Here is a 144,179-nt window from a genome sequence, read left to right on the forward strand (position 1 = left end):
TGATTAGGAAAAGAACCTGGCACAACAAACAATTTTATTATTTTTAGATGCAATGAGTTGTTTTGACATGGAATACACTGCCTGAAAGGGTGGTGGAAGCAGATTCAATAGTAACTTTCAAAAGGGAATTGGAATTGGAAAAATACTGGGACAATATATAAAAAAAACAGGGCTATTGGGAGCAAGGAGTTGGATAACTCTATCAAAGAGTCAGCAGAGCCACAATGTGCTGGATAGTGTCCTTCTGTACTGTATCATTCAATCTGAGTCACAATAGAAAACAGCATTATAATCAGGACAAAGCTGATCTATGTGGCTCATTTCCATACCAAACTAGTGCATTAACCAAATATCAAAGACAAATAAGATCACACTTACGTGGCACAGTGTGTGCACACAGATTTGGGTTAGGTAAGCATTTATTTGAACTACTGGGTACATAATTCTTGAAGTTCTTCTGTCTTCACCACTGGAAGCAGTTATCCAATATTTAGCTCTGCTATTTGGGACGTCAACTGTTAAAAATATTTTAGTAGGAGAAAATTGCGATCCTAAATACTGTTAAACAAAAAATATTACATTCTGCATGGAAAAAAATCTGAATTGTCTTTGTTTGGAGGCCATCCAAGTATTCCTTTCCAGAGGCGAGGACAGTAAGAGCAAGACAGAAAATTCAAAAAAAGCATTCCAGAAATTGCAAGTATTTCAACTCTAATTAAATACAAAAGCAACAGTCCAACAGGAGGTTACTTGCCAAACATTTGCGAAAAGCAAAATTCCTGGAGTTTTAAATGGTGAGGTGGGTGATGATGCGCAAGAAACAGATTTAGATATTCAGCATCAGTCCAAACAAAGTAGATTCGGACAGATCAGTTTTCACAATAAATGCAAACATAAAGGATAGCTGAAGTTAGTGCATGGACAAACACTTAGTGAACAACAGCTGATTTACCAGTATATTTTCTGAATAACCTCCAACATATTTTAGATCTGTTGCAGAGAATAAATACAACTTTATTGAAGGATTGCAATCCTTACATCTTTCTGTAATTAGAAACAGCACAATACAGAAACCAGACAGGGTTGAGTAAAGGAAGTACTATACTAACAACTAGAACAAAGGATGAGGAGTTCAAGTTGAAGTAATGTACAGTACTGTCCTTACGTGACTGACCTCTGCCCCCTTTCTTCATTTTTTAACATTGCAATTTACAAGTAACATGTTACTATACAAAATTAGGCATTGCGCCATTTTGTTCAGCATTTTAAAGACTGTTGTAAGAATATTTCAGTTCTGCATACTTTTTAAATTTGGCCACCAAGAATTCATCTTTGAGGCAATATTTTCAGGATGCAAGTTTCTGAAAGTTTATGTCACCTAAATTCCTGCTACGCCTCTGGCCAGCAATACATATTTAGACACCTTTGTTTCAAGCACCGTATTTACTATCAGTATGAGACATTTCCCAAATGAACACCTGGAAAATACAGATGACACATCAACATTGTTCAAATAATGCTAATTTGCAGCCAAAGATGCAAGTCCCAATAATTAAGCTCATCTCATTATTTTTCCTCTCAGAAAACACATTACCAGAATCATATTTGCAGCATTGTATTTTCCTCTCGATATAGTTTCCTTACATACATTGAACAACTCATTGAAGACTCAAAACGTAGTAGTCCAGTATACTTCAAAAACAACCTTTGATCCTCAGTACACATTCTGAAGGAAAAGGGAGAGGCAAAGCAAACAACAGAGTATTGTATTAAGATTCACTTTGGTAGCTTTTCTTCAGGATGCTTTGTCTTCTGCTATGGATGTATGGGTTGGAGAGACAGCTTCTGGTTTACGTGCAATTCTGTCCAGTTCTGCTTGTACATCTGTTAAGACTGGTTTATGACCTACAAATGGGAAAGGAGGAAGATGGATACTTAATGATTTGAAGTAGCAGGAAAAACAAATTAGATATCAATCATCTGCAATTTTAACAGCATATTAGTCATTTCAAGAAATTATCGATGACAACTGGACATCAATTTTGAAGGATCTGCTCAGATATTTAGTCTTCTGTAACTGTTGTCTATTAAAAACCCTGTCAGAGTTAGGATTACATTGGTCAATGACAGAGCTACTCATTGTATTCAGGTTCACAATTTCGTATTGAAAAAAGATGGTCATGAGATTTCTTCTCAATTTCAACATTCTCAGAATACAGCCTTGGTTTAAAGAGCTTTCTGGTAAAAACATGTAATTTTACTTCTCTGTCAATTGTTGCCCTCCCTTAACTGCAAACTGACACATTTCTCCTTTCCACCAACCTTGATGTGTAACAACTGAAAGTGTGAACTTTAAAATATATAAATACTTGTACATTGAAAAAATGTGTGCACACTATGATTGAAGAATAGAGCAAACAACACTGGTACATAAACCAGGCTCTAGTTTTGAGTAAGGTAGCACATGGCCGTGTCCAAAAAACTTGTGCTTAGGTCCTTGAAAGCATGCATCCACTTCAGAGGATATAATGTATCACTGGCCACAGGGTTTACAGAAGCAATCTGTTTGCAATATTATCCAAGGAGGTGGGTGAATCAACATAGAGAACGTAATTTTGCATCTGGAAACTTTACAATTGCTGTCATCGCCCTAAGAACCATAGCAAATGTTCTTTCAAAAATAACCTGAGAAACCAAGGCTCACAATTCAGGATATACTTCCATCAATTAATAGAGTTTGAGATCTTGATGAATCTGGTTGCTTAATGCACCACAAACAATGTACAGTGATAATATCATTTTGAGGTTTCCCTTCAGAGAAGCAACTCATGAGACTCAGTACAGAAACCAAGCACAACTGATAAGTTTATGGCTATTTGTAATTTATCCATTCTGAAGTTTATGAAAAAAGCAAAAAACTGCGGATGCTGGAAATCCAAAACAAAAACAAAAATACCTGGAAAAACTCAGCAGGTCTGGCAGCATCTGCGGAGAGGAACACAGTTAACGTTTCGAGTCCGAATGACCTTTCAACAGAACTCATGCTTTTGTTTAATTGATAAAAGGTGCAATGCTTGGACATGTTCCTTTTGCCTGCAGAGGACAGCAGTGTATCATGCATACTTGAGGCTGCCACCTCAAATTACCCTGGAAGGGTAGAGATCTCAAAAATTTGACAACAGGTGAAGCTAGCCATTTCACACTGCTACAATGCAGTAGCAACAGGAGTGGTATTTTCCACTGACAGGATGCAGTTGTCAAGTCAAAAAAAAGTTCTGCCAACGACACAAATGAGTAATTTGGTGTATGAATTTCAGTGGCGTTGCCAGTACAAAGGCCAGTTGTCCCAACGACTGGCGGATCAAATCAAACAGCACATCCCTTCAGCTGTTCGCAATAGGCAGAGTACTGACCGTACTCAACCAACCCATGCATGCAAAACTCAGAACATAACGTCTTATGTTGAATGTAATTCTGCGATAGGACAGCATTTGTTGAATAATCCCAAGTGCTAAGAGTTACGCTAACAACCAATTTAAGATTATCAGTCGGGATCGCAATGTGGCTCACTTATGCTTGCTATAATCATATGCACAGACCTGTCCTTTGCAAGCAAAAGGAACATGACCAGGCATTGTACCTTTCTGAATTAAATAAAAGCATGGGAGAACAATAGTTCCCTGGTTCATTTTCCATTGCAATGCCTCGACCAGAGTCAACTTGCCAACCACTCAGCAACCTTTTATTGTGCAGTATAAATTGTCCCTTTCTTTGAAATTTGGCATTTTTGATTCTGTTGAGTGCAGGATGTAAATCTTCAACAGCATGTCTCTTTTCAGCAATACTCAACTTCAGATCTGATGTTTTATCAGAGGCAAGTATGGGGAGGTGGTAGCACAGTGGTATTGTCACTGGCTAGTATTTCAGAGGCCCAAGGCAATGTTCTGGGGACCTGGGTCTGAATTCCACCATAGCAGATGGTGAAATTTGAATTCAATAATAAAGAATTTGGGTTCAAAGTCTGATGATGGCCATGAAACCATTGCCAATTGTTGTAAAAACCCATCTGGTTCACTAATGTCCTTTAAGGAAGGAAATCTGCTGTTCTTACCTGGTCTGGCCTACGTGTGATTCTAGAACCACAGCAAAGTGGTTGACTCTTAACTGCCCTCTGAACAAGGGCAATTAGGGATGGGCAATGAATTCTGGCCTAGCCAGTGATGCCCACATTCCACTGAATATAAAAAAAAGTAATGTTTACATTTTCCAGTTGGATCATATTGAAATCCTAGTGCCAAGCAAATTTGAAAGTCTGACCGAGTCTGGATTAATTAAATTTTGTTTAGGAAAATGGCTTACTGAGTAGTGATGAGTATCTAAATAAAAGAACTAGGAATTGATAATATCGTTGGCCAAGGAACCTAGTTTATTACAATGTGCACATGAAAAAAGGAGTTACAGATTTTTATCAATATTCTGCAAGGTAGGCTGAATTATGCTTCAGCATTGTAAAATTTAAATGGTGGAAGGGCATCACCACATTTTTAACTATGAGAAATCAATTTTATTTCCAGAGAAAGTAAGAAGTAAAAGGTGAAGTATCTGCATATTTTAATGACAAATTCAGAATAATTTTCTGAAATACATGAGACAATTTGAATAAAAATGCTAGCTGATGACCTATTGCGTTCGAATCTTCTGTACGAAACAATTCAGGATTATACTCAAATTTGAGCAAATTAATAATGGAACAACAGACATTAAGGAATTTACTTTCAAACTACCTTTTGTCTATGATTTACACAGTGAAAAAGTACAATTTTTTGAGTGAATTACAAATTATAATAGAGTAGTGTGTTGGAAGCAAGAAGACGGCATCTATTAGTCATCTAATCTTCGTGCATCTATTTCAGTAGTTTGAGTTCATGATGTAGTGACCGCTTTAATTGAAATGTTCTTAACTCTTAAGAGCATGCTGAAATTAAAATCTCTGGTCTTATGAATGGAAACTAAGTACAAGTATGATAAATACCATGATTTAAGGTAGATTCTTATTATTCCTCAATAAGGAATTGAAAGTGTTATTAAATACAAGGTGCATAAATGTCTCCAACCTGAAGCCAAGGTACTTGCAAGGAAAGCAATATGTCCTGCCTCTAAGGAAGTAGTATGTGGGGAGACAGCATGAGAGAGAGTTTTTCTTTTAAAAAAAAAGTTCATTTGAGCATGCACAAAGTTAGTATTAATCCACAAATGAGTTAGTTTGTTAGATCAGGCCATAACCCTTCAAATGTACAAAATGCATGGAGGGACACAAATATGCCAGTTGTACTACACACTATGCACTAAGACAAAATAAAATGTCTGCAATTTTGTTTTGAAGCAAAATATATAGCATAAACCAGAAATGAATGTGTTTTAACTAAAATCATCACACAAATATTTATATATGGTGTACAACTGCAAAATGGTACAAAGCATTGTTTAACACTGCATCTACATATGCTTGTGGCATTAGTGTAATGGTAACTTAGTGTGCATCTGCAGTTGGAGTGACTCGAGTCCGGAGCAAACTACATTGTAATTCTTTTCTTCAGAGAGTCGCATTCTGTTTTGCTCTGGGTCAGAGTAGAACCAGATTCTGAATATACATTATAACTTAGGCAGCATCACTACAGTTTGAGAACTGCTAATATGATACATAATTCTTTTAAAATGAACTAATTGCCACACTAATGCTTTATTAACAAAGTTTAGGCAGCACTGGAATACTCAGTGATCAAAAACAGAAGTACAACTTGGCTGAGTCAAAACACATATCAGGATCACTTCAAACCAATGAAAATTCTCAATTGCGTCAGCAAAGATTTGATAGATTTGGTATTGTTACTTGTTTCAAAGCCATTCATTTAAGAGTTCCTTGACTAAGGCACGTATTTTTAAATAGTGTTTTGACTTTTATGAATCGATGCACTAATCAGGATAAACAATCATGGAAGATGATGTTGAAGCAAGTTTGTGTTTAACACTTCCTATCCTGTTTGATTCCCAGAGGAATAGCTTTGCTCTCAATAAGAGCATGTTAAAAGTATCAGCTCGACAGCTTCAGAAAAAATTGAGGTTTGCTTGGACTTGCAATAGAATTTTATTCTGATTAAATGGCATGTTAACCCCTTTCATCTCAGAGGGATTTAACGAAATATAGACGTCGAGGAAGTCGAGACACAAATATTACATCTGGTAAGGAAATTACAGCCATGGAAAAGGTACAGGAGAGATTAATCAGGAAGGAGAAGCTATGCCTATGAATAGTTTCAGTTCTGACAATAGGCTAATGACCTGAAGGATTAACCCTAACAATCTCTTCTCCATAGATCCTTGCAGACAATTGCATTTTGTTCTAAAATTATTTGTGAAGCTCAACAAATCTGCTAAATATAACAAACACATTAAGTAAGATGAGTTTAAAAAGAATCAGAACTAAGTTGCATAAGGGAGGATATGACCTACCCAACCAATATATCATTGCTTTTGAAAATCAGAGAGTTCTTTGCAATTTAATACAAACTGAAAAGTAATTTAATGGAACTACAGAGACAGGATGGATTAACTTCAAAGAAAGTAACATGTTGGGAAAAGTTCCAATAGAATACTATAAAAGGTATTAGTTGTTTCTGGAAATCCCGTTTCAATGCAACTCATTTAATATTCCTCCACCTATTTCCTCTCTCTTCTCTTAAAGCGTCATTACAAAGTAGTCTCCTAGGGACTGGTGGGCATCAGGTTCCTCTTAACTATTCTTCATTTGTCAGCCTGAACAGCACTGGTAGACTGGTGGCTTTATGTTTTTTTTAATTTGATATGGGATGTTGACATCACTAGTAAGGCCAGTTTTTACTGCTCATCCCTAATTATCCTCAAGAAAGTAATGGTGAGCCATTTTCTTGAATTGCTAGTGTCTGTGTGGTGTAGGTACACCAACAGTACTGTTAGTTAGGGAGTTCCAGGGTTTTGACCAATGAAGGAATAGTGATATATTTCCAAGTCAGGATGCTGAGAGGTTTGGAGGTGATGGTGTTCCCACACATCTGCTGCCCTTATCCTTCTAGATGGTAGAGCTCATGGGTTTGGAAGGTGGTGTTGAAGGAGCCTTGGTGAGTTGCTCCAGTGCATCTTGTAGACAGTATACACTGCCGCCATGAGGCCCCTGTGCTGGTGGGAAGGAATGTTTAAGGTGGTGGATGCAAATCAAGCGAACTGCTTTGTCCTGGATAGTGTCAACCTTCTTGAGTGTCATTCGATCTGCAGTACCCAGGCAAGTTGAGAGTATTCCATCACACTTTTGACTTGTGCGTTCTAGATCGTTGAAAGGCTTTGGCAGAGTCAGGTGGTGAGTTATGAGTTGCAGAATACTCAGTCTCTGACCTGCTCTTGTAGCCACAGTATTTAATATGGCGGATTCAGCAATGGAAATGCTGTTGAATATCAATGAGAAGTGGTTAGATTCTCCCTTGTTGGAGATGGTAAATTGCCTAGCACTTGTGTAGCATGAATATTACTTGCCATTTATCTACCCAAGCCTGAATGTTGTCCTCGTCTTGCTGCACGTGAGCACGGACTTCATCATTTGAGGAATTGCAAGTGGAATTGAACACTCTGCTACCATCAGTAAACATCCACACATTTTTTGAGGACCTAATAGAATGGATAATAGGGAAACTAGTGGACGTAGTACACATGTAGTCTTGAATTTTATCAGGCCCTAAGTGATTGGGGATGGGGGAGGGTGGCAGTAATATTGCAAGGAGCAGCTTCGGATTGTTCTTTGACGTGATCCTGCTGTTGGGGCAATTTACCGATGGCAGGACAGGAAGGGGGCAGGCTGCCCTCTCCAAGGATAAAAGGCCCAATTAGCCACCATTAAATGGTGCATTCAATCCACCGCCGTGCAAGCAGGGCACAGCTAAATAGATGCTGCCTCTCAGTGGTAGTCCCGTGGGGGAGATTTCATGAAACAAAGAGGGGACTCACAGGCCTGGAAGGCAGATGCCATGACACCAATGGTTTCCCCAGACGGGTTTCCACTTTAGCACTCGGCCCTGTAATTTTTTCAAAGATTCTTTTCACCTACCTGCTTCAGGTCCCAGGTGTCCTGTCTGCTTTAGGTCCCAGGTGTCCTGCCTGCTTTAGCAGTTGCCACCATTGAATACTCCATCCTCCTCCAACACCTCTCTTCCATTGTCCAGAACTTGGTTCCATTCTTATATAATTGTGGTCAGAGAATCACCTGTAATGGTTTCTCTTCTGACTCCCAAACTGTAATCTCTAGAGTTCCCTTAGGATCTATCCTTGGCTCTCTTCACTCCTTTGTCATACAATCTGATAGTACAAGTTCAGGCTCTTCATGTTCGCTGAAGATACTTGGCTCTGTCCCACCACCACCTCACTGAACCCCTGAACTCTCTCAGATCTGTTGTGCTATTTGTCCAACATCAAATACTGGATGAGCAGAAATTTCTTCCAACTAAATATGGAGAAGACAGAAGCTATTGTCTATGGTCCCAGCCACAAACACCTTTTCCTGGCCATCATTTCCATACCTGGCAATTATCTGAGGCTGAGCTGGATGGCTCAAAACCGCAGTGTTGTTCGACCCAGAGGTGAGCTTCTGACCATACCTCTGCACCAACACCAAGATTGCTGACTTTCACTTTTATAACATCGCCCAACTCAGACTCTCCCTCAGCTCAACTACTGCTGAAATGTCCACCTATGCCTTTGTTACCTCTAGACTAATCTATTCCAATGCTCTGTCTAGCCTCCTATCTTCTACATAAATCTTTGCTCATTCCTGTCTCATTCAACCATCACCCGTGCCTGCTGACCTACACTGGCTCCCCAGCCAACAAACCTCAATTTTAAAATATTCATCTTTGTCTTCAAGGCTCTCTATGGCTTCACCCATTTCCAACTCTAAGCTCCATCAGCCCAACAAGCCTTCAAAATCTCTGGGCTCCTCCAATTCTGGTTTCTTGTTTATCCGTGATTTTAATCACTCCACCACTGCCGGCCTTGCCTTGATTTGAAAATTTGGATTTCCCTCCTTAAACCTCTCTCTGCTTTAAGATGCTCCTTAAAACCTACCTCTTTGACTAAGCATTTGGCCATCTGTCTTGATATCTCCTTCTGTGGCTCTGTCAGAAATGGTTTGATCGGTATTGCTCGTTAATCACCTTGGGATGTTTTGTTTTGTTAAAGGCACTATATAAATGCCAATGGTAGTTGTTGAATCAATAATCCAAGCTCAAAAATAGGGTTCATTTACTGTGAAAAATGGATATGAAATATGTTATTGATCAAAAAATTGAATGATATCTGGGAAATATTAAAATGGTATCTCACATAGAAAACTTTAAATAATAGCATACATTGAACTCTGCAGAATGTAATCTCACTGGACAGTACCAATGAGGCGCTGCATCCATCGTGAATTAGTGAATTACAGTGGGTATCAGCAGAGGCAACATATTTCTGCCTCATGGACGCACTTAGCTGCTTCTAAGAGCGTTTTCTTTTTCCACAAAAGAAGTCCCATTTTCCTCTAGTTCCCAATTTATTATCCAGGCATAAGGATAGGTCAACTTAGGATCCAGGCTTGGAATTACTTTCCAAGTGACGAGCATCGAAACTGATACTAGCTAACACATACCAAAGCTATTCTGACACAATCAAACAACTGACTATGTGTTCCCTTGCTGAAAGGCAGAAAAAGCTTTGGATGGACTTCACTAGAAAACTCTCGAGTCCCACCTTCCATTGCCACAATCTCTTGCCATAACCACACAAAAGGAAATGTGCGATGCAGTTGAGAAGAAAAAATACCATTCCGCAAATAAGATATAGACCGAACAGACTACAAGATAGTGTAATCTTCTACTTTATAAAACTCAAATAGTAATGAACTCAACCTGACAACATATGATCGATGGAGTTTAATACAAAATGTGGAGTGCAGTAGACCTTTCATTTTTATTCTGTAAATTGAGATCTGTATTTTGCAACAATGTAATTATTTGTATACTTCAATGTTTATAATTGCGCAATTCTTTTATTTTATACTTTATTTTAATAATTGCCATAACTATGTTATGAATTATTATTTCTTGTTTTATTTGTATCATCATCACAATTTGGCAGCTTCTGCCATGATGATCTTTCAATAAACCAAACCAACAATATCTGAGCTGGACACAGTAATCTTATGGTGTGCTTCTCCAATCTTCTGATAGATAGACTAAACATTTACCCAAAACAAGTCAAATACAAACAAAGAAGTAGATTTATTTATCAGAAAAAGGCATAGAATAAATGTTATAATACAGCCCATCTTGTTTCAACTTAATTCCATAACATATGCCACGCTGTCCATGTTAGCTAACCAACATACTCTTCTGACCACTGAATTCTCAAAGTAATTAGCCCTGATTGAAATAAGGCAACTTTCTTAGATTGTCTGACTGAATTACTTTGTCTCTTTGCTGCCTAGATGGATGGAAAGTTAGCATCTCAACTTATTCCCATGCCCTCCAACCAGGAATTGTCCAGCATGGCTACCAATCAGTCTGTCTACGGCTACCCACCACGCCCACCCCAAAAATCTACGTTCCCATATCAACACTATAGCTGCAAGAATAGGGCTGAGGCTGGGAATTCTGCTAAAAAAAGTGGCTACTCCACAAGGCTCAAATCAGGTGTGTGAGGTCATACCATTTACCGGGGAGAGGTGCAGTTGCAACGCTCATTACTATCTGGAACATTGGCATGAATTCATTTTGCGAACTGTGGCTGAAGTAAAAAAAATCTAAGTGTGTACTGCAGCAGGTTAATGCTCTGGGAACATGGGTTCAAATACCACCATGATTGCTGGTGGAATTTAAAATCAATTAATAAATCTGGAATATAAATCTAGCCTCAGTAACAGTGATTGTGACAGCAATCATTAATTGTTCTAAAAATCCATCAGGTTCATTAATGCCCTTTAGGGAAGGAAATCTGCTATCCTTACCTGGTCTGGCTGACATGTGACTCCAGATCCACAACAATGTGGTTGACTCAGTGCCCACTGAAATGGCCAAGCAAGTCACTCAGTTCAAGGACAATTAGGGATGGGCAACAAAGGCTGGCCTTGACAGAGGTGTTCACATCGCATGAAAGAATAAATAAATAAAAAAGCAACTCAACCTCTAATATTGAGTAGGACAATGGCAGGAATGTCATAGGAATACAATGACCTTCAACTTTTCCAAGACACACAACATTCCAACTTAGACATTTATATTTCTGTTCTTCAGTCTTTGGCACAATATTCTGAAATTCTTGATTTAACACAGTTGTGGGAACATCAAAACGACAAAAGCAGTTCAAATAGAAGGCCCACCACAATTGGGGTTAGTTGGAATGGACAATATGTATGGACCTGACAGTTTTCTTCAGATCTCAGAACATCCATTGTCTCAATCTTAAGTGGGATGCAGCAAGCCCCATTTCAGCTGTCACCTTTCCTAGATGTTTGTAGCACTTTTCTCAGCACCCTATGGAGTCTAGTTCCTTGTGAGTTTTATTTAACTTAATTGTAACATTTTAAGTATCCAAGAGTCCTCCTAAGATAGCAAAAAACCCAAACTATGAGACTAGTTAACATAAGAATTGAATAAAGACCTTACATGAAAAATAACCCATATCCTTGAACAAAAAGTATACATCAATGAGAAGAAATATTTGACACATGGTTTTTTTCTAGTCTTTGCCATAACACCACAGATGGTGGACATTTAACCCTTTGCAGTTCTGCAAGTTTATTTCTTTCAAATGCTTACCCAATTTCTCTTCAAAGTCATTCATCGTCTCTGCTTCCATTATCCTAACAGGCAGAGTGTTCCAGGACATTACCACTCACTGCATAGAAAAGTTCTTCTACATATCTCTTCCCACAACACCCCCCCAACGCATCTCTTGCCTTAAACGTGTGTCCCACAATCCTGATCTACGAACAACTAATGGGAGCAGCTTTTCTATGTCTATCTCATAAACATATCATAACCTTGTATACCTCAATCAAATCTCCCCTCAATCTCTAAGATAAAAGCAAAATACCGCGGATGCTGGAAATCCGAAACAAAAACAGAAAATGCTGGAAAAGCTCAGCAAATCTGACAGCATCTGTGGAGAGAAAACAGAGTTGATGTTTCGAGTCTGTACGACTTCTTCAGAGCTGAAGAGTCATACAGACTCGAAACGTCAACTTGGTTTCTCTCTCCAAAGGTGCTGTCAGACCTGCTGAGTTTTTCCAGCATTTTCTGTTTTTGCTCTCCTCAATCTCCTTTGCTCCAAGGAGAGCAGACCCCGCTTCTCCAACCTAACCTTGTATCTAAAACTCATCATTCCTGGAACCATCCTGGTAAATATCCTCTGCACCTTCTCATGGACCCTTACATGCTTCCTAGTATGGTGACCAGGACTGGATGCAATACTTTAGTTGTGGCCAAACCAGAGTTTTCTAAGGTTTAGGCACAGCTTCCCTGCTTTTGTACTCAATGCCCCTATTTATGAAGCCCAAGATCACAAATGCTTTGTTCACTGCTGCCTCAATATCTCCTGCCACCTTCAAAAAAATCTACAAACTCCAGGTCCCTCTGTCCTGCACATTCAGGAACAGGCTATTCACCCCACCAGTCCATGCTGGCGTTTATGTTCCAATTTTCCCTTAAATGCATTTGTACTATTCAATTCAACCACTCCCTGTGGTAGCGAGTTCCACATTCTTACCACTCTTTGCATAAAGAAGTTTTTTCTGAATTTCCGAATCTTCTCTGCACCCTCTCCAGTGCCCCTATATTCTTCTTATATGGTGACCAGAACTGCACACAGTAGTCTAAGTGTGGTCTAACCAAGGTTTAACTTAACATAACTTCTCTACTTTTCCAAAGTCCAAATCGTTAATATAAATTATGAACAGCATGTACTGATCCTTGCTGAACACCACTTCCCACCTTCTGCTCCGAATAACGACTCTTCATTCCCACTCTCTGCTTTCTGTCTTGAAGTCAGCTATTCTGCCACTTGTCCCCTGACTCCACATTCTCTGAGTTCATTCATTAGTCTATTATGGGGCACCTTTCAAAGGCCCTACGGAATATCTAACTCATTAAGTTCACTCTTACCAGAGACTATGACAGATTTTAATATAATAAGCCAGGAAAAAATCTTTCCATTAGTCAACGAGTGTGCAACTAGGATACATAAATTTAAGATCACCAAACAAAAACAATGGCAGAAGGTAGGAAAAATGTTATTTTTGTACATAGGGTTCTTAGGGCATGAATTACAGAATCTCAGTGCAGAAGAGGCCTTTCGGCCCATTGAGTCTGCACCGGCATGTGAGAAACACCTGATTTACCTACCTAATCCCATTTAACAGCACTTGGCCCATAGCCTTGAATGTTATGATGTGCTAAGTACTCATCCAGGTACTTCTTAAAGGATGTGAGGCAACCCGTCTCCACCACCCTCCCAGGCAGCACATTCCAGACCGTCACCACCCTCTGGGTAAAAAAGTTTTTCCTCACATCCCCCCTAAACCTCCTGCCCCTCACCTTGAACTTATGTCCCCTCGTGACTGACCCTTCAACTAAGGGGAACAGCTGATCCCTATCCACGCTGTCCATGCCCCTCATAATCTTGTACAGCTCGATCAGGTCGCCCCTCAGTCTTCTCTGCTCCAATGAAAACAACCTAAGTCTATCCAACCTCACTTCATAACTTAAATGTTTCAACCCAGGCAACATCCTGGTGAATCTCCTCTGCACCGCCTCCAGTGCAATCACAACCTTCCTATAATGTGGCGACCAGAACTGCACACAGTACTCCAGCTGTGGCCTCACCAAGGTTCTATACAACTCCAACATGACCTCCCTACTTTTCTAATCTATGATTATCGATTGATAAAGGCAAGTGCCTTTTTCACCACCCCACTAACATGCCCCTCTGCCTTCAGAGATCTATGGACACACACGCCAAGGTCCCTTTGTTCCTCAGAACTTCCTAGTGCCGTGCCGTTCATTGAATACTTCCGTGTCAAATTACTCCTTCCAAAGTGTATCACCTCACACTTTTCAGGGTTAAATTCCATCTGCCACTTATCTGCCCATTTGACCATCCCGTCTATATCTTCCTGGAGCCCAAGACACTCAACCTCACTGTTAACCACCCGGCCAATCTTTGTGTCATCTGCAAACTTACTAATTCTACCCCCCGCATAGTCATCTATGTTGTTTATATAAATGACAAATAGGGGACCCAGGATAGATCTCTGTGGTACGCCATTGGACACAGGCTTCCAGTCACTAAAGCATCCTTCTGTCATCACCCTCTGTCTCCTACAACTAAGCCAATTTTGAATCCATCTTATCAAATTACCCTGTATCCCATGTGCATTTGCATTCTTTATAAGTCTCCCATGTGGGACCTTGTCAAAGGCTTTGCTGAAATCCATATAAACTACATCAACTGCACTACCTTCATCTACAAACCTGGTCACCACCTCAAAAAATTCAATCAAATTTGTTAGGCATGACCCTCCCTCTGACAAAGCCATGCTGACTATCCCTGATCAAATCTTGCCTGTCCAAGTGGAGATAGATTCTCTCCTTCAGAATTTTCTCCAATAGTTTCCCTACTACTGATGTGAGACTCACTGGCCTGTAGTTCCCTGGCTTCTCTCTGCAACCCTTCTTAAATAGCGGAACAATATTAGCTGTTCTCTAGTCCTCTGGCACCTCCCCCGTGGCCAGAGAGGAATTTAAAAAATGGGTCCAAGCCCCTGCGATCTCCTCCCTTGCCTCCCTCAGCAGTCTGGGACACAAATCATTCGGACCTGGAGATTTGTCCACCTTTAAGTCTGCCAGCACCTCCAATACCTTGTCACTCCCTATATCAATTTGCTCAAAAACCTCACAGTCTCTCTCCCCGATTTCGATACCTTCATCTTCATTCTCTTGGGTGAAGACGGATGGGAAGTATTCGTTCAATAGTCTACCGATGTCCTATGGCTCCCACCCATAGATTGCCCCCTTGGTCCCTACTCTTTCCCTGGTTATCCTCTTCCCATTGATATACTTATAGAATATCTTGGGATTTTCCCTACTTTTACCAGCCAGAGCTTTCTCATATCCCCTCTTTGCTCTCCTAATTGCTTTCTTAAGCTCCACCCTGCACCTTCTGTACTCCACTAATGCATCCGCTGATTTGCTTCCCTTGCACCTGCTAAAAGCCTCTCTTTTCCTTCTCATCGTATTCTGAATATCTCTGGTCATCCATGGTTCTTTGGGCTTGTTACTCCTTCCTATCATCCTGGAAGGAACATGTTGAGCCTGTACCCTCCCCATTTCCTTTTTGAACAACCCCCACTGCTCCTCTGTAAATTTCCCCACAAGTAGTTGTTCCTAGTCTACCTTGGCCAGATCCTGCCTTATTTTACTAAAATCCACTCTCCCCCAATCCAAAACATTTTTTTGCAATTTGTCTATTTCTTTGTCCATAACAAACTTAAATTGTAACATGTTGTGATCGCTATCACTAAAATGCTCCCCCGCCACCACCTCAGCCACCTGTCCGACTTCATTCCCCAGAAATTAGGTCCAGCACTACGCCGTCCCTTGTTGGACCCTCTACATATTGACCTAAAAAGTTCTCCTGTACACATTTGAAGAAATCCACTTCATCCACCAGAAGAAACAGCTTTTAAAAATGAAGGAGACAAATATTTGAATAGGGAAACGTTAAAAAAGATATAGGTAATGGGTCACAGAACAAGACTAAATAGGTAGGTCTTTCAGAGATGGAACACGGTTGATGGACTGAAAGACCCCTTTCTGTATTGATTTAATGACTCTGTCACTATAGCAGCTGTAGGTCCACGGCTGTACCAATACTGCACTTTGGTGAAGAAATTAATGGTGAAATATTCATCCTCCATTTAATACTTAAAAATCCAGAACTCCAACAGGTGGTTTGATAACACCCTTCTGTATACAAGGGAAAGGCAAAAACATTTCAGCCACCTGCATCTTTCCTGGAGTATGATGTCAGCATAAGTTGCTTTTCAGCATTGTATTTTTTTGGGGGGGGGGGGGTGTGAAGGAAAGTAGGAAGAAGAAAAAAATCTATGATTGTGCAATGACTATCTAGTAAGTAGTTGGCACACGTGGAACCATGAAATTATCTTAATCTATTCCAAGATCATCATGGAATAGAGGTTCAAGGAAGTCAACAGCAGCAAAGCAGAATCTGGAAATAATGCAAGTTCCTTTGAGACTAAGCACAAAAACAGAACCAAAATCTTTTGAAACTCTTCATTATCCTAGAGTTTGGATTCTCAATGTTCAGATAGCTCAATACCATAACCATTACACTACTGTACTGTATCCCATTTCTGGCATTGTCAAAGGGTTTCCCTAGGGAGGATGTCAGTTTTCGGTCAGTAACATTTTCTTGCTGCAGTGTTCAGTCAGCCAATTTGATCAAGGGAAGCACAAAATATAGAAAAACTAGAGAAATTTTTAGCGGCTGCTTTCCCAGTGGTTATCAATTTTGATTAAAAGTAAAATATTGCGAATGCTGGAAATCTGAAATAAAAACAAGAAAATGCTGGAAAAACTCAGCAGGTCTGACAGCATCAGTGGAGAGCGAAACAAATTTAACGTTTTGAGTCTGTATGACCCTTCTTCAGAGCAATCAATTATGATTGACTGCTGTGCAGAAGCATCTGAACTTATGAATCTCTCACTTCACCAGGACCTGATCCTGATAAGTTTGCACAGTGTCATCCAGGTATATACAGTGCTGCAAAGGGTGAGGTCAGGGGCTAGATCATAAGGTGCAACTGTCCTCACTTTTGGTGGAATTTTGTAACATAAAAGAGGGCAGAGATCTGAAGAATCTGGGTCCTATACCAACTTCTGGCCAGTCCATGTTTGCATTACCTTGGTGTCCAGGAATTTCAGATCCTTGGTAATGTTTTCCAATTAGTTAATGTTTATGCTTTAGAACTGCTAGATAGAGGTAACTAGGTAATAATGTTCATAATCATGGTGACTAGCTGAGTTACATGAATTTCACTTTTATTGTATGGGACTTTTACTTGAATTAAATATGATTACATAAGAACTAGGAGCAGCAGTAGGCAATTCAGCCCCTCGAGCCTGCCCCGCCATTCATTACGATCATGGCTGATCTCATTTTGGCCTCAACTCCAATTTCCCACCCTCTCCTCATAACCTTTCAACCCGTTACTAATTAAAAATCTGTCTATCTCTTCCTTAAATTTATTCAGCCTCCCGGCATCCACTGCACTCTGAGGTAGTGAATTCCACAGATTCACTACCCTTTGAGAAAAGTAATTCCTCCTCATCTCTGATTTAAATCTACCACCCCTTAGCCTAAAACTATGGCCTCTCGTTCTAGAATGCCCCACAAGGGGAAACATCTGCTCCACGCCTACTTTGTCTATCCCCTTTAGCATCTTATATACCTCAATTAGGTCTCCTCTCATCCTTCTAAACTCTAGCAAGTATAGACCTAAACTGCTCAATCTCTCCTCATAAGACAAGCCCCGCATCTCTGGAATCAATCTAGTGAACCTCCTCTGAACCACCTCCAGTGCAACTACATCCTTCCTCAACGGGACCAAAACTGTGCACAGTACTCCAGGTGCGGTCTCACCAATGCCTTGTACAGTTGCAACAACACTTCCCTATTTTTATACTCTATTCCTTTAGCAATAAATGCCAAAATTCCATTTGCCTTACTTATTACCTGCTGTACCTGCATACTAGCTTTCAGTGATTCATGCACGAGGACACCCAGATCGGGTCGTTATCTGTTCTGTTTGTGGGAGCTTGTGGTGTGCAAATTGGCTGCTGCATTTTCTATACTATAACACTGACTATACTTCAAAAGTACTTCAATGATTGTAAAGTGCTTTGGGACATGCTGAGATCACACAAGGCACAATTGTAAATGCAAGTCTTTCCTTTCTTTCAATGTTCAAAGTAGACCTGACATATGCCACTTCAGAAATCATCCCTAGAAAATATCCCAAGAATAATTCCTAAGTATGTAAAAGAAATTACTGTGCAGTCGTACTGCAATACTTAAATATAGCTTAGACGAAGCTTACATCACAACTAATGCTAATGGTGAGAGAACAACAGAGTGATGGAGGGATATAAGGGAAGGTCTCGCTGTTCTCAGAAAAGTTAAAACCACCAGACTTTCCTGCATTTTTTTCTAGTTGCATATCTTACACAGGACATAAAAAGGTTCAGTAAATAGGATTCATTACATGCATCATTAAACAGCCCGTTTTTCTTTTGTTTTTAAAGAAGACCAATTACTAAAATTCTCTAAACTCAACTGTCGATCTCGTTTTGAAATCAAAATACTGCATATAGCATTTTGAAATAATTTGATAAGCTGTGATCCGAAGTGCATAATTGTTGACTTTTCTGTTAGTATTTTTTCTACTTATCGCAAAATCAAAACAGAATTACTACAGTCAAGTTGCTCAACTTGTATTTCTGTAGCTTTTCTGAAAGAAATAGTACTGTAGAATTGGATTCATAATATTTGGCATTGTCATTACTCTTGCAGAAAGACGTAATAAGAGCAGGTATACTCATTGACAAAACTGTTATTTTAGAAAACTGTGTGACATCTGCATTGCCAAGAATAAAAAAAAATTTAATTTTCCACACTAGCCATCCAAAAGAAAAACTTTGGATTATCAACTTGTGTATCAAAGGTGAGCATTTTGTTGTGAGCTTGAGTGCCCAATGCATTAAAACGAGCGTGAAAGACATTTATGTGAGAAATGATTGGCTTACTTATATCAGGAGAGGGGGCTCACAGAGTGAATTTTATCCCAAGTCTAAATGGAATTCAAACCTAGGTGCTAAAGTTGAAAATATGACTCATTGTGCCTGGCAATAGTTGGTTTGGATGTCTGATATACTTTGGTTTGCGACCCTTAAACGGAGGGAAAATGGGAAGCATATCAGGGGAACAGAGCGAAGAATTTCTCAGAGACAGAAGTGGAGGTTCACCAAATCAACAATTGCAGATATAATATGGCAAAAGAAGGACCAAAGGCTGAGTAGTTGAGAATGTGAAAGGTAAGTTCTAAATGTCATTTTTTCTTAAGGGATGGAACAGAAGGAAATGGGGTTGTGTGCAAAGCGGGTTGCAAGGAACTGGTAAGAGATGACCGTACCAATGATTGCAACCTGGGAGAAGAGACTCAGAAATAGCAAGGTTGAGGACATGGTCATTAACATGGGCTGGAGGGTTTATACAGAGGGAAACACATTTAGGCAGCACAGGAAGTCAGTGAATAACCTAACAAGCTTTCTTCATGTCTGAATTCATTTTAATCTTTAATCAATTTGGTATAGGTGAATGATCCAAAGGAAAATCAGTAAATACCTATTGCTGATCATATACAACAGGAAATAATGTGGGTTAACCATGTTGCAGGGGATGGGTGGGTGGAGAGATAGGAGGCTGCATCCTGGGGGCATGGGAGGGATTGTAAGGCTCAGGGATGGGGGTGGAATAGGTCAGAAAAGACAGGCCAGTGGGTCATCATGGTTTGGGGATGTGAGGGACAAACAAAACAGAATCAGCACTGCTGGAAAGGCACTTACCTGCTAGATCCAGCAGACTTCACCCACCTTTAACTGCTGTTTTGAAATTTGACCAGCCAAAATAAAGTTTAAAATGGAGATAAAATCTGATGCACACAGCTTCATCAAAATATTTTAAAAAGCAACCCACCTCTTGGGAGGAGATTGACTGCCTAGTTCTCCCCTGTTGCCTTTAAAACTGGTAGTTGGTGAGTTCAAGCTGGGTTATGCTTGGGTTTGAGATTTTTTAAATTTTAAACAGCTCACCCAACCGCACCTGTTTTTTTGGGTTAAAACTCTCCACTCCAATCAGTTATGTCTCAGCTGTGACTGAGCAGTGAGGGAAACTCGAATGGAGTATATATTTCAAAATTACTTAAACTTGCTAATTCTTTTAGTGTGAAGATTCCATGATATCAACATTTGACATGCTTTTATTGCATTTCACTAACTTACAATTCTCTTTGGATTGTAATCTCTTCATATTGCATTTGTTAAAAATACTTAAAATAATGCAAAAGGTTCAAGTCTATTTTACTCATGAGTTGAAAAATATTTTGGAATTGCAATTACACAATTGTTAATCTATCTTTTAAAGAGAAAATCAATTGCTTACCACCTTTCTTTGCAGAGCTTTGTAAATTACTACCACCTCCTCCAGGAGAACCAGTTTTCTTGCTGAGAAGACTGTTGAAGAAATTTGCCAAAACACCTTCACTTGCAGCACCTGGAAGTGCAAAATACAAAAAGGCATCACAGCATTTTTTAAAATAAAATAAAATTGCAAAGAATAAGTTCATTTCAAACATTTTGTTATCCTAACAATCATAGCTTTATATTGATTCCGAATTGCACAAATTAGCCCACTGACGTGTCAAGTTGACCGTTCATTTGAACAAGGATTTTAGAGATAATGATAAACTGAAGTTATAATTCTGTATAAAGCTGAGATTCCCTTAAATAATTTTGATAAAAATATATCAATCCACCGTTGACCTCCCTTTGTAGAACCATGAATAGGGCAGTGCAGGAGGCCATGCAGCTTACTGAGTCTCTACTGGTTCTTGCAATGAGAATTCCAGTTAGTCCCGCTCTTTTTCCCATTTGTCTGCAACTGTTTCACCTTCAAGTGTTTATCCAATTCTTTTTTGAAGACTACTATTTAATCTGTATTCACACCCCATCATGCAGTACATTCCAATCCAAATCCTAACCACTCAAGTTTAAAAGAAGTTTGCCCACAAATAAAAATACATCTTTTGCTATAGGTCTGTCCTAATCTAATGTTGTGCTCAATTCTTTCAGTTTGTCTTCCACTTGTACTGCATATATTTCCTTTCACTTTCATTTTCTTTTAATTGTCTGACCCACTGACTTTATACAAGGCTTGCCTTTCTGCATATGTTGTACTTTTCCTGTATGCCTTTAAGAATTACTCAATTTGAATCTCTTCTTTCTACAGCTTGCAGATTGGAGGTGGGCAGAGTTTGGGGCTGGGAGGGACAAGCTATCCGAGGGGCTGGGACATGTGCAAATAAGAGAAAATATTACCAGGGCACAGGAAGCCCTGGTGCATTTTTTTTCTATTTGTTCCTGGGATATGGTTATTTCCTGCTGGAATAGGAGTTACATTGCTGACAAGGCAAGGATTTATTGCCCACCCCTAGTTGCCCCCAAGTGAGCCATCTTCTTAAACCATTGCAGCCCATGATATGTAGGTAGATCCACAGTGCTGTTAATGAGAAGTTCTAGGATTTTGACCCAGTGACAATGAAGGAACAGTGATACAGTTCCAAGTCAGAATGGTGTGTGACTTGGAGGGGAAACTTGCAGGTAGTATGTGCTGCCCTTAATCTTCTAAGTGGTACAGGTTGTGGGTTTAGAAGGACCCTTGGCGAGTTGCAAAATATTAGGCTGATACTGGGAGTGAAACCAAGTGGGAAAGCATTGGGAACTGAGGGGGGACCTGTCAATGTTAAGTTTCCAGGAAATCTGGTAGGAGAATTTGCAGTCAGAATGGTAGAGTGTGAAGCAGTGCAAGGCCAGAGAATGCAGCACAGAAGTGGGGAATGAAATAAGTTCCAGGTGGCCCACTGCCATTTTCATAAGGCAACAGGGCAGAGATAAACATGGTTTTCCAGTGTCACCCATTTTCAAAGAACTGTACTTCAAAAGTACTTGATTTGGCTGCCAAGAGCTAATGGATGTCCCGAGGACGTGAAAAATGTTATAAATATGCAAATGTCATTTGTTTTTCTTTTGTTGATTGCTGGTGTGCATTGGTTAGAGATATTGAGAGTTAAATATACTAGGATCCTATATCTCAATTTTATCCTGAGCTATTTTAGCACAGAACATGTGTTATTCGTTATTCTTTACATGCGCCAAAACTACATATCATCTGCCAGTGTTCTGTCCACTTACACAATTTGTCTAACTCATTCGAACCTCAGAAAAGTGACACTTGTTACGTAGATGGATTTGTAGGCATTGTATTTAAAAACAAGTAGTTATACATCCTGGGTGGTGCAAAGGATGGGAAGTATTAAAAGGGGTGAAAATCACTCTTAAGTACCTTTCATATTGGGATCAATCTTTTTGTTTCCTGCTGGAATAGGAGTTACATTGACAACATTGGCACTTCCAGATCGGCTTGGTGTTCTTGGAGAACCTCCAGCAACTCTTGTTGAGGAATCCTGAACAAACATAAAAGTGAGTAATCAGGATCTATAACAAATTACAGAAATGAAAGAACCATGGCTTATATATTCCTTTGCAATTTTACACTATTTCTAGACATGCAGTCTTTTAGAAGTTTCGCCCCTCTTCTGAAGACGCCAATTGTTATTGCATAACAACTTTATGCAATATATAAGTTACAAGTGAGATGCCGATTGTTTGACAATGTCAAGTTGTAGAAGCACTAATTACCTTCTGGTGCCTCCACCTAGTTGTCATTTGCTTTGGCACGTTGATGTGGTATGTTTCTTAACCAAAGAGGGACATTAGAGTTACATAGAAACATAGAAACTAGGAGGAGTAGGCTATTCGGCCCTTCGAGCCTGCCCCGCCATTCATTATGATCATGGCTGATCATCCAATTCAATAGCCTGCTCCCACTTTCTCCCCATACCCTTTGATCCCTTTCGCCCCAAGAGCTATATCCAACTCCTTCTTGAAAGCATACAATGTTTTGGTCTCAACTACTTTCTGTGGTAACGAATTCCACAGGCTCACCACTCTCTGGGTGAAGAAATTTCTCCTCACCTCAGTCCTAAATGGTCTACCCCATATCCTCAGAATGTGACCCCTAGTTCTGGACTCCCCCACCATCAGGAACATTCTCCCTGCATCTACCCTGTCTAGTCCTGTTAGAATTTTATAGGTTTCTATGAGATCCCCCCATATTCTTCTGAACTCCAGCAAATATAATCCTAATCGACTCAATCTCTCCTCATATGTCAGTCCCGCCATCCCAGGAATCAGTCGGGTAAACCTTCGCTGCACTCCCTCTATAGCAAGTACATCCTTCTTCAGATAAGGAGACCAAAACGGCACACAATATTTCAGGTGTGGTCTCACCAAGGCCCTGTACAATTGCAGCAAGACAGCCCTGTTCCTGTACTCGAATCCTTTCGCTATGAAAGCCAACATACCATTTGCCTTCTTTACCGCCTGCTGCACCTGCATGCTTACCTTCAGCGACTGGTGTACAAGGACACCCAGGTCTCGTTGCACATTCCCCTCTCTTAATTTATAGCCATTCAGATAATAATTTGTCTTCCTGTTTTTGCTACCAAAATGGATAACCTCACACTTATCCACATTATACTGCATCTGCCATGCATTTGCCCACTCACTCAGCTTGTCCAAATCACACTGAAGCATCTCTGCATCCTCCTCACAGCTCACCCTCCCACCCAGCTTTGTCTCATCTGGGAATTTGGAGATATTACATTTAATTCCCTCATCTAAATCATTAATATATATTGTGAATAACCGGGGTCCCAGCACCGATCCCTGCGGTACCACACTAGTCACTGTCTGCCATTCGGAAAAAGAACCGTTTATTCCTACTCTTTGTTTCCTGTCTGCCAGCCAGTTTTCTATCCATCTCAATACACTACCCCATATCCCATGCGCTTTAATTTTACACGCCAATCTCTTATGTGGGACTTTGTCGAAAGCCTTCTGAAGGTCCAAATAAACCACATCCAGTGGCTCCCTCTCATCAACTCTACTAGTTACATCCTTGAAAAATTCCAGTAGATTTGTCAAGCATGATTTCCCTTTCATAAATCCATGCTGACTCTGTCCGATTCTGCCACTGTTTTCCACGTGCTCAGCTATTAAATCTTTTATAATGGACTTTAGAATTTTCCCCACTACCGACGTCAGGTAGCTTAGAAGTCTATAGAATCTCGGAAGATGACCACCAATGCATCCACTATTTCTAGGGCCACTTTCTTAAGTACTCTGGGATGTAGATTACCAGGCCCCGGGGATTTATTGGCTTTCAATTCCATCAATTTCCCCAACACCATTTCCCTACTAATGCTGATTTCTTTCAGTTCCTCCCTCTCACTAAACCCTGTGTTCCCCAACATTTCTGGTATGTTATTAGTGTCCTCCTTTATGAAGACAGAACCAAAGTATGTATTTAGTTGGTCAGCCATATCTTTGTTCCCCATTATAAATTCCCCTGTTTCTGACTGTAAGGGACCTACATTTGTCTTCACCAATCTTTTTCTCTTCATATACCTATAGAAGCTTTTGAGCCCAACTCAGTCTCCACTTAACATTTATATCCACACATATTCAGCACTAAGGACTGGTAATAGTGTGCAATTTTCCAAGAGCACTTTGACTAGTTACAACACTTGGCTGATATCAGTTACCTCCATACAGAATATGAATCAAACCAGGGACACTCTTGGTTTATGCAGTTCAATCACTAACTGGATTAATTTAGTAAATCATAAGCAGATCACTAATCATGTTGACTTTTAACTGGACAAACCTCTTGAATTCAAACCTGACATGTTAACTACATGGGAGCAAGAATGACTCATTTGTAACATATATTTGTGAAGTTAGTGCAGCTGCCCAAATACAAGAGGTTGTTTGTGTAGTTGCCAAGGTCTTATTTTACTTCCTATTTTCAGCAGTACTAAACATTACATAAAGTTGTTATGCAATAACAAAAAATGCATTTTCCTCATCTTTAATAATTAAGTTCAGTAATCAAAATTAGAATAGACCTGATTTGCCTTAGAATTTTGAACTGCATTTGGAACTAGAAAGCAAAAATAAAAGAGAAAGATCCAACTAACGTACAACGTTTGATCTTCACGTCTCAAAGGGACTCGTCTTCAGAAAAAGAGTATTTAGCCAACTTCTGTTTGGGGAGGGAGCAGAGTCCTTAATTATTTTCATATGTTGCATGCAAGTAAACTGTAATCTAATGATAATTGGAGGATGTAGGGTGGAGAGAGGAAATATATTGATTACGTTAGTGTTGGATGATAAACAATAATGTTTCTAATAACAGGATATATACTTACCAGCGGTCTTCCTGTTGAGAGAGGTGGCTGTTTTGCTAGAAAAGACTGCAAAGTAAAACAATGTACACAACATTAATACAGTAGGAATTTACAAATTTCGTTTCTCCAATTGCCAAAACAAGGTCAGAAATATTTTTTGCAGGACGAAATCTGCAGGACACTTTCCATCATTGAAACTTTCTCATAAGAAATGGAAGCAGAACACCAAATGTTACATACCAAAGAAGCAACAACTTAATGAATCATAAAATTTACATCATTGCTGTAATTAAACATCTTGAAAATTAATTCTACTTATAGTATTACACACACAAACAGGCCATTTGGTCCAACCAGTCAGTGGTAGCGTTTATGCTCCACCCAAGTTTCTTCCATTTTACCTCATCTCACCCTTTTAATATATCATTTTGTTCTTTTTTTTGCCCCCCTTTTTTTGAAAATTCATTCATGGCATATGGACATCACTGGCAAGGCCAACATTTATTGCCCAATTCTATTTGAGAAGGTGGTGGTAAGCTGCCTTCTTGAACCATTGCAGTCCATGTGGTGAAGGTGCTCCCAGGGTGCTGGTAGGTTGGGAATTCCAGGATTTTGACTCATCGACAGTGAAGGAATAAAAGCCCCTCAATTTGGTGTTGTTTCCAAATGTTGATATTGTACTTCTGATTCTCAATGCAAAGTAGTCATACAACTTTAAATCTTGGTGCATCTCAATGGCCTTGATATTTCAAAAACTAAGTGATCTGTAACAAATATTTGAACATAAGAACATAAGAAATAGGAACAGGTGTAGACATTGGGCCCCTCGTGTTTCAATTTCCACATTCCCATCTAACCCCGATAACCTTCAATTCCCTTGCCTAACAAGAATCTACCTCCCTCTGCCTTAAAAATATTCAATGACCCCACCTCCACCTCCTTCTGACGCAGAGAATTCTAAAGTCCCACAACCCTCAGAAACAATTTCTCATTCGTCCTAAAAGGGCAACCCCTAATTTTAAAACAGTGCCCCCTAATTCTGGACTCACCCACAAAAGGAAACATCCTTTCAGCATCCACCTTGTCAAGGCTGTTCAGGATCTTGTATACTTCAATCAAATCACCCCATAATCTTCTAAACAGTAGAAACAAGCCCAGTCTGTTCAACCTTTCCTAAGACAACCCACTCATTCCAGGTATGAATCTAGTAAACCTCCTTTGAACCACCTCCAACGCACTTACATCCTTCCTCAAATAAGGAGATCAAAACTGTACACAGGATTCGAGGTGCGGTCTTACCAATGCACGGTATAACTGAACCATAACGTCCTTACTTTTATGTTCAATCCCTCTCATAATAAAAGATAGCATTCCATTCGCCTTCTTGATTACTTGCTGTATCTGCATACTAACTTTTTGTGACTCATGTACTAGAATACCAAGATCCCTCTGCACCTCAGAATTATGCAGTCGTTCTCCATTTAAGTAACACTCTGCTTTTGTGTTCTTCCTACCAAAGCGAACTTCACATTTTCCCACATTAAACTCTATTTGCCAGAACTTTGCCACTCACTCAACCTATCTATATCCATCTGTAACCTCATGTCCTCTTCACTTTCCTACCTATCTTTGTCATCTGCAAATGTAGCTACCATGTCTTCACTCCCCTCAACTAAGTCATTGATGTAAATCGTAAAAAAGTTGAGGCCCCAAGTTCAGACCCCTGTGGGATGCCATTTGTCACATCCTGCCAATCAGAAAAAGACCCATTTATGCATACTCTCTGCTTTCTGCCAGCCAGCCAATCTTCTATCCATGCTAATATGTTACCCACTACACCATGCGCTTTTATTTTCCGTAATAATCTTTGATGTGGCACCTTATCAAATGCCTTCTGGAAATCCAAGAACATTACGTCTATAGGCTCCCCTTTATCCACTGCGCATGTTACTCCTTCAAAAAACTCCAATAAATTGGTTAAAAATGATTTTCCTTTCACAAAACCATCCTGGCTCCTCCTAATTGCCTTGAGTTCTTCTAAGTGCCCAGCTTTAACCACCTTAATGATCCATTCTAATAACTTACCCATGACAGGCGTCAAGCTGACTGGCCTATAGTTTCCTGCCTCCCTCCCTTCTTGAATAGAGGGGTTGTATTTACTATTTTCCAATCTGATGGAACCGTTCCAGAATCTAGCAAAGTTTTGAAAATTAACACCAACACATCGACTACCTCATTAGCCACCTCTTTTGAGACCCTAGGATGTACTCCATTGGGACCCGAAGACTTGCCAGCCTCCAGCTCCATCAATTTGTTCAGTATCACTTCCTTAGTGATTTCAATTTCACCAAGTTCCTTTCTCCCATTCACCTCCTGAATGTTTTTTGTATCCTCTATAGTGAACACAGAAGCAACATATTTGTTCATTTCTTCCGCCACCTCATTATCTATTACCTCCCCACTGTTGCTGTCTAGAGGACCAACACTCACTTTACTTACTCTTTTTCGTTTTAACTTTTACTTTTTCCGTTTAGAAACTCTTGCTATTCGTTTTTACATTTCTAGCTAGCTTCCTCTCATACTCTAATTTACTTCTCCTGATTAACCTTTTAGTCATTCTCTGCCGTTCTTTATATTCTGTCCAATCATCTGTCCTACTGCTCATCTTTGCGGAGCTGTATACTTTTTCCTTAAGTTTGATGCTTTCCTTAACATCTTTAGTTAACCACGGATGGTGGGTCCTCCTCTTAGAATTTTTCTTTATAGTAGGAATGTACTTATTCCGAATACTCTGAAATATCCCCTTAAATGTCTGCCACTGCTTCTCTATTGATCTATCCTCTAGCCTAGTTTCCCAGTTCATTTCAGCTAGCTCAGCTTTCGTCCCCACATAGTTGCTCTTATTTAAGTTTAAGATACTAGTCTTAGACCCACTGTTCTCCCTTTCAAACTGCATGTAAAATTCAATCAATCATTGTGGTTGCTGCTACCTAGGAGTGCCTTTACTCTGAGGTCACTGATTAATCCTGTCACGTTACACAATACCAAATCTAATATAACCTGCTCTCTGATAGTTTATTAGAGCAGCATGTCCTGGAACCAATCTCGAAAGCATTCTAAGAACTCAATCAGGCTATTATTGCCAATCTGATTTTTCCAGTTTGTGTGTAATTACAATCACCCATGATTATTGCCGTCCCTTTATCACAAGCACACAATATTTTCTCTTGAATATTTTGTCCCACACTGTGGCTACTGTTAGGGGGCCTGCAGACCAGCCCCACTAATGACTTTCCCCCCTACTATTCCTCATCTTCACCCAAATCTGGTGCAGTGCCATTGCCCGTTCTGCTGTTATCCACAAACTGTAGATTGTGTATATCCATGAAGGTCAGTTTGTGTGCATCACGGAGACGACCAAGGTTAAAGAGTTCTCCATCTAGACATTATTTAATACGGAAACCAGAGGCAGTTGATCTTTGATAAGGTGAATAGCCACTGTCAGGCAGATTGTAAATAGTACAGGCCTGTCACATAGGCTTGCTTGATCCCAGTCCGGATTTTGAAGGCGACTGTTTCAGCTCTCTAATCTCAAGACAGTTGTAGTCATATCATCAGGAAACAATTGCAGGATTGTGGTGAAGTTTCTTGGACATCGAAATCTTTGTTGCACAATCCAGAGAGCATCGTGATTTATTGAGACAAATGCTTTGGTCAGGTCAATAAATGCATTGAAGAGATCCTGCTGTTGTTCTTGAAATTTTTATTGGATTTGTCTGGCAACAAAGACCATGTCAGAGGAGCCTCTGGAGGGCCTAAAGTTACACTGTCTCGGGGAACGTTTAGGATTTCCTCAGTCACAGGAAGTAGGCTATTCAGGAGAATGCGTGTTAGGATTTTCCCTGCGATAGATAAAAATATCTCAATAGTTTCAACAGTATGATTTATCTCCCTCTTGAAGAATTGTTACATTCCTGAAGTTGAGGAGTGGCGTTGGAGAGAGCAGTGGCGGGCTTTTTCCTTCCAAATCCGTAGGATGAGTGCATGGGGCCTTGATATGGGCAAAGGTTTGCCAAATCAGCTGGAATGCCAATCAGGTCTGCAGGTTTTGTTGGTTTTTTTAAATGTGAGATTGCTTTCTTGAGTTATGACCTTAGGTTGTTCAGTGAGGCAATGAAGGCTGCTTGTTTTTGTTCCTTATATATTGAGCAATTATGCCGAACCAGTCCTAGTGATGACAATGCTCAAACCAAATGGTATGGGCACAGGAGTCTAGTACAGCTGACTTTATTTGGTTCCACTGTTCTGGAATTGAGTTTGGTATGTGAAGATTTTCCAGATTGGCTGAGAGTTGCATTCTGAATTCTTCTCTTTGATTAGGCTATTTTAGGGCAGAGACATTGACCTTCTTCTTCTCGTATTTTTGGGCCTTGCGATGTCTTGATGCTAGGTGGATGTTCATCACCAATCAAACAAGTTGTTGATTTGTCCAGCAGGCCACCACATGAAGCAAGTGACACAGGCTTCACTTAGATCTTTGACCCAAACAATGACATATTCCAGGAGGTGTCAGTGCTTTCAGCTAGGATTCCTCCATGTGCTTTTGTATTTGTTCTTCTGGCAGAAGAGACTGTGTGTTATGAGGCCATGCTGAGCATCAGGAGGATTCCATTTGCATTGATTTATCCCACCCCATTTTTCCCAATGGTGCCACTCCAGACATCGGAGTCACGGCCAAGCCTGGCATTAAAAGTCCCGCAGAAGGATGATCTTGTCTTTTTAGAATTGCAGTGAGGACATCATCAAGCCAGAATAGAACTTTCTAACATCTTCATTGGAGTTGAGGGTTGGGGCATAAATGCTGATGATGCGGGCATATTGGTTCCGGCTGAGCTCTAGGTGAAGTGTCACGAGTCTTTCATTTATACAGTTGGAGAGTTCTGGCAGCGTATCCAAGATCCTATTCCAGGTGGCAAAACCAACACCACAGACATGAGGGTTGTTATCAGCTTCTTCTTTCCAGTAAAAGGTGTATCCCCCTGCTTGTTCATTCAGCTGCCCCATTCCAGGAAGGTGAGTCTCACTGAGGACAGCAACGTCAATTTGGAGTCTTGACAGCTCTCTTGATACGATTGCCCTCCTTCTACCTAGATGGTCACCCTTGAGATTGTCCATGAGTATTCTAACACCAAGTGGCAAAATTTAGTGTTTTTTCCTTTGAATACAAAGATGGTGATCCTCACTGGGTATGATTGCCCTGCCAGGAGAAAGTAGGACAACCTATTTTTAGGGCACTTTTTCTAGAACCCTTCCCATCTGAGGTGAACAGAGGGTATTCTGGGACTGCTCAGTCACAGATGCTGCTGCCCAAAGACACTTCAGTCCTAACAGGTGCTCAATCACCTTCATGCATCTGTTGTCTGTTTGCAGTTTCTTGACCAGGGGCTCCCAGGTTCACAGTCCTGTCCCTGTCGTCAATTCTCCATTGCCATTGGACTTGACAGATGAACCCTGGAAGAAGCCTGTGCATGATTTTGTTTAATGTAGGTACCTTGGGGCGCCATCATTGTCCACCCGATCTTGACGGGTTGTTGGTCAGCCACAACGACCTTGCCACTGCAGCCGCCTTCTGTTTTCACAGCCGGTGAAACACAATCTTCCTTTGCCTGTTCTGCTATTGAGGACTTCTTGGACCACATTTTGTCTGGCTCTTCTCTTTGACCTTGCCGCCATGTGTGGCCCTACCAGGAGCATGGAGCTCCAAACAGCATCACTCAAAGGATCGTCAGAACACAGCCTCTCCAACACCTCAAGGTGGTGATCCAAAGAGAAGATCTATATTCTGGACATTTTGAACTAGATGTTTCACTTGTTTGTAACATCAGCAGAAATGTAGCAGAGTGGCACTTTCAATCATAACGGATTACATCACATTGTATCAGCTGAACTACAGCAATTGGGTTTTCCTGTTCAAATACTGGGCTCGCTACAAATTGCTTAGATACTTGGAATAGGAAATCAGACACTCATCGGAAGAGTGGTCTCAGGTACAGCATAAACTTGAGACATTACTAAACATAGCAGGTTTGTAGCAACTTTTCAAACATTCCACAAGACGTCCCAATTTGGAGTTCACAAATGCTTTTGGTAAATGCAAATCCTGTTACCTTCAACAGACCAGGTTAAGAAAAGGTATTGGTCAGAAGCCAGCTGGGTGGCATAAACTGGAATGTAGTATGCCATTTTAAACTTTAAACTGATAAATTAGTTCTAAGTTATCATAACACCCATTTATATACCCAAGAACAGGCTTGTCCAACCTTTTCGCACGACAGGTCACATTTCAGTTTTTTCCTTACTCAAGGGACTGATGAACAAATTTCGGAAAGATAAGGTTTGGCATAACATTAAAAAGAATTTTAAAAAAAAGTTGAGGTATGAAGAAAAGAAACAACCTGCTGAGCTAAAAAAAAGCAACAGATCAATAATATTAAAAAATTAATAATTAATAAAGATGATCATTAGAGTGTGAGAGGGCGAGAGAATGCACGTCTGGCTCACTCCCAGCCTCGGTGCTCACTCACTTACCTGTACCCACTGTGTGAGTGTGTGTGTGTGTGGAGGGTGTGGGTGAGCCAGACACACACACCCACTCCCTCCCACACATGCACCCCCACAACACCCTCCCCGCCACACTCGCAACACCTTTCCCCCCCCCAACACTCACACTCACCAGGCCCAGGCGGTTTAGTGACTGAAATGCTGAGGAGAGGTTCAGGACGGCTGTAGACTCTTTCTCCCTGCCCTGTCTAACACTTCAGCTGCCCCAGGTTCCAGCTGCAACCACCACCATCTTTGTGTCAGGGGTCTTGTTGCCCCCACCAGTCAGTCAGTCGCTCTCTCTTTCTCTCCCCACCTGGCTGTCTCTTCTCCGCACCCCTCCCCGCAGCCTGCCAGCCTCTCTCACCCCCCACCTTCCTGAAAACCTCTACTGCTCCCCAGCAGACTCGCTGACGCTGCCAGCATTCAGACCTCAGGCTGAAGGAAGCATACTGCTGCTCCTCCAATTAGAGACCATTTCTCTCCCACATTTGCTGCTGATCAGAGGGGCAGCTCCTTGCAGAATCTTCCATTCCACTTACATGTCTTACCAGCATTTTGAACATTGGCTCCTTGGGCCAGGATAGAGGGGCATTGCGGGCTGCATCTGGCCTGTGGGCCAGGGGCTGGACAAGCATACCCCAGAGCATTTGTCCATTAATTACACAGCTCTGGTATAGCAACAACACAGGCATCTACCAACAATGTGGAAAACTGCCCAGCTATGTTCTACAAAAAGCTGGACAAATCCAATCCAGCCAATTACCATCCCATGGTCTACTCGCAAATCATCCAAGTGATGGACACTGTTGTTAAGTGGCACTTACTCAGAAATAACTTGTTCACCGCTCCACTGGAGTTGTGCCATGGCCACTTAGCTCCTGACCTCATTAAAACCTTGGTCCGAGTCAAAATACGAGGTGAGTGTGACTGCAATTGACATCAAGACCGCATTTGACCGAGTGTGGCAACAGAAGCTCTAGCAAAATTGAAGTCAATGAAAATCTGGGGAAAACAGGTTGGAGCCACAAAGGAAGATAGTTGTGGTTGTTGGAGGCCAATCATCTCAGTCCCTGGACATTGCTGCAGGACTTCCTCGCTATGATGTCCTAAGTCCATCTTGAGAAGCTTTATCAATGACCTTCCTCTCTCATTAGGTCAAAAGTGGGGATGTTTGTGGTGATTGTCGTGTTCAGTAAAATTTGCAACTCCTCAGATACAGTAGCAGTCCATGCCCACATACAGCAAGGCCTGGACAACATTCAGGTTTAGGCTGTAAATGGCAAGTAACTTCCATGTTACACAAGTGCCAGGCAATGAACTATCTCCAACAAGAAACAGTTTAACCATCTCCCATTGACATTCTCTGAATGCTCTATCAATTTCCCATTGACCTGAAATGTAACTAGATCAGCCATTAAAATACTGTAGGTACAAAGGCTAACAAGAGGCTGGGAATTCTGGGGTAAGTAACTCACCTCCTGGCTCCCCAAACCCTGTCCACCATCTATAAGGTAGAAGTCACGAGTATGATGGAATACTCTCCACTTGCCAGGATGAGTATAGTTCCAACAACATTTAAGAAGCACAACACCATTGAAGACAAAGCAGCCCACTTGAATGGCATCTCGTCCATCATCTTAAATATTCACTCCCTCCACTACCAGTGCAGTGGCAGCAGTGTGTACCATTTACAAGATATACTGCAGCAAATCACCAAGACTCCTGCAACAGCACCTTCCAAACTCAGTCTCTACCATTTCGAAGAACAAAGGCAGCAGGCTTATGAGAACACCATCATTTGCAAGTTTTCCTCCAAGTCACACACCATTCTGACTTGAAACTATCACTATTTCTTCACTGTAGATGAGAAAATCCTGGAAGTCCCTAACCACACTGGAGCTCAACCACACCACATAGGCTGCAGTAGTTCATTGCGGTTGCTCATCTTCTTTGGATAATTAAGGGTGGACAATAAATACTGGTCTTACCAGCACCACTGACATTCCATGAAAAGATAAAATAAAATTTTTGCAATGGGTTCTACCTGTGATATATGCTGTAAAGGGGTTCTGAACCATCCTAAAAACAGAATCATACTAACGGAGCCATTTAAGGCCACTTTATTTACTCTAGGGCCTTTCACTATCAACTACAATAAAATCAAGGCAGAGATTTTTAAACAACAATGAACTAACCAAAGAATTGATAACCAAGAATTGATCAATACTAAAGTCTGAATTCAAATGCAGCCTAGAAAAAGTTTCCTCTCTGCTGACTAGAAAGGTCCAGCATGACATGTGTCCCTCAGTTGGCAAGTACAATATTAAAATGTTATACTGTTGTAGTAGTATGTGCTCTTCAGAGTTTATGGCACTACTTAGGAAGTTTATAGGGAGATTTATTCTTTATTTCCAATCTTGCTACATGAGACCTGATGTGGACATAATATGCCTAAAATAGAAAATGTTCTATTTCCAGCACTGAAGTTACTCTGAATGAGCACAGGAAGTTATTTAAATAAAGATAAAGAAACTATAGTAATTGATACATAAATAGGAAATATGAAATGTTTTACCTGTTGCTTCATAAGAAAGACTTGATCATCTTCTGATAAAATTTCCTTTTCATGTACAAACTGCAAGAAAACAGATTGTCAAAATTGTGCGCCTACAATACAACAAAATGTATCTCGATATTTAGATTGGAAGATATTACAGAATATCTTGGGAGTGGTAAGTAGGATAATTTAATATCTGCAAGTTGTTTTAATCTTAATGAAATTATATTTTCCCTCTCTTCAGCTGTAGTATATAAAGATGGTTATGATAATTTGGAATTGCAATAGCAATAGCCATAGCCTGTGGTGAAAAGCCATCACTTTTATGAATGGACAATGCAGTTGATAAAAAAATTGGTTAAGTGCAATATTTTGCAAAGTGAAAACAGAGCTTTAAATTATTAAAATTTTGGAACATAATTGATAATGCAAATTAAATCAGATTTGCAATATAACTTGAATGACAATACTTTTGAGGTATTAGTGCACAAAGTTGTAAGAATCTGTATGGAAGTTTTCTACTTATCCAGATTCTTGGTACTGTTATTACAGCTTAGTCAGGTAACTGGTAAATATAGAATCTCAAATATTGTCAGCATGATTTGATACAGATATTATCTGGGGGAAAAAAGTTACCTTTCTTACTGGAGGCTTCATAATACCATCTTCAAATTTGTCATCAGCTTTTAAAGACTGGAAATTTTCATGCAAAATTCCTATTTTCTTTTCATTGTCCCATCCTGCTGGACTACAGGAGAACATATTTGATTTTTAAAAAAAGTACAGCATTAAAAGACACAGAACCCAAAACACATCTAGCAGAAAATGTTTACAGCACATCCATTAATAAAGGCTAACAACAACGTCAACTGCAAGCTAGGCTTCTTTGCTTTTTTTTCCTTCTTCAAAAATTGCAGCAATAAATCAACAATTTTGACATTGATTTATTTTGGCAACACAATTAATTTGTCCCCCAAACTTGAGACACAATGCAAGCTAATAAATAATAAATAGAGAAGTTAAAACTATTAAGCATGTGCAATAAAAGCTAGCAATGCCAGCCAACAATATCACAATTGAATGGTATCAAGGTATACAGATATTTCTGTGAAGTCTAGACACAGAAAACTAATATCTTCTCATAACATTCAAATGGAGCTATCCATCCATTAGGTCAAATGAGGACCAAACAAACAATGGTGGGAGACAGAAATATAACAAATAAAAAAAAACCTTGATATGTTTTTAAGAAAAGTTTCTGTTCTCCAGTCAGTTTTGAGGAGTGACCTCTGTACTCGTGTTCCTTGATTGGCAAGTCTGAGTAGGTTTCCAGGCAGTCAGCATGATGCAGAGATGCCAATCAAAGCATTCATTCCTGGAGATACTACTAAATTTACTGCATATTTTAAAAGATACTGAATAAAATGTATGTAAAGGCAATGTGAAATACTGGAATCGCAATCAAATTTTGTTTTTAATTAGTTTAGGGCAGAATTAAACAAGATAGCTCATTTAAATTACCACAAGAGGATAAATATTTTCAAAAATCTAAAGTTAAAAATAAGTTTCAGATCCAAACAAGTTTTCATTTCTAACACGCAAATTTTAATAAGAACATCTACTGTAATTTGAACTCAAAACTTCAAACTTACATAAATACTGCATCTTTTTCCACAACTAGTACTGGCGAATGGAAAGGAAATCCATATAATTTATGGACAAGGTATTTATACATTAAATCAATATTTTTATTTTCCTTTATTGAAGTATAAATAAGTGCTGCACCATCTAAAATATCTGCATTAAGGAAAATATCAGAAGAAATCCATATAACAGCTACGATTTAACAAAGTGATTAGCCTATGATGCTAAACTGCTTTCATATAAGTTACAGAAGTATCTATCAAGAACAACAGGCAGTTCCTAGGACATCTGAGATCAGAGTAGGGTCAAGTAGAAAGCCTTCCAGTAGTTGGAATCATACCTGACACAAAGGAGATAATTTGTGGCTCTTGGAGCTTAATTATTGCAACCTTAGCGTATTACTGCAGGAGCTCCTCAGGGTGGTGCTCAGCCTATACCTTCCCTCCATCATAATCTCAGGACTGGGGTATTTTGCTAATGATTCAAAAATGTTCAGCACCACTCATAACCCCATAAATGAACCAGTCCATGCCAGTAGTTGGCAGATCTAGGCAATAATCAAACTTGGACTAACAAGTGGCATGCAACACAGTCACTGCAACAACTCACTAAGTTTACTTCAACAGCCTTTCCCTTCACCTAGACCTTGGATGGCTAAGGACACGAATTGCAAAATCTTTGAATACCATAATCTCCAAGTCACGTACCATTGTAACTTGGGCAGTCTTACATCGTTGCTGAGATAGAATCACAGAATTTCCCATCTAATCCAATTGAGGGCATCAACATCCCAAGCAGGTGGCCCAATACCAGCATCAATCTCACTTCCCTTCCCTCATTTATAATTTCTAAAATGGAGTTTAGTTATATCGATACAATCTTCATAAATGACAAGTAGCTTAAAAATGTTAAACAGCCAAAGAATTTTCATTCAGTATTTTTATGAAGACTGATCAAATGTGGTTATACAGTTTGATAATTTTTATCATGCGCTTTCCTTTCATTGTATACCATCACCTTCTGCATAATTCATGTATTTTTTGCCCCAGAAGATAATTTTCCTAAACAGTTGAAATTATGTTTGACGAGAAAGCAAGTTTCCAAAATTTTTCATGATACAGGATGCTTCTGAATGAAACAAGCTTCAAAATGTTGTAACTTTTCACTTGCAAGCATCATGACATTTTTGCTGTGTAAAGGAATGGATGAATATGTCTGTAGCATTACAGTATCAAGATAAGAGTATAAAGGATACACTGTAGGCAGAACCTACGGATGTGTGATTGAATGAAGTCAAAGTGTTCATCTCTGTAGTCATGTTCCTTTTCCAGTAGGCTAATTGCATCACACTGCAGATAACACATACAGAATAACTGTACTAGCTCCCTCTAATTTTTACTGATAGTTATTTAGAAAGGAATAAACCAAAAAAGTCACTCACCTAGCTGCTCATTTAAGTTAAAAAAAATGAAAACATAAAACTTACCTGGTTAAAATTATTTCACTTAAGCGCATGTATCAGGTGAACAAAGGCATCACAGAGTTCTAACGCTCAATGAGATTAGTTTTGAATTGTTCTAGCAAAGAATGCCAAGGACTCCTTTCTGTGCTGTAAACTTTCAGAGAGCCACCTACACAATGATGATAGAGGAATATTGGTTGCCAGGTGCATTGACTGCCAATAATGGTGCACCTTACTTGTTAAGGACAGTCACTGGGACTTATCATAATCATGCATACAGGTTTTATTAGCAGTCAACATTTTGTTGTGTTATGTCAATAGAATGTTGCACTTCACTTATTTTTTGGGCTCTACAGCACAATGAAAAGTAGCACAGGCATTGTCTAAAGTCTATGTTTATTCCTTTATGCAGGACAACCATTTGCTAAATTAAAGATTTATCCAGGGGAGTTTAAATTGAGAAACTGCCAAATAAATGGGGAAAGCTTACAAATGAGAATAAACTTTGACATGATTCCTAAACTTTTGCAGCTAAGCAACTGGATAAACACTTCAGAGACCAAGAACCATTCTTAATGTGCAAATATTTCCCCCAGTCATTGAAGGTTTTAAAAAGAGACAAAAGACAGGCATTGAGTCACACAAAACATACTCAAGCAAAACAATTTGATAAATCAAATTTTAAGATTTTTCATACACAAACCTTGGTGCAAACTATTAGGACTGGAATCCCAAGATTATGTGTAAGTGTATTTGAACCTAGAGGTAAGACCACACTTTCTTCATCAGTTTCTTGCAACACAGTGTTTCTTCGCTGTGGTGAAGCTGGTACTTCCTTATCTGGCTCTTCATATTCTTGAAACTCTTTCATCACTGTACATAGAAAAAAATAAGTTTAAAAATTTCATTCTACAGGGCCTAATGAATACAATTTCAAAATTTACATCTTAGTGATACACAGTATAGTTCATGTAGTTTCTCATTTACTGTGAAATTGAGAAGTTACTGAAGCCAAGGAGTTTAAAAAGTTAGCAAAATCATAAATAGTTGCTATTTTTGTAATCTACATTTGTAAGGGATTTTTTTTACAATTAAAAAAGACAGCATTTCACAAATTGTGTTCAGTGAATAGTTATTCGAGAAAAAGCAAACAATCGCTACTTAGTTACAAAGATTTAATGGTCCTTCAACACCTGCTCAGTTAAAAAAAAAGTACCAAACGACAAACCAAATGTTCATATTTTTCATCATACATTAATGTTTGGCAGAATTTTACACACTTTTTCAGGGCGTGTTTTGTTGACAGGGAATGCTAAATACAAATTTCACAATACTTGTGCTGAGGGTCATACATAGCTATACAGTCAACATTTTAGAGTGCAGGGTGCTCGATGGCAGAGTCTGCAGCCATGGGTGGCGGTGCAGGGGCATGGCAATGGAGAGGTGAAGGGAGGTGGACACAATTTTTTGTACACTTAAGATATTTCCAATATATAATTTTGTAGATCATGGGTACAGTAAATTAAAAGACACTACATTACTTAGATTTGGTGTCAAAACTAAGAATTTTACTTGCTGCTCTGCGCTATGAAGATCAACAGCTGCACTGCTGCCACATCCAGTCATGAATGGTGGTGCACAATTATACAACTAGAGGCGGCGGCAGCTCCACAAATATTCCCATCTTCAATGACAGGGGAGCCCAGCACATCAGTGCAAAAGACAGGGCAGAAGCATTTGCAACCATCTTAATTCAGGAGTGCTGAGTGGATGATCCATTGCGGCCGTCCCCAGCATCTTAGATTTCAGCCAATTTGATTCATTCCACATGATAAAGAAATGGCTGAAGACTCTAGATACTGCAAAAGCTATAGGCCCTGACAACATTCTGCCAATAGTAGTGAAGACTGGTGCTTCTGAACTAGCCACACCCCTAGCCAAGCTGTTCCAGTACAGCGACAACACTGGCATCTAACTGGCAATGTGGAAAACTGCCCAGGTACGTCCTGCTGCAAAAAACAGGACAAATCCAATCCAGCCAATTACCATCCCTTCAGTCTACTCTCGATCATCAGCAAAGTGATGAAGGGGTTATCGACAGTGCTAACAAGCGGCAGTTACTCAGCAGTGACCTGCTCACTGGCACTCAGTTAGGGTTCCGCCAGGGCCACTCAGGTCCTGACCTCATTATAGCCTTCATCCAAAGATGGCCAAAAGAGCTGAACTCAAGTGGTGAGGTACGATTGAATGCCCTTAATACCAAAGCAGCAACTGACCGAGTGAGGCATCAAGGAGCCCTAGCAAAACTGAAGTCAATGGGAATCATTGGGGAGAAAACTCTCCCTCTGGTTGGAGTCATACCTGGCACAAAGAAAAATGGTTGTGGCTGTTGGAGGTCAATCATCTCAGTCTCAGGATATCAGTGCAGTAGTTCCTCAGCATAGTGTTCTAGGCCCAACCATCGTTCAGCTGCTTCATCAATGACTTCCTTCCATCATAAGATCAAAAATGGGGATGTTTGCTGATTGCACAATGTTCAGCACCATTCGCAACGACTCAGATACAAAAAGGTTCTTGTCCGTATGCAGCAAGACTGGACCTAGATCTTGGTGTGCAGGGGACAATTTCAAAGTTTGCCGACGACACAAAACTTGGGAGAATTGTAAACTGTGAGGATGACAACGTAGAACTTCAAAAGGACATTGAGACATTGGTGGAGTGGGCAGATAGGAGGCAGATGAAGTTCAATGCGAAGAACTGTGACGTGATGCACTTTGGTACAAAGAACATGGAGACAGTATAAAATAAAGGATACCATTCTAAAGGGTGTGCAGGAGCAGAGAGATGTGGGTGTATATGCACATAAGTCATTGAAGGTGGCAGGACAGGTAGAGAGAGCTGTTTCTAAAGCATACAGTATTCTAGGCTTCATTAATAGGGGCATACAGTGTAAGAGCAGGGAGGTTATGATGGACTTATATAAGACACTGGTTAGGCCTCAGTTGGAATAATGTGTACAGTTCTGGGGCCACACTATAGGAAGGATGTGAATGCATTGGAGAGAGTGCAGAAGAGGTTTGCGAGAATGGTTCCAGGGATGAGACACTTCAGCTATGAGGAAAGATTGGAGAAGTTGGGACTGATTTCCTTGGAGAGGAGAAGGCTAAGAGGAGACTTGAAAGAAGTTTCCAAAATCATGAGGGGTCTGGACAGAGTAGATAGGGAGAAACCTTTCCCACTTGTAAACGGATCAAGAACCAGAGGGCACAGTTTTAAAGTGTTTTGCAAAAGAAGCAAATGCGAGGTGAGAAAAAACTTTCTCACAGCGAGTAGCTTGGGTTTGGAATGCACTGCCTGGAAGTGTGGTGGAGGCAGGTTTGATTGACGCATTCAAGAGGGCATTGGATGATTATTTAAATAGAAACAAATGTGCAGGGTTAAGAGGAAAAGGCAGGAGATTGGCACTAAGTTAAAGTGCTCAGAGAGCTGGTGCAGACACGTTGGGCCGAATGGCCTCCTTCTGCACTGCAACAATTCTGTGATTCTGGACAATATCCAGGCTTGGCTGGTAAATGGCAAGCATCATTTATGCCATACAAGTGCCAGGCAACAATCATCTCCAACAAGAGAGAATCTAAATCTCCGCTTGACATTCAATGGCACTACCATCACTGAATCTCCCACTATCAACATCCTGGGGTTACCATTGACCAGAAATTAAACTGGATCAGCCATATAAATATTGTGGCTACAAGAGCAGGTCAGAGGCTGGGAAGTCTGCAGAGTAACTCACCTCCTGACTCCCCAAAGCCTGTTCATCATCTAAAAGGCACAAGTCAGGAATGTGATGGAATGCTCTCCACTTGCCTGGGTGAGTGCAGCTCCAACAACCAAGAAGCTCAACAACATCCAAGACAAAGCAGCCCACCTGATTGGCACCCCACCTTAAATATTCACTCCCTCCATCACTGATGCACAGTGGCAGCAGTGTGTACCATCTACAAGATGCACTGCAGCAACTTACCAAGTCTCCTTTGACAAATTCTTCCAAACCCATGACCTCTACCACCTAGAAGAGCAAAGGCAGCAGATGCATGGGAACACAACCATCTGCAAGTTCTCCTCCAAGCCATGCACCATCCTGACTTGGAACTATATCGCCGTTCCTTCACTGTCGTTGGGTTAAAATCTTGTAACTTCCTTTCTAACAGCATTATGGACTACAGCAGTTCAATGCAGTGGCTCACCACCACCTTCTCGAGGGCAATTATGGATGTGCAATAAATAGCAGCCTAGTCAGCGATGCCCACGCCTCATGAAAGAATGAATTAAAAAAGTTACAATGAGTCCCTTGTCTTGTTGAACTGCGTTACTAAATCATGTGGTGAGTGTGGCAAGAAAGCTGAAATGCAAATCTTCAAGAAAACTTTACTTTATTTATTACCATTAGCAAATGCTACAAGGACTATCATAAAACAGAAATGCTGGAAAAATTCAGCAGGCCTGACAGCATCTGTGGAGAAAGAAACAGAGTTAACATGTCAAGTCCCTATGACTTTTCTTCAGAGCTGAAATCTACATAGTCATGCAATATTGTCTGTTTGGCATCTGTTTCTTAACACGAGTATTTTCCAGCCATATGACTGAATGAATTGCAATTAAGATTACACTGTGGCCACTTGTATCCAGTGCCCCCTTGCAACTTCAAATTAACTCCAGTGCTGCTAAGACCTAATGGACAACTGTTATTGTCACTGTAGTAACAAAAACAAAAATAGCTGGAGAAACTCAGCAGGTTCATCAGTTCTGATGAAGAATCATATGGACTCGAAACGTCAACTGTGTTCCTCTCCGTAGATGCTGTCAGAACTGCTGCATTTTTCCAGCTATTTTTGTTTTTGTTTCAGATTTCCAGCATCCGCAGTATTTTGCTTTTATCTTGTCACTGTAGTAATGGTTTTTTGACACTGTGTGGCACTGTTCGCAAGGCCAAATTGCTTTATTGCAGAGCTTAAAAAGTAAAAGTGTAAGTGGTTCAGACAACCATCAGATAACATGTAATTTTCTCGTGACAATTTGAAGCACTAGGAGAGAAATCAGGATCACCTGCTTTTTAACCCCACTCTGCTTTTTATTTACCTTCCAAGCTTCTTTTTTGATAATGTTATAACTTGCTGAGGTAAGATCTTACAAGTGCTTGCAGCTTTGTACTTGTCCAAATGGCTATTTATCATGAGTGGACCAGCAAGCTATTTTAGCATGGCTGGTACCAAAACTAATCTTTATTTTGTTCCCAGAAAATGTTCACACAGATGATTACTTTCCTGCAGGGATCACTGGATAATACTGGGTAAGGTAAGTGGGGATGCAGACCACAGCAACAGGTACTCCAAGGATCCTCGAATACGTAGCAAGTTCACTTTTGTTACATGTAATGGGGTAACTTCTATCATTAGGAAACCCTTTGAAGGCAACAAGGTACCGCATCATGTATTAATGAAGAATGTTAAGAAAACAAGCTTACTTTCTAATAGCGCCTTTCATCTCCTCAGGACATCCCAAGGCGCAACACAACATGGTCAAATAGGGAGCATGATAAGAATGTGTGAGAGGGGACACCTTTCTGCCCACTGGTATTCATCAGGCAGGAAGAGAGAACTTTGTATTCCTGTGTAATGTAGTATGTACTTTAAAGTTCAGTTGCCTCATTTACCTTTTGCTGAAAGTGGTAGCTTCAACCTATCCTCATACTTCTGTATCTGCTTAAGCCTCTGCCTCAATCCTAAAACCTGCAGTGTTCTGAGTGCAAACACAATACCAAGAAATCATAATGTATTAAGGTAATCCTCCCTCGGGCACCATCTAAATAAAACATTCAGCAACTTCATTAATTATATCAGTGGAAACTCTTGAAAATACTTTCTTTAAAAAAAATGTTAGTGAATTGCAGCAAACGGTGTTTGCCATTGTGCAGTGCCTGCAGCATCTCAATTATGCAGCCCAGGCTTCTTTTATTTTTTTTTAGTGCTCTTTGGTAATTTGAGTATTTTAATGGCAATCCAGTGGCCTTCATTGAAAACCATACCATGATTAGATTATGCTTTCAGGAGAGTTACATCTGTTTGCAGGAATTTTATCAGTCTAAAAATGTCCTTTTGAATGATATAGCCAGATACATGTTACAAAATAAAATCATTTTAAAGCTTCAAATTAAGTACCAAAGATGCATCAAAATGAGTATGAAGTTCAAGATAATTTTCTGACTAAGCTCAACTCCAGAGATTGGAGCACAAAAATCTAGGCTGATGCACTGTCAGAGGTGCTATCTTTTGAATGAAATGTAAACAGAGTCCCTGTCTACCCTCTCAGCTGGATGTAAAAGATCCCATGGCACTATTTCAAAGAGCAGCAGGGGAATTATTCTCGTTATCTAGCCAATATTTCTCCCTCAAACAACATCGCAAAAGCAGATTATCTGCTCATTACCACGTTGCTGTTTTTGGGAGCTTTTTGTGTGCATATTGGTAGATGCTTTTCCCACATTTCAACAGTGACTACATTCCAAAATTACTTCATTGGGTGTAGAGCACTTTGGGATATCCTGAGTTCATGAAAGACACTGTTCTTGATGTCCTTCATTTTATATTACAAGGACCAGGGTTACAGTGAACGAGTAAGTCAAATTGTGCAGCATACTAGTGTTTTGGGAATTATGTCCTCTCTTGTGCAAACAAAAATGCAAACCAGTGGCAGTGCTTGTTCAGCCTACTCACTGGAGCTTGAGGGGCCCCTGTAACATGCAGACAATCATTGTGGTCATCACCAGCAGTACGGAGGTTACCTCCCAAACCAGCTGTAATGCACAACAGTTCAAGTTCTTCAGTCATATACCCAAGAAACATTCCAATCCAAATGAGTGATGTAGCATCTTGAACTGGAGAATGCTAAGCTGTCTAGGTGCCATTCTTGAAAACTCTCACAATAGAAAGCTTTCCTCCTCTTCCACTCTCTCCAATTCCTCCCACGAGGAGAAAGTAAAGTGAACACGCAAAAACAAACCAAGAAAGTTACCCCAACAACCACTGTTAGCACACAACGTTTTTTCCTCAAGGATGAGCTGCTAGATTACAAAGATTTATTTTAGGAAATGGTGAAGAGAATTCTACGCGTCGAGTTCAGGAAGTATGTTTAATGCTGTTGGCTGAAGGGTATTGCCCCATGATTATCATCTGAACATAGCTCCTGCTTTGATTCCATTTAGTACTTTGCAAGTTACCAGATCCAAAATGCACATTAAATTTTTGTTACGGAAAGAAATGGATTCAAAAATATGCATCTAGGTTTTATATGCTTGATAGAATACAGAAGAGTTAAATTAACTCAGTACTTAAATAATCTAATACTTTCAAACTCCTAACAAAAAGAATTATTGAGAAAAGATAGCTCGATCTCCATTCTTAAGACTGATTATGAACCTGTGTGATAAGGATTATTATTTTATTAATAATTATTAGGTCTTCAAAATCTGTTTTGGAGGAGTCGTTCCATACTGATCCTCCGTTTACAGTAGTGATTTGTTTTGAAAGGACCCCATGATTGAAAACACGGTGGCACAGAAATTGAAGGTATTGAGATACTGAGGTAATGTCAAGTGTTTATAGTATTGTACTATAAACAGAGTAGACTTTAATTCCAGGAGCTCAAGACTAGTACTTGCTGGCCCAAAGTAAAGTACACAGCTTTGCCACCATGGTATAAAATGAAATTTTCTTGCTGAAATTAGGGCTGTTTGGTCACAAATGTATTGCATCAATACTGAGGGCAACAGGTAAAATTCATTATGTCAGCAACTGCTTGGTTATGGCTATTTGAACAACTTGGGATTATAAAGTAGTAATCACTCTTCAGTTGCCATCAGGGCATGGTGGGGAGAGGGAAAGATTACAATTTTGCAGATATTGTCGAAAAATATACATTATATCCTTTTACATTATTACAGGGGACAACAATTTTAAGTAAACATAGTGCATCAAATTTAATGCTAAGCCTTCTGAGCATCTAAAAATTTGCAGTAACCGATTTATCACATGCCATAACATTATGTCCATTCATCATAGTACTTACAACTCTGTTCCATTTCTTTCATTTCCTCTGGTGGTATTTTTAGTTTGTCAATGTGTTCTCGAACAACATTGGCCCACTTCTGTAATGAATCCATTACCATCCAAGGCCGGGACATGTCCACCACCAGCATAAGTAAAGTGTCTTTTATGTTATCAGATGTAACTGCAAATTTCAGGAGGCCTTTATGGTAAGTGTCACCATCCAAGATCCAAACATTGCATCGTGTGTGATCTGTTAATACAAGATCCCACAAAAGAAAAATAAAACAACCAATTAATGTACACCACTGATTTGCACCTTAATCTAAAGTTCTCAGAACAAAGCCATGCAATATTCAGGACTGCTAGAGAATTCGTGGAACGCTTTATATTACTTAAAGTTAAGTAAAGTAATTCTGCTAGTTTAATAACAATTTTCAGATTGTGTGTTTCTCTTTATGCTTGCACAGAGATTTTCATAAGCCTTTGCGCTAATTGCACAAAATGCATTTAACTTTTAAGTGCACCCATTTGACGTGCTTATGTCCACCTGATATGCCTAGAATAGAAGACCAATGGAAGAATAAAAGCAAAATACTGTGGATGCTGGAAACCTGAAACAAAAATAAAAAATGCTGGAAAAGCTCAGCAGGTCTGACAGCATCTGTGGAGAGAAAGACAGAGTTAACGCTTCGAGTCTGTATGACTCTTCTTCAGACCAATGGAAGAATGTCCAACATGTCAAGCTACAAGATGCACTGTGTCCACTCACTCGTGCCAACACATCCTTATACATAAGTGAATTATCTTGCTTTGGCAAATGATCAGTGAATGTGAAGGTACCTATTCCTCGAAGAATTTGAGACAGCAGACTAGATGTCACAAGGAAACATATCTGACTAAATATAAGCTCTGAAGAAGAATCACATGGACTCGAAACGTTAACTCTGTTTCTCTCTCCATAGATGCTGACAGACCAGCTGAGTTTTTCCAACATTTTCTGTATTTGTTTCAGATTTCCAGCATCTGCAGTATTTTGATTTTGACTAAATATAATGCTGGGTGCTTGTTTGGAAAACACCCCAATGAGAGTATGTCGTACATGTGACACACACAGTGAAAGCAATGGTTAGTTGCGTTATATTCTCCTCTTTGATGTAAACGTATCAATCATATGACAAGGATTGGCAAAATAATAACGTGGGTTTTTTTGGGAGGCTGTGGATAGTTCAACTGACCTCAACTAATACTGCTTGTAAACTGAATACAAGACGTGGGACTAATACATGACATCCTGTTGAGGTGGTAGTAATTGACAAAAGTTTAGATTAAAGGTATATCTACATCATATCATTTTGCAGTTTCCATTAAGGGGCTGCCTTTTAATTTATCCCTGATTTTGTTAATTTAGTTTATTTGGTTTGTATGCAAAAGAGTTGCATCATATAATTGACCTGAGGGGCCTTCGCGGCTCCTTGCAGGCATTGTCCATCATTTACCAGGACCTGATCAAAATCTGGAACATGGTCACCTTGTGCCGCAGTTCTCCACTGTCAGGAGTAGCAACTATCGTCGGACAGCTGCTGCTCAGGAATCTGCACCTCTACCACTTTTGGCTTGCGGAGAGGAGGGCTGTGCCTGCTGGGGTGACCAGGACGTGCTGGGGGCAGAGGAGTGGCTGGATGCTCCCGCAGCAGCTGGCACATAGTGCGTGGGTGGACGGCTGGCTTGTGGCCAATGCCATCCATGACTTTAGGACGGTCATGCTTCGTCCCTGCGTCATTCTGGGGCTCAAGGTGGCGCAGGTGCGTGGTGGTCTTCTGCACAAGCGTACCCCTCTTCGGATGGAATTCCGCATCGGCCCCAAGCCTCAAACCCACCAGTGGGAGCCAGAGCCCCGCAACCCGAGTCGTCTTGCGGAAATGCCCTCCAGTGCCCTTTAGAATGCAGGGGTTTCTTAGATGGGCTGCTGCTGCACACCCTTCACCTACTTGCCCTTGCCCACCACCGGACACAGCCTGGTGTGCCTTGTTGCCGTCCAGTGGCGGGGGTCCCCAGTGCCCCAGTGAACAGCCCTCTATGGGGGTGTCCTGCCCCTTTCCATGAGGGACCTGGGGTGGAGGGTGTTGCACGCGGCTGTCCCATACAACCGTAGGATGTGTTGGTTCACAGACTCCCAAGATGCTTGCGTTTTACGCGGCCTTGCAGAGTCCCTGGACCACGCATATGTAAGCTGTTATAGGCTGCACCCCCTTTTTAGTTATTTGATAAACCTTTTGCTTTTGTTTTGTTTGCACTTCAGTCTCACGCTCCTGATCTATGGGCACTCTGTGCAGAGCGGGGAGGACCACCTCCTCATGAACCTGCTCCTGGACCAGGCCAAGCTGGTCAACAACAGGTCCAGGCAGCGGGCGATCAAGGGGGTTGTCCAGCCTGACTGTCTGCCCCTATTCCGCGGCTATGTTTGCGGCTGGGTGTCCCTGGAAAGGGAGTACACGGTGTCCACTGGCAACGCTGAGGCCTTCCATGCTCGACGGGCACCATGGGGACTAGGGTGCTTTACTGACCCCTTTAATCACATTTTGGTTTAATGTTTGTAAGTTTCCTCTAAATTTTGTCTTTTGCTTTTGCAGTTTCCCTTTAAGGGGCTGCCTTTTACTTTGTCCCTGATTTAGTTAATTTAGTTTAATTGTTTTGTAACAAAAGAGTTACATCATATCATTACAAGCTGTAGCCTGAAACTTCTTTCCACTTCCTACCAGGCATGCTGTAATAATGATGATGATGCCAAGTAGCAGCACCCAGGGAAAATGAAGTCACAATCATGCTGCATTATCTTCACTTCAGCAGCCATGAAACTTACAGGGTAGGGAGTGGGAAGTGGTCATGTCACCAAGGAACAGCAAGGAGCCGATTATAGATCTCTTATGGATTCCAGGCGTAACAGTCTGGGCTGGGAAGAGAAGCCACTTAAGGTGCTTTGGCTGATCTTGAATAGTTAAGAGTGGAACCAAGGAATGGTAGTTCCACTGAACTGGACAATGAAAATACAGGGGAGGATGATGCTGTGGTTGATTGCACCAAAGGCTGCAGAGAAGTTACTGGTTTCATCTTGAGTGAATATTGCCAGGAGACACATTCACCATGGTTAATTTTTTTTGTATGAAAATGGGTAGCCAAGAATGCCACACACAAAATACTTGTTGCAATATTAATGTAAAAAAATATTCCTCAACCATTGCATGGCACTCACCATCAATGTCTTCATCATGAACATCAAGGTACAAAAACTCCATTCCTCTCCCTTTTTTGTAGTCCTCCACACCTTGTAATTTTGCTATTAAAGTGGTTTTACCAGATCCATCTTCTCCTGGAAATACAGGAAGGGGGTGGAAATAATATCAGCACCAATTGAACATCTGCAGAAATCAAATCACATCAAAATCTAACCAAAGGACCTTCAACACTTCACATTTCACAGATTGTTTGGCTATGTCAGAAAAAAGGTTATTTTCTCAACACAGGAACACTGAACGATTCTCTCTTCCCTGTGAAAACACGATGCTGATTCTATTTTTAAAAAATATAAAAAGAATTCAAATTATGACAAACTTGGGGCAAAATCATCCCAAATTTGCACTAAGTGCAGTTGCGGGCGAGTAAAATGATCTTTTACCCAATGGCTGCAATGGCAGCTTTTCATGCCATATCGTCCCAAACCCGCCGCATTAATTAAGCATTCCCTGGAAACGTGCCGTTTCCATGACAGGCGGGCTCTCATTTGCCCGCCACACCATCACCTCGCCGCTTCAGCACGCCGGGCACCGTATTTAAAGTCCAGCCACATGCACACCTCTCAGTGCTTCCAGCCCACGACTGCTGCATAGAAGAAATGGCCCCAACAGGCAAAAAGACTACAGCCCCCAGGTTCAATGACGCATCCATCAAGCACCTTTTGGGCGCAGTGCAGCTCGCCGTGATTTCCTCTATCCCCACTCTGGCCACAGGATGGGCAACAACCTCACTAATCTGGCTTGGGAGGCAATGGCAGTGGTGATCAGCATCAATGCCATGCAAAAGAGGACAGCCACCCAATGCTGACACAGGATGAATGGTCTCATTTGTTCTGCCAAAGTAATTCACTCTTTTCATGACTCTCAATTCACACACGCAGCACACATCCAAAGGGATCTCACACTTCAAAGGACAACATCACTAACTCTCAGACATACCGCCACATCTCCATCATGCTCATACCCTCTCGAGCTCACGCCCTTATCTTGTCCATAGCGTCGCTCACCACACAAACATTCCACACAGTGCCATGTACCCTGCTCTCTCACACTCCATCTGTTTTCATGCAGGAGAAGCTGGCTCACATCAGCAGGAAGAGATCCCAGGACAAGGGTGGACTGGCCCACGTTAGGCCTCTCACTCACTTTGATGAGTGTACCATGACCGTGCCTACAGTGATGGTGAAGTAGGTGGCAAACACCCGCTTAAGGATCCTGCACCACATCATCCCTCTCTCAACACAAATGTGAGTGCTCTCTCTCCTGCTTTTGACTCTGCTAAATATCTCTACTTTGGTTCACAGGGAGCTCTGCATAGCGACTGACACCTTCAGCCAGCCTTTCCCTCATCTCCACCCACATCCTCACCTCCAGCCAAGAAGACACCTCCTCTATTGAAGGACAATGAATAATCAGCCTGGAAGACGTGTCACTGCACTTACCCACAACCTGCACCAGCACAGAGACACACACCTCAGTGGGATCTAGATCTGGAACAGGCTCAGGTTCACGATCTAGGGGTCACTGCATGTACACATGACCGCAGCAGCAGGAGGCAGGTTCGGCTGAGCACCTGGCACTCAGAGGACTGCTGGGGATCAGACATCTGTGAAGTCCTAGTCAGATGATGAGCTTCTAGATTTGGCCTTCCAACTCATCCTGGAGAGTCAGCAGAAGGCGTGGGAACATCATGCAGTGCTGTTGGAAGCCGTCAGCAGTGGCATGCGAGTTGGAGGAGTGCATCCGCCTCTCGCTGATGAAGTGGTACCCACATGTGCCCATATGGAGGTCTCCATGGGGAGGATGGCAGACGCCATGGAGACCCTGGTCCAGCAGAATGCAGAGGTGTGTGCAGACCCACACTCCATCACGGGAGCCATGGGTGAGTTCCTGCAGTGGCAATGCGACAGGGAAACCTTGACATCCCCCCAGGTGCTCTTTCCCCTCAAGGAGTCACGCCAGGACCCCAAAGGGAGGAGCGGCGGCAGCTGGACACCTCCGGGTCATTCACTAAGGAATCTGAGGCTGTCCTCTCCCTCAGAGTCCCCTTTGCCTGTGAGCCCCTCAACCTCGTCCCCTTTGACTGTGAGCCCCTCAACCTCGTCCCCTGTCACCGCAGAGAGAGCAGCTGGAGGGAGAAGTGTGTTTGTGGCAGAGTTGCAGAGCACTCTCCTATGCAGGCAGATCCTTCATGTATCGTATTCACCTCAATGTCCTGAACATTTTGAATGCTGCCTACTGGGGTTCGTTTTCAGTTGTCCATCTGAGCTGACCTGCATCTCCGCCCACCCACTGATCACATTCCCATGCAGCACCTGATCTCGTCCACCACGACTCTCATTTCACTTTCAATTTGGACAGCGTGGTCTGGATTCAATTTTTCGTGCGCTCTCCCTTCTTTTCCCCTCCTGCATCAGAGTTGACCCCCCAGTATCACCTTCCGCCTCCCCTCTGTTACCCACCAACCCTTTTCCTTCGGGAACGTCCAGGTGAATATGCATGTTCCATTCCTTCCTGAAAATCCCTCCTCCATCTACATTCACCTCCCTGACCACCTCCTTTCCACTTTCTGTCTACCTCCGAGTCCCCACCAACCACCCTCACTATCCCTTCTACTGCTCCCGTCGAACCCTCACCCACCTCTGTTCTCGGTCATTCTCACCATTCCCTCATACCATGCCTACTCTCAGTTTGCCCCCCCCACCACCCGGAAGCTCTTCTCTTCTCCCCCACCCCCCCCCCCACCACTTGGTCCTCCCACCCATCGCTTAGTCCCTCCCCCTTCCTGACTCCCTCACTACTTCCCCCTGCTTTACTACTTCCCCTTTCCCGTCTCCTTCCTCTACCCTTAGTCCCTCCCCTTGGACTCCCCCCCTCGCCACACTCATTCCTTCCCCCTCCATGCTCCTTCTTCCCTCCCCTCAGACTCCCTCTCCTCTCGGCACTCCTTCCTCCCCCCTGGACTCCTTCCTCCCTGAGCTCCTTCCCTTATATCTTCCAACCCTCCGTACACCACCTCAGTTGCCATCGTCTCCCCGTTAACCCCTCCTTCCGAGTGCTTCCTCACCCCCTCCCAACCTCGCTCCCCGACAACTGCATTACCTCCCCCCCAACCTCATCCCTGCGACACCACTTCCTCTCCTAGTTGATCTTAGACCTTCCTCTCCCACCCCCTCGACCTTCATTTGTTGTGAGCATCAACGGTGACTTTCCAATTTCCTTGAGTTGCTTTGCAGCAGAGCCATGTCAATGAGAATCCACCCAGCACGCCATGGACGTTCCTCCAGGATCCTGTTGCTGTCAGGCTCCCACATCTGCTCCTTGGACGATGGAGATGTGAGCAAGGCCCTGATGCTAAGTCCTGACTTTTGCACGTCAGAGCTGTCAAGACGTGTTCTGCACCAGTGTGTTTTCCTGCCGACATGGGCCGATCGATAATCCAGCTTGGTGGGGGGCTGGCTGAAGGGATGAGTCGTGTGGGACTCAATGATATGTTGATTTATTACAATGAGGCTCCTGATGTCCGATGGTGGGGTCGCCATCAGCGGGTGGAGCGGACAATCGCAAGCTGGTTTCGTGACGTTGTGAAATCGATTTTTGGCCTTCTTGCTACATTGTCTGCATATGCCACCAAACATGCCCGACACCAGCGGGCATGGAAAATCCTGGCCTTGAAATCACTAAGAAATAAACTAACTTAATAACCCATAATTGGCCTTTTTGTGGTACATTTATCTTGCAGAACTTCAGGACACAATTCTGCAACAACAGCTACTGGGTCTGGGCACATTAGAAATTATATAGCATACAATATCAGTGATTCTTACAACAGCTAGCATCTCTTTAAAACAACAGTACACTGTGTCACTGCATCTTTTACAATAATGGATATAGGCCCGTACAAGCCAGCAAGCCCACTTCACTGGCTTGTATGCGCAAGCTAAACTATTCAACTGCAAACAGCCAGTAAATATGACCACCTCAGGTTCTGACAGGAGATTCACCACTGGAGATACCCATGAAATAACACTTTTTCTGGTCTCTGCAGCTTCATCAATAGTGGCATGGCTTCCTTTACATTGTCAGTTAACCAATGATAATAAACTAGCAATACAAATATCACATCTTTCTTCTGGGACAGTTTTCAAGATCAAGTATATTTGAATACTCTGCCTGCTGCCAATCTTGTCAAGCAAGTCTAAACGGAAACATTAAACAACTGGCTCAAGCTCCACAATTCATCTGAAAAAGGAAATATATGTTGTGCTCTTCTTGATTGTGCATAATTCACACATAAAAAGAAATCTGGCACTGCATACAACCTAAAGCAACCCCAATCAGTTGTGCCTTCAAAAAGTATCTGCTTATTCAACATGAACATGCCATATGCCAGATTTCAAAGTTCCTACTGAAGCTCAAATGTTGGTGAGTTTTGATCAAATCTGATCTAGGGTGTCAGATCCTTATTAGTTCTTGAAACAGTCGAATTCAAAACTGATCAACACTTTGAGATAATGGGGATCAATTCACATGCCAGGAAAGCAGCCATAAAACAGAACAGCCGTGCTCTGAAACTGGAATGAACACATTAACATTTCATGTTTAGCATGGAGCTCCTTCCGAATTTGAATGTAGGACAAATTGATATTGTTCTATAGAATCGGAGATATACTGGATTGATATATACTGCAAACAAATCAATATCAACATCAAGATAGAAAGAACCAATGTCACAGAAAATACTCAGGTGCACAAAACACATTCCCTTACATATGAACATACAAATTAGGAGTAGGCCAGTTGGCCTCTCGAGCCTGCTTCACCGTTCGATAAGATCATGGCTGATCTGACTGTAACTTCAACTCCACATTCCCGTCCACCCCGATAACCTTTTGCCTCCTTGCATATCATAAAATAATCAAGAGGCATGAAGCATTCGAAAAAGTATTTAACAATTCAAAGAAACTTACATTTACAGTGCATTCTTACAAACCACAATGATTAAACACAATAGTCCAGTCCCCACAAAGATGTCAGAAAAAATGACTGCATAAAAAACATCAGGTGCAAAGCTGTATTAGTTGCTCCTTTTAAAATTCATTTAACTCACCCAATGTTTCAGCATTTCAATTGAAGATCCCATCTAGTTTTTATAGATACCATTTATGAAAAAATGTTTTTAAAAAAATCTTCCTATTGTTCCCATTGTAAATCAATAATCGCCCTTTTATCTTTTCTAATATTCACAACTGTTTTTTGTATGAACTCCACTCTTCACTACTTTGTTTCTTTGGATCGAGCTATACAAGTTTTGTGACTAGCATGCAGTCTGAACTCCACCAACTCCCAGCATGGTTCCAAACACAACTGTTTTTGCAATGTTTTGTATTCTTTAAGAACAAATTGCGGATACTAAACCCCGCATTATACATACAATCTTCTAACCATCTCTCATTCTGAGTGCCTCCTCCTGATCCTGCTAGAGTCCAGTTCTTCACTCACCCTTGCTCCAACACTTTTTTTGCCACGCACATTTGGCATCATTGTCTCAATCTTTCTTGATCCAATTCCAGCTCTTGTTACCACTTATTGAAGGCCCTACTCCCAGTCAAAATTCCATCTTTAACCTCTCCCATCTCAGTTTTCCACCACACTTCAACCCTGACTCCAGCTGGCACCCATGCCTATTGTAGTATAAGGGTCTGGCACATATAGGGTTAAAATATCACCCGCAGTGATAAGAGAACACATAAAACATACCTAGGGGTCAGTCTAGTGTTGGAAACAGCTGTGTGCACAAGCATGGAGTCAGCTCCTAGCTTTAACCCTTTACTGTATATATGTACATAGTTCTTGTAGTTAATAAATACATACAGTTAACCTACTTAAGACTAAGAAAACTTCATTAAGACCTACCGAATGGTATTCAACACCCTACAACATGGCGGCAGCTCTTGGAAAATCCCAGAACCTTAGAGGAGCTGGAGCAGAAATTCAAAAGCTGGATTCTGAGCTAACTGAAAACACCTAAAATGAACACACACTGAGAGATCGCCTAAGAGAAGCTCTAAAGCAGAATTGGAAGCAGAGGACTGAAGAAAACAACTCCACTTGTGCAACTGAGGACTCCAGAAATCACGTGGAGATCCAGTTTGAATACCGATGGATTGCATTGTCAAAGGACCTTGCAAATGTGAGTTAAAAAATTATGTTATTGGCCAGAATAGGTTTAAAACCGTTTTTGGTCTTTTAAAAGTAAGAGCAGCCTATTTTCGAAAGCACTGCAGCCAGCCGGATTCCTGGGTCAGCGCCTGAACATGTGGCATCTGAGCTCACTCCAAAAAAGGGGGAAAATTTAATTAATTTGGAAACATTACAACTGAAAAATCAGCTTTAAAAACTAGCAAAGGCAAGATTTCAATGCTGTTGTGACCCTAAAGCATTGTGCTGAAATGGAGAAGTCTGCAGCTAGTTGAGACAGGCAGCCTTGTTTAAAATCTTTTCAAGGCTGAGTGCAAGCACCATTGCACCAAAACTAGCAAGCGTGGCTAAACCTGTTGTCTTCAAATTAATGGTGGCACCATCTTGAATTTCAGCAATTTCTAAAAGCTGAATCTACACTTTAAAATTTTTAACCATGAATCAAAAATCCAACTTATCAGGTCAGTTTGGATTCATCCAAGGGTCAAACCTAATGAAAAATTGCGTCCTGGAAAAGAGAATTTTTAAACTACCAGAGTACATCAGGTCTAAGTAGAGTCATAAAAGCCCAGATTAATAGTTTAAACTGGTTTCCTGAACCTGATTAGATAATCCTAATGCAGTGTGTGAATCCTTAACCAGTTTTGATGAAATATGAAAAGTCTTTTATGAATATTTTAATCTTCAACTTATGGAGTGCATAGAGCTTAAAACGAGGCTTAAAACCCAGTAAAGCACCAAAAGGACAAAGACAATACTCGAGTAAACCACATGAGGGTGGCAGAGAGGCAGGGGACTTTCCAGAAGTTTCAAAAATATATAGTTTTGGAAAGCCTGAACTGTAACAGTAGTAGGTGGCAGTACGGAGTGGGCAGCTGGCTGTGAATGAAGGAAGGCTAACTGATAAAACACAAAATAAACAAAACTTGCAAAAGAAAAATGAAATAAGGTTGCAAAGCGCTTGTATCAGAACTGAATTGGAAGATTTGAAACTCAAGATTCAAGCTGAGTATATACCCTTGAAATCACATAAGACACTGAGGTTGTCAATGAACCAAACTATTCAAAATCTGGGCAAACAAATTATTACAGAGCTGAGGAAAATGGTTGGACATTTGGAAGAACATTACATTTCCAAGGAGATACATGAACAGATGAAAATCGAGAACCCGGAATGGCAAGAGGAAGTAGAAGTTCTCACAAGAGCGCGGGGAGTCTCAAAAACAATTGACAGAAGCACAATTACAGAATGTGAGCTTGAACAATAGCATAGGAAAAACTGATCGGTGTAGAGAATCAACTTTCAGGTACAAAAGGTGCATCTGATAAGGTAAGACAAGAACTAATCAGAACACTGGAATGTCACTCACAAGTAGTAGAATACTTGAAAGAGGACTTGAAACACTTCAATGATGAACTTGTAGAAACAAATTCAACAAAAATGGATCTTCAATTAAAACCTGATGAACTTCAAGCATCAGAAGTCTCTAATAAGTATCATGCGTAATGCCAGGAACAGGAGAAGGAATTGCTGATGAATCAGAAGAGTTGTTTGAAAGCAGAGTTATCAACCAGAACTGATTAACTTCTTGAACTTCAATCCAATCTGAATAACATAAAGGATGAGATGCGCAGTATGGATGAGCAAATCCAACTTTAAAAGCAGACAAGGTGAATTCTACTGAACAGACTGAAGATCTAATGAATGAATTAGAAGAGTCTAAGGAGCAGTTGGTGACCATGGAAGAAAGATTCTGAAAAGAACTTAACGCTCAGGTAAAGTTGTTAAATTTATATACAAGAGTTCCGCAGATAACTCTGACAAAAACAACTCAACTTACCAGAGTAGTTGCTGAGCTGAATGGAAATATTCACAAGCTTGAAAAACAACTGGAAAAGAAAGTAATTAAAAATTTGGCTGAAATTGTGAAACAAGTGGGAATGAAGGTTCCATTATTAAAATGTGAACTGCCATATACGTCATGGTGAACTGCATGATGAAAGAGGAGGAAAAACGCAATGGGGATGAGCACAGACCCGTCCACTCCGGAAAAAATGGGATAAATCAATAACCATCTATCACCCCAGCCAAATCGACAACGAGCGGTTCAATACCAAGGAATGGAAAAAGAGGATAAAAAGATACCCAGATGCCAGAACGAGCTCCAAATCAACAGTTTACCTGCAACGACAGAACCTACCACTCCTTCAACAGTGGTGCGAATGAGATATGGAAGTATTATAAGGCCTCCAAGACCACCTGAACCTAAGAACTCAGAGACTTGAAGGGGGAGATAGGGTAGTAACAAGATGTAAATACAGGGGTGAACTAGAATAACTTGAAATACATTGGATAAAGACTTCAGGGGAGGTGTAATATAAGGGTCTGGCACATTTGCGTTAACGTGGGATGGACTACAGTACCGTCCACACAGTGATGGAGGAGAACAAATGACCTGCACCTTGGAGTCAGTGTTGGACAGAATCGAGTGCACAAACAAGCATGGGGACAACTCCTAGCTTGTAAATATGCACATAGTTTTTGTAGTTAATAAATACATACATTTAACTTACTTAAGACTACGAAGACTTCATTAAGACCTATTGAATGGTATCCAACACCTATCTCCACTTAGTGAATTTCCAACCTGCACACCCATCCCATGCCACCTAAAAAATAAGCACGCACACAAAAAAGACAAAAACAGAATCAAAATGGGGAAAAAAACAAAGTGAGAGAAAAAGAAAAAAAGGACAAACCAAAGCACCCACATGTAGTAAACAAAGCAAACACGTACATTATTTCCATTGAATTTAATTGAGCAACCCTAAGAAGGTGCACTGTTTTTATGAAATACTAGAAGCTGTAGCCTCATTGCTCACAAAATAAATGATAAACATATGCTGAAGTGACAACTTAATAATTCACATGGAAAACACTCAGGAATGAGCCCACAGATGAAGATACCTATGACACACAGTTATTCTATACCAGAGATTTTTTGCTAGAACTGGTGAAGTTAAAAGAGAGTGTCTCAACAGTTGGAGCCATATATTAAAAATTCAGGCTTCAGAATGCACACAATTTTCTAATCATTTATGAAGCTCTAGGCTGGAAATGCAAAGTCAGAAAATGATCGTTGCTCCCAATTTGGTTTCCTCTACATTGGAGAGACCAAACGCAGACTGGGTGACCGCTTTGCAGAACACCTTCGGTCTGTCCGCAAGCATTATCCAGACCTCCCTGTCGCTTGCCATTTCAACACTCCACCCTGCTCTCATGCCCACATGTCCGTCCTTGGCTTGCTGCATTGTTCCAGTGAAGCTCAACGCAAACTGGAGGAACAGCATATCATCTTCCGACTAGGCACTTTACAGCCTTCTGGACTGAATATTGAGTTCAACAATTTTAGATCATGAACTCTCTCCTCCATCCCCACCTCTGTTCCGATTTTCCCCCTCCTTTTTGTTTTTTCCAATAATTTAGATAGATTTTTCTTTTCCCACCTACTTCCATTATTTTTAAGTGTATTTCCATCCATTGTTTTATCTCTACCTTTTAGCCTATTTCGATCCCTTCCCCCCACCCCACCCCCACTAAGGCCATTTGTACCTTGCTCGTCCTGCTTACTATCCTTAATTAGCACATTCCTTTAGATAATATCACCACCTTCAACACCTCTTTGTCCTTTTGTCTGTGACATCTTTTGGTTATCTCCACCTATCACTGGCCCTCTATCCAGCTCTTCTGCACCCCACCCACCCTCCCCTTAAACCAGCTTATATTTCACCTCTCTTCTATTTTTACTTAGTTCTGTTGAAGGTTCATTCGGACTCGAAACGTTAACTGTGCTCCTCTCCGGGAAGGCTGCCAGACCTGCTGAGTTTTTACAGGTGTTTTTGTTTTTGAAATGATCCTTTATATTTGCACCAGCAATTTATCCTCTCTTCTCTTGAATGCAAAGACTCATGCAGGGGCCGTAACTTATTCAAATGGGCATCCGGACAGAGAGGGCTAACAGGGTATTCAACTCGGCATGAGCGAGGAAGAAAAATTGTTGCCAATTTCAGTCATCAACGATTGCAGGAATTTCCAGCAAGTATCACCTGATATTGACCAGGAGCAGAAATTGTCTCTCATTTCCCCCTCTCCTCACTTTCTATTCCCAGATGACAATTAAGCATTAAACCAGAGAAATTTGGCTGTCACCCCACATTTTATTTTCTATAAATTTGAGATAGTCTAAAACTCTGTTGACAGCATCCGAATTTGCACCTTATCCAGTTCATCCATCATCCCTGTGCTCACTGTCCTACACTGGCTCCTGGTTAATCAACACTTCGATTTTAAAATTCTCATCCATGTTTTCAAATGCCCTTGCCACTCCTTATTTCCATAAGCTCCTCCAGCCCCGCAACCCTCTAAGGTAGCTGCCCTAAGGACAATGAAAGAGGAGGAAAAACGCAATGGGGATGAGCACAGACCAGTCCATTCTGGAAAAAATTGGATAAATCAATAACCATCCATCACCCCAGCCAAATCGACAACGAGCGGTTCAATATCAAGGAATGGAAAGAGAGGACAAAAAGATACCCAGATGCCAGGACAAGCTCCAAATCAACAGTTTACTTGCGTCATCCAAATTCTAGCCTCGTGACCATCCCCAATTTTAACTGCTCCGCTACCAGTGGCTGTGCTTTCAGCTGCCATGGCCCCCTAAGTTTGGGAATTCCCTCCTGAAACCTCTCTACCTCCTTTAAGACGCCTCTTAAAACCTACCTCTTTGACCAAGCTTTTGATCATCCGAGCCAATATCTCCTAATGTGACTGAGTCACAGGTTTTGTTTGATATTGTTTCCTATGAAGCACCTTGAGATGTTTTACTACATTAAAGGCACCATATAAACCCAAGTTGTTGTGAATATGAATGGTTTAGTGTCACACAAAACCATCAGACTACAAATTTTATTTTTTGCACCATACCAAAAGTTTTCCCCCCCTTTAGGCTTTCCATATAAAGCACACAAGTCAGTTAGAAATACTATTAAGTCTAATTTGTACATAGTAGTTATTTCCCAAATAACTGTTCAGCATTCCATGTCCAGACTTTTGCCAATGTCATGGATAGCAGCTGCTAGGTCTGGAAGTCACATTGGACAGGTCATCCTCTGAGGAACATGTATAATTCTCATGTATTTTTCCCAATGCCATGTCCCTGAACAGAGCTGTACTACTTGGGAGTAAAAATGGGCACTAACCAGCTCCCATCCTATGGAGTAACACATATATCTTTGTTATAAAGATGGTATTTTACTTATAATAATAATTCAAATAAAAGCTGAACACAAAAATATATGAGCATTAGGACTGTGGATGAAAATAAGCTACTTCAAGTGCCTCTTAATGCAATGGGCTTGGATTTGGCAAACTGTTTAACTTGCATAAATGTGTTATGCATGTGAGCAGGATCAATAGTAAGTACAGTATACTTACACCCGACAGGAAAAGATCTTGGTATAAAAGTACACAATTCACTTAAGATTCATCATCAACTGCATGAAAAGATAGTCAGAGCAAATGAAGTACTACCAGGTGACTCAGTATAAAACAAACCAAATCTTTAGATTTCCAGCATCTGCAGTATTTTGCTTTTAGCTTAAACCAAATCTTTGTCCTGTTCATTACTTCAATTAGACTTAACTTAGAAAATTCAGCCCCCTTACATACTAGATTATCTAGAGGCTTTGGAAAAGATTCAGGTAAGGGCCACAAGAATTTTGTCTAACTTAAAACACTTTACCTAGCCAGGTAGGCTTAGAAAACTGGATCTATTTACTTTGGAGTTATGCAGACATGGCGCGTTGCAAGTATTGAAGTGACCAGAAATGTGCACACTATTTCAATTAGATAGGTTAGGGAGGACCAGGAATTCATCTCTAAGTTACACATGAGCACAACAAAGTTGGATGTCAAGAAATTCTTTTCCCAGAGTAGATTCAGGGGCAGATAGTGGCATGATGGTAATGTCATTGGACTACAGGTCGTGTATCCTTTATCCATAAATCTGAAAACATCAAAAAAAAAAATCACTTTTTAAAAAAAATTTCATCGACCTTTAGTGCAGGAAGCCTAGTTGTTTGTCTGCAAAACCTTGCGATTTTTGTGGTGAACATGTCAAAAAGAAACTTCAGACAGGTACCCTGTATTTATTATTCAATGATACATCTTACTTTTCTAGCCATTTTATTTACTTCAGACTATAGCTAGCCTAGGCTTAGGCTATTGTAATGTAAGTTTATATTGGTATCCTAAAACCAAAATTATCTGCAATCCGACATGCAATTGGCCCCAAGGGCTTTGGATAAGGACACATGAACTGTAGTAATTGAGAGGCCCAGGCCTTTCAGAACATGGGTTCAAATCCCACCACAGCAGCTGGTAGAATTTAAATTCAATTCATAAAATCCAGAATTGAAAAACTAGTCTTAGTAATGATGACCATGAAGCTATCATCAATTGTCATAAAAAACCCAACTGGTTCACTAATGTACATTAGGGAATGAAATCTGCTGTCCTTACCTGGTCTGGCCTTCATGTGACTCAAGGCCCACAGCAATATAGTTTACTCTTAACTGCCCTCTGAAATGGCTGGGCAAGCCACTTCGTTCAAGGGAAATTAGGGATGGGCAACATATGCTGGCCTTGCCAGTGATACCTAGATCCTGAAGGAGTAAATAAAAATAAACTATTGGAATAAGTTGTTTGCTCATGCAGAGAGTGCAGATTTGCTGCATATCTTCATAGGGGTTTCTATCTGGAGCAGATATCATGGCTGACAAAAGTTAAGTGGAATTAATGTAAGTCATGGTCAACATGGCTTCCTGGCTGAGCTTTAATTGCTGTATGATGTTGGGAGAAGAATTTTCCTACCCTCAAATTAGATTTGCTTTTTTTATATCTGTTTCTTTGCCTCTGCCAGGAAATTACACAGTTGCTATTGTTAACTATCATGTTTAAGGCACTGAAACTGTCAGGCAGGCTCAATGAACCAGCTTGTCTTTTCTTGCCCATTACTTTTTGTGTATTTGCAGTAATATTTTTGGGTGCACTGCATTATGTTCAAGTTTGGAAAGAAAGCTCCTCCCTGATGAAAGAGCCTATCAACCCTCACCAAGTAGTCTCATGCACGAGGAAATGCACTTTGATTACATGGTGTCTCTAGAATTGTGATTATCTTCAAGACAGGATGGATTGAAAGTAGATAAATAAAAGCTAATATTTTCAAAGAAAGGCACCTCAGGGTTTAAAAAACTTTGAAAATCTGCCTTAGTTTTACTTTATGATCAAAAAGAGTTTGTACACATACCTTGTTTAGAATAATTCTTTGGCAACCACAGTATATTAGGCATAACGGTCAGCAAATTACTTTTGGCTTAAGTCTACAGGCCCCCAGGTATCTGGGCACAATTTTGTACAAGGAGTATAGCTAGATACAGGATTGTACAACCCAAATGATCAACTGTAACTTAAAGCACAAGCAAGCAGCAAATTCTATATCAAATGTACTGAGATTCAGCACAATTGATTATACGCTTTAAAATAAACCCATGAGCAAACTTGGTTACTGTTAAGTTCCTAGGTTTTGATGATAGCTCCTGCAATTTAAGTCAAAAGAACCCTTTACAGCCTCCTCCTGGGGTCACCAGTATCACATATGCCAAACTTGAGCCAACTCTTAATATGTTCAAGAAACAGTGGTGGAAGGCACTAAATACAGCAAAGATCATGGATCCTGGAAACATCGTGGTTGTAGTGTTGAAGACTTGTGGTCCAGAAAGAGCTGCGTCCCAAGCCAAGCTGTTCCAACAGAGCTACAACACTGGCATCTATGTGTCAATGTGGAAAATTGTCCACAGAAAGCAGGATAGATCCAATCCAAACCATCTCCACCTTAGTCTACTGTCAAGAAGCAGCAATGTGAAGGAAGGTATCGTTGACAGTGTCATCAAGCAGCACTTATCAATAACCTGCTCATTGATGTTTAGCTTGGGTTCTGCCAGGACCACTCAGCTCCTGAACTCATTACAACCTTGATTCAAACATGGGCAAAAGAGCTGAACTCCAGAGTTGAGGCGAGAGTGACTACCCTAGACATCAAGTCAGCATTTAACCGAGTGTGGCATCATGGAGCCCCAATTAAATTGAAGTCAATGGGAATCAGGGGGAAACTCTGCAGTTGCTGGAGTCATAGCTAGCACAAAGGAAGATGGTTGAGGTTCCTGGAGGCCAATCATCTTCATCTGCATCATTAATATCGTTCTCTCCATCATAAGTGGGTATGTTCACTGATGATTGCAGTGCTCAGTTGCATTCGTAACTTTTAAGAATGTCTGTGCCTGCATGCAGTAAGGCCCGGACAACATTCAGGTTTGGATTGATATATGATGAGTAACATTCACATTACTAGTGCCAGGCAACGACCATCTCCAACAAGAGAAAATCTAACCAGCACCCCATGACATCAACAGGATAACCATTGCAGAATTCCCCCATCACCTATGAGGGTGGGGTTACCATTGGCTGGAAATTTAACTGGATCAGCCACATAAATGCTGTGGCTGCATGAACAATTCAGAGGAATTCTGCAGCAAGTAACTCATCTCCTGACTTCCCAAAGCCTAACCACCATCTACAACGCACAAGACAGAAGTGTGATGGAATACTCTCCACTTACCTGGATGAGTGCAACTCCAACAACACTCAAAGCAGCCCGTTTGTATAGCACCCTATTCACTACCTCCATCACTAGCAGAGCATGGCATTAGTGTGTACCATCTGCCAGATGCATCGCAGCAACTTGCCAAGACTCCTTCGACAGCACCTTCCAAATCTGCGACCTCTACCATCTAGAAGGACAAGAGCACCAGGTGCATGGGAACACAACCACCTGTATATTCTCCTCTAAGTCACACACCACCATGACATGGAAATATGATCGCAGCTCCTTCAATGTCACTGGATCAAAATTCTTGAACTCCTTTCCTAACAGCACCGTGGGTGCAGCCACACTACAAGTTCTGTGCAGTTCAAGATAGCGGCTCACCACCACCTTCTCAAGGGGAATTAGGGATGGACAATAAATATTGGCCTTGCTAGCAATGCCCATATCCTGGGAGATATTATTGTGCTCAAGGCGCCGATTGAAATGTTTGAAATTCATTATCTCAAATGGTCTACTTTTAAAAAAAGCATGAACATGTATACATGAACAATGAATGTGAAAAACACACTTAGGCTTGGGTGACGAAACCAGTCTTTGTAGTTCCGAAAAACTGTGGATTTTTCTTCTAATGTTTAGTCCATTCTTTTCGCACTGTCTATTCCAAGAATTGACTGAGAAGATTTCATACAGTTCAATGTGAACAAATTAATATTAAACAAGGAACCAAAAGAGAGACTATATTTTGATTGGAATTAAAGTTAGCGACAAATCTATGAATCTCTCTGCTTACTGTCTATCTAGTTAAAAAGAAAAAGTCAATGAAGTACTGGCTTGCATTAGCACAGAGATAGTTTTAATCAAGAGGTTATCTTGCTGCTGTATGAGGTAGTGTTCAGACACCACCTCTACTTCTAGATATTAGTCACAAATCATTTCAGTGAATTTATTGTCCTTCAGGTTACAGAGGCAAGAATCATGTCCACAATGGCGAAGCATTCAAATATCAGGGCTGCAAGTTGAGAATTCTAATTTAAGAGTATGAAAGAAATTAAATACAAGATTTATAAAAAAAACTTGGGAAAACAATCAAAAGACTCATCAAGCAACTACATCTGCTACTTAGAGGAGTGAGGCATGATGGAGGATGGGTAGATTGGATTGAGATCAAAATAGGAAGGACTTAGTAGCAAAACAGTTCTTCAAAATTGTCCAAAAAAAAAATCTTACAATTTAGGAAGCTAGAAAGGGGAAGTTGGCTTACAGTGCTACAGCCAAAGAAAAGAAAAATGTATTTCAAGCATTAGGCAGTTCAGGTGCCAGCAGCATCCATATATGCACAAATGTTTAGCCCTATGATACAACAACCTACACCATGAAAGATACATAATACAAATATCATATAAAAAAAATCTAGCTGCTACAAGATAATTTGATCCAAGTAGCACCAGCTGTTCTTTTTTAGTTCCACTTGGACACAAATGATCAGCTAATGTCAGAGCTTCCAGATCCCAATGGGGCTTTTGCCAAAAAGACCTTGCATGTTCTTAGGCAGCATTCAAAAATCTGTTCCTGGGTTCTGCCATAAATTAAATTAATCTAAGGACAGAAGTTTTACCAGTTTCCTAAATAATCTGTCAAAGTTGAATATCATTTGGATAATGTTTTAATTTATTATATCTTATATGTAGTTTTCCATTTAACGTGACTCAACAGTTAAAAAAAGCCTATGCTGACTTAGATCCCCAGATGGCCATGGACTTGCATAGTTGAACTCTTCAATTATCCTGTTGTTCTTCCCTGATGGCACTCCCTCCCCCCACCCCACCCCATCCCACCCCTCTCCAAGCAGGAGTCAGTCAGGTCGTAAACCTATTTTAAGGCAAGCTACAGCATAGTGGAAGCCTAATGGGGAGACGGTGGCATAGTAATGTCACTGGACTAATAATCCAGAGGTTAAGGCTAATGTTCTGAGGGCATGGGTTCAAATCCCATCATGGCAGCTGGTGGGATTAAATTCAATTAATAAATCTGGAATATGACGCTAATCTCAGTAGTGGTGCCATGGAGCTATCATCAACTTTTGTAAAAACCTATCTGGTTAACTAATGTCTCTCAGGGAAGGAAATCTGCTGTCCTTAACTGGTCTGGCCTACATGTGATTCTAAACCCACAGCAATGTGTTGACTCTCAACTGCCCTCTGAAATAGCCGAGCAAGCCACTCAGTTTCAAGGGCAATTAGGGATGGGCAACAAATGCACGTAAGAATGAAAAAAAATGCTTCTATCAGTGAGACCAGGTGTGAATTGGCTAAACTTGAGTCAAAAGTCATCTCTGGAAGTCTGCAAGCTGCATTGTTGACTGCCATTTCATGATAAATTAATTGTTTTGAAACTTTCATTGAGAGAAATAAAGAATTTGGTTTTGATTTTTCAATAAAGGTCAGTGTTCCATTTAAAATGGGGATGCAAGTGATACATTATCATGCTAATATTGGCTATGGGCAGCTTGTGGATCTTTCTGCTCGTCTAATCTTTCAACCATACTCAACATTTTGCCAGAAGCTAATATAACTAATCTTTGCTCATAATCCTAGTCTTAGACCTCCTATAAAATGGCGTGGGTTCTATAGTTTAAATTCAAGCTTCTGATTGGTTGAAGTCATTTGCAACAGCTGCTAACTAGGAAAATGATCTGATCAGACTGAAACTAATATCTGATATCACCTAGGAAGCAGTACATTAAGGGTTACTTCACAACTAAAAAAACCCACAGACACATGCAAAGTAGGATGATTTGGCACAATTTAGTTGAACATGTTTAAAACAAGTATTCCTCACCAAGTTACTTCAATTAATCATTGCAGTTATTAATCACTTTTCTGGGTCATGAAAGCATAGTACATGGACATCCAGTCTGATTTGCTATTTAGGTACATCTGACATCAAAAGTTATCCTTGGGTGCTATACAGAAAATATGTTTTGAAGGGTGATACCTAGACAGCTGAAGGCACGACCACCAACAGTAGACCAATTAAAATTGGGGATACTCACGAGGCCAGAATTAGAAGAACAGATACACAAAGAGGGTTATGGAGCTGGAGGAGATTACAGAGATAAGGGGGTTGAGGCCATGGGACGATTTGAAAACACAATGACAATTCTAAAACCAAAGAGTTGTTTGGCCAGGAACCAATGTAGGCCAGTGAGCACAAGGTGTTGATTGAACAGGATTTGGTGCGAGTAAGGATATGGACTGCATGAGGATGACCTCAAGTTTGTGGAGGTCAGAAGGAGGCCAGCCTGGAGTGTGTTGGAATAGTCAAGTCTAGAGGTAACAAAGACATGTATGAGAGTTTCAGCAGCACATGAGTGGGGAGGGAAAAGTCGGGTGTTGCTACCCGACGGCAGGTGGTCTTGGCGATGGCACAAATATAAGGTTGGAAGCTGATCTCGGAGTCAAACATGACATCAAGGTTCTGAACAGTCTGATTTAGTCTGACAGTTGCCAGGGAGATGGACGCAATCTGTAGCTAGGGAACAGAAGTTGGACCAAAGACAATGGCTTCAGTCTTCCCAATATTTAATTAGAGGCAATTTCTGCACATTGCTGGATCTTTGATAAACAGTCTGATAACTTAGCAGCAGTGGAGGAGTTGAGAGAGGTTGTGGTGAGATAGAACTGGGTTTCATCAGCGTATATGTGAAAACAATTACAGTTTTTCAGATTATGTCACTAGGGTGCAACGTACGGACGAGAGGTGGGAAGGGGCCAAGGAAAATCCTTGGGGATGCCAGAAATAACAATGCGGGGCTGGGAATTAATGTAATTGCAAGCGGCTATGATTAGATAGATAAAAATGGAATCAAACAAGCACAGTTCCACCTAACTGGACGACAGTGGAAAAATGTTGGAAGAGAATGGTGTGATCAACTTATCAAAGGCTGCAGACAACAACTTATAATTATACAGCACCTTTAACATAACAACAAAACAAGGCACTTCACAGGAGCATTATATAACAAGGTATGACACTGAGCCACATAAGGAGATATTAGGTCAGATGACCAAATGCTTGGTCAAAGTAGTAGGCTTTAAGGAGTTTTGAAGGAAAGTGAGGTAAGGGGGCGGAGCAGTGCCGGAAGGGAATTCTAGAGCTTGGGTCCTAGGCAACACAGCCACCAATGGTGGAGCAATTATAATTGGGAATGCACAAGAGGCCAGAATTAGAGAAGCACATACATCTCAGAGAGTTGTGTGGTTGAAGGAGAATACAGAGATAGTGAGGAGCAAGGCCATGGAGGCCTTGAGAATGTTAAAATCAAGACATTGTTTTATCAGGAGCCAATGTAGGTCAGCGTGCACAAGGGTGATAGGGGAATGGAACTTCCTGCAAGTTAAGACATGGGCAACAGAGTTTTGGACCTTAAGTTTACGGAGGGTAAATTGTGAGAGACCAGCCAGGAGTGCAATAGAATAGGCAAGCCTAGAGGTAACAAAGACATGGATGACAGTTTCAGCAGCAGATGAGCTGACAAAGGAGCGAAGTCAAGTGATATTATAGAGGTGGAAATAGGCAGTTTTAGAGATGGCATGAATAAGAGGATGGAAGCTCATCTCAAAATCAAATGTTGTGATCAGACTAGCTTAATCTCAGATTGTTGCCAGGGAGAGGGATAGAGTCGGTAGCTGGGAAGCGGAGTTTGGAGCGGGGGCCCAAAATAATGGCTTCAGTCTTCCTAATATTTAATTGGAGGAAATTTCTGCTCAGGTCATGCTGGATGTCAGATAAGCAATCTGATAACTTAGCAACAGTGGAAACGCTGAGAGAGGTGGCAGTGAGGTAGAGTCGGGTGCTGTCAGCGTACATCTGAATACTATTGCTGTGCTTTCGGATGATGTCAGCAAGGGGCAGCATGTAGATGCGAAAAGGGACAGGTCAAGAAATAATAATTTACTCTTGTCAGGGTCACACAGGATCTCACTTGTTACTTTGATAAGAGCTGTCTCAGTACTCTGGCAGGGCGGAAACTTGTTTTGGAGGTATTCAAGCATGGAGTTCTGGGAAAGATGGTAATTTATTTGGGATGTGACAACATGTCAAGGACCTTGGAAAGGAAAGTGAAGTTGGAGATAGGGCAGTTATTTGCAAGGTCAGGGGCTGGTTTTTTTGAGGACAAGAGATAATAGCAGGTTTAAAAGAAAGAGGAGCAGCACCTGAAGAGTGAGAACTGTTAATAATTACTTCTAACATGAGGAAGGGAAATTAGATGGTCAGCAGTTCTGGCTAAGGATTTTTCGTACTATTTTTAGTATTACTCAAATCGGTTTCCACTCCATAAGAATGCTGGAGAGCGAAGTCAATGGTAAAATGATTTCATCCCTGGACCATACTATGGAACCACCAGAAACTGATAGTCTCAGAATTGTACTGTAGGTCTCGGACCAAGCAGGGTTATAGAGTAGAAATTCTCTTAAAGCCTAATCTCATTCCCCAAGTGGATATTTCATGGCTCAAAAATTAGCAAATTTACTTTATGCATATTCATTGTGACATTACTAAGCAAAGGCACTCAGATCAGGTTTTGGACATGAAAGAATGAACTGATCGCCCAAATCAGAAGTAAACACAAGATCAACTGCTGGCATGTGAACATGCCAAATAGAGCTTCTTAATGTATGTAGAGGGCCCCACTATCAAAGTTTTCAATGATAAAGACCTGAGGGACCATAGTGTCAATGTGGTCAACTCATCATTCAACCACCATTCAACATTAACACCTACACAATACAAAAATAAAAGGCCTTCCTTAACAAAAATCAGCATCAGAATGAAACCCAAGCAGATTTTATGTGGGATGAAGTACTTTACAAAAAATGTCACTCTTGATACTAATTAATTGCTGTTCACCAAGTTGTATGAATTAATAAAAAAACATTTTTTTTTTACTTTATTCTTTCATAAATGTGGGTGTTGCTGGCAAGGCAAGGCCAGCATTTGTTGCCCATCCCTAATTGCCCTTTAACTGAGTGGCTTGCCCAGCTATTTCAGAAGGCAGTTAAGAGTCAACCACATTGCTCTGGGTCTGGAGTCACATGTAGGCCAGATGAAGTAAGAACAGCAGATTTCCTTCCCTACAGGACATAAGTGGACATAAAGGACAACTAAATGGGTTTTTACAACTATCGATCATAGTTGTCATGGTCACCATTACTGAGACTAGCTTTACAATTCTTGATTTACTAAGTGAATTTAAGTTCCATCAGCTGTCATGGTGGGATTTGAACCCATATCCCCTGAGCGTTAGCTAGCATTACTAATCCAGTGACATTACCACAATGCCACTGTCTCCCCCTCTATAAAAGAAAGCCCCAGCGATGTAACAAGCAAATTATATTAAATTGTCAAGGTCTTCCTGGCTGAACAAGGAACAGATAATGTTAATATCAGTTATTGCTAATTTTTAAAAACTGGATGTTAGAGTATGGTTAATTTTCAGACCGCAAGATAAAGATACTTCATAGTTCAAAGTAGACACACTTCAAGAAGGCCTCATTCAGTTTGTGTGGTCAATTACTGCCACTGTACTTTGGGCCCTGTACAGTTCAAATTATTTGGCACAGATCAATGTTTAAATTGAATGTGGTAGCCTGATTTAATGTATGTGATGTCACAGAAGGAGGCCATGCAACCTATCACGTCCAAGCCGACTGAGAAAGAGCTACCCTATCTAATGCTAATTTCCAGCTCCTGGTCCGAAGTCCTGTAGGTTATGGCACCTCAGGCACATATCCAAGTGTTTTTAAAATGCATTGAGAGTTTGTGGCTCTACCACCATTTCAGGCATGAGTTATAGACCCCTACCATCCTCTGGGCGAAAAACATTTCTCAACTGCCCTGTAATCTTTCCACCAACTATTTTAAATCTAAGCCTGGTTATTGAGCTCTCTGATAACAAAAACTGTTTGTTCCTACCCACTTTATCTAGGTTCCTCTTAATTTTATACATCTCTTTTAAATCTCCCCATAACCTTTGCTGTTCTAAAGAAAATACATCCAGTCTATCCAATCTTTCATCATTGCTAAAATTCTCCACTCCTGGCAACACCCTCATAAATCTCTCCAGTTCTCTTAAGGCGATCCTTCCTGCAATGCAGTGACCAGAACTGTAAATAGTACGGTAGTTGCAGACTAGCTAAGGTTTTATACAGTTCTAATATAACCTCCCTGCTCTTATACTCTGGACCTTGAACCTATGAAAGTATCCCATATGCTTTCTTCTGTAACTATCCTGCTGCCTTCAAGGATCTGTAGACATACACTCCAAGGAACCCTTTCTTCCACACTTCTCAGAATGCTACCATTTATTGTGCATTCCCTTGCCTTAATTGTCCTCCCCAAGTGTATTATCTCTCACATGTCCAGATTCTCCATTTGCCACTCTACTGCCCACCTGACATCTTCCTGGAGTCTACAGCTTTCTTCCTTGCTATCAACCACATTACCAATTTTCTTCATCATTTCCTCTATGGTTAAGTCGCAATCATTGATATGTACCACGAATAGCAAGAACCCCAGTATTGAGCCCTGTGGAACCCCACTGAAAACACATTTCCAATCATGAAAACACATGACCATGACCCTTTGCTTTCTGTTAATGAGCTAATTTTGGATCCAACTTGCCACTTTCCCTTGGATCCCATGAGCTTTTAATTTGCCTTGTGGGAGCTTGTCAAAAGCCTGGCAAAAATCACTATAGACTACATTCAACACACTATACTCATTAACCCTCTTTGTTACCTCAAAAAATTCAATCAAGTCAGCCAGACACAACCTTCGTTCAACAAATCCATGCTGACTGTCCTTGATTAATCTGCGCCTCTCTAAATAATGATTTATACCATCTCTGAATTTTTTCCAATAGTTTTCCCACCTACTTTAGGCTGACTTGTCTGTAATTACTTGAATATTCCTTCCTTCCTTTTTAAACAGCAGTAAAACACTAGCAGTCTCTGCACCACATCTGTAGCCAGAAGAGGATTGGGAAATGATGGCCAGATTTGGGAGTCCAATCCTTTTTCTTTGAGAGAACATTTGTTCTGAACTCTTAGTTCCTCCTGGAATGTCTCCCTCTGCTCTGACATTGACTTGACTTCCTTCACATAGCTGTTTCCAGTCTACTTTTGCAAATCACACCTCATCTTCATAAACCTGGCCTTTCCCCAATTTAAAAGACAAACCAAGAGTATAAGTTTTTATCTTTTTCTATAACTACTTTAAATATAACTGAATTATGATCACTACTACTAAAATGCTCTCCCACTGATACCCCTTTCACCAGCCTAGATTAATTCCTTAAAACTAAGTCCAGTGCTGCCCTTTCTCTAGTTGGGCTTACCAAGTACTAGCTTAAAAAAAAAAGTTCACCTGAATACATTTTAAGAATTCTGCACCTTCTGTACTTTTACACTGAATTTAACCTAGTTAAAATTAGGGTAGTTGAAATTCCCTGTTAAGGCAAGCTTATACAAAGCAAAAACTGCTGATACCCCATTCATTCACTCTAGTGATCTTTCATTGTGCAATAAGGTCCCATTTACCCTCAATGCCGAGGTAACACTGATATCTTCCTGCAGTCTACAGCTTTCTTCCTGGCTATCAATCACACCAATTTTCTTCATCATTCCCTCTATGGTTAATGGATCCAGGGACTACAATTACGTGAAGGAGCTGGTACGGCTGAGAGGAGATCTGGTAAGAGGTGTTTTAAATCATGAAGAGTTTTGATAGAGTAAACAAAGAGAAAATGTTTCCACTGGCTGAATGGTCTACAATCAGAGGGTAAAGAAGTTGCAGGGTTATGGGAAAAGGCTGGGAGTGGGGCAATGGATTGTCCTTGTGTAAGAGCTGGTGCAGACTCAATGGTGTACTATTATATGATTTTCGTTCTGGCCTTTCCATTACTGCTTCACAAAATAACTCGAATAAAGATTGCCTTTTCTCTGTTTCCCATTTTGTATAACAGCATTTCAGTTTCTTCCCCTACCACACCACACAGAAGCTTGGAAGACTAGATGCAAAGAGCAATTATAAGCAGGTCGAAAACAACTCATTCCAAATATTTTGATCCATATCTGAGGATCCTGTTCAAACAATAACGCTCATTGACTTTAAAATCATAAGATTCGTAACACGTATCAAAAATAAAAACAAAACACTTTATGCTTTATTCTATATTCGGCAATTGGATCAAGAAAACAAAAGCCCAGAGCTACTAAATGTAGGAAAACAAGTGGAAAATGCCTGAAGCACGTTGCCCATCTGCCTGGTTTCCCATGGCAACGCCAGGCCCGGAGGCGGCAGGATGAATGGGCTCGGTTTACACCGCGGCATCAAATACAGAGTAAAGGAGGCGGCCTCGGGCAAACAACAGCCAAGGGACCGGCAACACTGGACAGGGCGCCAGGCTTTTATTGTCGTGAAGGACAACGGCCGCCATTCCGGGGAGGGGACACAGCTGACAAAAGGCTGAGAGAAGCACAGTAATAAGCGATGGCGGCTGCTTCCCCCCCCCGCCGGAGGGCGAAAAGATGTCCCTTAACTCACCGGTCACCAGCACGGCTTTACCGGACGGCAGCTTGGAGCGGGAACGGGTGGACACCTCACTCAGGATGGACGACCTGTTAAGAGAAGAGACAGTCAGTGCAGCCGGACTGGGCCTGGAGCGGACAGAGGGAGCACAGCTCCAAGAGGCCGGGCCGAGGCCCCGCCAGCAGCAGCAGCCGCCCTTACCAGAGGTTGTTTTCCTCTTCGTCCTCCTCGTCTCCGGCCGGCTGCCGCCGTTCACCCTCCCCACCACCTGGACACTTGCTGTGCGTCGGTAAGTGAGTGGCCCGTCTCCGGGACTTGCTAGCCTCGATCGGCGCCATCTTCACACACACTGAGAGAAAGGGAGAGTCAGGGGCGGGGAGAGGAGGCGGGGAGCAGCCGGCAGACAGGGCGGGGAGGAGAGGCGGGAGGAGCCGGCAGACAGGGCGGGGAGGAGAGGCGGGAGGAGCCGGCAGACAGGGCGGGGAGAGGAGGCGGGAGGAGCCGGCAGACAGGGCGGGGAGGAGAGGTGGGGGGATCGGCTTCTGGGGTGACTGGCTCAGGATGGGTTAAAGAGGATAGAATTGAGAGCGAGTGGTCTGATATATGGGATGACTGTGTCTGACAAAGGTATTGGGTTAAAGGGAGGGGGAGCAGTAGCAGGTTCTGATAAAGGAGTTAACATTGGGTTATAGAACAGCCCTGTCCAAATTTTTGTCTCTGTAAGCTGTATAGACGCAAACCGTGAGGGTTGGCCACATAAAGTTTAAGGCTTATGTTTTCGTACAGTTCCTTGCTGATCCCGGCAGATCTTGTGCTTAGGGTTTCAATTCATCAGTCACTGAGATAGCAGCACTAAAAACAGCTCATTTCCAAACCTCCAGGTCCATACACTTCGAAGGGAACAAATCAGCAAATTGGGAACACAGAGAAATAGGACTATTTCAGTTTTCATTGCCCATCGTGGCTTTGGGACTGGACTTTGGACAATCCTGTTAGAGTGGAGATTTGGTTAAATTGGACAGTGCTGTTATGAAGTGTCAATGGGAATGGTGGTAGGTTGTAAAGAAATTCTGATAAATAATTTCAGGTGTTGAGAAATGAAGTATAAAAGGGGCAATTTTAGGTTGTAAAACAAGAGCTAGATGGTTGATTGGGAAATGCCATCTTGGATCAGTAATGATGCTGTTGGCTGAAGCAGAAGATTGTGGGTTTAAAACCCATTCCAGAACCTGAGAACATAAATCGATAGTTGAGTGTAGAAATTGAAGGGAGTGATGTGTGGTAGGAGGTGTCACCTATTAGAAGACACAATAAACTGAGGCCCTGTCTATATGTTCAGGTGGGCGCTTCTATGGTGTAATTTTGAAAAGCTGTCTAGCTATGATTTATCCCTCAATTGCAACCAATAAAATATTATCTGGTCATTTCATCACAAGGCTGTTTGTGTGACCTAATTGTGTGTAAATTGATTGCTGTATTTACCTACAAAACAACAATTACTGCATTGAAAAAACTTCATTGGGATTTTGAAGTTTATATTTATTTTTTATTCATTGGATGGGGGTGTGGATGTAGTGCCAATCAAGCAGGCTGCTTTGTCCTGGATGGTGTCAAGCTTCTTGAGTGTTGTGGGAACTACACTCATCCAGGCAAGTGGGGAGTATTCCATCACACTCCTAACTTGTGCCTTGTCTATGGTGGACAGGCTTTGGGAGTCAGGAGATGAGTTACTTGCTGCAGATTCCTAATCTCTGATCACAGTATTTATATGACTAGTCTAGCTCAGCTTCTGGTCAATGGTAACCCCAGGATGTTGATAGTGGGGGAATTCAGTGATGGTAATGACATTAAACGTCAATGGGCGATGGTTGGATTCTCTCTTGTTGGAGATGGTCATTGCCTGGCACTTGTGTGGTGTAATTGTTACTTGCCACTTGTCAGCCCAAGCCTGGATATTGTCCAGGACTTGCTGCATTTGGACATGGACTGCTTCAGTATCTGAGAGTTGTGAATGGTGCTGAACATTGTGCAATCATCAGCAAACGTCCCCACTTCTGACCAAATGATGGAAGGAAGGCCATTGATGAAGCAGCTGAAGATGGTTAGGCTGAGGACACTACCCTGGGGAACCCCTGCAGTGATGTCCTGGAACTGACTGACCTCCAACAACCACAACCACGTTCCTTTGTGCTAGGTATGATTCAAACCAGTGGAGAGTTTTCCCCCTGGTTTCTATTTACTCTAGTTTTGCTAGGGCTCCTTGATGCCACACTCGGTCAAATGTGGCCTTGGTGTCAAGGGCAGTCACTCTCACCTCACCTTGGGAGTTCAGCTCTTTTGTCCATGTTTGAACCAAGGCTGTAATGAGGTCAAGAGCTGAATGGCCCTGGCGGAACCCAAACTGGGTGTCAGTGAACAGGTTATTGTTAAAGCAAATGTCACTTAATAGTACTGTTGATGACCCCTTCCATTACTTTACTGATGATGGAGAGTAGACTGATGGGGCGGTAATTGGCCGGGTTGGATTTGTCCTGCCTTTTGTGTACAGAACGTACCTGGGCAATGTTCCAATTTGGTGGGTAGATGTCAGTGTTGTAGCTGTACTGGAACAGCTTGACTGACGCCGCGGCAAGTTCTGGAGCACAAGTCGTCAGTATTATTGCCGGAATATTGTCGGGGCCCATAGCCTTTGCACTATTCAGTACCTTCAGCAGTTCCTTGATATCATGTGGAGTGAATCGAATTGGCTGACAATTTGCGCATAGCAATCATGTGATAATGACCAGCTAATCTGTTTTTAGTGACATTGGATCTTTTACATCTACCTGACAGCTTAACCTCTCAACTAAAATACAGTACTGAAGCATCAGTCTAGATTTTTGAGCTAAAGGTTCTGGAGTATGATTTGAAGCCACAAATCTCTGACCAACTGAGCTACAGTTAACACTGAAAATGGTTACACACACAAACTTCCATGGTAGTGCCTTTTGTGCTTGGGATGATGTAGTACTTTATAAGAGTGTTATACCAGGTAGTGGGGAGGCGATGGCGTACTGGTATTGTTGCTGGACTAATAATTCAAGTCCCCAGGGCTGATCTGGGTTCAAGTACTGCCATGGCAGATGGTGGAATTTGAATCCAATAAAAATCTGGAATTAAAAGTCGAATGATGAACGTGAAACCATTGTTGTAAACCCATCTGATTCAGTAATGTCCTTTAGGAAAGGAAATCTGCCTTCCTTACCTGGTCTGGCCTACATGTGATGCTTAAATGGCCTAGCAAGCCACTCAGTTGTATCAAACCGCGACAAAGTCTCAAAAAACTGGACGGTACACCTGGACCACAACGGCAAACTGAGCCCTGTTGACCCTGCAAAGTCCTCCTTACTAACACCTGGGGGCTAGTGCCAAAATTGGGAGAGCTGTCTCACAGACTAGACTAGTCATGCAACGGCCTGACATAGTTATCTTCACGGAATCATATCTTAAAGTTAATGTCCCAGCCAATTAAACTCTGATTTCACTGTGCACAATTCCCTCACCAAATAATAAAATTCTGGCACAAGTCTCATTAATTTAACAACGATTAGACTTTGTAAAGGGATACAGGTCTACATTAGTACAATAATACATTGCATATTACACCAACAATTTTCATTTATATAATGCCTTTAACATAGAGAAATGACATAAAATATTTCAAGAAGCATAATCAAAAATAGATTGACCTCAAGCCAAAGAAGTATACATTGTAAGAAATGACCGAAGGATGGATCAAAGTGGCAGGGGGGTTATTGTGGCTGATAGTTGAAAACAGACACTAAATGGGTACTGTGCTAATAAGACATACCTTTTGAAAAACTTGAACTAGCACAGTATTTTCGTTCTAATCGCTGAACACCATAATTTGCCGAGAGATGCTAAACCAGCCACCTTTGTGATTAGTGCTCAAGTGCTGGTTGAATGCAATTTTTGTTCTGATTGAATGCAATTTTTGTGGAGCAGTATATGTGGGTTCCTGGCACTGACTTCTGCAGATGTGGACCGGTCTGGATGGCACACAGTGCCTGATAGAGGTGCACAGGTTCTAAGATGTGGCGTGAGAGATCCTTGTGGAAGAGGGATGTACAATATAGTACACAGGGATGAGGAGTCCCCTTTGCCCGTCTGTCCCTCTCCTGCAAAATGCCAATGATCAAGCACTCTCTTTCTTTTAGCGATCAGTGGTGCTCTCCTCCACCAGGATCTGTTAGTCTGCTCTGCCATTGGCAGCGGTGCCTTCAACCAACAACAGCAACAAATTGCATTTACCTCTAACATATTGGCCCACAGCATTTTATAGAGTGTATTCTAATAAAATTTGACAATAAACAACATCTTTTTTTTATTCTTTTGCAGAATGTGGGCATCACTGGCTAGACCAGAATTTGTTGCCCATCCCTCTTTGTTCTTCAGACTATCCTTGAACCATTGCTGTCCATGTAGCTACATCCACAGTGCTATTAAAGAGGGAGTTCCAGGATTTTGACCCAGCGACAGTGAAGGAATGGTGATATAGTTCTAAGTTAGGATGGTGTGTGGCTTGGAGGTAAACTTACAGGTGTTGATGTTTCCATGCATCTGCTACCCTTGACCTTCTAGGTAGTAGAGGTTGTGGGTATGGAAAGTGCTGTCAAAGGAGTCTTGATGAGTTGTTGTAGTGTATTCTGTATATGGCACATACTGTTACCACTGCATTGGTGGCAGATGGAGTGAACGTTTTGGGTGGTGAAGGAGTGCTGATCAAGTGGGCTGCTTTGTCCTGGATGGTGTTGGGCTTGTTGAATGTTGTTGGAGCCACATTCATCCAGGCAAGTGGAGAGTATTCCATTAGAGTCAGGAGTGTGAGTTATTCGCTGCAGAATTCCCAACCTCTGACCTGCTCCGGTAGCCACAGTATTTATATGCTTTTCTGGTTCAGTTTCTGGTCAATGATAACCCCCAGGCTGTTGTTTCTGGGGGTTTCAGCAATGATAATACCATTGAATATCAAGGGGGGATGGTTAGACACTTTCACGTTGGAGATGGTCATGCTTGGCACTTGTGTGGTGCGAATGTTACTTGCCACTTATCAGCCCAAGCCTGAATATTGTCCAGACCTTGCTGCATATGGACAAGGACTGCCTCAGTATCTGAGGAGTTGCAAATGGTACTGAACATTGTGCAATCACCAGTGAACATTGTCACTCCTGACTTTATGATGGAAGGAAGGTCATTGATGAAGCAGCTGAAGATGGTTGGGCTTAGGACAATACCCTGAGGAACTCCTGCAGTCCTACGTTGGAGATGATTGGCTTCCAACAACCACAACCATCGTTCTTTGTGCTAGGTATGACTATAACCAGTGGACAGCTTTCGCTCTGATTCCCATTGACTTCAGTTTTGCTCGGGTTCCTTCATGCCACACTGGGCCAAATGCTGCCTTGATCTCAAGTCGCTCTATTTTTGTCCATATTTTGACCAAGGCTGTACTTGGGTAAGGAGCTGAGTGGTCCTGGCAGAATCCAAGCTGAGTATCAATGAGTAGGTTATTGCTGTATAAGTGATGTTTCATAACTCTTTCAATGACATCTTCTATCATTTTGATGATTGACAGTAGACTGATGGGGTGGTAATTGGCTGGATTTGTTTGTCCTGGTTAGTTGTTTAATTTTCCACCACCATTCATGACTGCATGCGGCAGGACTGCAGAACTTAGATCTGATCTGTTTGTTATGGGGTCACTTAGTTTTGTCTGTTGCATGCCGCTTCCACTGTTTGGCATGCAAGCAGTCCTGTGTTGTAGCTTCACCAGGTTGACACCTCATTTTTAGGTATCCTGGTGCTTCTCTTGGCATACCTTTCTGAAATCTTCATTGAACCAGGGCTGATCCCTTGGCTTGGTGGTAATGGTAGAGTGGGGTATATGCCAGGCCATGAGGTTACATATTGTAATTGAATAAAATTCTGCTGCTGGAGAACATCCTCTTTGCATATATAGTACACATATTCAAAATCTTGTCACTACATGCTCTTCCTTGTAGCAACACCTTGTAACATCGTTATGTTTTTATCATGCTTTTTATGTTAACTTCTTTCATTATAAATTCTTATGTTTATATTTATAATAGGTTGTCTGTTTAAACACATCGCTGTGATTGTGAAATCTAGCCACTGGGTTCCTACAAATCACTCAAAATGCCTTTTGAAAACAAAAGAAATACATATATCAATTTAATTGTCTTTTTTGTGTTTTACTACCTCTGTTAAAGTTTTTACGGATTCCTCAATCTCTCCCAGAAATCTGGGCTTGGACACGACGGGGTAATTTTGAATTTGTGTGAAGTCTATGAAAATAAAAATTGAGAGAAATGTAAAACCAGTGGTCAATTGCAATCACCATTTTAGACTATTGCACAAAGTTAAAATTGTCCCCGCTTTTTTTGGCCACTGCTATGACATTGAGCTGACTTTAGATTGTGCAGTCTGAGCACGTGCATTGAGCACTTGCGTTGTTTCTAATTTCCCTTGATGCACCGGTATTATTCAGTCCTGTTTTTTGGTTGTTAGCTCTTTCTCCTCATTGAGCTGAATGTGAAGTTGGGACAGAAGCTATTTATCCTCATTATTCAGATAAGTTCTAAGGATCAATATCTATCAATCCTTGGACTTCTTTCTTTGTGCTGCCTCTGCAATGCTGGGTCTTGACTTATCTAAATTTCTATCAGCATCTGGCTGGCAAGGGAACTCTCTTCTGCCAAAGACAATCCCTGCAAATACTTAAGCAGTTTCTTTACTCAAAACCACTTTGAAATTAACATTGCCTGCCAAAAGGGCTATTTCTAGTTTTCAAGGGCACCTTTTTAAAGAGACAATGCACCTCCACATCTTAACATCAGTTGATGTATACAGTCGTGGAAGAAAGTGTCATATGTTCCTAACATTGTTTTCTCCTCCTCGATTGGGAAGCATGGTCCATATGAACATGGAGCAGGAGTAGGCCACTTGGCCCTTCAAGCTTGCTCTGCCATTCAGTAAGATCATGGCTGGTCTGTTTGTAACATCCTGCCTACCCCCAATAACCTTTCACCCTCTTGTTAATCAATGATCTATAACCATTGCTGTAGAAATAAACTGGGGGAAGAGCAGCACTGCTAAACACACATGAAGAAGAGGTACACAGAACCTGTGGGAAAAGGTGAAGTTGAAGGCAAGATGCTAACAGAAGTTGTTAAAAGCTGAGAAATGCACATCATTGGCAGCTCCAGATAAACGTGTTTTTTCAAAGTATTGGAATGCACCGTGCACCAGACCTTGGCAAACTACAACCTGGAGGCCACATCAAGAGCTTCTAATCCAGCCCATGGCTGCACCAGGGAAAGTGAGCAACCTGACTGGTTAATGAGTAACTGACACCAATAAGCTAATTTTTTTCACTGTAATTCCTGATGCCATGGACAGTTGCACAAGCAGACTTCGTTCACACTGCATCCACTGGTGCATCTGCCATTTCTCACACCGTTAGTCAGCGTTTGACTGTGGTACAATTCCAGCTCATAAACACACATTTCCAACCAAGATTAGATGCTGTTTTTTGCCATTAAGGTACATCTTATTTGTGCTTTAAAGGCCAGCGATTTTCAGTGTGCAATGATGCACAGTTAATTCTTGTTTTTAATAGACAAAATATCAGAAAGTTTATTAATATATATTTTTCTATGAAACAACTATTCTTTTAACATTAGCCCAAGTCTTCTGGTATCTGCATCATCAAAATTGGAACTTATGTCAAGAGATGCGTGTCAGGATCCCAGAGAAGTCCTGATGCACACAAGTGCTGTAATTGCCCGGGAAGCATAAACTCCTGATGAGCTGATTTCCACTGCCCAGGACCCTCTGAACATGTCTCCAACCCTGAGCTCAGTATCACACACTGGAGTGAGATACATGGGACTTAACTGCATAATTACCGTGGAAATGTTATGTTGGTTAATATCTGGTCTAACTCTGCAATTAGCCAGCATAACTCAACTGAGCACCACAATTGACACCCCTCCCCCCTTCACAATCATCCCTCAACTCGACCTGACTACAACCTCCCGGACCAACTCTCTCCAACCACCACCTTGACACAACCCAACTACCCTCCGCCCCCACCCCCATCTCTCTCTCTCTCTCTCTTTGTCTCTCTCTCTCTCTCTCTTTGTATCTCTCTGTGTCTATCTCACTCACTCATTCACTCATTCTCTCAGTCATGAGTCCTAGTGGCTAAATCAGAATCTAAGTAATTAGACTACCTTAGGGAAAACAGACTTGCTAATGGTACATATCAAAATACAGCATTCAATTGTACTTTGCTAAAGTAACTCCTTCCTAACAAATATTTAAATAATATTTATTTGGGACAGAATTTTAGATTCTTCCGCTGGCAGGTGTGGCCATAAACTTTCTTGGATGGCTTTCCCACCGGGCTGCTGCCTGTCCTGACCTCTCTGCAATTTTACACTGGGAAGGGTGAGGCCTAGGCCGGCCTACTTGCCTTTTCCCCAGTTGAGGCCCTTAAGTGGCCAATTGTTGATCACTTAATGGCTGTTTCCCACCTAGCCTCAATTTTCAGGCTGGCGGAAGGAGATCAGGGCAGGGCAGAAGCCCAAAAATGAACTGTTTTCAGGCCTCAAGGAGTGTTGTATGATGTTGTATGTGCCTGCATGCCATTGTAATGTAAAGGTGCTCATTAGAGCAACAGTTAATATGGGACTGAAGAATAGCACCACCCATAGTATGATGTATAGAATTACATGGTAATAGACTCAGAGAACAGGCTAGAAAGAACACTCTGGAACCAACCTGCATGGAGGTAACAGCACCATGCATGACAGTAACCTGGCGACAGTAAATATTTAAAGATTAACAATATACAGTTCATATTTAAATATACATATCTCAAGACCTCATCATTGAGACATCTAAAAAAAACCCATATTACAACATGGTCGGCAGTGGTGGTTGCTTCTACAAGATATCGAATCAGTGGTAGTACCATGATTTGTGGTGATATGAAAGCTAAATGCATGAATAGACAACAGCATCCCAAGGTATGAAAAATTATAAGCAACTGAAGCCTAATAGAGAGACGCACACCTAATGAGCAAACTTGAAGAAAACGTTGAAGCCTCACTACAGATTTAGAAGTGAGGAATCCAGCAAAGTGAGTGAAAGTCCATTACAGAAAATTGCAAGAACCTGAGTGACACAGTTCACAAGATGGTGAGCAAAAATACAAAAAAAGTAGTTGTACTTACATTTTAGAATAGGTGATGATCCCAAGGGCTCAGCATTGATACATTTGTTGCAAAATACATCACTTGCAAAGCTTTTCTTTCAAAGTTGAGTCAAAGATCTCCCCAGCAACAAGTCTCTTTAAAAAAAAGAGAGGGAAGCTGACTGTATCCTAACAACTACAGCCCGAGAGAAAAAAATGGTTACTTCACTGACAGCTCTTAAAGCAGAAACGACATTTAAAGCAGTAACTACAAAAGGAGAAAGCAGCCATGGACAGAAAATTGGAAGAGACCCCAGAGAGAGGGCAACTCCGCCAAGGGCAGCGCAGAGCTAGGGAGACAGCTGGCAGTGCAGAGTGAGCAGATGATTATGACTGAAGGAAAGCTATCTGAGGTAACTCAAAAGGAAGAAAATGTGCAAAAAGTAGATGAAGCTGTTCGACAGGAAAATGTTTGCACCAGAGCTAAACTAGAAGATTTGAAGTGCAAGATTCAAGCTGAGTATATACCTTTGAAAACACATGATAAATTGAAGTCTTCAATGAACCAAGCCATTCGAGATCTGAACAAACAAATTTCAAAGATGACACAAAGGTATCACGAGGAAATAATGACCCTCAATTCCACAGTTCGCAAATCAAAGCAGGAATTGGGAAAATTCAACAGATGTGATCACAATTCAGTTAGATTTAGCATTACCATGGAAAAGGTCAGAGATAAGGCAGGAGTAAAAGCCTTGAACTGGGGGAAGGCAAATTTTGCAGAAATGAGAAGGGACTTGGCTGAGGTGCACTGGACAGCGCTGTTGGAGGATAAAACAGTGGAAAACCAGTGGGAAGCACTAAAAAGTGAGATCCTAATTGTACAAAGTAGACATGTCCCCTAAAAAAATAAGAGTGGTACTGCCAAACCTAGGCCTCCATGGTTGTCTAGAGGAATACAGGGGAAGATCAAACAGAAAAAGAAAGTGTATGATAGGCACAAAGAACTAAGCACTGCAGATAGCCTAGACGAATGTAGGAAGTGCAGGGACGAAGTAAAATAGGAAATAAGGAAACCAAAGAGAGGGCATGAAAAAAGTTTAGCAAGTAAAGTTAAAGATAACCCAAAGATGTTTTACCAATACATTAATGCTTAAAGGTTAGTTAAGGAAAAAGTGGGACCTATCAGAGATGAAGATGGAAACTTGTGTGTAGATGCAGAGGCGGTGGGAAGGGTTTTGAATGAATATTTTGTCTCCGTGTTTACAAAGGAAAGGGAGGATGTGGATATAGTAGTCCAGGAGGAACACTGCGAGGTATTGGACGGGCTAGTCATAAAGAGAGAGGAAGGACTGGAAGGGTTGAAATCCTTGAAAGTTGATAAGTCATCAGGGCCAGATAGATTGTTTCCGAGGCTGCTGAAGGAAGTCAGGGAGGAGATAGCAGATGCTCTGAGGATGATTTTCCAATCTTCACTAGATACAGGGGAGGTACCGGAGGACTGGAGAAATGCAAACGTAGTTCCATTGTTTAAAAAGGGACCAAAGGAAATGCCAAACAATTATAGGCCAGTTAGTCTTACATCGGCGGTGAGCAAATTAGTAGAATCAATCCCGAGAGATAGGATTAACTGTCATGTAGAAAGGCATGGACTAGTCAGGGATGGTCAGCATGGATTTGTTAAAGGAAGGTCTTGCCTCACAAATTTGATTGAATTCTTTGAGGAAGTGACGAAGGGTTGATGAAGGTAGTGCAGTGAATGTTGTGTACATGGATTTTAGCAAGGCATTTGACAAGGTCCCACATGGCAGATTGGTCAGGAAAGTAAAAGCCCATGGGATTCAGGGTAATGTGGCAAACTGGATAAAAGGTTGGCTTTGTAACAGGAAACAAAGGGTAATGGTCGATGGATGCCCTTGCAAATGGAAAGTCGTCTCAAGTGGTGTTCCACAGGGCTCGATGTCAGGACCCTTGCTGTTTGTGTTATATATTAACGATTTGGACATGAACGTGGGGGGCACGATGGGAAATTTGCAGATGACACAAAGATTGGCCGAGTAGTGGATAGTGTAGAGGATAGCCATAATCTCCAAAATGATATAGATGAGTTGGTGGAGTGGGCGGTAAAGTGGCAGATGGATTTTAACATAGAGAAGTGTGAGGTCATACATTTAGGGAGGTCAAACAGTTACAGGGATTACACAATAGATGGGAATATACTAAGAGGGGTAGATGAAGTGAGAGATCTTGGCGTACAAGTACACAGGTCCCTGAAGGCAGCATTTCAAGTAGACAAGGTTATAAAGAAGGCATATGGAATGCTCTCCTTCATTGGCAGAGGTATAGAATATAAAAGTAAGGATATAATGTTGGAATTGTATAAAAAACTGGTGAGGCCACAAATGGAGTATTGTGTGCAGTTCTGGTCACTACATTACAGGAAGGACGTAATAGCTCTGGAGAGAGTGCAGAGGAGGTTTACAAGAAAGTTGCCAGAGTTAGAAAAGTGTAGCTACAAGGAGGGATTGGATAGGTTGGGGTTATTTTCCTTCGAACAAAGAAGGCTGAGAGGTGAATTGATTGAGGTGTACAAAATTATGAGGGGAATAGATAGAGTGGACAGGATAAAATTGTTTCCCTTGATGAAGAAGTCTAGAACCAGGGGACATAGATTCAAGATAAGTGGCAGAAGGTGTAGGGGGGACATGAGGAAGAACTTTTTTACGCAGAGGGTAGTAGGTGTCTGGAATTTGCTGCCCAAGTTGGTGGTAGAGGCAGAAACTCTAATCTCTTTTAAAAAGTACTTGGATCTGCACATTAAGTGCTGTAAGCTGCAGGGCTATGGGCCGGGTGCAGGAAGGCTGGATTAGAAAGGGCACCTGGGTGTCCTCGGGCTGGCATGGACAAGATGGGCCGAATGGCCTCTTTCTGCGCTGTAACTTTTCTATGATTCTGTGGTTCTATGTACAGCCAAGCAAAATTGCAGTAAGAAAGGGCATGCAAAGAAGTTTCAACCCTGAAAGACTCCTTGAAGAAGCAATATATAGCTATGGAAAAACATGAGGAGCTAAAAAGGACATTGAATATTACTTCCGAAAAAGCTGTGTTGGAACTATCAGTAGCAACAAAATAATGCACTGAAGCCCAGAATGAGTTGGCAAGAAGTCAACAAGAAAATAAACAATTGAAAGAACAATTGATTATCATTCAAGATCAAATGCAAAAGGAATGCATGACCATTCAGCGACATGAAGACAGTCTCCTTGAGTTTCATTCTGCTGTTTAAGACAATGTTGAATTACAGGAATGCTCAAGATGAAACAAGCAAGCCTTGCAAAGAAAAGGAAAACCTGTTGAAAGGCATTCACATGCTTCAAGAGTTCCTTAGGACAAAGTTTATTCTTCTGAAAAATAACAAACGTAAGGAAAATGATTTTAATGTCACTCTGAACAAACTGAAGAACCAGTTGGCAGAGAAGACTCAGCAATGTTCTATATTTCATGAGGAAGCCGAAGGCTGCAAGAAAGAGATTGAAGAGCTGAGGAAGCAGTTGAATGGAAAAGAGGAGACATTGAAAGGGAAAGCTGTAGAACTTTCCAAACTGTGAGCAGAAAATGAGCCATGAATTGCACAATTACAGAAGTGAACCAAGTTAAGACTTCACTGGAGACAGATCTGGCTAACAGTGAAATCAGATTGAAAGACAAGGATGAAGTTCTGTTGCAGACAGAAAAAGAAAAGACAGAAATGAGATCGGAAAATGTCAACCTGACACTGAAGTGCAAGGCACGAGAAAAAGAAAAAGTTGAGCTGAATGAAACTATTCACAAGCTTGCAAAATGGTTTGAAAATACAACAGCAAACAAATGTTTGGCTGAGATTGCAGAACAGGCGGAAATGAAGGTTCCATTTGCAAAACATATACGTCCAGTAAGAACATGGCAGACACCACGGAAAAAGAAAATCTGAGTCCACTCTAGGAATGAACGGAGTGCACATTCCCTTCGGAAGGAACGGGACAAACCCACAGTGTCCAGCAAAAGCAGGCGGGTTGTTCATAAAGAGAAACACAACTCGCAGGAGTGCAAAAAGTGAATCAAACAGAGATACCAAGTACCAGAAACACAGAATTTTTTTTTTATTCGTTCATTCGATGTGGGCGTCACTGGCTAGGCCAGCATTTATTGTCCATCCCTAAATCGCCCTAGTCAGAGGGTATTGAAGAGTCAACCACATTGCTGTAGGTCTGGAGTCACATGTAGGCTAGACCAAGTAAGGGCAGCAGATCTCCTTCCCAATAGGACATTAGTATAATACTGCTCCCGTTCCTCCAAACGTGACAGACTGAGATGTGGAAGAACTGTCAAGCCTCCAGACAGTCTGAGTTTATAATGTCAGGGACTTGAGATGGGGGAGCAGGGATAGCAAGTAAAGACTATACTGCAAATAGTTATACTCCATTGGAAGGTAAATTTTTCTTTGGAGAGGAAAGGGGAATGTTGTATGTGCCTGCATGCCATGGTTAAGGTAAAGGTGCTCAGCAAAGCAAGGGTTATTGTGGGACTGGACAATAGCACCGCCCACGTAACGATGTATAGAGTCCCATGGTAATAGACTCAGAGATGACAGTCCAGAAAGAACACTCTGGAACAAGCCTGCATGGAGGTAACAGCACCATGCATGACAGAAACCTGAGATCTGTAAATAGCTAAAGACTAACAATAAATGGTTCATGTTTAAATATACAAGTCACTGAGACATCTAAAGAACCCATATTACAACAGGTAGGAAGTGGGGGTGTTAGGAAGATATAATAATGTTAATGGAATTTATTGGAAAATAGTGATGTGTATGTGTGTGTACATGCGTTTGTGCGTGATTTAATTGAATTAAAGGCAGCTGGTCTGAAGGCTTTGACATATTAGGAGATAAGCTATGTTTGAAATGTTAAGTAGATAGACATAGGGGTAAAGGGACCATTTGCATTTTTAAATAAACTAGACTGGATTGTTTTCAAAGGAGGGGTGAAATGTGTCACCTCGCAAGACGAAGTTTAGAAACAGTGTGTTTATTTTTCCCAAATATTACTGGTAAAATGAGTACTATGAGACATTTTTATTATTAGGAAGGTAAAGTCCAAAGGCAAAGGGCAGAATTTTCCATGCCTGCTGGCAGCTGGCGTGATAGGTGACGTGAGCGGACAATATGACATGATTAGTTTCATGACAGCGGCAAGGCAGGTTGTGATTGTCTGCTCAGCCCGCTGACGGCGGGCCATATTTCCCACCATCGGTCATTGGGAACCTCATTGTAATACATCAGCATATCATTATCAGGCCATCCCAGCAGGCTCTTGCACCCCCACTGGATCATGTCGGTGTGTTTCACAGCAGCACAGAGGTGGCCTGCACTTTGGGTGAACTGGAGGTGAGTGCACAGCAATGTTCTGTAGAGCTCTCCAGGGTCTCCTGTTGCTTTGCATTCTTCAGTGGCGCCGGGGGGGGGTTGGGTTTAAGTGCCGCCCTGACACAGAGACAACTTTTGAGGGGTGTGGGGAGCAAGGGTAGCCCTGCCGTTGAATATAGCGCACAAGCATTTGGGGTGGGGGGAGTAGGGTGGGTGAGAGAAGTGGCCATGCATTCGGGAAACCTGTGGAAAGTGACCATTCCTCTGCAACTGAGACAGTTCAGGTGCAGCCACATTGGTATGATTGGAGTTGTGCTTCTAGCTTATCTGCCCACTCAAGCAATGCAGGGGCATCAAAGTGCCACCAAGTTCTCCAGACCTCTCCCGACTCCCTGCCCTGGCACAGACTGCAAATTCACAAGCACTTTAGTGGACTGCAGAGCAGTTGGACTGCAGAAGTTGTACAATCTCCTTGCTAAAGCTGGCCATGTAGCAGACACTGCTGAAGGTGCTCACAGCCCCTTGCAACGTCAGCATTCTGATTTGGACCAATCTTCCCCCATGGTTCAAGCTAACAGGGCAGTCCATGCAGCGCACTAATCTTTGGCCATCCAAGTGGTGGCCAGCACTCTCCGGGAAGTGTTAAGGGGCTGTCACACTTAACCAGGATAGATTCTTAGTATACCCATGTTAACCATGTGCCTCTTTCATCCTGCAGGAGGAGTACATCAGGATCATGGAGCCCGGTGAACTAGCTGTATGCCTGATGGCCTACAGAGCGTGAAAAAAACGGAGGAGAGAGCGACTGAGGCTCCTGACTGCGTAGAGACAGGAGAAGCAACCTCAAGAAGAAGGGGCAGCTGGGGCTCCTGCACACGCCGCCCAAGAGCCACAGCGAGCCGTCACAGGCTGGCGCCTAGTGACACCCAGGGTATATAGATGCCGTCTTTCATTCCTGCAGATGGCCGAGAACCATCGTCCTGAAGACTGCAAATGTCTAGGGAACTGGTCGCTCACATCTGCCATTTACTTCAGGATTTTGCACCAAGAGAACATAGAGGGCATCTACTGCCAGTGGCTGTGTAAGTGACTGCGGCGCTCAATTTCTATGCCAGTGGCTCCTTTCAGGGCTGCACAGGTAACCTCTGTGGGATCTCTCAAGCTTTCAGCCACAAATGCATCCATGAGGTCATGGGCATTTTTGCGAGGTCACACAACTTTGTGCAGTTCGCCCGGGATCAGGACAGCCAGGGTGCAAGAGCGATTGGATTCTCCCAGATCTCGGGTTTCCCACAGATGCAAGGTGTGATTGACTGCACTCATGTGGCGCTCAGATCTCCATTGCAACACACAGTGGACTTCATCAACTGTAAGGGCTTCCATTTGCTGAATGTGCAGCTGGTGTGCGACCACCAGAAACGCATCCTGCAGGTGTGCGCATGGTTTCCAGGGAGTATGCACGACGCCTACATCCTCAGTCGGTCACAGATCCCTGAGTCTTCCAGGGTCCACAGAAGCTGCATGGATGGCTCCTTAGGGACAAGGGCTACCTGTAGGGGCCATGACTGATGACACCTGTGTGGCAGCCTCAGACTGCAGCAGAGTGAAGGTATAATGTGGCTCATGCTGCAGCTCACACCTTTGTGGAGCAGACCATCGGGACGCTGAAGATGACGTTCCGGTACTTGGACTGGTCTGGTGGAGCCCTGCAATACAGTCCACAGAAGGTGTCACGCATTGTCGTTGTCTGCTGCGCCCTTTACAACCTGGCACACCAACGGGGAGACGAGCTGGCTGAGGAGGAGATGGAGGAGCTGCACATCTCCTGCGATGAGGAAGACGTTGATGGGGATGAGGCTAAGGATGTCCTCGGAGATGACGATGATGGGGATGAGGCCCTTGCACTGGCTAGATGAGGCAGGTGCACTCGGGAGGCCCTCATTATCTGCTAGATTTGTGGAGGTTGATGACTATGTGCAGTGAGGTGACCCCATAGTTCCTCACATTGCGTTTGTGAATGTCTGACTCCAGTCTGGCTAATGGTAGCACGAATACCCTTTGTGAGAATGCTCCTGTCATGGAGATGCAGTGGAGGCCCTAATAGTCGCTAGATTGCAGGAGGATAATGCCGACATACATTGAGGACACTCCATAAATCTTCACATAGCCTCTGAGAATGTCTGACTCCGTCTGGCCGAGGCAGCTCACTTGCGCTCCATGATCAGGGTCATATCAAAGAGATGCAGCCAGAAAACTTTAGAAACATCTGAGGCCATGTCCACCTTCAGCACCTGAGTCCTTCCGGAGCTGGAGCACAGCATCAATGGTCACAGATGCTGAAGAGATGGGGGCCCTCCTTAAAGGTGCTGAGAGCATAGTGAGAGAATGAGAGAACTCTGTGATGCCTTCCCACTACATTCTGGCAGCAATGACAAGCACCACCGAGGTTAATGTCTCCAGGGAGTGTGAGGCCGGACCATCACTTTGGTCCGATGACTGCACAGAGCACAGGGAAGAGGCCCTGGACTGAGACACCTGTCTTTATCTTGTGCAGAAAGGTTTCACATCTGAGTGACAAGAACACTGCTCATCAGAACAAGGAGCCATAGGCAGGGAGGCATTCTTGGGAGTTTATTGACAATAGTGGACAGTACGTACAAGTGATTAACACCCGTGCCCATGCTGCAAGTAATTCTCCTTAACTGTCCTAACCCTGCCGCTACGTCTTGGTGCTCCCTGGACATCCACAGCAGAGGTAGAAGCAACCTGCTGACTGTATCGCCCTGTCTGTGATGACTTTGGCAGGCGTCCTCTGGAGGGCTGAGACTTGGAGGGCCCCGGCCTGCTTTCAGGGTTCTGCTGTGTGGCAGTGGCACCCTCCTTGGCTTGTGGAGCTTGAGTTGCTGAGGTCACAGGAAGAGGGTAGTTGGATGGGCTGGACACTCTCGGAGTCACCTGGATGGATGGGCCCGGACTGTGCACCTGTGGATCCTCCTCCCTATGGGTGCCTGTGGCCCCTGGCTGACTCCTTGAGGAGCAGGGGTAGCTGGAGTGAGATCGAGCTGCCCCGCACTCCTCTAACGTACACAGTGTTGGAGGCCAACTATGGCATCAGCGATGGAGTTGAGCTTGCACAGCAGTGCAGAAGTGAAGCCCAAGTTCTCCATGATGGACGCCATCCTGCCAGTGTTGACCTTGGTGTGTTGACATGCTGGCACTATCACCTCGGACTGATAGTGCCAGCATGATAGAAGGCGGACTGACCCCTCCACCATGCCTTGCAACCTGAGGAGTGCAGTGGACATCCCTCCCTGATGTTCCTGAGCTTGCCTTTGCAGCTCCAGCAACTGTTACATGACCGAGTCCAAAAGCTCGTCATCTGACTCAGACTCCACAAATCTCTGGCCTCCAGCAGTCCTTCGAGTGCCAGACAGCTGGGAAGTCTCTGCTGCCGCTAGCAGTAGATCAGACAGTGCAATGTGCTCACCAGATTGTGATCCCGAGGCTACTCTAAAGCTAGGTTCCACTGAGGTGTGTGTCTCTGCGCTGGTGGAGGGTGTGGGTGAGCACTGTGACGGGACTTCAGAAAGGGTGCCTCCAGATTCCTCTTCAGAGATTTCTTCGGGGCTTGATTGGAGGCCCTGGGTCATGGACTCTGTCGGCTGTTTGGCAGACGTGCCTGCGAAAGTAAGGAGACACAATTAGTGCATGGCAGTGGCCAGTGAAACAGGACACATCATTCATGGCATGGTTGCCTGATGGATGTTGCACTGCTGGATCCTCACTTGGTAGAGCAGCGCCGACCTCACCGTCAGCAGAGGACCGGTCCAGATCCTCGCTGGCCAGCTGGATGGCTCTGTTTTCAAAGTCCGTGAGGACCTTGATTTCGGGCATCCCACCACCGGTTTGCGACCTCTCTCTCTTGTGTGCCAGCTTGCCCTGCATGGATAGAGATGGAGAAGGTGTAAGCAGGAGGCCTGCTAGCCCAGATGATAAGTATACCTGGCATGTGCAGGTGGTGAATGGTCCTGTGGATGAGATGAAGACAATGATGGTGAATGTGAGAGAGTGAATGATGATGTCCCCTGAATTGGCAGTGAAAGAGATCCCTGTGGATATGTGCTGGGTTTGTGAGTGTGTGCGTTGAGAGTGATGAAAAGAGTGACTTAACCTGGTGGAACAGAGGAGATCATTCATCCTCTTGCGGCACTGGGTGGCTGCCCTTTTCTGAAGGGCGTTGGCACCAACCACCTGTGCCAATGCCCCCTGAGCCGCATTGGTCACATTGCTGCCCATCCTGCAGCCAGAGCAGGAGTACAGGACATCCCAGCGGGCCTTCCTGGCACCCAGCAGTCACTAGAAGGACCTGTCATTAAACCCAGGGGGGGCTGCAGTCTTCTTGCCTTTGAGGGCTATGTCTCCCAGTTAGCAGTGGTGAGCTGGAAGCAATGAGCGCTGTGGTTGTGGCTGGCCTTTAAACATAGTGGCTGGCGTGATGCAACGGCTGAGCGATGGCGTGCGGGCGAATGAGGAGCCTGCCCGCCATGGAAATGGCGTGTTTCCCGGGAGTGCATGAATAATGAGGCGGGCTTGGGATGATACGGCATGAAAATCGCCATTGCCGTTGGTGGGCAGCACACTGTTTTACCCATCCACTCCAGCACTTAATGCAAATTTGGGAAAATTCCATCCATCGTGAAACAGCGGGAATTTGCATTCAAAGGGGAAAATATGTATTAAGGAGTGAACACTGTGTGTAAGAGTAGGAATTCCAAGATCTAACAAGTGTGAAGCACCTTCAGCATCTAAGCCTCAAGCTGTTGTCTACAAAGAACTAAAGTTAAGGAAACTCACTTTGAATTGGGTTGTTCAGGGTATCATGTTTCTTTGCCTGGGTCTTTTAAAATCTGTGTCTCTTACTGTTGCCTTAATGGAGGTGTAACTGGGGGGTCAGATTAATTAGGGGATTTAGAATTTATTATAGTAGTAATTTGTAGACATATGTATGTGCTTAAAAATAATTTTTCTAATTAATAAATGTTTAATCTAGTTTTGTGAGAAACCTATAAGACTCAGTGGTCTTATTACTACTGAGTTCAAAGCCTGCATCTCGAAACATACAAATGAAAAAATAGTTGTGGCAGTTGTCTCAAGTTTCCCTCTGGGATTTGAACAACTCAGCATTTACCATCAACTGCCTCCATCAGCAGCATCCTTTTGACATCAGGCACCCCAGGCCCCCAAAAGTACTGTGCCCTGCAGGTCCTCTTTCCCCCACTGGCCTCTCCACAAATATGCCCATCCCCTCATCCCACCCTGCTGGAGCTCACCTCCCCATTCTGCCCTGAAACCCCTAAAATTGGACTCCTGGGACTTGGAATCTGGGGGCTGCTTGAAGTCCCAGTCCTGTCCACTGCAGCTTCTGGCACTGCGGGGACTAAAGAGCTGCCAGTCAATCTGATTCGTCGGCAGCTATCTGAGGTGGGACTCCCTCCTGAATGAGGGATGGAAATCCCGATTCCAGCCAATTAACACTTACTGCGTGCCCCAATGCTCCAATATCAGCCAGGATGTGTTCTCCGCCAACTCCTCGGATGGCAGTAAGGGAAACCCAAGCATCCTAAAAATCCTGGTCTTGGTGCAGAGCACCCGTGGTGCATTAGGTTCAATCAAGGTGACAGCAGAGTTATTGTAAATGGATAGTGCGTGCGCTATAGAAAGGAAAATGCTAGAATGAAACCATGGCTTCCGTTCTTCTGTCTTTGTTAGACTTGCGCCATTTTTGATGCAGGCAGCAAGAAGTGCACCCTCTGAGCTTCAAAGGAAGTACTTCTGGGCCAACAGAAATACTTGCAGGTAAATTGGAGTTGGCCAATAATTGGAGGCCAGCTTTTCTAGGGATGTGCTTGCAGCCACCGTGTTAAAGGACACGAGCACACATGGAGGAGCAGTGAGCGCAATATAGTCAAGATTACTTATTAGATTAATGCAGTTTAGAGTTGCATTTTGGTTTTGCAAGTATGTACACTGTAATTTCAAAAATTCAACTTATTTTTTGCTTTGGTTTTAATACTGTATGAAAAGTTAAGCCTACTCTTATATAGTTTTGTTTTCCCATGCTCATTCCCTCACTGAAGGTGCTGATTTTTGCTGAGGTCTGGTGCTATGGGTGCTGGCAATCCTGAACTTGAACCTAGGATCTTCTGCATTGCTATAGTAATACATTGAAGAGTGCCTTTATATATTTATAATCTATTAAAAAATATTGCAACGGTGTGTACTTCCTGTCAACTTTTTACATTATAACTTCCTGTAGCCACATTTGTAATGGTACCAGGGATATGGAACTTCAGTTAAGTGGGGGGATGAGAAAAACTGGCATTGTTCTCCTTAGAGCAAAGAAAGTTAAGGATAGATCCAATAGGGGTTTTTAAAATCACAAGGGGAATTTATTTGGTAAATAAGGAGAAACTGTGTCTGGTGGCAGAATAGTCGTTAACCAGAGGAAACAGATTTAAGGTAATTGACGAAAGAACCAGACAGTAGCAGATTTGTAGACCCAACAAAATTTGAACAAGGGATTGAAATATCAAAGCAACAACGCTGCGAGTCCAAAGATATGTAAGACTGAAGGTCTCCACAGGCAATCACGGTTTAGCATTTTGAGATGGGCATCTTGGTGATTAGTTGCTTATGCACTTCTGAAAATTAGAGATGCAAAAACATCTTCAGTTCTTGCCAGAGGTACAGCAAAGGTTTAGATTTTTGGAAGAAGGATGATGAATGTGAAAGTGAAGAGTGTGTGGTTTTAGGTTAGGATTTTGTGTTTTGAGAAAATTGAAAATTAGGAAGGCGTTCCCTAACAGGTGTGGAACAGATTGCAGATGGACTTGGAAGCACCTCTTCTAAAATGTTCTCTGAGGTTATTACATCCCAGCTTTAGGAATGAGAATCAGAGAGAGCATTCAGATCACCATACACAAGGTGTGGTGACTGACTCTGAGGTGCCATTTGGTTTCTCCGTGGTTTCTTTCTCTTTTCTTTACTGTTTTTCCCTTGGTGCTTCTTGCAGCACCATACTGTAGATCACAGTAAAACAGCATTTATATTGGCAAGGCAGAAGTAAAATGTGGATACAGGAAATCTGAAATAAAAACATAAAATGCTGGAAGTACTCAGCAGGTCAGGCACCATCTGTGGAGAGAGAACAGAGTGACACCGGACTTTGATGCCATTGTAAAGAGGGGTGACCAATTGCATTGTTCATATTAAGACAAGGAAGCATGAGAAAAGGGTTCTTTTTGTGCTTAATAGGACTCTAGCAGGTGAAGAGTTTTCCCCCTGATTCCCTGTGGCTTCAATTTTATTAGGACTCCTTGATGCCACACTCCGTCAAATGCTGCCTTGATGTCAAGGGCAATCACTCTCACCCTCTGGAATTCCATTCTTTTGTCCATGTTTGGATCAAGGCTGCAATGAGGTCTGGAGCTGAGTGTTCCTGGCAGTTGAGCATCAGTGAGCAGGTTATTGGTGAGTAAGTGGCGCTTGATCAATGCCACCTTCTATCTTTTTGCTGATGATTGAGAGTGGCTGATGGGATGATAATTGAAGAATTGGATTTGTTCTACTTTTTGTGAACAGATCATATCTGGGCAATTTTTCACTGGGCTGTGAAGATGCCAATGTTGTAGCTGTCCTCGAACAGCTTGGCTAGAGGTGTAGTTAGTTTTGGAGCACAAGTTTTCAGCACTATAGTCAGGATGTTTCTGGGGCCCATAGCATTTGCTGTATTCAGTATGGTCAGCCATTGCTTGATATCACAAATTGGCTGAAGACTGGCTTCTGTGATAGTGGGGACATCATAAGGAGGTTGAAGATGGTTGCAAACGCTTCCACCTTGTCTTTAGCATGCAGGCGCTGTGTGCAATCATCATTGAGGATGGCAATGTTCATGGAGCCTCCTCCTCTGATTAGTTGTTTATTTGTCCACCACCATTCACAACTGGATGTGGCAGGACTGCAGAACTTTAATCTGATCACCTGGTCATGGGATTGCCTAGCTCTGTCCCTAGAATGCTGTTTCTGTTGTTTAGCATGCTTGTAATCCTTCGTTGCTGCTATAGTAAATTAGCACCTCATTTTTTAGGTATGCCTGGTTCTGTTCCTGACATACTCTTCTACAGTCCAGGGTTGATGCCCTGACTACTTGGTAGTGATTGAATGAGGTATGTGATGGGCCATGAGATTACCGATTGTGGTTGATAACAATTCTACTGCTGCTGATAGCCCATAGTGCCTCATGGATGCCCAGTTTTGAGCTGTTGGATCTATTCTGAATCTACCCCATTTAGCACAATGGTAGTGGAGATTGTGTTCAGTGAGAGAATAAGATTCCGTCTCCACAAGGATTGTGTGGTGTTGACTCCTACCAATACTGTCATGGAGAGATGTGTTTGCAACAATTGATAAAGACAAAGTGAAGTAGGTTCTCATGTTGGTTCTCTTTCAACTTTTCGAAAGCCCAATCAGGTAGTTATGTCCTTCAAAACTAGAGAAGCTTGGTAAAAAGCAATGCTGCCGAGCCACTCTTTGTGATGGACATTAAAGCCCCCCACCCAGAGTATGTTGTCTTCCTTTGCTGCCCTCAGTGCTTCTTCCAAGTAGTTTCAACATGGAGGAGTACTGATTCATCAGATAAGAGAGGTCAGAAGATGATAATCAGCAGGAGGTTTACTTGCCCATGTTTAACCTGATACCAGGAGACCTTGTGAGGTCCAGAGTCAATGTTGAGGACCTTAGGACCACACTCTCCTTACTGGTTACCAATGTGCTGCGACCTCTGGTGTGTCTGTCCTTCTAGTGGGACATGACATACCCAAGGATAGTGATGGAAGGGTCAGTGACATTGGTCGATTGTCATACAGAATCATAGCATTGTCAAGCTGTTGCCAGATGTTATTGAGGAGCACTTTGCAGCATCAGCTGGGCTGGGTGTGTCTGGGAATGCAATTCCAATGCCTAGTTTAAAGCTGGGTGATATGTCCAGTTTTATTCTTCTTATGCTTTTTGTAGTGGTTTGATAAACTGAGTGGCTTGCTAAGATATTTCAGAAGGCAGTTAAAAGTTAACCACATTGCTGTGTGTCCGGAGTCACATATAGCTCAGACTGGTTATGGACAGCAGATTTCCTTCCTTAAAGGACACGATTGAACGACATGGATTTCTAAGACAATCTGGTAGTTTTATGACCAACATTACTGATACTAGCTTTTTATTCCAAATTATGCCTATGGCATAATGCAACCCAGAGTTCCCAGTGCCAGGTTTCCGAAATAGTGCCTCCCAAGCGATTCTATTACTCCTCCTGTTTCTGTTCCATCAGTCACCGTTAAATTCTTCCCATCTTCCCTATGTTTACTTGAACAAACCCCTTCATAATTGTAAAATCCTCTATTGGGTCACCCCTCTGCCTTCTCTTCTCTTCGAGAGACATGAGCCCTGGTCTTTTTTTGTTCCAACATTATTTTCGGCAAACATCTTTGACTAGGTACAATGAATGGAATGCTTCTGAATTGAGAATGAGAGTCTTGCTTCTGTGCATGAATTGGTCTTTTTGGTGGGAAGGATGGGGGCCAAGAAATGATTGCTAATACAGTGGGATTAATTGTAAATCAGAAGGTCTCTTGCTTCAAAAAGGCAGAAATGTCTTTTGTAGTTTGCGATGGATTGTCCACTGATTATTCTTCAAGTTTCTGCATCTTTTTCTTCACCTTCTGGGGCCTCCAGGAGGTTTTTTTTCAAAGCTCAAACCTGGTCCTTGAGACCCCAGTTGAACTATATTGCACCTCTGACTAATCCAGTCTTTAGTAATCCTTAACTTTAGATGGTTCTTATCCCAGTGTTCTGCTAATATTCTGGAAAGGTGCACTGACAACATTGGTCACTTTTGTACGGGTAGCCTGGATTTATTAAAATCTATTCAGGTCTTTCTGACCCAAAAGCTGATGGAATTATGAGCAGTTTTAAAATTATAACAGGAAAATTACAAGGATTAAATTACATGGATAATCACATAAATTATGCTTTTTATCACTGCAAAATAGAAGGTTAATGTCTGATTTGTTTGAGGTTTTTAGGTTTTTGAAAGGGGATTGATAGGATAGATAGAGAGAAGCTATATTTTGTTGGCTGGGGAGTCCAGGCCAAGGGAAATTGTCTTAAAATATGAGCCAAGCATTTCAGGAGAGAAGTTAGGAAATGATTCTTTACATAAAGAACAGTAGAAGTATGGAACTTGCATCTATTGCTTTTTGTAGGAGTTAGCAGAATTAATAATTTTGCGTGTACGATGGATAGTTATTCACTAGCTAAAGGGACTGTAGTATAAGGGTCTGGCACATAAAGGGTAAGGTGTGACTGAGTACAGTACCACCCAAACAGTGATGTAAGAGAACACATGACCTGCACCTAGGGGTCAGAATAGTGTTGGACAGAGCTACTAGTAGTTAATAAATACATACTGAAGAACTACCTAAGACTATGAATACCTTAACAAGACCTACTAAACTATGAGCAACACCTTACAACATGTTGGCAGCGAATGGAATGACTCAAAGCATCGCAGAGATGAAGAAGAAAATTAAAATCCTGGAAAACTGAAGGAAAAATCAAAGAAGTATTCTGACCTGAAAAAAAGTTCAAGAAGTGAAGGTGCAGAAGAAAAGCTCCAAAGAAAGGCTTGGAAACCAAAGTCAGAAATTAAATTTCCTCACTGCAGCAGAAGATGCCATTGAATCCTGTGGAAGTCCAGCTTCAATACCCAGAGTGTGCAGAGTCAGCAGACCCCTGGACAACACAAGTACTAAAAGAAGTTAAAAGCTGCAGTGGTCAGAAATTTCTGAGTCAGTGCCTGAACACGTGGCGGCTGAGCTCACTCCAAACAAAGAAAAAAATTAATTAAAAATTAATTGCGACTGAATAGGCAGCTTAAAAAACCCAGCTGAATTTGACACTTCCAAGACCCAAGAACATAGTGCTAAAGTGGAAAAGACTCTAACCAGCCAATCCAGGAAGCCATTGTTGCAAAAATTTAAACACTGAGATCATAAACAACATTACTGTGGGAACCCGCCAAAACTGGCAAGCATGCGAAAACCCTTTGTGCCATCTTGGATATTCAAAAACCTCTTAAAGCTGAACCTGCAATTTAAAAATGTTAACCATGGATCAGAAATCCACTCTTTCGGATCTATTTGGAATTATCCAAGGCCCAGACCAATCTCAAAACTGGGGACTCTGGAGAAAGAGATTCCTTAGGTACATAATTGCTTCAGATTTGGATAAAAAGACAGGAGCTGAACAAGTTGACACACTGCTTTATTTGGTAGGCTGGATAGCCGATGATAGAATAGCCAGCCAAAGAATCAACAAATCATCTGCAAAATTTGATGAAGTTTTAAAATTATTTAATGCTTATTTTAAACTCAGAAGTAACCAAATTCTTGAAAGGGCTAAATTTAATAAACGTGTCCAGCAATACTAGAACCTGTTGACTCCTTCATTAATGAGCTATACAGAATGGCCGAAGGCTGTGATTACGGTGACCTGAAATCAGGGATAGAATTGTTGTAGGAGTGGCGAAAGATATATTCTCAGTCATGCTTCAAGTGAAGGCAGATCATTCGGATTGTCAGGCAATCTGAAATTCATTTTCAGCCCGGATGCATATTAAGGGGAGAAAACAAACAACAAACACACCACTCTATGGAATCCAAGGAATCCAACTTCCAGTCATAGGCGTAATTCTGGAACCACTAAGGTATGACGACAAACTGATCTTCGAGCTGATGTATGTCACCCATAACCAGTCTTTTTCTCTCTTGAGCAGAAATGCCTGTGTAGCCCTGGATCTCCTCAAAATGGGGGGAAATGTCAAGACAACCACTGTCGTAAATTGTTCAGAACTGCATGTTCCCGAGAGCTCTGAAAAAGTAAACTCCACTGTCCAGTTAGTGAAACAGCACAGAAACTCCAGGCCAAGGTAAGCAATACCCTAACTGACCATTAGAGCGATCAATACAGCACTGTGGAGCAAAGTGCCCCTACAAGCGTGATCAATGTCTGGCAATTTCAGCCCAATGCTTTCGATGTAACCGAATAGGACACTTGAGGAAGTTGTGCAAAGTCAAAACATTAAAATGCACAGAAGATCTCAAGAGGATTCATGAGGTTGAGACAGCATGCCAAGAGGACATACAGCTATGCTTCTTGGGTGAGGTCAAAGGTCTTGGATTTTCATTCTGGAATTCTGACATCTTGGTTAATGGCCCCCTCACAAACTTTAAATGAGGTATGGCAGCCAGTGTTACGGTCCTATCGGACAAAGAACCGTAGCTGAGAAGACCACAGGCTGCAAACAACCCACATACTACTTAATGGGACCCAAGGAATCCAACTTCTAGTTATTGGCATGATCTTGGAACCATAATAGTATGGCGGCAAACAGATTTTCAAGCTGATGTGTGTCACTCGTAACCAGTCTTTTTCTCCCTTGAGCAGAGATGCCTGTGTAGCCCTGAATCTCCTCAAAATGGCAGAAAATGTCACGACAACCACTGTCGTAAATTATACAGAACTGCAAGTTCCCGAGAGCTCCAGCAAGGAAGTTTCTGTCGACTGGGACTTCAGCCCTGTTTTGTCTTCTCTCTCTGCAGAGCAGGTTTGTCCACTTTTGTTATAGGTGCCAGAATATACATATGCACATACAAATTAAGAGTAGGAGCAGGCCATTCGGCCTTTCGAGCCTGCTCCGCCATTCAAAAGATCATGGCTGATCTGATTTTAACCTCCACTCCACATTCCTGCCTACCCCCAATAAGCTTTCAACCCCTTTCTCATCAGGAATCTATCTACCTTTACCTTAAAAATATTCAAAGATTCTGCCTCCACTGCCTTTTAAGGAAGAGAATTCCAAAGCCTCTCAACTTTCAGAGATTTTTTTCTTCATCTTTTTCTTAAATGGGTGACCCCTTATTTTTAAACAGTGACCCTTAGTTCTAGATTGTCCCACAAGAGGAATTGTCCTTTCCAAATCCACCCTGTCAAGTCTCCTCAGGATCTTATGTTTCAATCAAGCCACCTCTTGCTCTTCTAAACTGCAGTGGATACAAGTTAACCCGTCCAACCTTTGTTCATAAGGCAACCTGCCCATTCCAGGTATTAGTCTAGAAAACCTTCTCCGAAATGCTTCCAATGCTTTTACATCCTTCCTTAAATAAGGAGACCATACTGTTCAAAGGACTCCAGATGTGGATTCATCGATGCCCTGTATAACTGAAGCATAACCTCTATATTCTTGGATTCAATTCCCCTTGCAATAAACGATAACATTCTATTAGCTTACTTGCTGTACTTGCATACTAACCTTTTGCAATTCTTGCATGAGGACACCCAAATCCCTCTGCATCTCAGAGCTCTGCACTCTCACTATTTGGATAATGTGCTTTTTTAGTCTTCCTGCCAAAATGGACAAATTCACATTTTCCCACATTATACTCCATTTGTCAGATCTTTGCCCACTCAGATATCCAACCTTTATCCTTTTATAGCCTCCTTATGTCCTCTTCACAACTTACTTTCCTCTACATTGGAGAGACCAAACGCAAACTGGGCGACCGCTTTGCAGAACACCTGCGGTCTGTCCGCAAGAAAGACCCAAACCTCCCTGTCGCTTGCCATTTTAACATTCCACCCTGCTCTCTTGCCCACATGTCTGTCCTTGGCTTGCTGCATTGTTCCAGTGAAGCCCAACGCAAACTGGAGGAACAGCACCTCATCTTCCGACTAGACACTTTACAGCCTTCCGGACTGAATATTGAATTCAACAACTTTAGACCTTAAACTCCCTCCCGCATCCCCACCCCCTTTCCGTTTTTTTCCCCCTCCCTTTTGTTTTTTCCAATAATTTATATAGATTTTTCTTTTCCCACTTATTTCCATTATTTTTAAATCTATAACTGTAATACCCTGTCAGTCTTTCCACCCCACCCCCACTAGAGCTGTACCTTGAGTGTCCTGCCATCCATTCTTAATTAACACATTTTCTTAGATAATATCACCACCTTCAACACCTCTTTGTTCCTTTTGTCTGAGACATCTTTTGATTATCTGCTCCTATCACTGCTTGCTTGTCCCTACAACCACCACCCCCCAATTTCTCTCCTCCCCCCCACCACCCCACCTTAAACCAGCTTATATTTCACCCCTCTCCTAACTTTACTCAGTTCTGTTGAAGAGTCATGAGGACTCGAAACGTCAACTCTTTTCTTCTCTGCCGATGCTGCCAGACCTGCTGAGTTTTTCCAGGTAATTCTGTTTTTGTTTTGGATTTCCAGCATCCGCAGTGGTTTTTTGTTTTTACTTTCCTACCTGTCTGTGTCATCAGCAAATTTAGCAACCATACCTTCAGTACCTTCATCCAAATCATTTCTATAAATTATAAAGAGTTGAGGCCCCAGCACTGATCCCTGTGGCACACCATTCGTTACATCTTGCCAATTGGAAAGTTACTCATTTATACCTACTCTCTGTTTCCTGTTAGCTAGCCAATCTTCTATCCATGCCAATATGTTACCGCCTACACCATGAGGTTTTATTTTCTGCAATCTTTGATGTGGCACCTTATCAAATGTCTTCTGAAAATTTAATTACAGTACATCCACTGGTTCCCCTTTATCCACAGCACATGTTACTTCTTCAAAGAACTCCAAAAATTGGTTAAACATGATTTCCCTTTCAAAAAACCATGCTGACTCTGCCTGATTACCTTGAATTTATCCAAGTGCCCTGCTATATCGTCTTTAAATAATAGCTTCTAACATTTTCCCCATGACAGATGTTAAGCTATCTGGCCTGTAGTTTCCTGCTTTCTGTCTCTTTCCCTTTTTGAATAAAAGAATTAAATTAGCTATTTCCCAGTCTAATGGAACCTTACTTGAATCTAGTGAATTTTAGAAAATTAAAACTAATGCAATCCATCAGGACTCAGGGACTTGTCAACGCACAGTTCCAACAATTTGTTCAGTACCAGTTCCCTGCTGATTGTAATTTTCCTGAGTTCCTCCCTCCCTTCCAAATCCTGATTTACAGCTATTTCTGGGATGATCCTTGCATCCCCTATAGTGAAGACCACAAAATACTGGATCAATTCATCTGCCATCTCCTTATTTTCCATTATTAATTCTCCAGATTTACTTTCCATAGGACCAATGTTCACTTTGTTAACTCTTTTATTTTTAAAATATCTATAGAAACTCTTACTATCTGTCTTTATATTTCTAGTTAGCTTTCTCTTGTACTCTAACTTTTCCCTCATTATTAATCTTTTAGTCATTCTTTGCTAGTTTTTTATATTCTGTCCAATCTGCTGACCTGCCGCCCATCTTTGCACAATTATATGCTTTTTCTTTAAGTTGGATACAATGTTTAACTTCTTTAGTTTACCACGGAATTTTCCCCTTGGAATTTTTCTTTCTCGTAATGTATCTATTCTGTGCATTCTGAAATATTCCCTTAAATGTCCACCACTGCATCTCTGTTGACCTATCCCTGAACCTAAATTGCCAGTTCAATTTCACTAGCTTTGCTTTCATGCTCTCATAATTGGCCTTATTTAAGTTTAAATTACTAGTCTTGGACCCACTCTTCCCTCCCTCAAACCAAATGTAAAATTCAATCATATTTTGATCACTAGGGTGCCTTCACTATGAGGTCATTGATTAATCCTGTCTCATTGCTTAACAACACATCTAGTATAGCCTGGTCCCTGGTTGGCTCCAGAATGTGCAGTTCTCAGAAATAATCCCAAAAACATTCTATGAATTCCTCATCTAGCCTATCTTTGCCCATCTGATTCTTTTCAGTCTACATGTAAATTAAAATCCCACAAGATCATCACCATACCTTTCTGACAAGCACCCTTTATTTCTTCTTTGATACCCCATCCTACCATGTGATTACTGTCAGGAGGCCTGTACACCACTCCCACAAGTGACTTCTTGCCTTTATCATTCCTCATCTCTACCCAAACCACTTCTATATTCTGACTTCCTGAATTTAGGTCATTCCTCTCCATTATGCTAATATCATATTTAATTAACAGAGCCACCCCTTCACCTCCTCCTAGCTTCCTGTCCTTCCTAAATGTCACATATCCCTCAATGTTCAGTTCCCAATCTTATGTCATCCTGTAGCTATGTCTCTGTAATGACTATCAGATCACACTTATTTACTTCTATTTCAGGTGTAGACCATCCCAAAGGTACAGCCCCAGTACTGCTGCCAGCACCCCATGAACTGGAACCCACTTTTCCGACACCAGTCTATAAGCCAAGCATTCATCTCTCTAATCTTATTTGCCCCAAGCCATTTTCCACATGGCTCAGGTAATAATCCAGAGATGATTATTTTTGAGGTTCTGCTTCTTAATTTGGTGCCAGCGCCTCATACTGACAATGCAGAACCTCTTACTTTGTCCTGCCTATGTTGTTGGTATCTACATGGACCACAGCTACTGGATCCCTCCCTTCCCACTCTAAGTTTCTCTATAGCTCTGAGGAGATATCCTGAACCTTGGCACTGGGCAAGTAACACAGCTGACTGGACTGTTGCTCTGTGCTGCAGAGGACATTGTCAATCCCCCTCACTATACTATCCCCTACTACCACTACATTCCTTTTTGCTCCCCAGGCTTGGACAACCTCCTGTATCATGGTGCTATGGCCAGTTTGCTCATCCACCCTGCAGACCTTGCTTTTGTCTGCGTAGGTTGCGAGCACCTCAAGCCTGTTTGCAATTGTCAAAGTCTAAGGCTCATTCACTACTATCTGCTCGGTCCCTTTACCTGCCTCACTCACGGTCACGTCCTCCTGTCCCTCACTGCTCACCAAAACAGATGACCCTTTTCTAAGAGGTGTCCTGGAACAAAGTGTCCAGGTATTTCTCCCCCAGCCATATGATGCACAGTGTCTGCAGTTTGGCCTCCAGCTTGATAATCCTGATCCAGCATTTCTCTAGTGCTTAAAATTTCTGCAGACCTGTTTGTCATGGATCGCCTTGGCATCCAAAATTCCCACATTCCACAGCTGCAACATAACACCTGTCCTGCCATTGTTACTTACGTTATTTAATTAATGTAATTGAATTACTTTCTTAATTAACTTAGAATAATTCTTATTATACTATTTACTGGGCTTATTAAATGCTAATACCACCTACAACTAAAGTTAGACATTTCTTAATTACACAGGTATGTGTTTTCGGTAGTTATTTTAATGATTTTGTTTTTTATTTGTTATATTTTAAAGCTTTATACTTTTTATTTTTGGATCTACCTTAACTTCGGTGTCCTAAACTAGTTATTAACACACTGCGCCTTACGCCAAGCGCTCACCAGCCAATCAACTTATTAGTTTCCTGTGATGTCACAGTTGTTCTCTTCATTCAGTTTCTTCAGCAGCTGAAATGGTTCTGACTCCCTCCTCGCTGATTTTAAATAGTGAAGCACCAATCTCCCTCCTCGCTGATTTTAAACAGTGAAGCTCCCGGTTGCCCCCTCGCTGATTTTAAACAGTGAAGCTCCCAGCTCCCGGCTCCCTCCTCACTGATTTTAAACAATGAAGATTAGTAGATGAAGAGTAGATGACAGTCAAGAGAGGAACCAGTAACAAGAACAGCCTCAACCTCCAGCTCCGAGGCCAGTTGGAGAGATAAACCCTGAGACCGTAGAGCAAACACTACAATCCCGAGCCAGCACGATAATGCCACAAACGGTGCTGTAACCGAGTCGCAGCTATCCATTGATGACAGCACATCACACAGCCAAATACAAAGGCGAGCTTACTACCAAGTCATAACCTCACAATAGGAAGAGCATCTTCCATCCCAGCATGCGTCATGGCGAGCTGCATGAAGGAAGAAGAGAAAAAAAACACTGACGACAAGCCCAGAGTTCGTCCGTCCCATAAAGAGTGGGATAAACCAACCTCCATCTATCACTACAATTGACAAAGAGCGATTCAATGCCAAAGAACAGAAAAAGAGGAGGAAAAGACACCCAGATGCCAGAACAACCTCCAATTCAACAACGTTTACCACCAGCCACAGAGCCTTCCACTCCTCCGACACTAGTGAGAACATGATACGGAAAGGGTAAAAGGCCTCCAGACCGCCTGAACCTATGAACTCAGAGACTTGAGGAGGGGGGAGATGCGGTAGTAGTAATGATGTAATACATGGGGTAGACTGGGATAACTTGTAAATATGTTGGACAAAGACTTGGAGAGGTGTAGTATAAGGGTAGGTGTAGGTAATGTGGGACTGAGTACAGTACTACCCCCACAGTGATGTAAGAGAATAGATGACCTGCACCTAGGGGTCAGTGTGTGTTAGACAGAGCCATGTGTAGAAATAAGTATGGATACGGCTCCTAGCTTGACCCTTATCTGTACCTATGTATATAGTTTCTAGTAGTTAATAAATACATACTGTCAACCTATTTAAAACTATGAATACCTTAAAAAGACCTACCAAATTCCATCCAACACCTTACAACAAGCATATTAAGGGATATTGAACCAAGGCAGGCAAATGGAGTTGGGATGCACATCAGCCATTGAATAGAGGAACAGGCCCAAGAGGTTCATGGAATCTTAGAATTTTACAACACTTTAGCTTGGATTTTCCATGCCTGATCAAGATCAGCGTGTTTGGTGGCGAGATTGGAAAATCTCACGAGAAGGCCTGAGGAACGCTTTCTGGCGAAGTCAATCCAGGAAGTGATTGTTCCCACCACCACCACCTCCCCACCCTGCCTCCCCGCCCCCTCCACTGGTCAATGGTGGGCTGGATTTCCCGCCGTTGGATGTCGGGAACTTAATTTGAATACATTTACATATCATTATTGTGATCACATGCTGGAATCATCCTCCTCCCCCCAAAATCAAATTGGTGCGATTTTAACTCTTTTGAGTTAAAACAATTAAACTAAATTATTAAAATCAGGGGCAAAGTAAAAAGCAGCCCTTTAAAGGGGAAATAGCAAAAACAAAGACAAAAATTTAAAGGAAACTTACCAATATCAAATCAAAATGTGATTAAAGGGACCGATAAAGCACCCCAGTCCCTGCGGCTCCCACCAAGCACGGAAGGCCTCAACGGTACCGGCAGACACTGCGTGCTCCCTCTCCAGGGACACCTGGTCACGAACATAGCTGTGGAAGAGGGGCAGACAGTTGGGTCGGACAACCCCCTTGATCGCCTGCTGCCTGGACCTGTTAATAGCCAACTTGGCCAGGCCCAGGAGCAAGTTCACGAGGAGGTCCTCCTCTTTAGCGGCCCCCCTCCGCACTGGGTGCTTCGTGTGATTTTAGAGCGGCGTGATTTACAACTGCCTTTAAAAGGAGTGTACCTGGAGACCTGAACTTCAAGGCGAACTAAGAGGTGAGTCCACACAACCTTGCGCAGTGCTCACAATGATCCCAATGCAAGGAAATGGCTCTATGGATTCATGAGTGGGGGTCACAGGCAAGTCTCCACAGTGGCTTCTTCGTGGCTGGCTTGCTCATGGTACCAGGGCTAGGGCAGCAGTGCTGGAGAGAAGGGAACCTCGGGGCTAGGGCAACAGTGCAAATTGGGTGGGGGTTGGGAGTCATGGCATCACAGACTGAAGGTTGCCCATAACACATGCTGGGTTGGGAAGAAAATGGTCAGGCAAATGGAAAAACATGTCAAAGATGAGCACTCTTCCAAAGCTGTGACCATCTAGCTTGAGCTCAATTGATATGCTTGGAGTCAGGCCAGTCAAGCAATTGTGCCACTCAAGCAGCAGCAATTTCCTGACTGTGCCAATGATTGCTCCTCTACTTTTAACCCCTCATGCGCAGACTTCAAAATTGAATGAGTGCTTTGGTACTGCAGAACCATTGAGTGATTGGGCAAGCTTGAGGAACACTTTGGGAAAGGTGGCCATGGAACACTGATGGAGGGGTGTGCTCCCAATCCCTTGCATTATGTTTAAGTAGACATTAAAGTTACCCTCATGGTCCAAGCAAACCGCAAAGCCTTGGAGTGCAGGTTAGGACAATGCCTGTGCCTGAGATGAGAGTTCAGGATGCGATCGATTTGCCGAAGCTTTTGCCATCGGTCAGGTGGTGTGGAGTGGTGGTGGGTGGGGCTTTGGTCAACCATCATGTGCTGGACATCCATGTAGTGGCCAGGACTCTTTGGTGTGTGTAAAGGGGCCTTGAGAGGCAGCAGCTGGCAATGACTTGACAAAGAGTGGTCCTTAGGAGACGATTTTTGATGCTCGCGTCTCTCGTTGATACATCAGGAGGATGCACCCTGATGATCTCGCTTTCTGCCTGATTACTTTTTGGCAGGAGAGAAGATGGAGAAGAATGTGATGGAGGTGCCTAGCTCACCAATGGGAGGAGCAAAACCCTCAAGACCAAGGGGTGACAGGGCCTCCTCCAGAGAGCCGTCATTCATAGGCACCTCACTAGACTCCAGGTCAATAGTCGGCACATGTGCTACCTGCAGAAGAGCGAGAACCAGTGTCGCTGATGGCTGCACATGTCAAAGGAACTGGTCACTCACATATGCAGGATTTGGCGCCACAGGGACTCGGAGGGCATTCACTGCCAGTAGCAGTAAAGGTGACCACGGCGTTCAATTTCTACGGCAGTGGCTCCTTGCATGGCTCCATTGGAGATTGTGGGATCGCGCAAGTCTCCACCCCATAAAATGTCTGGGAGGTCACGGATGCCATTTTTGCCAAGGCACACAACTTTGTCAACTTTGACAGAGATCAGGCGAGCAAGGAAACAAGCGCACTGGGATTTCCGGATTAACACAGGCGCAGGGTGCCATTGGCTGCACTCACGTGGCTTTTAAATCTCCCTGGCAACAAGCAGTCCAGTATGTGAACTGCAAAGGCTTCCACTCTCTCAATATTCAGCTGGTCTGCAACCATAACAAACGGATTATGCAGGTTTGTGCAAGATACCCCGGAAGCGTCCATGACTCATATATCCTCAGCAAGTCTCAGATCCCTGACATCTTCCAGGGACAACACAGGCTGCAGGATTGGCTCCTCAGGGACAAGGGCTACTTGCAAAGGGCATGGCTGATGATGCCTTGGCAGTAGCTTCAGTCTGCTGTGAGAGAAAGTGCAACAAGGCTCATGCTGCAACCCGGAGTTTGGTGGAGCATAGCATAGGAATCCTGAAAGTGAGGTTCCGGTGCCTTGACAGATCCAGCGGGGAACTCCAGTACACTCCACAGAGGGTGTCACACATCATTGTGGCTTGCTGTGCACTGGTGCTGCAACCTGTAGATGCAAAAAGGGGAGGGTTTGGATGATGAGGAGATGGAAGAATTGCACGTCTCCTCCGATGAAGAAGTCGTCTAAGGCAATGAGGGTGATGAAGTCCTGGAAGAGGTGGATGCAGGTGATGAGGTCATTTTACTGGCCAGGGGAGGCAGGCATGCTTGTGAAACCCTCATTGCTGCAAGATTCCAGGAGGATGATGACGAGATGCAGTGAGGACACTCCTGAGATCTTCGCATTACATCTGGGAACATCTGATATCTATCTGGCTGAGGGCCACGCACATATGCTCTGTGAAGAGCGTCCTATTATGGAGACACTGCTGTGATACAGTGGGCGTGTGGACTTTAGCAGAACTTGATCCTTTGGCAGGCTTCATCACCTGTTCCCTTCAGCACCATACCTTGACCTGTCAGGAATCCTGACAAGATCGGGGTGCAACCCTGCCTCTAAGGTGCTGGAAACACACAGAGAATATCATAGAATGCTGTGACACTAGGGTACAAGATTCTTGCAGCAAACACAAGCCACAACAAGGTGCAGGCATCACTGATCTGGAGAGTGAGTTTGAAGCCAGACAATCACTGTGCTCAGAAGGTTACTCTCTGCACAGGGGAGAGGCCCTGGACTACGACACCTGCCTTTATTTTGTGCGGGAACAAAGGTTTCAAATCTGACATGGACATTACTCATTATAACAAGGAGACATTCTTGGAAGTGTATTTACAATGGTCAACATTATGTACAAGTGATTCACACCCGTGCCCATGTTGTCTAACTAAATCTTCTTGACCTTTCTAACCCTGCCGCAATGTCTTGGCACATTCCAGATATCCACAGTGGAGGTGGATGTGGCCTGCTGACTGTGATGACCTTGGTGGGTGTCCTCTGGGGGGACCGAGACCTGGACCTGGAGCAGCATCTCGATGATAGGACCCTCTTCACAGAGCGTATGTGCGCCACCATCAGCCTCTGGCCTGCTTTTTGGGTCCTGCTGTGTGGTAGTGCTACCTTCCTGGGCCTGCGGAGCTGAAGCTGCTGGGGTCACAGGAAGAGGGGATTCGGATGGGCCGGTCATTCCTGGAGTCATCATGGGTGGATGGCCCCGCGGTGTGCACCTGCTGATCCCCCTCCCTATGGGTGCCTGAGGGCCCCTGCCTGACTCTTTGAGAGGAAGGGGCAACTGGAGTGAGCTTGAGATGCCCTGCTCCCCCCTCGTACATAAGAACATAAGAAATAGGAGCAGGGATAGGCCATTTGGCCCCTCAAACCTGCCCCGCCTTTCAATAAGATCATGGCTGATCTGACCCAGGCCTCAACTCCTCTTTCATGCCAGCTCCTCATAGCCCTCAACTTCCCGATATTTCAAAAATCTGTCCACCTCCTGTTTAACTGCTTTCAGTGATCTAGCCTCCACAACTCTGAGGTAAAGAATTGCAGACATTCACTACCCTCAGAAAATAAATTCCTTTGCATCTCTGTTTTAAATGAGTGTCCCCTTATTCTGTAACTATGTCCCCTAGTTTGAGATTCCCCCACTAGTGGAAACACCTTTTCAACATCTACCCAGTCAAGCCCCCTCAAAATCTTGTACGTTTCAATAAGATCACCTCTCATTCTTCTAAACTCTAATGAATAAAGGCCTAAACTGTTTAGCCGTTCTTGATAAGTCAACCCCTTCATCCCAGGAATCAGCCTAGTGAACTTCTTTTGAACTGCCTCCAATGCTAGTATATCCTTTCTTAAATTCGGGGACCAAAACTGTACACAGTACTCCAGGTGTGGACTCACCAACACCCTGGACAGTTGTAACAAGACTTCCCTATTTTTAAACTCCAACCCCCTAGCAATACAGGCCAAAATTCCATTTGCCTTCTTAATTACTTGCTACACCTGCATGCTAACATTTTGTGTTTCATTGATACTGATGGATGCCAGCAATTGACTGCATCTAGTAGGCACTCAAAGGAAGTGTTGCTAAATTTGGGGGCTGCATGTTTCCTAGCTTTGGCAGCCATCAGTTCCCAGCAGCTTCCTGTCCCTTGAAGAGTGCTAGCTCTGTGTAGGTGTGGCCTGTAAATATGGTGTCCAGATTATTGAAGCTCTGAGGTCATGACGGGGCGGGTGAATCCGAGGCCGCCCCATCATTGGTCCAATGTAAAACCCATGCCTTTGATTTTTTTAAACAATGTTCCACACGATATGGGGTGAAATTCCGCCATTGCCGTCAGCGGGTCAAATGCCAATTTCCCCAACTGATATCAGACTTTGCTGATTTCAGGGAAATTCCTGGCCTTTATTTTGATTCCTCTTGGATACTTGCCACTTGTTTTATATTGATGGCTTCACTGTTTTGAGGACAACAAAATTGATCATTGGATGTCTAATATAAAAATGGTATTTAAATACTTTTTGCCTTCAGCTAGACCAATGTCTCCTGCACTTTCTGCTAATGCCAGCTTTGACTTCGTATCTTTGTAATTATGGAAGTGACAATTGCAACCAATCCACAGGTGCTAAGTATTTTCTGCTGAATTAAACTGATATTAGAAAATGTAGCATCTGAACCACCATTAATGCTAGATTGATTTGAAACAATCAATGTAAAAGTAGCCTTGATTCTCGCAATATTTTTATAGGCCATAGAAGCACATATTAGAATCTCTACATCCTGCTTCTTCACAATCCATGGAAGATTAACTAGCAGTCTAAGGACACATGTTGTGCACCAATGAATTAAAGGTAGAAATGTTTCTGTGTTGTTAGATTAGAATGATTACATTCTTGTTAATTTGAATCACTTTTGCATTAATTAATTAATATGTTTTGAATTTAAGAAAAACAGTAATATTTTAATTTTCAATAGATGAACTAGACCATTTCCAATGAAGTTATCCAAACAGTCACATTTCACATTCAACCTCGTCATTCCATTTTAAATGATGTTATGATCCCAGCTGATGTTAGTACTGGACAAGTCAGATCCTAGAGTGAAACCTGGCTTGATAAAACCTAACTTTTTTTTTAGAAACCATGGAGGTCAGTTACTGAACACATTCACAAGGGTCTGCCAGTGAACTTTTAACAATAAGAATAACACGATGAAGAAAAATGACTTTTTTATTCATTTATTGCCTATCTCTAGTTGCCCTTAAGAAGGTGGTAATGAGCTACCTTCTTGAACTGCTGCAGTTCATGTCCAGTAGGTATACCCACAGTGCTGTTAGAAAGGGAGTTCCAGGATTTTGACCCAGCAACAGCGAAGGTACGGTGATATATTCCCAAGTCAGGATGGTGAGTGACTTGGAGGGGAACTTCCAGGTGGTGGAGTTCCCATCTATCTGCTGCCCTTGACCTTCTAGATGGTAGAGGTCGTGGGTTTGGAAGGTGCTGTTGAAGAAGCCTTGATGAATTCCTGCATTGCATCTTGTAGATGGTACACACTGCTGCTACTGTGCGTCGATGGTGGGGGGAGTCAATGTTTGTGGATGTGGTGTCAATCAAGCAGGCTGCTTTGTCCTGGATGGTGTCAATCTTTTTGAGTGTCGTTGGAGCTGCACTCATCCAGGCAAGTGGAGAATATTCCATCATACTCCTGACTTGTGCCTTGAAGATAGTGGACAGGCTTTGGGGTGTCAGGAGGTAAGTCACATATCGCATGATTCCTGACTTGTGCCTTTACACTAAACAAAAAAGTTGGAAAGATTTCAATACAAACTCCAGAAAATGATTCAAACTCACACGACTCCTTTTATCTCAAGAATACCCTGACAGACACAAAACCCCAGTGAAGATTTACCACTCTCTCAACACTGCAGCTTCTTGTGGCCATAATGTATGATGCCACCTGAACCTCTGGGCAGAGCTTTTAGGTCGACGTGCAGGTGCATGCCCGACACGTTCGAGCAAGAAATAAAGCGTGTTGACGTCGGCCAAGCGTTCTGATGTCAACGTGCACCCTCGTGATATTTCGCTAGGCTGGCACGTGATGAAGGTGGAGGCACGCCTGCCATAATTTAAGTGGCCAGTTAAGACCCTTGAGACACCAATTGTCTCAGAGTTTACATAGTCCGTGCGATTTTCAGGCCGTCACATGGGCTAAACAGGCAGGCAGGCAGGTCACAATTTCAAAAACCTCATCCATGGGTGGGATAAGAGGGGTGAGTGGGCTTGTTAATGCGAGTAGTTTGTACTTTAGCTTATAACTTGCTGCTGCTTGCTTGTGTGAACAGGACATCTTCATTTCACTTCAGAGCTGCTTTGACTGAAATAAGGGGCTTCAGTTCAGGACTAAGTGTTGGTTTCCAGCCCCTCGGAGGATTCATACCATTTGGGGCCCTCCAGGTATCAGAGACAGCCTTCCCTTACCCTGGGAATGGGGATTGTGGCCTCTGTTGGAGGCACCTCCTCTGAGGAGGAAGAGAGGGCCAGAAGGGGGAGGGGGCCAGGTGTCCCTATTCAGCCTCCAGGGAAGTGACCTGTGGGAGGAGAGGCGTAGGCACAAGGGGTGCAGGGCCAACAGGAAGTCCAAGGCGGAAGGGGCCGCAGAAGACGCCACTATCCTGCTGCCAGGGTTTACAGATGGTGATACAGCTACCTTAATATGCCTGAGGTGCAATGCCGAAGGAGGCTCCACCTTTCAAGGGAGACAGTGACCTTCATCTGTCAGAGAATTTGGCCTGAGATCAGCTCTGACTGCATAGGTGGACACCCACACCCCATGGTGGCCATGAGGTCACAGCGGCCCTCAACTTCTATGCCTCTAGCTCTTTCCAGGGGTCAGTAGGGGATCTTTGTGGAGTCTCCCAATCAGCTGTCCACAGTTGTGTCAAGCTGGTGACATTTGCTCTGTTCAGGCATGCATTGACTTTCATTCACTACCATACGGACAAGGCCAGCCAGGCAGAGCGAGCCAGAGGCTTTGCAACGATTCCTGGGTTCCCCTGCATCCAGGGTGCAATCGACTGCACGCATGTGGCCATCAAGGCACCAGCGGGTGAGCCAGGTGCCTTTGTCAACAGGAAGGGATTCCACTCCATGAATGTGCAGATAGTGTGTGACTACAGGATGCAGATTCTGCAAGTCTGTGCAAGGTATCCTGGCAGCTCCCATAATGCTTACATCCTGAACCACGCCCGGGTGCTGAGGGTCTTCAGTGCTCCAACCCAACTGGATGGATGGCTGCTGGGTGATGAGGGCTATCCCCTCAAAAGATGGCTCATATCGCCTCTCTGCCACCCAAGAACAGAGGCCAAGCAGCGGTACAACAGGAGTCGGGGTCTACAAGGGTGGTGGTGGAGAGAATCATAGATCTTCCGATGCCTGGACCGTTCAGGGGGTGCACTCCAATACCCCCCAGATCATGTGTCACTGATGGTGGACAGCGCAGCATGCCACCACTATCTGGCACTGGAAAGAGGGGACGCAGTGGAGGAAGAAGATCTTGATGCAGCTGCCCAGGCAACAGATGATGAGTCCGAGGACAAGCATGGTCAGGAGAACGCTGAGGGCATAGACGCTGACCTGGGCAACCTCCAGGGAGGCAGGGACACCCGGGATGCTTTGATCCAACACTCCTTCAGCTAGCCTACCAAATAAGGACCACCACCACATGCCAGGGCTGCAGGCTCCATACTCGATCCTTGACAGGAACATTTGCTTGGTGAACAACATGCACTATGAGCCATTTCAATAAAGTTTAATGAGAAACAAGTTAGTCATAACATCATGGGTTACCCTGCACCTGCAGAACAAATGAAGCACCCAGAGGCTTGTACAAAAACACATTTAATGATATGGCGCCTGCCATACATTATACAAATGAGATTGAGAGCTGTTATCCATCACACCAATGAACAATTAACGAAAAAGTGGGGGAAACGAATATCACCCATGATCGGGCCATGTTGTGATTAAGGTGCTTTAAGTTTGCACTTGCGGGTGCTACGTCTAGGTGCTGGTACTGGCATTGGAGACAACCTGCTCACTCTGCTATCCTGCTGGCCTTGATGACCTTGGCGGGTGTCCTCTGGCCCGTGGAGCCTGTGCTGGCCCTGCCTGGGAGGGAGTGGCTAGTGCCATGGCTGGCATCTCCCCTGTCGCTGCAGCCTCATCGGATGACATGGTCACGGGCAGAGAGGTGGGAGGAGCTGCTGCCATCACCTGGAGCGCCCTGAGAGGAGCCCACAGATACGACAGACAGGTCGTGCACTAACGTGAGGTCTCTTTGGACCTCCCTGCTCACCATTGATGGACGGCACCTAGCTGGTATACTGGGTGCCCAATCCATCTCCTACACTGACAGTGATCATTTGAGGTCATTGCCGGTGTGAAGGCTTGCAGGTCCGAGCGCATCCCCAGGAACCCCTGATTCAGCTCCTGGAGGAGCGCCTCCATGAGAGTCGCCACACTCTCCATGGAGGAGGCATTGCACTCAGTCATGAGGGTCAATGCATTGGTCACACTCTGCAAGGACTCCTCCACAACGGAGAACATGGCGCGCATTCCCTCATGTATTCCCACCAGATCCTCCTGCATACCCTGCTGGATGTCCAACATCTGCTGCCTCAGCGATGGTTTCAGAGGCACATCATCAGCCACCGACTGAGCATTGTCCTGTCCCCCAGCACTCCTCTGACTACCGGTGCCTGGGCACTCTCTGCCTCCGCCTGCACCTCAAGTGAGTGAAGTGCCCTCACCAATGTGCACCAAGATGCTCGCCGCTGATCTAATGCCCTCTGAGGTGCTGGTATCTGTGCTGGTGCCTGATAGGCAGAGAGGGTGACACAGGTGCGTTGTGTTGGGTGCTGTCCTCAGGGGTCGGTGTGGGCCTTCAGGCTCCTTACCCCGCTGGGCTGCTGGTGAGCCTGAAAAGAAGAACAGGGACATGTCATTAGTTGAAGTCATTACATTGTTATTGTGCATGCCTGGCAACCGGATGAGACAGAGATATGCATCAGGGTGCCCTCGTCTATCCATTATCAATGGGAATTCCAGGTTCGAGGTTCACATCAATATAGAGATTACAGTGGAATGGTTGCAATTACAGACATTCTCACCTCAGTGCACTGCACTCTTACCTCCCTGTGGCACCCCAATCTCTCCGCGGCTGGTTGACCTAGGCGCATGGTGCCTCTCCAGCTCCAGGGCCTCCTGCTCACATTGAGTGAGGATGAGTGGGTGTGGCGGTCCCCCGCCAGTCCGCAACCTCTCTGCAATGTTCTAGGATGTTTTCTCCTGAAAGGATAGAGGAGCATTGATTAGTCCACCCTGTACCTGCAGCGCCATTGCAGCCTGGCCAACCCCACCTGAGGAATACCTCGCATGGCTCAGCTGATTTGTGACCCTGGAGCTGCAAGACACTCAGTGCAAGCAGCCAGGGCTCACCCCCTTGCCCAGATGCTGCCTCGTTGACATTTGCCACTCACACTCTAAGACCGCTGAGGTCCAAGGTGGGGGGGATGGGCAGCTCTTAAGTGATCCATGCCAACACGGTACTCACCCTTTCCGATCGTAGGAGATCATTAAAGCGCTTCCAACATATGCGCCTCACCACATCGTGGCTGCTGACCCTGGTTGCCACCTCCTCCTGCCCCTGCGGACAAGGATTTCTCTCTGTGATGCCACCTCCTCCAGGAGGGCTGCAAGGCACTCGTCCAAAAAACGTGGGGCCGACTGCCCCGCCGAACTGCCCTCCCGCTGCTGTGTCCACCCGCAACGCTGTCATTCAGGAGGTCAATGGCCTTCACTGGCAGCCTTCCAATGGCTGCTACAGCCACATTTGAATCAGCCACCGGGTCACCATTGGACCTGGCGGACATTGAGCACCCATCCCCTTCTCGCTCATTCCGCAGTTGCGTCTTATGTTGGATGGGCCTTAATTGGCCCACCCGCGTAAAATCACGGTGCGGAGCCAATCGCGGGCGGCAGTCGGACTCCCGACTGCCCCCACCCATCTCCGCCAAGCCCGCCCTTTGAGGGAAAATTCTGGCCCCTCTATTGTCGTACAAGTTTGTAACACATAACAAGCCAGATATTCAATTTACCTTTTATTGCAGTAACACCCAAACATAAAATCTTCTATTTATTTAGATTTTCACTAAAGTAAATAATTGTTGGCAGCCTGGGACAAAATGCTGTGCACAGAGGACTGATTTACTGGAACAAAAAGCTGTTCTGCATTGCAGAAAGTGTTCACTAGATGGGGATATAGTTCAATTTATTGAATCAGTTGAGATTTCAGTGAAGTAGGAACCAAGAAGAATGATTTTGAGAATGGTGAAGTGTTAAATATTTACAACAGCCCTGAAACAGTATCTCTAATATCTCAAAGTTACAGCATGATTTTGATATATAAGTATCATTTTGGTGGACAAAGGGCTGCCAATCCAGAAGGGACAGGATTCAATCAGAAAAATTCACCGGTTCCTGCTAACACCAAGAAATAAAGTGATCTGCATACAACATGTTTCTGCAATACAAAAATGACAGTAATATAACAGAACCTCGATTATCCACCCTCCCATTATTTGTGAAACATTTTAAGAAGTTTTGCCTTGAAACAGGCGGCTTCAATAATGATTTAAAAATTGATGGCTTTGCTCATCTGAAACTAGCACAACGGTGACTACTGGAGGTGAGCACATTGGTTTTAGTGCTCATTCTGGGGGTTTGGTGGTATCAGCTGAGTGCTTTCAGTCACCTCACTTGTGTTATGCTCAGATCCTGCAAGTGGAGTCACAAGCAGGTGTGGGGAGAGCTGCAAGGCAATAGGTCACCTTATTGACATGCTAATCACTACAGGCATGAGTAATAGTGCTGAGGATGGTTGTGGAGAGGCAGAGCAGTTAGCAGTGTGAAATAATTTGACGTTTCAGTTATCTTATCAATTTCACTGAGGAAAGGGCTCACTTCATTATGAGAGAACACTGTGCTTCCACTATCTTTGTTGTTAATGGGTTGTATTATTTTAATTGAAGTATGCAATATTGTTGGAATGAAATCATAGAAATATTGGTGCTACGGAAACAACAGAATGCCAGGCTCCCCAATGACTATAGAAAAATAATACTGCACTATATGGAGCAAGTTCAATTGCTGGCCTATACTGAGTTATTTGATTTGAGCCAGAAGGGCTCCATTTAGACTCTATACCCTTAGACTGCAAAGAAATGAATATCAGCTTGGTTTCCAATCCTGACTGTTATCATTATTAGAACATGGGAGATAGTGGATCTACTTCGGCTGTGATAGAACAAAAGAATAGAAAGACTTGTGTTTATATAGTACCTTTCACAATCACCGGATAAACAAAGTACTTTTTGAAGTGTAGTTACTGTTGTTAGAACTGTGACAGCCAATTTGTGCACAGCAAGCTCCCACAAACAGCAATGTGATAATGACCAGATAATCGTTTTTACAATGTTGACTGAGAGTTAAATATTGGCCAGGACACCAAGGATAATCTCCCTGCTGTTCTTCAAAATAATGCAATGTTATCTTTTACATGCATATGAGAGGACAGGCAGGGCCTTAGTTTAAGGTCACATCTGAAAGTACTGCATTGGAGAGTTAGCCTGGGATTTGAACCCACAACCTTTTGGTTTAGGAGCAAGAGTGCCACCAACTGAGCCAAGTTATAACACTTATAATTGTATAGCCTACAATTGTTCAGTATATTGGTTGATGCACAAAAAACAATCATTGTGCTTGGTACTGGAGTTATACCTCAGCATGAATCCATTTTTTAGATAAAACAGGAATGAAAATTGAGGAGACACAACTGGGGGCTTAAATTTGAGGTATTATTGATTAAAACATAATAATGTAGATAAATATTTGCCAAAAGCAACACTTTGGATTGAAGAATTTGGAAAATCAGACAATGAAGTGATTAACCTGAGAACTAATATTCCTTGTTGATTCAGTAGTTGATATGTATAGTAAAATATAGTTGATACAGAATAGGATTGTGCTCGAATTACAGTTTGAAGTTTCTATAAATGAGCAATAATAGACCAAAGACGGATAGACTCGCTGTAAGATCTGCAGTCCGGAATGCTTGAGACCAAGCAATTTCTAGATTTCAGAGTTTTCTAGAATCTAGAATGATATTAGAATGCCTAACCACAAGTGTGTAAACCAGAAAACACTGTAGATATAAATATTTACCTGAAGCATAAAATAGTGATAAAACATCAGTAATAAAAGTTGTTTTACTTATCCAAATAATGGGCGGAATTTTACAGTCCCGCCTGTGGTGGGTTTTGTGGCAGGCGGGAGCAGAAAATTTGGAGTGAGGCCAAAAGTCAGATTCCCGCTGGCAGAAAAACAAGTCGGAATTTCCCCTCACAACTTGCGTGGTGGGCTGATGGAGGGTCAGCTTTCCCACTGATCCATGTTGGGAATGCTATTTGCATGCATTAGCATGTCATAAATACTTATTAATACTGCAACTCACCGGCATCACATTCTCCCTCCCGATTACGCGCCACATCAGTGGGAAATTAGACTGGTCTAAATCATGACCAGATATAAGTGGCCTGCAACAATCCACCCTCACTTCACTCGTGACTTTGAGGTGAGTGCAACATTCAAAGCCTAACTTCAACAGCACTGCTCTGGTTCCTCAGCGACGCCATTGTTAGCCCACAATGTTGGGGGTGTATGGTGGGGCTGCTCATCATGGCTGCCTCAAGTGTTGAGCTGGTCTGCTCATGGTGGCTGCCTCAAGTGTTGAGCTGGTCTGCTCATGGTGGCTGCCTTGAGTGCTGAGCTGGGCTGCTCATGATGGCTGCCTTGAGTGTTGAGCTGGGCTGCTCATGGTGGCTGACTCCGGCAGGACAGCATTGTGGGCTGCACTCTAAAACAGAGACCAGAATGGTGGCCGGGTGGGGGAGATGGCAGAGACATGAGGGCAAAGAGGGTTTGGTAGGTTTGGAGGGAGGGGACGGTGGCAGGCAGAGGGAAGATTGGGGGTAGGGAACCTGGAGCCTGGCATGGAACAGTAGAATGCCGACACAAAAGGGGGTTGTTGGGATTTGATTTGCTTGATTGGGAGGGGTTGCACACAGACTGTAAAGTACGAAAGGGGACAGAGATTAGTGTGGCACAAGAGGGAAGATTTGCACAGAAACTCATGAGTGGTGTGGGGGGGAGGTGGGGGGAAGGCTTGCACAAGAAGAATGAGGGATTCACACAGAATCATGGAGCGTGGGGAGGGAAATGGTCTTGTTCATTAAGGGGCTGGAGAGCTGAGTGAAAAACAGTCATAGTCCCTGGACTGATGCCAAGAGATCAAGGTGAGATATTAAAGGGAATCCTGGAGCTCTGTGGATCTCATAGTCAGAGTGAGAGATTAAAGGCAATCTTGGGTCTCTGAGGACCTCGCAGTCAGGGTGAGAGATTAAAGGCAGTCCTGGGGCTCTGTGGGCCTTGTGGTCATAGTGAGAGATTAAGGCAGTCATGGGGCTCTATGCACCTTGTAGTCAGGGTGAGAGATTAAAGGTAGTCCTGGGTCTCTGTGGGCCGTGCAAAGGGCAATGCATGGCACACACATTGTCTTCCTGTTCTAGGGAGAGGCAAGGCCTGTGTGCTCAATGGGGATCAAGCATAGCTTGGTGTGCAGGGAGTGGTCATAGTCTCACACTCGGTTGTGATGGGGGTATCTGGCTCGGTACTGAGCTGCAGATGGGACGGTCGTGGTCAGGAGAGGCACCTGCAGCCTGTAAATGGGAAAAACGTAACAAAGTGGGGTGGAGGGGGGTGTCGGTCCTCGAAGCTCTCTTGGTGGGGGGCGAGGAGGTTGATGGTCACCTCTGTATGCGACTGTGCACACAACCTCAAGATGGGGAGGGGTGAGGTCCACATGGGGCATGGGGACATCAACAGTGATGAGTTCAGAGGGGCTGCACTCTAAAGCAGAGACCAGAATGGTGGCCGTTTCAATTGTCCATTGCAATGACAATGGGATCCAGGGTTACAGGGAGAGGCTGGAGAATCACTGGAGGCAGTTCTACCTGCATATCGTGAGGTTCCAGGAAGATTGGGGGGATCCAAACTCTAAGATTAAGTGATTTTATACACAGAAAGTTGGATAATCTGCAGATTGATAGCAAATTATCTTTTTTCAAATTACATCTTCTTAATAGCCGGTGGTATTAAATACTGTATATGCATATGTCCTAAAATTTGATTTAGGACATTTGAGAAACTGGTGGCAAAATCCTGTGAGATTATGCAAATTTACACCAAGGAACAGCATATCTGAATTAATTTATGCCTGGAGTTTCTGCTTAGTTGCAGTTTTTTTGGAACACTTCAACTGAAGTTGACCCCAAACCTGTGCAAGAAATTATGGAATTTACACAAATTAGATCCATTGCAAATTGAGATTCTATAGTTTTTCTTGCACTGGTTTAAAAAGCATTATGCTGGATGCTGGCCCCACCCATAAAACTGGCTCTGCCCCTGATCAAATTCACCACTATTGTGAGTTTTCACTAGGTATGCCTGCTCCTTCGAGGAGGCCCTTAAAATTAAGCTGATTTTAAGACACAAGGACACTAATAGGCATGTTTTAAAAACTTTTGAATATATTCACAGAATCACACAGTGCAGAAGAGGCCCTTCGGCCCAACGAGTCTGTACTGGCATGTGAGAAACACCTGACCTACCTACCTAATCCCATTTACCAGCACTTGGCCCATAGCCTTGAATGTTATGATGTGCCAAGTGCTCATCCAGGTACTTTTTAAAGGATGTGAGGCAACCCGCCTCCACCACCCTCTCAGGCAGCGCATTCCAGACCGTCACCACCCTCTGGGTAAAAAGGTTTTTCCTCACATCCCCCTAAACCTCCTGCCCCTCACCTTGAACTTGTGTCCCCTTGTGACTGACCCTTCAACTAAGGGGAACAGCTGCTCCCTATCCACCCTGTCCATGCCCCTCATAATCTTGTACACCTTGATCAGGTTGCCCCTCAGTCTTCTCTGCTCCAACAAAAACAACCCAAGTCTATCCAACCTCTCTTCATAACTTAAATGTTTCATTCCAGGCAACATCCCGGTGAATCTCCTCTGCACCCCCTCCACTGCAATCACATCCTTCCTATAATGTGGTGACCAGAACTGCACACAGTACTCCAGCTGTGGCCTCACCAAGGTTCTATACAACTCCAACATGACCTGCCTACTTTTGTTATCTATGCCTCGATTGATAAAGGCAAGTGTCCCATATTCCTCTTTCACCACCCCACTAACATGCCCCTCCAACTTCAGAGATCTATGGACACACACGCCAAGGTCCCTTTGTTCCTCAGAACTTCCAAATGTCATGCCGTTCATTGAATACTTCCTTGTCAAATTACTCCTTCCAAAGTGTATCACCTCACACTTTTCAGCGTTAAATTCCATCTGCCACTTATCTGCCCATTTGACCATCCCATCTATATCTTCCTGTAGCCCAAGACACTCAACCTCACTGTTAACCACCCGGCCAATCTTTGTGTCATCCGCAAAATTACTAATCCTACCCTCTACATAGTCATCTATGTTGTTTATATAAATGACGAATAATAGGGGACCCAGTACAGATATGGTATGCCACTGGACATGCGCTTCCAGTTTCTAAAGCAGCCTTCTGTCATCACCCTCTGCCTCCTTATCAAATTACCCTGTATCCCATGTGCATTTGCCTTCTTTATAAGTCTCCCATGTGGGACCTTGTCAAATAAACTACATCAACTGCACTACCCTCATCTACACACCTGGTCACCTCCTCAAAAAATTCAATCAAATTTGTTAGGCATGACTTCCCTCTGTCAAAGCCAAGCTGACTATCCCTGATCAAACCTTGCCTCTCCAAGTGGAGATAGATACTCTCCCTCAGAATTTTCTCCAATAGTTTCCCTACCACTGACGTGAGACTCACTGGCCTGTAGTTCCCTGGCTTCTCTCTACAACCCTTCTTAAATAGTAGAACCACATTAGCTGTTCTCCAGTCCTCTGGCACCTCCCCGGTGGCCAGAGAGGAATTAAAAATTTGGGTCAGAGCCCCTGCAATTTCCTCCCTTGCCTCCCTCAGCAGCCTGGGACACAAATCATCCGGACCTGGAGATTTGTCCACTTTTAAGGCTGCTAACACCTCCAATACCTTGTCACTCCCTATATCAATTTGCTCAAGAACCTTGCAGTCTCTCTCCCCGAGTTCCATACCTTCATCCTCATTCTCTTGGGTGAAGATGGCTGTGAAGTATTCGTTCAACACTCTAGTGATGTCCTCTGGCTCCACCCATAGATAGCCCCCTTGGTCCCTAATGGGCCCTACTCTTTCCCTGGTTATCCTCTTCCCATTGATATACTTATAGAATATCTTGGGATTTTCCCTACTTTTAATTGTTTTTAATTTACTAAGAAACTGACTATTGTACATCAATATAGCTAGTAAATGGTTCTATATAGTTTCTTAAAGTAATTTTCACTTACTTAAGATCAGGTTATTCACTGATAGGCGGTGGACTAGAAATTCTGATTAATCTAGAATTTTATGATAAACCCATTTTCAGCTGTATTAATAAAACTGCACCCTTCTTAATTATATCAAGGAATATTTTAAAGCAAATCAAACTTCACCAATTTATCACACTTAAGTATATAACTTTTAAAGCAAAATATTTAAAATATATATATGTTCTAAAATGCTGCATGATTGTGCTGATTTTATATTCAGTGATAGGCAAAAAAGTTTGAGTGGAAACTTGTTATGATCCTAGCTGATGGGAATTCCCGGGAATCACACTGTTTCCATGGCGGGCGTGCTCTCGTTTGCCCGCCATCATCTCACTGCTTCATCAAGCTGGGCGCCATATTTAAAGTCCAGCTGTGCGCACACATCCCAGTGCTTCCAGCCCACGACTACTGCAGGGAAGATGTCTACGAGAGGCAAAAAAACTGCAGTCCCCAGGTTTAATGATGCACCACTGGAATGCCATTTGGATGCCGTGGAGGTCTGCCGTGATGTCCTCTACCCCTGCTCTGGCCTCAGGGCGGGCAACACCATCACCAATCCAGCATGGCAGGCGGTGGCAGCGGTTGTTAGTGCCAGTGCTGCACAGAAGAGGTTGGCCATCCAATGCAGATAGAGGATGAATGATCTCACCCGTGCAGCCAGGGTATGGCAACCATCTCACCACTCTAAACTCACACATTTAACCCATCACACATTCACTGGCATTTCACTCACTGCCAGCTCAAGGGACATCACCATGCATTCTCACACACATACCCTCACATGTCCATCTGGCCTCATCTCCTCTGGAGACTGCTTCCTCAGCCCTCACCATCTTGGGGTCACTTGCACAGATCAACATATGCTCCCACACTCACCCTGGGTTACCCTCATTCCCCAGTACAGCTCTCGCCCTGCAGCCTCTTCCCTTGCCTGAGGCCACTTCTCCCCCATCCCCAAGCAAGACCTTTTTCTGCAGCCATTGAAAAGCCACCCACATATGGCTGGTCTAGTCGGTAGAGACCTACCTGTGAGCTCCCCTAAAAGTGATGTGGTGCTGTCTGTGAAACCTGGTGCCGATGATTGCAAGTGCTGCCCATCATAAGTAGGAAAACAAACCTTGAAGTCCGAGTGAAGTGCAGCCTGCCAGGTACATGTCGCTTATGTGCTGTTGTTAAACACAACGGCTAATTCTACTGCCAACGAGGGTGGATGATCCAGTGGTGGGGGATGAGTCCGGAGGGCTGGCCTTAAAATAATATGCTGATGTATTACAATGAGGTTCTCAACATCTGATGGCAGGGAACGTGGCCCGCCATCAGCAGATGGAGCAGACGATTGCAAACTGGTTTCATGATGTCATGAAACCGATTTTTGGCCTTCTCGCCATATTGTCCACTCACGCCACCGAACACGCCTGATGTTGGCAGGCACGGAAAATCCCAGCCGATATAACTACTGGACAAGTCAGATCCCAGGGTGGAACCCAGCTTGATAGATCCTAACTTTTATTTTTTGTTTAGAAATGTGGAGGGTGGTGACTGAACAGAGTTGCAGAAGTCAGCTGATGAACTTCTGGCAAAAAAAAATTATTGAACAAGAAAAGTTGAGCTTTTTACAGTACCCCTTCACATACAACAATACCTTTACAGATATATACAGATTCATAAGAATAACACAAGTTTCTAATACAAATAAAGACCAGTAGAGGAAGGGTTGAGCCACTGTCAAGATAGAGAACTTGGCCATTCATGTAATCTGCTTTGGAGTTTTGGGTTGTTGTGGAGTGTTCATTACTTATTTAGCAGCTGAAGAGCTCATGAAAACATGCAAATAAAATTATGTCATGGCAACATTCTGTATCTAAATCCATTCAAAACCCCATAATGTACCAGGTTGCAGCAATTGTTCTTAAAAGAATCATTTGGAAACATGAAAACATAGAACAGAAACATTCCCTTTTACGTACTAGCACAACACAATTGAAAAACAAAGTATTTTCCAAAGAAAATCAAACTTGATGTGTCCTATCCAAGGACAGAAACCACTAGCCACCTTTTGTGGGTATGTGAATGTGCAGTGTTCAGGTTTCTTATGCTGGAGTATACTGAAATAGGTGCTTGTTGCCTTTCAACTTGTAACTTGATTGTTATTACTTTAACTTCAGCCACTCCAATTTGCCAGCAATTTGTAAGTGACTTAATAAATCTACTTTTGCTTGGATGAGACTTAACCAATTAAAGGAAAACAGGACTCTTTGGACAGCAAATTTTAGAAAGTTTATTAAATGAAAGGCATACTTAAGAAATTTAGGACAATTACTTTTACAGCTTCAGCAAGTTGCGCAGTCCATTCAAGTTTAGGTTATGTTCACCTTCTCAGGTCTGGATCTTAAATCTATTTGAGGAGATTGACTCGCGGTTCGTAATCTGGAGTCTCTGAAATCAGGCTAGCAACGAAACTTTATGGAATCCCTGTTCTTAATTTCGACATGACCAGCACCTTTTGTCAAAGTCAGGCCATTGTTGACTTAATGATTGGTTCTAGCTGTTGTTCTTAATTACATCTTCCAGTTGATAACACCTGATTCAAAAGGATAGCAATGTATCATCCATGAAGAACAATGGCTTTATTCTACTAGTTTTACTCTGATTTTGAACAACTCTCTATTCATCAAGCCAGACTTTTACAGGACCATGATGTACTGTACTGTATCAGGGTTCTAGAAAGATTCCTTTGTTCAAACAGTATTTGGTTGAGACTGAAGTAAAAGTAAAATACTGTGGATGCTGGAAATCTGAAATAACAGAAAAGGCTGGAAAAGCTCAGCACATCTGGTAGCATCTGTGGAGAGAAAAACAGAGTTGACGTTTTGAGTCCGTATGACTCTTCTTCAGAGCTCTGAAGAAACAGGCTGGTGGAGTTTCCAGCCATAAGGATGGGGATTACTGAAGACGTGCGTGTAGTAGTGCAGGCATCTGAGGCTCTATGAAAATTAAGTCCCTTTCCATGAACTCTACAAATATGAGGGCATTGGTGAAGGTAATTTCAGTTTAACTGCTGGAAATGTGTCCTGCAGATTTTTGAAGCCAGTATGAACATTCCTGTGCATTTGGACAGATGTACAAAGTGCACTGTGTTCTCTCCCAGTGGGTGTGCACCAAGTGTAAGGTAAATGAAGCCATATGTTAGCATAATTACCTTATCAACCATGTGTAGTCCAGTAATCCAGCAATATTGCAGGGCAGCCAGAAGCCCTTTTGATACCTGGTTATGAGCCACCTGGTCCTGTAGGTGAACTGAATGTTGGGGGTGGGGAATATTTATTACAATGAGTTGAGCTTGCAACATACCACAAAGTCTGTAGAATGCATCAACAGCATGCACAACACACAGGGAACAGTGGTCCTGGTACCATTAAAACAAATGGAAATGAGTTACCTGGGTTTCATGGGCTGGATTGCCAGGACCTGTGGGTGACATCCAGCCCCCAATAGTTTGGACACTCAAAGCAAGAGAATAGTTTTGTTTTGGGCATCTATATCAACAATATTGCATATTGTCAGAAACTCAATCAGTAAGGGGCACGGGAGGAGACAGGAGACTACACCTGAATGAGACGGAGACCGAGTAGCGAATTCGATTCACATGGGAATTTGGTGCACGGGGGAAAAAGGTGGGGAATACATAGGAATTGATCTAAGGTAATTAAGAATGTAATTAAATTAAGTTAACTAAATAACAAAAGTAACAATGGCAGGAATGTGGGAGCTTTTGGATGCCATGGCGATCCATGACAACAATGTCTGCAGAAAGTGTAAGCAGCTAGAAGAAACCCGGATCAGGATTATTGATCTGGAAGCTGAATTGCAGACACTGTGCACATAAGGGAGGGGGAGAAATACCTAGACACTTCGTTCCAGAAGACAGTCATGCCTCTTAGAATAGGGTGGTCTGTTTTGGTCAGCGATGAGGGACAGGAGGATATGACTGTGAGTGAAGGCATGTAAAGGGACTGAGCAGACGGCAGTGGAGGAGCCTCAGACTTTGCAAGTGTCAAAAAGGTTTGAGGTGCTTGCGGCCTGTGTGGACAAAAGTGAGGTCTGCAAGGTGGATGAGCAGACTTGCCACGTCACCACGCTACAGGAAGCCGTTCAAGCGGGGACAGCAAACAGGAAAGTAGTGGTAATAGGGGACAGTATAGTGAGGGAGATTGACACTGTTCTCTGCAGCAAAGAGCAAGAGTCCAGTCAGCTGTGCTACCTGCCCGGTACCGGGTTTGGGACAACTGCTCAGAGCTAGAGCGGAATTGCAGAGGGAGGGGGAGGATCCAGTTCTCATGGTCCACGTAGGTACAAACAACATAGGCAGGACAAGGAAAGAGGTTCTACATAGTAAATATGAGGAGCTGGGCTCCAAATTAAGAAGCAGAACCTCAAAGGTAATAATGTCCAAATTATTACTTGAGCCATGTGCAAATTGGCATAATGCAAATAAGATTAGAGAGATGAATGCATGGCTCAAAGATTGGTGTGGGATAAGTGGGTTCCATTCATGGGGCATTGGCACCAGTACTGGGGAAAGTGGGGGCTGTACCGTTGGGACGGTTTACACCGGAACCATGTTGGGACGAGTATTCTTGCAAATCGCATAACTAGGGAAGTAGAAAGGGTTTTAAACTAAATAGTGGGAGCAAGGGATCAAATGTGGGAAGATGTGGTATATCAAGTTGTAAAGACAGGATAAGAGAGGAAGATATTAATGTGGCAAATGATAGGAAGGGACAGAGATACAAGTCTAAGAATAAACCAAAGGATAAGACCAAAGGTCACAAAAATAATAAAAGGAGAAAGCTTAAGGCTCTGTATCTGAATGCACGTAGCATTCAAAACAAAACAGATGAACTGATAGTGCAAATAGAGATAAATAAGTACGATCTAATAACCATTATAGAGACATGGCTACAGCATGACGTAGATTGGGACCTGAACATTGAAGGGTATGTGACTTTTAGGAAGGATAGTAAGTTAGGAAATGATAGAGGGGTGGCTCTGTTATTTAAAGATGACATTAGCACAATACAGAGGGATGACCTAAGCTCAGGAAACCAGGACATAGAAGTGGTAGAGATGAGGAATGATAAAAGACAGAAGTCACTTGTGGGAGTGGTTGTACAGCCCCCCTAACAGTAATCAGGTGGTAGGATCGGGTATCAAAGAAAAAATAAGGGGAGCTTGTCAGAATGGCACGGCGACTATCAAGAAGAATTTTAATTTACATATAGACCAGGACAATCAGATGTGCAAAGGTAGCATAGATGGCGCATTCATAGAATGTTTTCAAGATGATTTCTTAGATCAGCATGTTCTGGAACTGACTAGGGAGCAGGTTATACTAGACCTGGTATTGTGCAACGAGATAGAGTTAATTAATGACCTCAAAGTGAAGGTGCCCCTAGGTAGCAGTGATCATAATATGATTAATTTCTACATTCAGTTTGAAGGAGAGAAGAGTAGGTCCAAGGCTAATATCTTAAACTAAATAAGGGCAATTACGAGGTCATGAAAGCAGAGCCAGTGAAAGTGAACTGGCAATTTAGGTTAAGGGATAGGGCAATAGAGATGCAGTGGCAAACATTTAAGGAAATATTTCAGAGTACACAGAATAGATACATTACAATGAGAAAGCAAAATTCCAAGGGGAGGATCCATCATTTGTGGTTAACTAAAAAGGTTAAAGATAGTATCAAACATAAAGAAAAAGCGTATAGTTGTGCAAAGATGGGTGGCAGATCAGAACATTGGACAGAATATAAAAAACAGCAAAGAATGACTAAAAGACTAATAAGGAGGGAAAAGTTAGAGTATGAAAGAAAGCTAGCTAGAAATATAAAGACATAGTAAGTGTTTCTATAGATATTTAAAAAAGAAAAGAGTTAACAACGTGAGCATTGGTTCTATAGAAAGTAAGTCAGGGGAGTTAATAATAGAAAATAAAGAGATGGCAGATGAATTGAACCAGTATTTTGTGGTCTTCACTATAGAAGATGCAAGTAACATCCCAGAAATAGCTGCAAAACAGGAATTGGAAGGGAGGGAGGAACTCAAGAAAATTACAATCAGCAGGGAAGTGGTACTGAGCAAATTGTTGGAACTGAGGGTTGACAAGTCCTCAGATCTTGATGGATTTCACTCTAGGGTCTTAAAAGAAGTGGCTAGTGAGATAGTTGATCTGTTGGTTTTAATTTTCCAAAATTCACTAGATTTGGGGAAGATTCCATTAGATGGGAAAATAGCTAAAATAACTCGGTTGTTCAAAAAGGGAAGGAGACAAAGCAGGAAACTATTGGCTAGTTAGCTTAACATCTGTAATGGGGAAAAAATTAGAAGCTATGTTAAAGACATTATAACAGGGCACTTAGATAAATTCAAGGCAATCATGCAGAGTCAACATGGTTTTGTGAAAGGGAAATCATGTTTAACCAATTTATTGGAGCTCTTTGAAGAAGTAACTGATGCTGTGGATAAAGAGGAACCAGTGGCTGTACTTTATCTAGATTTTCAGAAGGCATTTGATAAGGTGCCTCATCAAAGGCTATTGTGGAAAATAAAAGCTCATGGTGTAGGGGGTAATATATTGGCATGGATAGAAGATTGGCTAGTTAACAGGAAGCAGAGACCAGGCATAAATGGTTCATTTTCTGGTTGGTAGGATGTGACAAGTGGTGTGCCACAGGGATCAGTGCTGGGACCTCAACTCTTTATAATTTTATATAAATGATTTGGATGATGACCAATGGTATGGTTGCTAAATTTGCTGATGACACAAAGACAGGTAGGAAAATAAGTTGTGAAGAGGACGTAAAGAGGCTACAAAAGAATATAGATAGGTTAGGTGAGTGAGCATAGATCTGGCAAATGAAGTATAATGTGGGAAAATATGAGGTTGTCCATTTTGACAGGAAGAATAAAAAAGAGGCATATTATCCAAACAGTGAAAGATTGCAGAGCCCTGAGATGCAGAGGGATCTGGGTGTCCTAGTGCATGATCACAAAAGGTTAGTGTGCACGTACAGCAAGTAATTTACAAAGCTAATAGAATGTTATCATTTAATGCAAGAGGAATTGAATACAGGAGCAGGGAGATTATGCTTCAGTTATACAGGGTATTGTTGAGACCACAGCCTGAATTTTTCCCTCGGGGTGTGCTTGAGGTTGGTGCAGCTGAAAGCGGATGTAAAACCTGCTCCCAGCCAAAATTGTGCTGTGAATGCGATCTTACGCTGGGTGGCCAACTGAGGCCCGCCTAACGTGAAATGCAACCGCCGCATGCATTCTTCATGCACGGGGGGTGGAAATGTGTCAGATGTTTGGTCCAATGGGGACCTGGCGAGGTGCTCAAAAATGGAAGAGGCAGCTCCCTGAAGGCTGCCAGGAGTTGTGGGGGAGGCTGAGGGAGCTGCTCAAGAATTATTGTTATGTGCAGTCATGGCCTCAGCACCTGGAAGTCATGGAAGGTGGGAGGGCAACTTGGATGGGCACTCTGTCCCCTGTTTCTCAGATGAGTTCCTGGGAGTGCTGGTGGAGGAAGTCAGTACCATGTGGCACATTTTAATGCCTAGAGACGGCAAGAGAAGGCTGCCCCACCTGACCAAGAAGGCCTGGTCAGAGGTCGTCACCCGGGTTAGTGGGCACAACGTGGTCCGCCGCATGTGGCTTCAGTGCCACAAAAGATTCAATGATCTGCTGCGGTCAGCAGAAATGGCATGGACCTGTGAGGAGAACTTTAGTCGGGTATCTGTTTCTTGGTACGTTCAGGGGTCTAAAAGTGTTTATGCCAACTGGCACTTAAGCCTGACCTGCCCCACCCAACCCCTCCCGTCCTCCTGATTACCCCCCAATTCTCCCGACTCCCCCCATCCCCTCAAGCCATCCATATCTGTCGTGACTCGACCTCACCACCTTACTCAGATGTCACCCTACCAGCTTATCCACTTACCTCCTTACCCACCCCACTCCTTTTCCCACCTTACCCTTTACCCACTTAGTTTACCCTGCCTATCCCCTTACCCAGCCTACCCTTTATCCACTTACCTTACTCACCCTACCCCCTTACCCACTTACCTTCTCTCAGTAGCTTTGCAAAGAAGCTTTGGGATATTTAAACTCTTTACTTACCAGAATACGGCAGCTGGTGCCATAAAATGGGGCACGACTTTTGCACAGATTCTCTCCACTTCTCCCTGTTCTGAGTCAGTTTGGAAGGATCATCCATCGAAATATTGCCCAGATAAACCAGAGGAATGTAAGTGTGTATTTATTTGTCTGATCAGGGTCTTGAATAGGGGTTCCGACCCTGAACAGAAGATTTTGGCCACAATTACTGGGAACTCTAACTCCTTACTTCCAGAAGCCTTCTACAACCTATATGCTTTAAAATCCAAGTATACCATAACTTTTTTTTCTTGACTCTTACATGAGATATGGGCGTTGCTGATAAGGCCTGCATTTGTTGCCCTTTCCCAATTGCTCTTGCAACTGAATGGTTTGCTAGTCCATTTCAGAGGGCACTTATGAGTCAACCACATTGCTGTGGGTCTGGACTCACACGTAGACCAGATCATAATCATGAAGGCATCCCTTATTACGAGAGGAGTTGAACATAAAAATAAGGATAAAAAAGCAAAATACTACGGATGCTAGAAATCTGAAACAAAAACAAAAATAGCTGGAAAAACTCAGCAGGTCTGACAGCATCTGCGGAGAGGAACACAGTTAACGTTTCGAGTCCGTATGACTCTTCATCAGAATAAAAATAAGGATGTTATGCTTTATACAGGGCATTGGTGAGACCACATTTGGAATACTGTGTGCAAATTTGGTCTCCTTATTTAAGCAAGGATGTAAATGTGTTGAGGCGGTTCAGACGAGGTTTACTAGATGGATACCTGGAATGAGCAGGTTGTCTTATGAAGATAGGTTGGATAGGCTGGGCTTGTTTCCCCTGGAGTTTAAAAGAGTGAGGGGTGACTTGATTGAAGTACATAAGTTCTTGAATGGTCTTGACAAGGTAGATGTGGAAAGGATGTTTTCTTTTGTGGGTGAACGCAGAACTTTATTTTTCCTTCGTTCGTGGGATGTACGCGTCACTTACAGGGCCAGCATTTATTACCCATCCCCAATTGCCCTTGTTCAGAGAGCATTTAAGAGTCAACCAGGTCTGGAGTCACATGTAGGCCAGACCAGGTAAGGACAGCATATTTCCATCCCTAAAGGACATTAGTGAACCAGGGTGAACTAAGGGGCACTGTTTTAAAATTAGGGGTCACCCTTTTAGGGCAGAGATGAGGAGAAATTTTTTCTCTCAGAGGGTTGTGTGACTTTGGAACACTCTGCCTCAGAAGGCAGTGGAAACGGGGTCATTGGATATTTTTAAGGCAGAGGTAGATAGATTCTTGTTGGGCAAGGGAATCAGAGGTTATTGGGGGTAGATGTGAATGTGGAATTTGAAACATGAACAGATCAGCCATGATCTTATTGAATGGTGGAGGAGACATGAGAGGCCAAATGGCCTTCTTCTGCTCCTATTTTGTATGGACTAAGGATGGCAGATTTCCTTCCAAAAGGACATTAGTGAATCAGATGGGTTTTTACAACAATTGATGGCATGGTTATAATTACTGAAACTAGCTTTATATTCCAGATTTATTAATTGAATTCAAATTCTACCAGTTGCCGTGATGGGATTTGAACCGGTATCCCCAAGGAATTAGCCTGGGCCTCTGAGTTACTAGTCCAGTGCCATTATCACTACACCGCCCTCTCCCCTTTACTCTTTGTCCTGCACCACTTGGTTCTTCACCTAAGTTTGACCTGGTCTGAAGAGCGTGGTGTAATTCTGTGAGCTGAGGTAGGATTGGAGGATTAGACTGATGAGGTAGCTTTTGGGATGGTGGTGGCCTAGTTGATCTTTTGAAAATCCAAATGCCAATTTGTTTTTGTTTCCTTTTATGTTAAAAATCTATCAATTAACCAGAAGGCAAACATTCAAGTTTCCGTATCCTCCAGAATTTGTCACTTCATGGACTTAAGATACTTTTCCCCCTTCCAATACAAGTGAAGGAATGTTTTATAAATTACAAAGTCCACATAACTAAACACATCCTAGGGGGATAAAAGCAAAATACTGTGGATGCTGGAAATCTAGAACAAAAACAAAAATACCTGGAAAAACTCAGCAGGTCTGACAGCATCTGTGGAGAGGGATACAGTTGATGTTTTGAGTCCGTATGACCCTTCATCAGAACTAAGACATATAGAAATGAGATGAAGTATAAGCTGGTAGAAGGGGGTGGGACAAGAGAGCTCGATAGGGGGCCAGTGATAGGTGGAGGCCAAGAAGAGACTGCCAAAGATGTCATAGACAAAAGGACAAAGGGGTGTTGATGGTGGTGGTATTATGGGGACATTAAGGGAAGCAAGCTAGTGGCTGATGGCCCTAGTGCGGGTTGGGTGGTGGGAAGGGATCGAAATGGGTTAAAAGATGGAGATGAAACAATAGGTCGAAATAAATTTAAAAATAGGAGGGAAAAGAAAAAAATATAGTTGTAAAAAAATTATAAGTTATTGGAAAAAGGGAGATTGGAAAGGGGGTGGGGATGGAGGAGAGAGTTCATGATCTGAAATTGTTGAACTCAATATTAAGTCCGGAAGACTGTAAAGTGCCTAGTTGGAAGATGAGGTGCTGTTCCTCCAGTTTGCGTTGAGCTTCACTGGAACATTGCAGCAGGCCAAGGACGGACATGTGGGCATGAAAGCAGGGTGGTGTGTTGAAATGGCAAGCGATAGGGAGGTCTGGGTTATGCTTGCGGACAGACCGAAGGTGTTCCGCAAAGCGGTCGCCCAGTCTGCGTTTGGTCTCTCCAAAGTAGAGGAGACCACATTGGGAGCAGCGAATGCAGTAGACTAAATTGAGGGAAGTGCAAGTGCAAGCTGCTTCACTTGAAAGGAGTGTTTGGGCCCTTGGATGGTGAGGAGGGGGGAAGTAAAGGGGCAGGTGTTGCACCTTCTGCGGTTGCATGGGAAGGTGCCGTGGGAGGGGGTTGAGGTGTAGGGGGTGATGGAGGAGTGGAGCAGGGTGTCCCGGAGGGAACGATCCCTGCAGAAAGCCACCAGGGGGTGCAGGGAAGATGTGTTTGGTGGTGGCATCATGCTGGAGTTGGCAGAAATGGTAGAGGATGATCCTTTGAACGTGGAGGCTGGTGGGATAATAAGTGAGGACAAGGGGGACCCTATCATGTTTCTGGGAGGGAAAGGAAGGTGTGAGGGCGGATGCGTGGGAGATGGGCCGGACAAGGTTGAGGGCCCTGTCAACCACCGTGGGTGGAAAACCTCAGTTAAGGAAGAAGGAAGACATGTCAGAAGAACTGTTTTGGAAAGTGGCATCATCAGAACAGATGCGATGGAGGCGAAGGAACTGAGAGAATGGGATGGAGTCCTTACAGGAAGCGGGGTGTGAGGAGGGGGAGATGGTGATGTCACTGGACTAATAATCCAGAGGCCCAGGCTAATACTCCGGGGGACATGGGTTCAAATCCCATCATGGCAACTGTTGGAATTTAAACTCAAATTAATAAAATCTGGAATTGCAATGGTGACCATGAAACTATCATTGATTGTTGAAAAATCTATCTGGTTCACTAATGTCCTTTAGGGAAGGAGAGCTGCTATGGCCTACATGTGATTCCAGACCCACAGCAATGTGGTTGACTCTTAATTGCTATCTGAAATGGCCCAGCAAACCACTCAGTTCAAGGGGCAATTAGGGATGAGCAACAAATGCTGGCCTTGCCAGTGACGCCCACATCCCATGAAAGAATAGTAAGAAAAAAAGCTTATACCTGAGACCCTTCAAGAATTTTAAGAGCAGTATTCTTTTCTTTACCGCATGTTGGCTAATCATTTTTTGTTTTCACGGTTGACATGTATATTTTATTATTATTTTTAAAAAAAAACAACAGGATCAAAGATACATGAGAACTCTCGTAGAATTTAGAAAATTAACTGTTATCCATGAAATTAATAACACCGATTGCTTCTCCAAAATAATTCCTCCAAACTTATACAGTAAGAAATACTGCCATTGCACCTGTGGCTGATAGTGCCAATCTTGATAACAGTTTCGAATTTTAAAGGTTATTTGGAGTGGGCTAGTTATGACGGAAGTGGTTGGTGTTCCGGTATGAATTATTGCAGTTGGGTTGTCAAAACTCAAGTAAGATCTGGTTTGCGAATGCTAAATTATGCACAAGTTATTTTTGACTATGCCTTGCAAACCTCTATCTGAAAGACAATAAGTTGCAATCCCTAAGGGTCCAAATGGAGATATGGGAAGGACTAGTATAATGCCGAAGGCAAAGGGTAGTGATATCCAGCGACTTGTGGGAAAAAGATAATATTTTAATTATACTTGAATTGTGCTATTTGGATTGAATTCAGGATCTTTTGTGAGAAACATGGAAAGCTATTACAATCATAAGCTGCAAAGTAGGAAGCTGTAATTCAAATATATTTCTGGAAATTAGGTCAGGTAGTTTCTGGTCTTTCTTGGGTGCCATTCAAAGAACAGCTAAAAATAAGTCTGTAATGAGATCTGTTAATCCAAATCTCAAGTCACAAGCTGTTAAGTATAAATAACATAGAGAGACAAGATTGGCATCGCCAGCTGTCTACGCACTTTAAATTACACATAACATATTAGATACCAATCTTCATAAAATAAGATAGGGCAGAATTTTCACCACAGCGGGTGAGTGCGCACATGACCCACTTGAGCATGAAATGACGCGCGTTGACATCGGGCGAGTGTGCTGACGTCAACACGCAATTGCACGATAGTTCGGTTGGCTGGCGTGCGCGGGAATCGGCAGCACGTCCGCTGACAATTAAAAGACCTGTTAAGGCCATTAAAGAATCAATTAAGTTAAAATTTTCACTGCCCGTCCAACCTTACAGTTGGTGGGCAGGCGAAAAGGCCAAGCAGCCTTTGCAATTTTTTGGAAACCTCATTTACGGGCAGGATGAGGTTTCCAAAAGCAAATAAAAATAAAAGTTTTAAAATTAAATTCATAACACGTGACAGAGTCACACGAAGGGACATGTTTTATTACATTTTTCAATTCTTTACTTTTGTCTTTAAAAACTCCTCATCTCCCTGAGGCAGCTCAAGAGTTCACTCGTGCACATGTGTGAAGTTTGAACTCACCCTGCTTGCCCTCCTCCCCTTGCCCGCACAGGCAGTGCTGAGCGCTGCCGCTTGCGTTTAACACTGTGGAGGCCTTAATTGGCCCGCCAGCATGAAATCGCCTTCCAGCCTTGATCGTGGATGGCAGTCGGCTTCCTGACTGCCCCGCCCACCCCCGCAGAGCCCGCCCGACATGGGCTAAATTCTGCCCATAGACTTGGACCTCAGCTTCCAATTAAAGCCAGGAGGCATTCCTGGTGAACTCCTGAATGGGCCAAAATGTGGACTGGATCCTGATTCCGCTGGAGTTTATCCCTGTTTTAGAGAGCTTTTTTCTGAGTAGGTGTTGGTAAGGGGAATGAGCAAATCTTCTGCCTAGCCCTTTCTGCTTTGTGAAGAATCTGTGTTTGGAGGACTTTGCAGGCTTTCCTATGAATTCCATTTAAAGACCTCATTGTGACTTCCGCTGATGCCCCAGGTAGCTATTGTTGAGGCAATAGGTATAGCAAGAAATGACTGAGCGCATTGAACACAGCAAAAGCTATGGGCCCCACAATATCCTGGCTGTAGTACTGAAGACGTGTGCTCCAGAACTGGCTGCTAGTCAAGCTATTCCAGTATAGCTGCAACGCTGGTATCTAACTGACAATATAGAAAATTGTCCAGGTATGTCCTGCCCACAAAAAAGCAGAGGAAATCTAATCTGGTAAATTACTGCCTCATCAGTCGACTCTCAATCATCAGCAAAATGATGGAAGGTGTTATTCACAGTGCTATCAAGTGGCACTTGCTCCACAATAACCAGCTCACTGATGCTCATTGGGATTCTGCCAGGATCACTTGGCTGTAGACCTCATTACAGTCTCGGTACAGAATAAAAGAGCTGACTTCTAGAGGTGAGCTGAGAGTGACTGTCTTTGACATCAAGGTAGCATTTGAGTGAGTATGGCATCAAGGGGCGCTAGTAAAATTGAAATCAATGGGAATCAGGAAAAAATTCTCCATTGGCTGGAATCATACCTAGTACAAAGGAAGATGGTTGTTGCTGTTGGAGGCCAATCATCTCAGTACCAGGCTGTCACTGTGGGTGTTGTCCGAGGCAGTAGCCTAGGCCCAAACATCTACAGCTGCTTCATCAGTGACAAATGCCAGGCAATGACCATCTCCAACAACACAGAATCTAATCACCCTCCCTTGACATTCAACGGCAATACCATTGCTTAGTTCTCTAGCATCAACATTCTGGGGTTAGCATTGACCAGAAACTTAACTGAATCAGCTACATAAATGCTGTGACTACAAGAATAGGTCAGAGGCTGGGAATGCTGCAGCAAGTTACTTATCTCCTGGCCATCAAAGCCTGTCCACAGGGCACAAGTCAGGAATGTGATGTAATACTCCCCACTTGCTTGGATGAGTGTATTACTCCAACAGCACTCAAGAAGTTTGACACCATCCAGGACAAAGCCACCTGCTTGATTGGCACCCCATCCACCACCTTAAACATTCACTCTCACCACCACAGGCACACAATTGCCCAGCAGTGTGTACCATCTACAAGATGCATTGCAGCAACTCACTAAAGTTCCTTTGATGGTACTTTCCAGACCCATAACCTCTATCACCTAGAAGGGCAAGGGCAGCAAGTGCATGGGAACATCAGCATCTGCAAGTTCTCCTCCAAGCCACATACCATCCTAACTTGGAACTTTATCATTGTTCATTCACAGTCACTGGACTTCCCTCCCTAACAGCACTGTGGTTGTATCTGCACCATGTTTCATGGTGCAATCTTTCAAGAAAGTGGTTTCATTAGTGTCGTAGAGGGATCTAATACCTAAAGTGTTAACATGGGACCGAGTACAGTACCGCTCACATGGTGATGTAAGAAGGCATGTGATCTTTTTTTATATTCGTTCATGGGATGTGGGCATCGTTAGCTAAGCCAGCATTTGTTGTCTATCCCTAAATGCCCTTGAGAGGGTGGTGGTGAGCTGCTTTCTTGAACTGCTGCACCTCCATGTGGTGTAGGTACACCCACAGTGCTGTTAGGCGCTAAAGCTAAGGGGCAGCCTAGAGATAGGTAGCAACATTTAAGGACCTAGTATGTGGTCCCCTTCATATCTTTACCCTCTATTGCAAATATGTACATAGTTCTATAATGTTAATAAAGACTTCTTTGTAACTTCAACATGAATGTTTCATGGTGTCCAAGAAGTACACATTATGGGTTGTGAGAACAGAACAGACTAATTACTGGCTCCTTAAGGGCATTTAGGGAGAGGCAATAAACGCTGGCCAGATCCCATGGACGGATTTTAAAAAAAAAGGGAATTGATCCCAGAGGAGATTGGTTACTTGAAAACAGTGTTCTGCTAAATTACTGAAATGCTGAAGACCTTATGCCTTCATTTCTGTTGGACCTCCTCTGTCAGCGTGGCATACTGCCATGCCCAAATGCTGCTCAGCTAGCTGGAGGGCTCTGCCCTGGTACCCTTACTGGTGTATTGTGCTCATCTAGCACTTTGCCCTGGTATTTTAGGATGACGTCTGGGCCTCTTAATTAAAATGGGGCAGGATTATTGGTCAGCGGGTGCCTGCGATTGGCAGGGCCAGAAGTGGCTGGGGAGTGGGCACCCAACCGTGACCGGCTCCCAACCTTGATTTTATGCTGGCTGACCTCTTAACGGCCAGCCAGCGTGAAAAATACGCTGAAAGGCTCAATGCTGCCAGGATGGGGGCGGGAGGAGGGCGAGCACTGAAGTCAGCGTGGGCGTGGAGGAGTGCAGAATGAAAGCTCCCTGAAGGCAGAGAGGTGCCTCAGGGAGCTGAAGAATTTAAATGCAAGCATTAATAGGCCTCTTAATTGTCAGTAGGCATGCTTCCGACTCTTGCGTGCACCTGCTGTCCGAAATATTGCGCGTGCGCGATGATGTCAGGGTGCTTGCTTGAAGTCATCACACGCTATTTTACGCTCGAGCTTGTCGGGCGCACACCCGCATGCCGAACGAAAAATTCTGCCCATGGTGTATGGTCTATTTCACCACTTTCATGCAAATGGAGCGGCTTAGGGAGGTTTCAGGGTCTTGACTTTTTAAAAAGCTTTTTCCCAATGCTTTCTTATCCCTCCCATTTGCGGATTGGTGACATTTATGTTGTCTTCTCATTTATTTTCTTTCTTTCAGCCAATGTCCTGCTTTATGAATGCAAGGTTTTTATAAGATCATTTTGTTTTGGTACTGCATCTTTAATTCAAGGGAAAATGGAATAGTGAGGAGTGGGTCATGTGATTGTTTGAATTCTGCCCAACAACAAGCTAAGATGGCTGGGTTATCATAGAGACAGGGGGGGCGCCCAGATTGAGATTTGCAGAGCAAGGTGCAATGTTCTCACACCTGAGGCAAGAGTAGCTGGGCTGTTTCTGAACAGGAAAGAGAGAGAGAGAGAGGTCTCACAGAGATTTAAAATGTTGCAATTGGTGTGGTCTGCAGAGAGAAGAAGGCTATGAGTTCTCTGCGAACTATGAGACAAAATTTGGGAGGAAGGATGGTCTCTGGTCATAGAGTTGCATCCTGTGGCAATCTAAAGACTCTGGAATATTTGCTCTGGCAAAGCCGGGAGGAAAAATCGCCGGAGTAGACCTTACTGCTAGTTGCTTTGGAAATTCTCCATAGACTGAGGGAAGCGCCTTTCGATGGTCACTCAATATTCTGACTCAGTGAAGCGGGGAGATATGAACCCATTGGAAGCTGGGAGTGGCTGTGGACTATTTCCTATAAAGACTGTAATCTGTGGAGAGCATGTTGTAAGGTATATGTATGTGGCATTTGGTTATCAGTCACGCTAAAACATTAATAAGGGTTAACTTTTCTGTAGTTTAGAGTATTAGTTGCTGACTAGGTGATGTTGCTTTTAGTGAGTTTGTTACAGTAAAAGTTTTAAAACTTGAACTCTTATCACAAAATTCCTTTAAGTTGGTCACTGGGAATTCAAATCTCTTGTTTAAAGTTATCAGTCTCTACTGGGATTGTAACACCTGGTTGAGATTGACAATGTACCATCCAGAAGCAGCATAAGTATGTTTTAGAAATACGAGCATAATTTACTAGAGGATTTTTCAATACTTTTTGACATTTGCTGTTTCTGTCATCCTTGCACCTTCAAGAGTACTAGAGGGTGACTACTCGGGTATAGAGACTAACCCTGTATACATGGTTCAGAACACCTCTCCACCACCTGATCATGCAAGGATAACGGGGATATAATGAGAGCCATGAAGCTATCGGGAACATCATGAATCAGACCATTGGTATGCTGAAGCAATGTTAGGTGTGAGTTCTGAGTTCCAGGGAATGCTGATGGGTGATTGAGAGAGGTGTGGCACATTTAGCAGTGTGAGAGGTTGGTGGTGCAATGGGCATGAGATGTCCTTTGAAGATGCATTCACAGACCTTGACCACCTGCCACTTCTTGTGGCACTGCTGCCAGGTCCTCAGGCTCAGAGTCTGGGAGTTCACCTCCCTGGTCAACTCCTCCCATCTCTTTTCAGTGTATTCCTTGATGGCCTCCTGGCCCCCTTAGAAACATGGCCTCTCTATTCCTGTTGATCTCCATGACTACTGCTTCCAGTACTGCATTGGTGAAGTGCAGAGCCCTCTCTCTGCTCAGGTCCATTTCCCTGATAGTCAGCTGCAGCTTCCATTTAAGAGGTGCAGACTACATTTAGGAGCAGGAGGCTAACTGGAACAAGTTGTTAGATCCCCTTTTGTGCTTGCTGCCAGCCAGCAACAGGGATTATGCTGGGCTGCTTGCTGAAATCATTCAAAGAAGGAGGCAGTTTGCCTGTTACCTGCCTTAATGGACGGATGCAGGCAGATAACGAATCATGACCTTGGCATCCTTCAGTGCATGCAGTTGATAGTTCCCTGCATCATCAAGAATTCCACCATCGTGACAAATCCATGTGCTCGCTCATCCCGTTTCTCCCTCCTTAGGGAGAACATAATGGAATTATCCCTTTTGGAATATTGGGCTTCTGTCACCTCTCAGATACAAGGAGGACAGCCCCTATATTGGGAAAAGTTGAATACATCATTCGCTCCTGTTTTGAAAGATCTAGTTGCATAAAGTTTAATGCCACTGGCAATGCGGTCCTCACCCTAGTGTGAGGCTCCAGGTCATGTTGAAGGAGGTGGCACAATTCTGTAACCACCTCCTTGGTGATCCTCAGTTACCTCAGGCATTGCTCCTGGGAGGTGGAGGTTGGAGAACTGCTCTCTAAAAACCCATGAAGGGTTATCCCTTTTGTGGAGAGCCCTCCTCCTCCCTCTTCACAGAGCTTCCCCTCTCTGCAGTCTTTGCTCTATTTTTCAATCATGTTGCAGTCCCAGAGGCACTGCAACTACGGCCCCCATTCCTCTTGCAGAGTTGGGTGGCCAAATCCTCTACCCTACCTGATAGGATTTAACAAAGAAACCTCCCAATAGCAGCGGGATTCTTCATACAGTTGAAAACATGTTCAGCTGAGAGTGATCACCCCTAGTATTCAGTGGACCTGCATGGACGAAGTTTGAATAATGTGTGTCAAATCATGTTAGCGCCCTGCCTCGTATGGGGCACCATGCAGGTTGTGGTGGAAGAGGTTGGCAGCATGGCCTGTGCCATTTTATGCCTTTGGGGCTTCCCAGTGGTGCTACGCAGCCCTATTTCATGGCAAAGACAAGTGAAACTGTGATCTGGAGCACCAATGTAGCTGTAAAATGTAAAATATTATATGCTTAATATATCATGAATTCACAATAAGGAGTATATGTGCAACCCTTAAAAAGAAAGGAAGCTGACTTTTGGAAGGTAGAGCACTTCTATGCACTGGAACTACCTATGTCACATTATTCGCGTAGTAAGATCTAAGTTGTTATTTGCCAGTTTTATTACTTTAATAGTTGCTTGTGAAACTCTTAACAATAAAAATGTCAATGTCAGAATGGCAGAATGTCAATTTTTCAACTTCTGTACTCACTAGTGCACGATTTTTCACCTTTTTGAACAAAAAAATCACAGCTGGCATTTACAGAAGTGGGAAATCCTGGTTTTTAAAAAATTTTTGAACAGGAAAGTCTATTTTTTAACTTACTACAATCTTTGTGGAAGGGTTAGGTTTTTCTGAAAAGTCAAGTGGGGCAAAGTTCGACTGGAGTGGCAGGTCCTTGTAAGATCCGGGCCAATATGTTATTGACATTGTTTTTCCTGTCACTAGACCATAAGAAAGACAGGCTACTTCCTCTACCATCTGAAGCCAGCTAGGAAGATTTAGTCTGCACCAGGTGTTGTAATACTTCAAATGTGTTGTTTATAACAATGTTAATAATTTTCCTATATCTAACGCAGAGGATTTTTCCCCCACGGGTTAATTAAAAGTGCCGTTTTACAGATTTGTTTTTGAAAATATTCTCCTCCATCCTTCTACTCAGAAGGTAATGAAAATTCTAATATGTTTTTCTGAAATTATTCAGGATATTTTTGAGAGCTTCATTTATTATTCTTGGATTATATTTTTTATTAAGTTACAGTTGCTTGTGTTTTACACAAGGAAACAGGACACAATTACTAATTGTGTTATTTGTTATCAGATATCAAGCCAACCAACTACAATAAGAACGAGAATGGATCTTCTACAGGAACTTAAGATACCTGACAGCAAAAAGGAAGTCAACCTGGACCTAAACTTTCAGATGTGTAATTAACAACAGCACAATAGATACAACGTTTGAGTTACAGGTGGCAAATTTAGGACAGCTATCAAGAATTCCCTCTTTAAATAGAAGGTGGAATGACTTCCCAGGAAAAATATTTAGGACCAAGACACTGGACTTATTTACGAAACAGTTAGATACTTGAGTGGG

General features: G+C 42.9%; 1 protein-coding gene and 1 long non-coding RNA gene across 3 annotated transcripts; both read right to left on the reverse strand.

Annotated features, from left to right (window-relative positions):
- Positions 1–993: 993 nt before the first annotated feature.
- Positions 994–74,001, reverse strand: LOC144678687 (cytoplasmic dynein 1 light intermediate chain 1-like). 2 transcript variants are annotated; one of them, XM_078538475.1, is made up of 13 exons: positions 73,660–74,001; positions 73,474–73,547; positions 48,904–49,020; positions 45,673–45,903; positions 38,252–38,421; positions 37,342–37,435; positions 36,095–36,230; positions 35,079–35,190; positions 34,461–34,520; positions 25,304–25,348; positions 22,315–22,435; positions 20,356–20,466; positions 994–1,905 (listed from the first exon to the last, which is right to left on the reverse strand). In XM_078538475.1, the coding sequence occupies exons 1-13, from the start codon at positions 73,794–73,796 to the stop codon at positions 1,796–1,798; spliced, it is 1,518 nt and encodes a 505-aa protein (XP_078394601.1). In that variant the 5' UTR covers positions 73,797–74,001; the 3' UTR covers positions 994–1,795. The 2 variants fall into 2 exon arrangements, with proteins under 2 accessions (XP_078394601.1, XP_078394602.1); XM_078538476.1 differs by lacking the exons at positions 73,474–73,547; positions 73,660–74,001 and adding an exon at positions 57,719–57,814.
- On the reverse strand, positions 41,965–45,644 carry LOC144678688 (uncharacterized). The gene is made up of 2 exons (XR_013576161.1): positions 44,390–45,644; positions 41,965–42,061 (listed from the first exon to the last, which is right to left on the reverse strand). It is a non-coding gene; the product is annotated as an uncharacterized LOC144678688 (long non-coding RNA).
- Positions 74,002–144,179: the final 70,178 nt, after the last annotated feature.

Source organism: Cetorhinus maximus, chromosome 3 (genome assembly GCF_964194155.1).
Source record: "Cetorhinus maximus chromosome 3, sCetMax3.hap1.1, whole genome shotgun sequence".
NCBI lineage: Eukaryota > Metazoa > Chordata > Chondrichthyes > Lamniformes > Cetorhinidae > Cetorhinus > Cetorhinus maximus.

Bases quoted from the DNA above. Each gene is read 5' to 3' on its own strand.
- LOC144678687 (XM_078538475.1), bottom strand. From the start codon at position 73,796: ATGGCGCCGATCGAGGCTAGCAAGTCCCGGAGACGGGCCACTCACTTA. The intron at 73,548-73,659 runs GTAAGGGCGGCT...TTCTCTTAACAG, and splicing joins GAAGAGGAAAACAACCTCTG to GTCGTCCATCCTGAGTGAGG. The intron at 38,422-45,672 runs GTAAGTACTATG...TTCTATGTACAG, and splicing joins GAAAGAAATGGAACAGAGTT to TGATGAAAGAGTTTCAAGAA.